The following is a 114846-nucleotide window of genomic DNA, read 5'->3' as shown; positions in this document are numbered from 1 at the left end:
CACCTAAGAAATATCTCCAAAAAATGATCATTTATTACCCAAGATGCTGCAAAATTTTTATTCACTCTCTTATAATATCTCGCCTGGACTACTGTAACTCCCTGTTGTTTGGCCTTCCCCTCCAAAGACTGTCCCCTCTCCAGTCCATAATGAATACTGCTGCCAGGCTCATACACCTCTCCAACCGCTCCTCCCCTGCCGTGCCACTCTGCCAGTCCCTCTGCCGTGCCACTCTGCCAGTCCCTCTGCCGTGCCACTCTGCCAGTCCCTCTGCCGTGCCTCTCTGCCAGTCCCTCTGCCGTGCCACTCTGCCGTGCCACTCTGCCAGTCCCTCTGCCGTGCCACTCTGCCAGTCCCTCTGCCGTGCCACTCTGCCAGTCCCTCTGCTGTGCCACTCTGCCAGTCCCTCTGCCGTGCCACTCTGCCAGTCCCTCTGCCGTGCCACTCTGCCAGTCACTCTGCCGTGCCTCTCTGCCAGTCCCTCTCCCATGCCGCTCTGCCAATCCCTTTGCTGTGCCACTCTACCAGTCCCTCTGCCATGCCACTCTGCCAGTCCCTCTGCCGTGCCACTCTGCCGGTCCCTCTGCCGTGCCTCTCTGCCAGTCCCTCTGCCGTGCCACTCTGCCGTGCCACTCTGCCAGTCCCTCTGCCGTGCCACTCTGCCGGTCCCTCTGCCGTGCCTCTCTGCCAGTCCCTCTGCCGTGCCACTCTGCCGTGCCACTCTGCCAGTCCCTCTGCCGTGCCACTCTGCCAGTCCCTTTGCGTGCCACTCTGCCAGTCCCTCTGCTGTGCCGCTCTGCCAATCCCTGCACTGGCTTCCCCTACCATCCAGGATAAAATTCAAACTATTGACCCTCACATTTAAAGCAGTCCATAACTCTGCCCCACCCTACATCTCTGAAGTCATCTCTAGATACCAACCAACCCGCTTGTTACCCCCCTACTGACCTGCTCCCCAACTCCTCTCCCATTCCCCCCTCACACACTCGCATCCAAGACTTTGCAAGGGCTGCCCCCCTTCTCTGGAATTCGCTGCCACAAACTGTCAGACTTTCTCCCAATCTCTCTGCCTTCAAGAGATCTCTAAAAACGCATTTATTTAGACAGGGCTTATGACTATCTGATCTCTACAAGAGACAGGTTAATCCAGTTCAAAATCATACATAGGCTCCATTTGACCCCTCTACATCTATATTGTATGGGAATCCGCAACTCATCCCATTGCCCTAAATGTGGTGCCCCCGAGGCCAACTACTTTCATTTAATGTGGTTATGCCCACAAATACACCACTTTTGGAATCAGATCCTAGACCACATCCAAAACACAAAATCCCTACCTAAAATACTCAATCCCAAGGTTTGCCTATTCGGCATCGTGGATGATATTATTCCCCAATCAGCATCTCGCATCCTCTATAGAACATTACTGTTTTATGCTAGGAAAAGTATCCTTCTTCAATGGATGGCACAATCTCCCCCGACAATTGCCAGCTGGCTCAATCTACTTAAAGCCCTTCTGCCACTGGTACAACTCACCTATATAGCAAGGGGATGCCCCCCAAAATATGACAAGGTATGGGAACATGGGTTGAAGCCATGGAATAATGCCACAGGATCCTCCCGGGGAATTTGAACCTTCACTGGTAATCCCAAACCCTCCCCTTCTTTAACAGAAGTTGAACATTACCTCGAGTAGGATATCATTGGCTACCCAAACCAATGTACCGTATATATCCTGAACAAACACGCTTGTAGAACCAATGTCAATGTTTCATTGGTAATTCACTGGTAATATCTAATAATAATGAACTCATCTCTAACATTTGTGTGGGGGGGCATTTGGGGAACAGTGATCACAACATGGTCTCCTTTGAGATAATGCTGCAGAGACAGCTCTATAAGGGGGTAACTAAAAACCTGGATTTTAGACGTGCAGACTTTGCCAGTATAAGGGCATCTCTGCAATGTGTCAACTGGGAAAGGCTTTTCATGGGGTTAGATACAAAAGGAAAATGGAACATCTTTAAAACATTGCTTTGCAGGTATACACAACAGTATATCCCCCTTGTAAGCAAGGAGAGGCATCGCAAAGCAAAACCTTTATGGCTGAATAAAAGAGTTAGTGTCGAGGTTGGTAAGAAAAAACGTGCTTTTAAAGCATTCAAGTTAGCTGGGACAGCGGAAACTTTCATCAGGTACAAGGGGTTAAATAAAGCAGCAAAAAAGCTATCAGGCAGCTAAAATAGAGATGGAAAGGGATATTGCAGCTATTATTATTTTTTAATTATGTGAATAGTAAAAAAATGAAGCAAGAAGGGGTGGGAACTTTATTATCACGGGGGGGTAAGTTGGTTGTTGAGAACGGGGAAAAAGCAGAAATTTTTAACACTTATTTTTCATCTGTCTATACATCTGAGGAGCCAGATAATGAAGGCTTCCCTTTTAATATACCCAGTGCTAGTAATTTAGCTACTGACGCGTGGGTCACTCAGGAGGGAATTCAATAGAGACTTGAACATGTAAAGGTAAACAAAGGTCCAGGGCTGATGAGTGTTTCCTCAGCGACGCGGCAAAGTCCACCTCTTTATATTTCTCTACCCTAGGCTGGTCGGCAACCCGCTTGGGCCCTGTGCCTCACTGCCCCACCCCCAAACAGCTGTACCCATGCCCCCCCATTGTTGCCCTGTGCCCAGTACCCACACCCTCCATTCCTGCCCTAGCCTGGCACCCACAACGCTCATCTGTACCCATGCCCCCATTACTACCCTGTGCCCAGTACCCACAACGCTCATCTGTACCCATGCCCCCATTACTACCCTGTGCCCAGTACCCACAACGCTCATCTGTACCCATGCCCCCATTACTACCCTGTGCCCAGTACCCACAACGCTCAGCTGTACCCATGCCCCCCCCCATTACTTTAGTTTGGGTCGGACCATCTTCACTGGGGTGGGGCCTATGAGGGAAGGAGAACAATCAGTATGTACGTTATACAGGGATTACTACAATACCCACACCCTTGATGTGCCACATACCCTCCTGCTCCCTCTGGCGGCTGTGCAGGTGGTACCGTGCCGGAGTTTTCTTAGAGAAGGAAATAACCTGCTCGGCGGTTACATACTCCGAAGCCTCCTCGTGCTTGCCTGTTCCTCAGATCAGTCAGCTGAGGAAGGGGCTGGCGAGTGCACCATGGAGGGGTAACTAGGGGGTGCGGGTGCCTGTTGGCCAATGACCTCGGTAAGACTGCACCATGGGAGTTGTGATTGTCCCACCAGCAGCTCACCTTGTGCTCATTGGTACCTAAATCCCACCCATAAGGTATAAATGGCACTCACTGGTGCCTGGGGGGGGTTGATATGTATGGCATGAACTGTACTTACTGGGGGCGGGGGGCCACACATGGGGCTCATGATTCTCCTGTGTTGCAGGTACACAAAGCGCAGCCAATCGGGAAGTACAAAGCTGTGGAGGTGAAAGCCAGTGACACCCCCATTACCATCCCCGAGTCCCCAACTTCTCAGGTTCAAATGCTGATTCACCTGTGCCAATCAGCTCTCTGGGGGTTGCTGCCCGTTCATGCCCTGGATCATACAGTCTATTGTACAAACCATATCCAGTACATAATGGCGGGTATGCAGGGGCGTGTCTGGGCAATGGGGGGCGGAGTATGTCAATTCTAAATATTGGATGCCCTATTATATTGGAGGGGTCTGTTTTTAGGTCTCCCTGTATGTAAATATGTAAGCTTTATATTATTTATTTATTTATTATATAATAAACTCTGTAAGTTGTCATTTGTCTAATTGATTCTGGCTCCTCCCATCAGCCAATAGGGCATGTAGCCAGGGGGCTTGTGTGTCCCACTGCAGCAGGAAACTCAGCCATTTGCACCACTGTGGTCTTGGGCCGATGGGCGGAGTTGCACCCAGTAAGTCGGTGCAGCGTGGGGTTCTACCTTGGCTCTATTTGCGTAATGGTCTTCTAACGGCCAATGGGATTAGTGCTATGTGCCTGGTAGCACTAATTATTGCCTCAGTGGAACATTGCAATGCCCTGACTCATTCATTGGCTGTAAGCATCACGCACACTCTCTTAAAGGAGCCGCTCTTTGCCAACTGCCCATTGGAAATAGGGGCCCCATGGGGCAGTTCTTAAGATGAAATATCCCCTTTACTGCAAGTGCCCCCAGATCATGTAATTGCTGGAGTATATATAAATATTTTTTTTTTTTTTGCCACCCCATGAGTTTTCTATGTTGCTCGGTTACTGGTGTGTTTGGGCATTTCTGCTTTGGCATACATGACCTGTATTCAAACTGCCCCATGGTCCCAGGTATGTGATAAATGGGCCCCACCCCCCAGTATGAGACACCCCCATACCCTGCACCCAAATAGAACAATCATCAGTTCACAAAACGTTGCGCCATTTCTCTTTAGGCCGGTCACTTTAGCTGAGCAGCCTCTGGCTTCCTTTATATCTGTTCCCCTCTCCAACTTTTTTTAAACTTTATTTTTAAATTTTTTCATTAGTTCAGTAACTGTTGCTCCATAAATACTTGTCACATGGTATGTGGGGGTAACCGGAAAGGAAAAACAGTAGAACAAAATGGCGCTCTAACCCACTTTGGGTGCTTACATATTGCTGAAGGAGGAGATATTAAAGCCATTGAGTGACCCCATATTGTACCCTATGATAGCCTGAGGTGAGGGGCCCTACCCATAGACTTGTGCCCGAGAGAGATGCTCTCTGGTTAGTACCCAGGTGCCCCATATCTCCAGATAAAATTCTGTCTTGCTATCCAGTTGGTATTTGAGGACTTCATTGCCAATCAACGTTTTAATGAAAGTAGTTGTTCTTCAGAGCCCCATAACCCGCCGGCACAGCTCTTGCTGTAAATAGGGGCCAGAATTGATGCCTGTTTCCCCCCCACAGAATGAATGACCCCGATAACTGAACCCCATACTGTTATTATGAACAATAATCGGTATAACCGAATCTATGAATGGTTGAATTACACTGAATCCGCAGCAACATGTCACGGCTCTTGGGTCTGTTGGTTTTTATAACCAGTAAATTATGTGCCAGGCCAGAAATATATATTTCCCACCCAAAACTGATTGATCAGGTTAATGATGTCGGCCTGCTGGGATGTGTCCGATTCCCAGGGTAGGGAAGCCCTTGCCCACTGCCATGTTCCAGTCCCAAAACCAAAATCTCTGGATGTATGAGAGGGTTTTCTGTTTTCCTTCCACAAGGCAGCGGGCACCAAAGGGATTTAACAAGAAAATTAGGGTGGGATATGAGGAAAGGGGATGACCAAAAGTGGCTAACCCAGAAGAGTGGGTATTAAAGGAGAAGGAAAGGTACAAACTCAGTAAGCTTTATCAGAAAGGTCTATGTAAAGACAGCCATAAGCACTCACAGAAACGCTGCACTAAGTCCTCTTTCAAAAGAAACAGGATTTGTTGTCTTTGTTTTCCTGTGCCAGAGACACGCAGCTCTCTCTTCTCCCACAGGAATGCTAAGAACTCTTGTACTCCTGTGATGGCTCCCTGATAGGATCTTGACCAAGCTCTTTCAACTTCATATTGGCTTCCCGAGATCTTGCTTTCTCTGAGGATATGGATTTGCACTTTGAAATTGAGTTCAGTTCCAACTTTAATGTAATGTAATATAGAACATAAGCCCCCAGATCTCCCCCTAACTGGCCTTCAGGCTGGGCCCCCTTAGCCCATAACAAGGTTACAGATATATAGAAACATTGGGGTAACAGTCACCCTGCTATAGTTCCAGGGGTACCCAGGGCACAAATAAGCACTCACCCCAAATCCCCCCCTAACTGGCCTTCAGGCTGGGCCCCCTTAGCCCATAACAAGGTTACAGATATATAGAAACATTGGGGTAACAGTCACCCTGCTATAGTTCCAGAGGTACCCAGGGCACAAATAAGCACTCACCCCAAATCCCCCCCAACTGGCCTTCAGGCTGGGCCCCCTTAGCCCATAACAAGGTTACAGATATATAGAAACATTGGGGTAACAGTCATCCTGCTATAGTTCCAGGGGTACCCAGGGCACAAATAAGCACTCACCCCAAATTCCCCCCTAACTGGCCTTCAGGCTGGGCCTCCTTAGCCCATAACAAGGTTACAGATATATAGAAACATTGGGGTAACAGTCACCCCGCTATAGTTCCAGGGGTACCCAGGGCACAAATAAGCACTCACCCCAAATCCCCCCCTAACTGGCCTTCAGGCTGGGCCCCCTTAGCCCATAACAAGGTTACAGATATATAGAAACATTGGGGTAACAGTCACCCTGCTATAGTTCCAGGGGTACCCAGGGCACAAATAAGCACTCACCCCAAATCCCCCCCTAACTGGCCTTCAGGCTGGGCCCCCTTAGCCCATAACAAGGTTACAGATATATAGAAACATTGGGGTAACAGTCACCCTGCTATAGTTCCAGGGGTACCCAGGGCACAAATAAGCACTCACCCCAAATCCCCCCCTAACTGGCCTTCAGGCTGGGCCCCCTTAGCCCATAACAAGGTTACAGATATATAGAAACATTGGGGTAACAGTCACCCCGCTATAGTTCCAGGGGTACCCAGGGCACAAATAAGCACTCACCCCAAATCCCCCCCTAACTGGCCTTCAGGCTGGGCCCCCTTAGCCCATAACAAGGTTACAGATATATAGAAACATTGGGGTAACAGTCACCCTGCTATAGTTCCAGGGGTACCCAGGGCACAAATAAGCACTTACCCCAAATCCCCCCCTAACTGGCCTTCAGGCTGGGCCCCCTTAGCCCATAACAAGGTTAAAGATATATAGAAACATTGGGGTAACAGTCACCCCGTTATAGTTCCAGGGGTACCCAGGGCACAAATAAGCACTTACCCCAAATCCCCCCCTAACTGGCCTTCAGGCTGGGCCCCCTTAGCCCATAACAAGGTTACAGATATATAGAAACATTGGGGTAACAGTCACCCCGCTATAGTTCAAGGGGTACCCAGGGCACAAATAAGCACTCACCCCAAATCCCCCCCTAACTGGCCTTCAGGCTGGGCCCCCTTAGCCCATAACAAGGTTACAGATATATAGAAACATTGGGGTAACAGTCACCCCGCTATAGTTCAAGGGGTACCCAGGGCACAAATAAGCACTCACCCCAAATCCCCCCCTAACTGGCCTTCAGGCTGGGCCCCCTTAGCCCATAACAAGGTTACAGATATATAGAAACATTGGGGTAACAGTCACCCCGCTATAGTTCCAGGGGTACCCAAGGCACAAATAAGCACTCACCCCAAATCCCCCCCTAACTGGCCTTCAGGCTGGGCCCCCTTAGCAGGGAAGCAGTATAGCATCCCCTGCTCAGATGAATATATATATATATAATAATGCAGAGAAGAAGGGCCATCTGTAAATGAGGTGCATCTTGCCGTGTATATTAACCCACGATGCACCATTTCCCCCCAGAATTCTAACATGCATGTGCTGAATATTATTATGCCAACCAATCATATGCCTGCTTTTGTTAGCCAATAACTACAGAAGACCAGCAACAACCAGATTCCTGCTTTTTTTATTTTAACTACACTAGATCAGTGACCCAAAGCAGCCAATCCACAAGGCCAGTGAAAGCTAACTGTTGATTGGCTGCTCTGGATAGAATGAACAGGGGCAATGTAGCCTTTAATGTCTCTCTGCTTTATTCTTGGGGTCTCTGTAGTATAAAGTTCTGTCTTCAACAAGGCCTCTTCCTTTCAGAACCATTTTATCCTCATACACATACATTGTCCCAAAGGCCCGGCTCTCTGGGGGTGTCTCAATGACTCCGCTGAATGTGAGGTGGTGAATTCCATAAGGGTCCATGCAGTATCTGCCTTCGTGGTTATGGCCAGCCAGGTATCCCACCACACAGGGATGGGACTGCAGCACGGACAGGACCTCGGGGTAATTCCAAACCAGGCACATGGGGTCGGCTGCATCTGGGTGCACTGGGAGGTGGCCTGAAAAAGAGGGGAGGAGCTCATGTATAGCAGACACTTCTTCTTACTGGAAAATTAGTGACTCATGGGTGGGCGGGGCTGCTAACTGTCATGGCAGCTTACGGGGAGAGAAACAGGGGCTCTTATGTAGCTAATTTATAAATAAAACAACAATTTCAGAAGGAAGCAGCACAAATTAAATATTAAGAGGCAGGATAATACTTTTCATTTTCACGTTCACTTACTAACAACAAAAACGTTTTCTTCCTTCTCATCCGAAGACGTTAAAACCCTTTCCATCCAATCCAGCTGGGATGGGCTGATGCCGCCATTGAACAATACGAACTGCACCTCCTCCAGTCCTGAAAGGGAAATCACATATATATATATATGGATGTATGTAGGAGCCAGTTTGTGCTCGGGGGTCTGCAATGATGGGTGGAGAAGCAAGCAGCACATTTTATAAAGTATTTGGGTGGATTTTGGGGTATTTGGGCAGGTTTTATGGTATTTGGGCAGGTTTTGGGGTATTTGGGCAGGTTTTAGGGTATTTGGGCAGGTTTTATGGTATTTGGGCAGGTTTTAGGGTATTTGGGCAGGTTTTAGGGTATTTGGGCAGGTTTTAGGGTATTTGGGCAGGTTTTGGGGTATTTGGGCAGGTTTTAGGGTATTTGGGCTTGGCATACAGGGGTATGACCAGGCAAGGGGCAGGTATTATACCTGTTGGGCTGTTCAGATCCTCATTTGGGTTCTTTTCCTTGAGTAGATTTAAGGCAATGTCATACTTGGGGCTCGTCTTCTCCCTCCCAATGGGGCTAAGATCGTAACCATCGATTAAAAGAAAGCGAAATTTGGGGCAGGGACTAAAATGATAGGCGTAAAACGATTCATCATTGAATTCTCCATTCTCGGAGGTGCCCCCTCCCCGATCGATTCTGTCCCCTCGAGCTTGGGAGTTCAGTTTGGACCCATTTAAATATTCTCGGCTGAAGTTGTAGAACTCATGGTTGCCCCATACGTGATGGAACTGGATGGGAAGTTTGTCCATTTCCACTAACACCCTCTCAAGCGCGGTTTTCGAACTCTTATCCTTCGTGTTGATTCCATCGATGATATCTCCGAGTTGAAGAATGAATGCCGGTTTTATGGATTCCATAGCCCACTCCTCAACAGCGGCTTTAAGCTGTGTCAGGCTGTTCCTGTAATATCTCATACTGGTCTTTAGGTAGTTAAATCGATTATCCATATCAGCGTACTGAATATCTGCTATGATTCCAAAGGTAAAATACGGCTCTTCCATCCTTTTACTTTCCATGGTCCTTTGAAGTTTCTTCCCCCTGCTGACAAGAAGAAAGGTAGAATCTCAGCCATAAAGCAGGGCAGGACTGCTGCTTACAATGGGGGGGATCAGATAGGATCTGTGCCACTGTGACAGAATGCTCTGTTATACAGATAGCTAGAATCTCAGCCATAAAGCAGGGCAGGACTGCTGCTTACAATGGGGGGATCAGATAGGATCTGTGCCACTGTGACAGAATGCTCTGTTATACAGATAGCTAGAATCTCAGCCATAAAGCAGGGCAGGACTGCTGCTTACAATGGGGGGATCAGATAGGATCTGTGCCACTGTGACAGAATGCTCTGTTATACAGATAGCTAGAATCTCAGCCATAAAGCAGGGCAAGACTGCTGCTTACAATGGGGGGGATCAGATAGGATCTGTGCCACTGTGACAGAATGCTCTGTTATACAGATAGCTAGAATCTCAGCCATAAAGCAGGGCAGGACTGCTGCTTACAATGGGGGGATCAGATAGGATCTGTGCCACTGTGACAGAATGCTCTGTTATACAGATAGCTAGAATCTCAGCCATAAAGCAGGGCAGGACTGCTGCTTACAATGGGGGGATCAGATAGGATCTGTGCCACTGTGACAGAATGCTCTGTTATACAGATAGCTAGAATCTCAGCCATAAAGCAGGGCAGGACTGCTGCTTACAATGGGGGGGGGATCAGATAGGATCTGTGCCACTGTGACAGAATGCTCTGTTATACAGATAGCTAGAATCTCAGCCATAAAGCAGGGCAGGACTGCTGCTTACAATGGGGGGGGGGGGGGGGGGGATCAGATAGGATCTGTGCCACTGTGACAGAATGCTCTGTTATACAGATAGCTAGAATCTCAGCCATAAAGCAGGGCAGGACTGCTGCTTACAATGGGGGGGGGGGGGGGGATCAGATAGGATCTGTGCCACTGTGACAGAATGCTCTGTTATACAGATAGCTAGAATCTCAGCCATAAAGCAGGGCAGGACTGCTGCTTACAATGGGGGGATCAGATAGGATCTGTGCCACTGTGACAGAATGCTATGTTATACAGATAGCTAGAATCTCAGCCATAAAGCAGGGCAGGACTGCTGCTTACAATAGGGGGATCAGATAGGATCTGTGCCACTGTGACAGAATGCTCTGTTATACAGATAGCTAGAATCTCAGCCATAAAGCAGGGCAGGACTGCTGCTTACAATGGGGGGATCAGATAGGATCTGTGCCACTGTGACAGAATGCTCTGTTATACAGATAGCTAGAATCTCAGCCATAAAGCAGGGCAGGACTGCTGCTTACAATGGGGGGATCAGATAGGATCTGTGCCACTGTGACAGAATGCTCAGTTATACAGATAGCTAATAATATAATATAATATAATATAATAGATAATATATGAAATGTATAAATATACTTAGAGAAATAGCTACAATTAGCTGTAGCTTCATACTATGAGGCTATGCAGTGGGAGTACTGAGTTCTGTTTGGCTCTGTTAACTTTGTATAAATCTATTTGCTGGACTTTTGCACGAGGAGCAATGTGGCTAGCCCAAAGACTAGCTGGGAAGCTAAATTACGGAGGGGGGCACTAGCAAACACATGGGTAGGAATACACACTCAATAGAGGAAGCAGTGGCTGTAACTGGAAGTACAGGGGTACCCAGGAGCATGATGGGAGGAAGGTGAGACAGCAGGGGGAGCTAGAGGGGAATCCAATATGGCGCTGGATGAGGTGCATGAGTGATGGTGGCTCTGGAGCAAAGGATCAGGTTATACATTTAACAAATATTTCCTAAGCTTTCTAGTACTCATGGCTGTAGCAACCAATTAAACAAGTGACCAACAGATTCTGTGTGCTGATTGGCTGTTATAGGGGGATATACAGACTCCCATAATCACTAAATGGAACTGGGCATACAAACCAGGCACAGAATTCTATGCGGAGTTGAGTCTGTTGGGCAGTGGCTTCTGATTTATAGGCAAGAAACTCTCTGCCTGCACTAAAGCCTCTTATTGTGCAATATTGGGAAAATTCAGCTTGCATCAGAACCGGCGCCATGTCTGATACTGACCCCGCCCATCAGAACCGACGCCATGTCTGATACTGACCCCGCCCATCAGAACCGACGCCATGTCTGATACTGACCCCTCCCATCAGAACCGGCGCCATGTCTGATACTGACCCCGCCCATCAGAACCGACGCCATGTCTGATACTGACCCCTCCCATCAGAACCGACGCCATGTCTGATACTGACCCCGCCCATCAGAACCGACGCCATGTCTGATACTGACCCCTCCCATCAGAACCGGCGCCATGTCTGATACTGACCCCGCCCATCAGAACCAACGCCATGTCTGATACTGACCCCTCCCATCAGAACCGACGCCATGTCTGATACTGACCCCGCCCATCAGAACCGACGCCATGTCTGATACTGACCCCTCCATCAGAACCAGCGCCATGTCTGATACTGACCCCGCCCATCAGAACCAACGCCATGTCTGATACTGACCCCTCCCATCAGAACCAACGCCATGTCTGATACTGACCCCTCCCATCAGAACCAGCGCCATGTCTGATACTGACCCCGCCCATCAGAACCAACGCCATGTCTGATACTGACCCCTCCCATCAGAACCAACGCCATGTCTGATACTGACCCCTCCCATCAGAACCGGCGCCATGTCTGATACTGACCCCGCCCATCAGAACCAACGCCATGTCTGATACTGACCCCTCCCATCAGAACCGGCGCCATGTCTGATACTGACCCTGCCCATCAGAAACGGCGCCATGTCTGATACTGACCCCGCCCATCAGAACCAGCACCCTGTCTGATACTGACCCCGCCATCAGAACCAGCACCCTGTCTGATACTGACCCCGCCCATCAGAACCAGAGCCATGTCTGATACTGGCCCCGCCCATCAGAACCACCGCCATGTCTGATACTGACCCCTCCCATCAGAACCGATGCCATGTCTGATACTGACCCCTCCCATCAGAACCGGCGCCATGTCTGATCCTGACCCCGCCCATTAGAACCACCGCCATGTCTGATACTGACCCCTTCCATCAGAACCGGCGCCATGTCTGATCCTGACCCCACCCATTAGAACCACCGCCATGTCTGATACTGACCCCTCCCATCAGAACCGGCGCCATGTCTGATCCTGACCCCGCCCATTAGAACCACCGCCATGTCTGATACTGACCCCTCCCATCAGAACCGATGCCATGTCTGATACTGACCCCTCCCATCAGAACCGATGCCATGTCTGATACTGACCCCTCCCATCAGAACCGGCGCCATGTCTGATCCTGACCCCGCCCATTAGAACCACAGCCATGTCTGATACTGACCCCTCCCATCAGAACCAGCGCCCGGTCTGATACTGACCCCTCCCATCAGAACCAGCGCCGGGTCTGATCCTGACCCCGTCCATCAGAACCAGCTCCCGGTCTGATACTGACCCCTCCCATCAGAACCAGCGCCATGTCTGATACTGACCCCGCCCATCAGAACCGGAGCTGTGTCTGATACTGACCCCTCCCATCAGAACCAGCGCCATGTCTGATACTGACCCCTCCCATCAGAACCAGCGCCCGGTCTGATACTGACCCCTCCCATCAGAACCAGCGCCGTGTCTGATCCTGACCCCGCCCATCAGAACCGGCGCCATGTCTGATACTGACCCCACCCATCAGAACCGACCCCATGTCTGATACTGACCCCTCCCATCAGAACCAGCGCCATGTCTGATACTGACCCCGCCCATCAGAACCGGCGCTGTGTCTGATACTGACCCCGCCCATCAGAACCAGCGCCATGTCTGATACTGACCCCTCCCATCAGAACTGATGCCATGTCTGATACTGACCCCGCCCCTTACCTGGGGGCATTGCTAGCGCATATACTGGAATATTTGGCTCATTAAGTTACCCAAGGCAAGTGTTTGCCCCTCCCAGTAAAATGCTGCCTGATTGGACAGCTAAATATTGAATCTTCTACATAAAATTCATTTGAATCCCAAACCAAATCGGAACTCTAAATTGCTCAAATCTGGCAAAAATAAGTTCTATCAACAATGACCAAAAAAAGTGTCATGTTTAGTCACATAACTTCACATTCTTTTAGTATGACATAGACAATGATATTCTGAGAGAATTTGCAATTGGTTTTCATTTTTCTGGTTGCTAGGGTCTTGTTTATCTTAGCAACCAGGAAGGGTTTTAAATATGAATAGGAGAGGGACTGACTAGAACAATAACAATAAAACTCAGCAATAGTCATTGGCTGCTGGGGTCAGTGACCCCCATTTGAAAGCTGGAAAGATGTGGAAGTGAAAGAAAATCCCGCTACCAGACAGTGTCTTTACAGTGGTTACTGAACTACAACTCCCAGCATTCTCAGTGACACATCCCCATTCCCTTGTATAGGATGTTTAGAGCCATGCCCCTGATTCAGTAGCCAGACCTTATTCCCTCACTGGGCCGCTCATGGCTCCACAGTAACCCAGAACATTTACATTTGTCATTCCCTGCATTAAAGGGAAAGTCAAGCTCTTAATTTAGCGTGACATTCTCCCCCCCCCCCGACGCCAGCTATACACCCTTTCATAACCACCCACTACCACCCAAACATAAGTTCCTATATTATATTTTCTCTTAGAATGTAAGGGTTAAATATAGATGTTCCCCCTCGGTGCAGGAATATACAGTGTGCCTTACCCAGCATGCCCATGGGCACAGGTCCTGTATCAGTCTGCCCCTGAGGCTCCAATGAAGTGGCAGGGCTTTCAGCTTCCTATTCACTATCATCACTGGCTCCTCCCACCCCGTCACGCTTACGGGCAGGACACACCCCTCTCACTAGCAAGTAGATTCCCTGTTGTATCTTGTATTTATTTGTATTTATTGTTATACTTTGTATTTATCTATTATTATCTTAATAACCCCCTGTTTGTATGAATGTATCCTACCGTACAGCGCTGCGTACATAAGTAGCACTTTATAAATAAAGATATACATACATACAATATACATACAATCCTGCTCTGTGTCTTTAAATTCTCACTGGTTGCAAAGGGGCGGAGTCAGGGAAATACCAATGCCTTAGTTAGGGGGAGGCATTTAAAGGGACAGCTCCTGCAGCAAAGAGCAGGAAACAGTTGACAAACTAGGAGGATGTGACAGCTCGGTGTTAATGATTAGTCTAAACTGAGTGTGGAGGCATGGAGGGGTCAGGTACGGAGCACAAGTGGCCCCCCGACTGCAGCTTTCTGGGAAATTCTCTTTTCTGCCATCAAAACAGAGAGAGGTTATGGAGAACCTGCAATTTTGTTATGTTTGGGTTTTTCAGTCTGGCAGCCTACGTGCAAGTAAGTGGTTCTGGTCTCGCAAACGCTGGCGCTGGAAAGAAGTTCTGCTGTTGTACACAAACCCCCTGATGTACAGCAGCCTGTATGGGGGGGTGATTATTTCTGCATATCCAGGGACTTATAGACCAGGGGGCAGAATATATGATGTAGGGGTATATTTAGGGGTGTAAGTTTATAGCTATAGACCCTACACTATGTGAGCAAGCGACTTGCATCCCCAGTAATTCCCCCATACCCCATCTGTTTTGGGTCCCTGCCTCCCCCTGCAGTTCTGGGATCTGCCCCCCCCTATAGTTGTGCTGCTGGGTGCACTATATCCACTAGTCTATACCCATGTGCCAATCACAGTGGCGTAAATAAGGCCCCCGCAGACCCTGCAATGCGGGGGGGCCCCGAGTCTTAAAGGTCCCACTGCCACCAGGATCTGAGGGGCCCTAAAAGCGAATGCCGCCACTGCCCCCTGGTCCCCTCCACATGCACCCGGAACTGACGTCACATTCTGCACTAATATAAATGGTGGGGCCCCTGAAAGTTCCTCTGCAGGGGTGCCCCACAAACTCTAGTTACGCCACTGGCCAATCAGGTAGGAGAGGGCTTACCCCCTGGAGCTTCACCACCATATTTTACAGCAAGTGTCCAGCAGTAGCATGGGGGCTTTTATTTTTTTCTCTATACAATGTGTGGGCCCTTGGGTGCCTGTACAGAACCACAGCCTTGGATTTGGTACTGAGGGGAATAAAAAAAAAAAAGTTATCCAAAAACCTCCCCTAACCGACCATCCCCACTATTATAAATGCTTCCGGCATTTTACCCAAGATCCTCTGGCTTTGATTGGCAGTATACATACATTAGCACCATTACAAGAAAATGATCTCTGTTTATATTGAACTTTTTTTTCCTGTTAAAGAAATGTATTTTTAAACCTTAGATTGTAAGCTCATTCTTTTATCTTTTGTGTCTTACAGATAAATGACCCTGATGCAGAAATGTGGATTGTAAGTATTGTATGGCTTCTTATTCTATAGCTTATTGTGTGCCCAGAACATTCCTTCTCTGTATATTTGTATTTATACATATGGGTAGGGGGTGCCATAGTGTTTCCCTTAGTCAGTACAGTATGGGGGTACAGCTTATTGTGTGCCCAGAACATTCCTTCTCTGTATATTTGTATTTATACATATGGGTAGGAGGTGCCATAGTGTTTCCCTTAGACAGTACAGTATGGGGGTACAGCTTATTGTGTGCCCAGAACATTCCTTCTCTGTATATTTGTATTTATACATATGGGTAGGAGGTGCCATAGTGTTTCCCTTAGACAGTACTGTATGGGGGTACAGCTTATTGTGTGCCCAGAACATTCCTTCTATGTATATTTGTATTTATACATATGGGTAGGAGGTGCCATAGTGTTTCCCTTAGACAGTACTGTATGGGGGTACAGCTTATTGTGTGCCCAGAACATTCCTTCTCTGTATATTTGTATTTATACATATGGGTAGGAGGTGCCATAGTGTTTCCCTTAGACAGTACAGTATGGGGGTACAGCTTATTGTGTGCCCAGAACATTCCTTCTCTGTATATTTGTATTTATACATATGGGTAGGGGGTGCCATAGTGTTTCCCTTAGACAGTACAGTATGGGGGTACAGCTTATTGTGTGCCCAGAACATTCCTTCTCTGTATATTTGTATTTATACATATGGGTAGGAGGTGCCATAGTGTTTCCCTTAGACAGTACAGTATGGGGGTACAGCTTATTGTGTGCCCAGAACATTCCTTCTCTGTATATTTGTATTTATACATATGGGTAGGGGGTGCCATAGTGTTTCCCTTAGACAGTACAGTATGGGGGTACAGCTTATTGTGTGCCCAGAACATTCCTTTTCTGTATATTTGTATTTATACATATGGGTAGGAGGTGCCATAGTGTTTCCCTTAGACAGTACAGTATGGGGGTACAGCTTATTGTGTGCCCAGAACATTCCTTCTCTGTATATTTGTATTTATACATATGGGTAGGAGGTGCCATATTGTATTTCCCATATATACAATTATGACATTGTTGTGGCTGAGCAGGCACTAAGCGCCCCCATAATACTCTCCCCGCAGGCCGTCTATATGATCCCAGCGACACTGATTCTCTTCGTCAGTATAAAGCCGGACGTCACAGGTACAGGAGGGATCAGTGAGTGATATTAATGACAGCAAACTGAAGCAGTTACATTCCGGGCAGCATTAAGAAACCTGCAGGCAAATAAGACTTTGCCCTAATAACTGGTTCTGTGAGTTCTTGCCCAACAAGAGCAGAGCTGCAAATACATCCCTGTATTGTTCTATCTTTCCTACCAAATGCTGCCACCAGGGGGTCTCTAGGGGGTACATATCAGAGGCTAAAATGCGGCAGAGGCTATTGCTCCCATTCATAATATCAGGCCCCAGTTGGCAATCTGTGGGTTCAGGCAAATGCCAGAGGGGCTGCTGTAAGGTGCCATAGTCACTATTTATTGGGCTGGGGGGGGCTGTTTGTGCCTCTGGGTACTGGGAATGCCAGGGGGGCTGCTGTAAGATGCCATAGACACTCACTATTTATTGGGCTGGGGGGGCTGTTTGTGCCTCTGGGTACTGGGAATGCCAGGACCCAGGCCCAGACTGGCAATCTGTGGGTTCAGGCAAATGCCAGAGGGGCTGCTGTAAGGTGCCATAGTCACTATTTATTGGGCTGGGGGGGCTGTTTGGGCCTCTGGGTACTGGGAATGCCAGGGGGGCTGTAAGGTGCCACAGACAGTCACTATTTATTGGGCTGGGGGGGGGCTGTTTGGGCCTCTGGGTACTGGGAATGCCAGGACCCAGGGCCAGACTGGCAATCTGTGGGTTCTGGCAAATGCCAGAGGGGCTGCTGTAAGGTGCCACAGACAGTCACTATTTATTGGGCTGGGGGGGCTGTTTGGGCCTCTGGGTACTGGGAATGCCAGGACCCAGGGCCAGACTGGCAATCTGTGGGTTCTGGCAAATGCCAGGGGGGCTGCTGTAAGGTGCCATAGGGAGTGACTATTTATTTTGCTGGGGGGGGGCCTCTCTGTCCTTGAAATGCCAGGGCCTGTTTTAAATCTCAGCCAGGGCCTACATGTTATAATGTTATAATCTCTATACCCTAGAGCCCTATATACACGGCATTGGGCATTGTGGCTGGGTTTCTGAACTATAAATGCTATTTGCCTGTTACCAGGTCATGTGATGTGGAAATCGCTAGCAGATCTGCATGCAGCCGCGTGTGCGTTTGGCGCCATCTACCTTTCCAGGTGCCTGTATTTCCACACGACAAAGAGCATCCTGCATGAGGAGGAAGGCAGGTGAGAGTATGAGAATTTTCTCAAGGGTAACTACCTACAGAGCGGCTGAGTTGCCACAATAGCAGAGATCTATCGCAGCCGACTCAATTGCTCCGTGGGTACTTACCCTAAAGGGCTGTAGCCTGAAGTTTTGCACTGGGAAAGCCTGAATGCCACAGGTTATGCGGGTTCAAACTGGCACAAAAATCTCGCAGTGGGTCATGGGTGGCTGATGGGCCAAATTCTGTCCTCTGCCCCACCCTGCCATGGCTTATGTGTATATTTACTTCTGTCTCACCCCCTCCAGTGACACAGAGCTCCTAGTAGCAGCTACTTGTTGTGGCTACAAATGGTAAGGGCAATCCTCAGTATTGTCTATGGCAGGGTATTTTCTGGCATTTAGTAGCCATAACAAGTAGCTGCTACTAAGTAGCTCCATGTGTCTTTACCCTGAGAAGTGACAGTTTACTGGGTCGGTTAGGAAAGCGTGGGTTAGGGCCGGATGTGGGCCTATATAATGGGGCCGGATGTGGGCCTGTATAACCCAGAACCTGCCAGAGCACAGGAAAGCAGAGCAGGGAGATAGAGCAAGTAATTGGCCTATAGAGAGACCGCAGTAAATAACTCTGCAGAGACAACTCTAGACTGAGATCTCCTTGTAGGATGTGAAACTTTCACTTTTAATCACCAGTCTCATCCCAATGCTGGGAATGAAGTCTGAAGAGCTGTGCAGTATGGCAGCTCCATTGTCTCACTAAGCACGTACAAGTAATCATGGATATTATATATATACATAGCTGCAGTACATAGAGTATATTTCCATGGGGGGGATTATGGGAATATAGTAACTGTTTTACTTTCTAGCTGTCTCTATCTACAAATATAATCACCTTGACCCACTGGCTGGGTGCCTGAATGGGACTGGCCAGAGTACCAGAGGATCTGCCCCAGTGCCCCAGCCAGGCATAATTGCTTGCTCTTTTCTCTTTTACCCCATAGGTCTATATGGCACCTATTACATTTAGTACTGTCTACATCTCTTTGGTTTGAGAGTGGGCCCTCAATGTAAGGTTCTCCCGTGGGTCCTTTGAGACTGAGTCTGATACTGCTGGGTACCGTAGGTCGGTGGGTGTTGCACAGAGGTGCTCTCTTTGTCTACTGGTGCCACACAACAAAGAATAGTGCAAAAGAGACTTACTGTGCCTGTTGTCCAGAAATCCTCACTGAGTCTCTGGCTCTGACTGACACTCACAGGATTGCGACAGGTGCAGCTACTGGCACGGGAGGTGGCAGCTTAGTCCTGCTGGCCTGGCTGGCCAAGAGCCCAGGGTGGCTCAGAGAACCCCTCAGTGACTGCTAATATCCTTATCATTTACAGTAGGGGGTACATTATCCCTTATAATACATGAGTGATACTCAGAGTTCCCTGTATAACTCAGCCTGCAGCCTTGTGCCTTTATATGGGGGGCACAGAACCCCTCAGTGACTGCTAATATCCTTATCATTTACAGTAGGGGGTACATTATCCCTTATAATACATGAGTGATACTCAGAGTTCCCTGTATAACCCAGCCTGCAGCCTTGTGCCTTTATATGGGGGGCACAGAACCCCTCAGTGACTGCTAATATCCTTATCATTTACAGTAGGGGGTACATTATCCCTTATAATACATGAGTGATACTCAGAGTTCCCTGTATAACTCAGCCTGCAGCCTTGTGCCTTTATATGGGCACAGAACCCCTCAGTGACTGCTAATATCCTTATCATTTACAGTAGGGGGTACATTATCCCTTATAATACATGAGTGATACTCAGAGTTCCCTGTATAACTCAGCCTGCAGCCTTGTGCCTTTATATGGGCACAGAACCCCTCAGTGACTGCTAATATCCTTATCATTTACAGTAGGGGGTACATTATCCCTTATAATACATGAGTGATACTCAGAGTTCCCTGTATAACTCAGCCTGCAGCCTTGTGCCTTTATATGGGCACAGAACCCCTCAGTGACTGCTAATATCCTTATCATTAACAGTAGGGGGTACATATGCATCATGGGATCCACTAATGACCAATTACCCATTCTCTTCCCAGGGAGTTGTCAGGCCTGCTGATAATTGCGGGATGGTTACTTCTCTGCAGGAAATCACAACAGTAAGTTCTGTGGGTCCCTTTCCTTCTGTCGGTATCGGTACCAGCCCATTATGTAAAATATTTCATCCCACATTGCAAGTGGGATGAAATATTTTACATCATCTTTTCTTTTTTTTACATGGAGACAAAATGTTATGTTTTTGCCAGGTCGTCGGTTGGTGGGATCAGACTCATGATTGCAGTTTCGGTATCAACAGCCCCATTTTTAATTTGGATCTACATTTATATCAACAAGGAAATGCGGACGTCCTGGCCGCAGCACTGCAAAACCGTCATCTGATTGGTGCAAAGGTAACTTAGTGAGGTAAAACAGCACAACGCTGCATTACAAGGCAATGGCCACTAGAGGGGGATCATGGATCCAACAAACACCAGGAAATAAAACTGTAGAAAAACAAAATTGCTGCTCAGACTTTGGTCAGGCTCACTTTATTCTTTGCTGTACAGTCATACAGAATATTATCTCTTTTACAGTCCCTGGCTGCCATTAATTAGTGAATGTTCTCTTGCAGACACTATGGGATCTAGATGTGCAGTTGAGAAGATACAGCATAGCGCAGATTAATATTACACACAGCACCAAAGGCCGAGACAGATCCGAACGCCAACCTGTGAGCTGTGGAACCCGGGCAGAGCCATACAGGCACATATACCCTGTACTTTGCTAATAATTCCTCAGTGAGGAGATACAATATCTAATATGTATATATCCATATATATTATATATAATAATAAAAACACACACCCTATCTGTTCCTGTGTCTGCACTCGGTACTGTAGAAGTGAATGAGAGTTCACAAATAAATAAGTGAATAAAAATTAATTTGCTAATTAGCAGTTCAGGTAGATGCATGCTGCAGACTACACTGGTTGCTGTATACTAGCCAAGTAGCCACGCAGCATGTGGATTTTATATGTGTGTGTTCAGTCTTAAAGGAGACATATTGGATAAAGGAAAAAAAACCCTAATCCTGTAGGTAATTATGAATAATATACGGTGCTGGTTTCCCTTTGGGCTAAACATTAATCCTATCTGTAACAATGGCCCCTTTACTGGAGCTCCCTATAGATCCTCTCAAGTCCCTGTCTGTGTTTCAAATGAGGGGTGGGCGTGTCCTAACGGTCCCTGCCAGATGCACAGTAGGTGGGGGAGTAGCCAATCACAGCCCTGCAGTCACACAAGCAAAGACAGGCTTCAGTTCCCTATCAGGTCAGCCTAGCTGCCAGTGCTGGGCCAAGCCGGCCGGGTACCCAAGGCAACCTGGTCAGCTTGGCCCAGGACCACCTCTTCCCCCCCCATGTGTGTGTGCACAAGCGAGCGCACGATGCATGCACACAGGGCGGAGGGGTTGCTGGGGGGGGGGGTACTGCAGTGGGGGGGAAAGGGCCCAGAACTAGTGGTAGGTGAAAGAAGAGGTACCTGCCAGGTGCCCCCCCCCCCCACTGCTGCGCCCTAGGCAGGAGCCTCTTCTCCCTACCCCTACTTCCAGCCCTGCTAGCTGCTGATTGGTTCCTATCCTACAGCCGCTGAGTGCCGCCGCCCCCCCGCACAGGCTGGGAAAGTAGGAAGCAGGAAGTAGAAGGGGAATTTTTTATAAATTAACCGTAAATTCCTTCTATATTTAGATGGGTACAATTCATTGTCCATTCTGAACAAAGCTCATTTCCCTACTTTTGACTCTGCCTCTCCCATGCAACACCATCTTGTTCTTGTACATGTGAACTGTGGCGAAGGCATTAGTGTTTGGGGGTGACTCAATAACGCCCTCCATTGTTATGTGGTGGATCCCGTGGGAGTCCTGGCAGTAGGCCCCATGGTGCTCGTGACCTGCGATATAGGACACGACACAGGAATGGCGATGGAGGACATCAAGGATCTCGCTGTAATTCCATGCCAGGCAGTTGGTAACTTGGGCATTAGGATGAATGGGCACGTGACCTAGAAAAAAGGGAGAAATCTACAAATAACACTGTATCACAAAATTCTACTTTTGTAACACACCCTTTATATAGTGATATAAATCCAATAGTGCTCATTTATGGCCTGCACAAGTCTCCTTGCTGAGCTACACTAGGGCTGTCCTATGTGTGATATATTCAGTGCCACTAGAGGGTGCTATTTTAGTAAAGTCTATGGATGAGGTTGCAAGCATGGTTGATCTTGGCTCGCCGATGTGAATAACCCCAAGTATATTACTAATACATTACCAGTGATCCCCAACCAGTGGCTCAGGGGCAACATGTTGCTCCCCAACCCCTTGGATGTTGCTCTCAGTGCCCCCAAACCAGGGAGTTATTTTGAATTCCTGACTTGGGGGCAAGTTTTGGTTGAATAAAAACAAGATTCCCTACCAAATAAAGCCCCTGTAAGCTGATAGGGTGCATAGAGGCCCCTAATAGCCAATCACAGCCCTTATTTGGCTCCTCCATGAACTTTTATGGTGCTTGTGTTGCTCCCCAAGTCTTTATACATGTGACTGTGGCTCCCGAGAAAGAAAGGTTGGGGCCCCTGCATTAGACAATAATGATAAACACAAGTACACACAATAAATACTTACTAGCAATGACCACCTTTTCCTCCTGCTCGTCTGCATAGGTAAGGATCTTGTGTAACCAGGACAGCTGCTCTTTGCCTACTCCTCCATTAAAGTTCACTAATTGCCGCTCATGCTTGCGGGCTGATGAGCAACAAACGAGAGATGTCACGTGTCTTATATGTACAACCAATAGCATCTCATATGCCGTATTTGAATTTATATACACAAATTTGACTATATGGAATCCAATACACATATACACACTGCTGCCTGGAGGTAATACCATCTGACTTGGGTCGACAATGGCCTAAGCCCTGATTGGTTAGAGCAACCTGTGCAACCTAGGTGTATCTGTATCTATCCTACCTACCTAGAGTTGCCACCTGGCTGGTATTTAACGGGCAAAGCCAGTAAATCAACCATTAGGGCCGACACTGGCCCCACCCATTTCCCCACCCAGTCTGCCCATTTCCAGTCCCATTGGACGGTATTACAATTTTACCACCAAGGTACTTGCCAGTAGATTTGTAATTCACTCACCTTCTCTGTTGCCGATCAGCCTTTTTAGTGACAGGCCCACCCAGGCCCCGCCTATTTCCCCTGCCAGTCTGCCCATTCCCCACCCATTTCCCAGCCCCATTGGACAGTATTACAATTTTACCACCAAGGTACTTGCCAGTAGATTTGTAATTCACTCACCTTCTCTGTTGCCGATCAGCCTTTGTAGTGACAGGCCCACCCAGGCCCCGCCTATTTCCCCACCCAGTCTGCCCATTCCCCACCCATTTGACAGGATTACAATTTTACCACCAAGGTACTTGCCAGTAGATTTGTAATACCCTATAAATCCCTCCCTCACCTTCTCAGTTGCCGAGCAGCCTATTTAGTGACAGGCCCACCCCGGGCCTGCCTATTTCACCACCCAGTCTGCCCATTTTCCAGCCCTATTCAACTTTTTCCCAGCCAGCCTGCCCATTTTCCCACCCCTTACATCAGTTTTCCCCAACCAGTGGCTCAGGGGCAACATGTTGCTCTCCAACCCCTTGGCTGTTGCTCCCAGGGGCCTCAAAGTAGGTGCCCATTTTTGAATTTCTGGCTTGGGGGCAAGTTTTGGTTGCATAAAACTCAGTGTAAAGCTAAACAGAACCTTCTATAGGCTACAAGTCCACAAAGGGGCTACCAGATAGCCAATTATAGCTCTTATCTGTACCCCCAGGAACTTTGTCTATGCTTGTGCTGCTCCCCAACACTGTTTCCATTTGAATGTTGCTCACGGGTATAAAAGGTTGGGGATCCAAGCCTTACATCATAGCCCTGCCTGCTAATGACATCACGGCCAGCCCTGACCGGAAGGGGGGGGCAACCCTGTACCAACCTTTGCTGTCCCCAGGCTCCTCAGGAGAACAGCTTTGGGTCACAAAGGCAATGGACGCTTGGTAGTTGGGATGGTTCATGTCCCTGCCCAGGGAACTTAGATCATAAGTGTCTATTACAACAAAGCGGAATCTGGGGTACGGGCTGAAGTGATAGGCATAGTAATCTGCGGCCTCCCCCCGTTCTATGTCAGGGATGGGATCTTCCATCGGGCGAGTGTTCAGCTTGGATTGTACCAAATAGCTGCGTTTGAAGTTGTAGAGCTCGTGGTTGCCCCAGACATGGTGCCAGCGGCCCTTCATACCTTCTGTCACTTGTAAAACCTTCTCTAGGGCGTTTTCCGACTCCTGCAGTCTTTTGTTGGAGCTGTCGATGATATCCCCAAGTTGTAGCACAAAATTAGGCACAGTAGCCTGGGAGCTCCACTCTGCCACCGCATGATGGAAGTGGGTGAGGCTGTCTCGGTAATATCGCAGTGACCCCCAGCAATTGGGCGCAGTCGGGCGGTCGGCATATTGGACATCTGCTATAACCCCAAAGGTAAAATATGGCTGCTTGTTTCCCATAGTCTCGCTATGATCTTTGTCCTCCATCAGTGACAGACAATGCCCTAGACAGTACAATACAGGAAAATAAGCCAAAATAAACACATATTTGGGGGCCCTCCTGCTGAATCACTATGGGGGCAGTGGATGAAGCACGGGGGGCTTCATCAGCCACAATTCCTCATGCAAATACTGCCAGCAATTACAAATAAGTTAATGGAAGCTTGATAGATGGAACAATAGAGTATATTATGTAGAGAAAAGAGACTAGAATAATAGAGTTTGATGGAGGAGAGGAGGAGTTTTGAGAGTGGGCCCATGGTACAAGGTTTTCTGGGGGGCCCCTACCATCTCAGTCCGATCCTGCTGGAACGTTGCTTAAGAGTTACTGTTTTTGGGTGAAGTTCCCCTTTAAAGATAAATCAGCGCTCATTGCTCAGAGATGAATGAGGTCACATCTGATTGCTTCCTCCAGCCAATCATATTAAAGAGCAACTGAGGGACAGTTTATGTCCCCGTTTCAGTAAATACGTGGCTGGAGAGGCTTGTGTACTTTTGTTTTCTAAATCCATAATTGATCAGTGGTCCTGTTGCCCTGTACTGCCCATAAGTGGGCATGGTCTATATGTTTTGCAGTTAAAATAATAAGGATTCTGTAATCCAGCAGCTAAGCATGCTGGGAGTTGTAGTCCTAGAGTCCCCTTTTGCCAGCAGTGCTCTATGTATTGGCAGCAGCAGCAGAGCCATACCTGTGTGCTAGGGAGGTTCCCAGGCAGATCTGCGTAGGTAACTGTCCCAGGGAGACTGCTCATGGGTTAATCTGTTGCCGTGGATCTTGCAGTTTATGGAAACTTCCTGGTACCAGCACCCGGTCTGTCAGTTTACTGAACGCTGCAGTCTCCCTGCCCAATAGTGCTCACACCATGATATAGCTAAAATGCTGCCCCAACCCAGAGGCAGAGCCACCCGTAGCAGGGAGGAGCCACACTCACAAACCCAAAGCAATTTTATTTCCTGCCCAGAACATGCCTGGGGTGCTCTGGGCTTGCCAGCTGAGCTTACTGACCGGCTGAGCAGAAGGGGAGGTTAAGCCGGCCGGTTCCTTTCACTCAGCAGCTTCCCAATAAGCTTTACTTTTCTGTTCTCTGACTCTTGAAACAGCGCAGCAGCTTTTCCTGCAGGTCTGTTAGTTACCTGGCTTCTGTTTCACTGTATCAGGAGTCGGAAACAGCAGTACAGAGAACATAAACCGCTAGGCAGAGACTGCTGTTAAAGGCACAGTAACACCAAAAAATGTATATATTTCAAAGAAATTAAACTATAATGTACTGCTGCCCTGCACTGGTAAAAGTTTTGTGTTAGCTTCAGAAACATTACTAGAGTTTATATAAACCCTGGTGTGTAGCCATGGGGGCAGCCATTCAAAAGAAGAAAAGGCACAGGTTATATAGCAGCTAACAGATAAACCCTGTAGAATATAATGGTGTCTTATCTGTTATTTGCTATGTAACCTGTGCCTTTTCTCCTTTTTTCCAGCTTCAATGGCTGCCCCCATGACTACACAGCAGCGTATTTATATAAACTATAGTAGTGTTCCTGAAGCAAACACGCCAGTTTTACCAGTGCAGGGCCACAGGATGTTAAATTTCAATTACTTTAAAACACTTTCATTTTTTGGTGTTACTGTTCCTTTAATAGCACTGACATTTACAGGGGACTTCAAACTGTTTATATGTTTGCAATAATGTATATTGGATGGGTACGGTTCCCCTTTAAAGGAAAAGTAACACCAACAAATTTAAACACCAAAAAGTCATTAAAATAAAATGTACTGGCAAAAATGGGGTGTTTGCTACAGAAACCCTACTATAGTTTATATAAATACCCCGCTGTGTAGCCCCGGGGGCAGCCATTCCTGCACTGGTACAGCTGGGGTGTTTGCTACAGAAACCCTACTATAGTTTATATAAATACCCCGCTGTGTAGCCCCGGGGGCAGCCATTCCTGCACCGGTACAGCTGGGGTGTTTGCTACAGAAACCCTACTATAGTTTATATAAATACCCCGCTGTGTAGCCCCGGGGGCAGCCATTCCTGCACCGGTACAGCTGGGGTGTTTGCTACAGAAACCCTACTATAGTTTATATAAATAGCCCGCTGTGTAGCCCCGGGGGCAGCCATTCCTGCACTGGTACAGCTGGGGTGTTTGCTACAGAAACCCTACTATAGTTTATATAAATACCCCGCTGTGTAGCCCCGGGGGCAGCCATTCCTGCACCGGTACAGCTGGGGTGTTTGCTACAGAAACCCTACTATAGTTTATATAAATACCCCGCTGTGTAGCCCCGGGGGCAGCCATTCCTGCACCGGTACAGCTGGGGTGTTTGCTACAGAAACCCTACTATAGTTTATATAAATACCCCGCTGTGTAGCCCCGGGGGCAGCCATTCCTGCACCGGTACAGCTGGGGTGTTTGCTACAGAAACCCTACTATAGTTTATATAAATACCCCGCTGTGTAGCCCCGGGGGCAGCCGTTCCTGCACCGGTACAGCTGGGGTGTTTGTTACAGAAACCCTACTATAGTTTATATAAATACCCCGCTGTGTAGCCCCGGGGGCAGCCATTCCTGCACCGGTACAGCTGGGGTGTTTGCTACAGTAAAGGATTTTGAAAGGTGTAACTTACACAAGCAACCAGGCAGTGGTGTGAATGAGAGACTGGAAAGTCAATAGGATTGGAGCTGAAAAAAGGACCAATAACAGTGAAGCCTCATGGAGCAATAGATTTGGGTTTCTGGGGACAGTGACCCCCATATGAAAACCAGAAAGAGACAGAAGAAGGAAATAGTGCTGTGAGTGAGTTGACAAATTGTTGACCTGAGCCTGTCCCTAACCCGCCCTCATCCGACCCACCATTCTGCCATCACTTATACCCACGCTGACCCACCCATCTCTGACTTCACAAACCTCAAGGGGGCAAGGTATTGACATTACAGGTGAGGGGGGTCCTGGGCATGCACTTTCACAATAGTCCCCTTTAATAGAATTTACAGCAATTGGGACTTAGATTAAAAAAAAGGAAATTGCCTGATTTTGTTTCAATTTTGGCAAACCCAAGGACAAGTGCCAGGGGGCACAGCTCGGGTATACTAGTAAGGGGTTGTGATAAATTTGGGGGTATGTAGAGTCCTTGGGATGGGATGTCTGACAGACTGGCAAGCAGGCAGAGGGCATGGCACTATGATTGTGGTGGGGAGGGCAGGGAGAATACAGTGCCTAGGGTGGCACACAGGGTACATTAGGTAATGCCAGGGGAAGAAGGAAAGATGTTGGTTAGAGTAAAATTCAAGGGAAGAACTAAGAGTGGGGGCAAAGGCAGAATTCAGGATGGTGGGTGATGCCAGTAGAAGAATACACGGTGGGTATGGGAGTACTAAGGTTAGTATGCCAGGCTTACTATAGGTGCCAAGCGGAACATGCAGGGTGCAAGAGAGGGTGCTGAGGGAATTAAGCACTGCATGTTAGGGTGCATTAAGGGATGCCAAATGGAATATAAAGGGCATATCAGAGCATGAACGCCATTTTAGGGGGTGGTATGTAAGGGTGAGCCCAGGTACGGAAACTACAGCTGGGGTGCCCGGAGAAGAACATGGGGTACATAGCAAGGTGCCAAGGAAAGTATAGAGGCCAAGGTGGAACTGATGCAAGAGGTGGGTAATAGGATGCCCAGGGGAGCATACAGTGCCAGTCAGGGGCAGGCAAGCTACACACATGAGGCATTAGCTGGGGCAGTTTGTATGTGGCTCTGGGGGCACAGGGGAGGGCCCAGGAAAGGGTTAAAGATTCCAATGGAAAACTTTCGGGGATGGGATTGTGGGCACTGAGGTTGGCACATGCAGGGCTATATTGGGGGGCAATGGGGGGGATAGGGGGCACAAGGGCTATTGGGGCATGAGGGGGATAAGGGGCACAAGGGCTATTGGGGCATGAGGGGGCACAAGGGCTATTGGGGCATGAGGGGGATAGAGGGCACAAGGGCTATTGGGGCATGAGGGGGATAGGGGGCACAAGGGCTATTGGGGCATGAGGGGGATAGGGGGCACAAGGGCTATTGGGGCATGAGGGGGATAGGGGGCACAAGGGCTATTGGGGCATGAGGGGGATAGGGGGCACAAGGGCTATTGGGGCATGAGGGGGATAGGGGGCACAAGGGCTATGAGGGGGATAGGGGGCACAAGGGCTATTGGGGCATGAGGGGGATAGGGGCAGGCTTGGGCAAGGGAAGGGCAGGCTATTGGGGCATGAGGGGGATAGGGGGCACAAGGGCTATTGGGGCATGAGGGGATAGGGGGGCACAAGGGCTATTGGGGCATGAGGGGGATAGGGGGCACAAGGGCTATTGGGGCATGAGGGGGATAGGGGGCACAAGGGCTATTGGGGCATGAGGGGGATAGGGGGCACAAGGGCTATTGGGGCATGAGGGGGATAGGGGGCACAAGGGCTATTGGGGCATGAGGGGGATAGGGGGCACAAGGGCTATTGGGGCATGAGGGGGATAGGGGGCACAAGGGCTATTGGGGCATGAGGGGGATAGGGGGCACAAGGGCTATTGGGGCATGAGGGGGATAGGGGGCACAAGGGCTATTGGGGCATGAGGGGGATAGGGGGCACAAGGGCTATTGGGCATGAGGGGGATAGGGGGCACAAGGGCTATTGGGGCATGAGGGGGATAGGGGGCACAAGGGCTATTGGGGCATGAGGGGGATAGGGGGCACAAGGGCTATTGGGGCATGAGGGGGATAGGGGGCACAAGGGCTATTGGGGCATGAGGGGGATAGGGGGCACAAGGGCTGGATTGGGGGGGCAGGCATGGGAGGGGGATAGGGGGCACAAGGGCTATTGGGGCATGAGGGGGATAGGGGGCACAAGGGCTATTGGGGCATGAGGGGGATAGGGGGCACAAGGGCTATTGGGGCATGAGGGGGATAGGGGGCACAAGGGCTATTGGGGCATGAGGGGGATAGGGGGCACACAGCCCGGTTTGAGAGTGCAGAAGCCGCGCAGGTAGAATGGGAGTGAGGGCGGAGCCCAGCTAGTAACAGCCTAACCCGCAGTCCGACCAGAGGCACTCTGACCCGCCCCCGCCGCGCTTGCTCCTGGGAGTTGTAGTCCCCCCACACATACCGAGCGAGTCCCAGCTCCTAGTCAGAACTACATCTCCCAGGGAGGCGGTGCGAAAGGTCAAGCGATGAACCAATCGGAGCAAAACAAAAGGCAAGCGGGGCGGGGCTATCTGTGTTGTGGTTTGTATAGTCACATGTCTGTGCCGCAATGTATTCAGCGCAGTTCCCTGTGTATTTCGGTGCTGTACCTCCAAGCGTTTAGCGCCGCTGTGCTCAGTGCTCTTCCCCCCATGTACTCCTAATGTAACAAATACAGACTAGTACCCCCAGTGCCCCCCATCAAGGTTCCCCACTCAGTGCTGTGTATCCTATAGTCATCTCACACAGGTTACAGACTGTGCCTCATGCCTAGGGTACATTGTGGGGGAATACTGGGGCTTGTTTGTATGGTTTGGGCCCCTGGTTCTGCTGAAAGCATTAAGGCTACAGGGTATAATAACTTTACCTACTTTATGGAACAGTTTGGGGGGTCTCTTTCCTGTTCAGCACAATAATGCCCCCCCTACCCCCCCACCCCACACACACACACACAGCCAGGTTTATACAGAAAGGGTTCCTGAGATGGGAAGAACCTGACTGAGCCCTGACCCCAACCCAACTGACCCCCTGTGGGATGGAACCCCCCGACTGTGAGCCTGATCCCCAACATCAGTGCCCAACCTCACTAACACTATTGTGGCTGAATGGGAGCAACTCCCAGCAACCCTGCTCCAATATCTAGTGGGAACCTTCCCTGACTGAGCCCTGACCCCAACCCAACTGACCCCCTGTGGGATGAACTGGAACCCCCCGACTGTGAGCCTGATCCCCAACATCAGTGCCCAACCTCACTAACGCTATTGTGGCTGAATGGGAGCAACTCCCAGCAACCCTGCTCCAACATCTAGTGGGAACCTTCCCTGACTGAGCCCTGACCCCAACCCAACTGACCCCCTGTGGGATGGAACCCCCCGACTATGAGCCTGATCCCCAACATCAGTGCCCAACCTCACTAACGCTATTGTGGCTGAATGGGAGCAACTCCCAGCAACCCTGCTCCAATATCTAGTGGGAACCCTCCCCGGGGAGTGGGGCAACATCACATTAAAGGGCTTTTTCACCTTTAAGTAAACTTTTAGTATGTTATGGGATGCCCTATTCCCAGCAACTTTGCAACTGGTCTTCATTGTACATCTTTCCAGCTTTCAAATGGGGGTCACTGACCCCGGCAGCAAGAAAAAATTTTCTTTTATTGTTGTTATCGTTACTTTTTATTCCTTATATTTATATTCAGTTCCTCTCCTTATCATATCCCAGTCTCTCGTTCAATCCACTGCATGGTTGCTAAGGTAAACAAGACCCTAGCAACCAGATAGCTGCTGAAACTCCAAACTGGAGAGCTGCTGAAGAAAAAGCTAAATACCTGAAAAACCACAAAAAATGAAAGCCAGTTGCAAATTGTCTCAGAATAGCAATGACTATGTCATACTCAAAGTGAATTTAAAGGTGAACTAGCCCTTTGGAAGCAAGAGACAAGTCTGCCAGTTCCACATTACAGTTAAGCTAAAAGGAGGGTTAGTCCGCGTTAATGCAAAATATTTATTAACATGTCAAACCATTTACAGATTGAAGCTCTCGCTGATATAAAATGGTTACACATCGAAAATTATTAAATATACTCCCTCATTGTGCGCTCGCTATCAGCCACTCAGTGAAGAACCTTTCCTTCCATTCCCATTGCTTTAAAGTGACGCGTTTTTCCCCTCAATCTAACACATTTTAATCTGGCTGCATACACTCATGCTGTCAGTCGCTGACAAGTTTCCTCAGCTCTCATTGGCCGATTCCAGCAATCCACTACTGACCCACAGCATGGCTGCCTTGTTTGCAGTAGGAATATTAAGTGTAATTAATAATACAACCCAAAGAATTAAAGCTCACCAAATAATTAGGGTAGAAATGTGGGCGTTTAAGAGTTTATTTCTTTTGTCTGCACCCTGTAATATATCAATGATAGCTTTCCTTGCATTTCGGGCATTTTCCCCAGAACACACTACTGTAGAGGTGGGCTGGCCCAAATGCCCAAGTAGTCAGCTTGTAGGAATTGCTTTTAGCACAGAAAATAAAAAAAATCGTTCCCCATCAAAACAGCTATTTATTGGGGGAATGGTGGGCTCCTTAGTCATAAATATTAACCTTTTTAGTGCCACAGGACGTAGAATCTACGTCCTGGGTACTAAAGGACCAAAGTGCCACAGAACGTAGATTCTACGTCCTGGGGCACTTCCGGGTTTGGGAGCGGAGAAGCGGCTTTTCAAGCCGCTTCTTCGCTCCCCGCTCGTTCCCCAGCCTCCAGACACAAGTCAGAGGTGGGGAACGAGTGGCCCCTGGGGCGCGATCGCCCAGGGGCCCCATAGGAAATGTCAGGACACGCTGTCTATGCGTGCCTGACATTTCCTGCTCTCCCTTCCCTCCCCCCTGGCCCCCCTTCTCATACTCACCGGATCAGCGTCGCAGAAAGAAGCTGCAGCGTCTCCTGGGTCCTTCCTCCCACCTTCACACGATGTCTGTGCCTGCTTGTCCCAGGTAAGTGTAAAAAAACACACATACACACACATAATACACTAATACACACTTATACTCACACTTACACACAAACACATACATTTTGGGTAGTTGTTGGGTTTCACACATTCAGAACAGTTACACTTACACATACTTACTTGCACACTCACTTGCACACTCACACACATGCACAAAAAACACATTTTACCATGTGTACACACTCACTTACACACTTATGTAATTTTGTATTTTTTTTTTTTTTCTATCGCATCGTTTTTATTCTTGCCTGAAAAAATGTTTTATTGCCTTTGCGGATAGCGTATTCGCTAACCGCACTGCGCAATACCTTTTGTGTATTATTTTGGTGTTTCTACTACATGTTCTGTGATTTTGGTGCATTTTTGGGTTTTTTACTGCATGTTTAGCCATTTTATAGCATTTTCAGTTATGCATAGTTGTTGCTCGCTTGACTTTGTCTGTAAAACTTATTTGCCCAAGCCAAAATACTCAAACTGTTATTCTGCCTGCAGATATTATTAGGCAAAAAAAAAAATGATTTTAGTGATTTCTTTTTATTTTTATCAATTTTAGGGCTTTTTACATTGTTCTTTGTTACTTGTCTTTGCACATGGACATTTTGTCTGCTGTATTTCAATTTGGCATCCTCTGTACCCCACATAGTTTGGTAAATCTATTCATATTGGGCATCAAACTTTTCAGTAGACCCCTGGCGTTCATAGTTAGAATGTTTTATGTTGATACGTTACTAAATGTGGGGGTACATAATGGGGTAAAATGCAAGCTTTGTGACAATTTTCAGAAATGTCATAAAAACCGTTCTGTTTAGCATAGCTTTGTAGTTTGGTAGTTTGCAGTAGAAAGATGTATTTACCCATTTTTGTTTTGTCAGAATGTGTACTTTCGGAAAATATATGGTTTTCTAGGGTCTCTGTACTGTTAGGGGATCTTATGCCGCATAATACACATACCGGGTGCAAAAACTGCATGAGCCGGAGCGTCTTATGTGAAATTCATATGCACTATTTTTACTTGGGTGCCCCTGTACCCCACATAGTTTGGTAAATCTATGCATATAGGGCATCAAACTGTTCAGTAGGCCCCTGGCGTTCATATTTAGAAGGTTTTATGTTGATACGGTACAAAATGTGGGGGTACATAATGGGGTAAAATGCAAGCTTTGTGACAATTTTCAGAAATGTCATAAAAACCGTTCTGTTTAGCATAGCTTTGAAGCTTGGTAGTTTGCAGTAGAAAGATGTATTTACCCATTTTTGTTTTGTCAGAATGTGTACTTTCGGAAAATATATGGTTTTCTAGGGTCTCTGTACTGTTAGGGGATCTTATGCCGCATAATACACATACCTGGTGCAAAAACTGCATGAGCCGGAGCGTCTTATGTGAAAATTCATATGCACTATTTTTACTTGGGTGCCCCTGTACCCCACATAGTTTAGTAAATCTATGCATATAGGGCATCAAACTGTTCAGTAGGCCCCTGGCATTCATATTTAGAATGTTTATGTTGATACGGTACAAAATGTGGGGGTACATAATGGGGTAAAATGCAAGCTTTGTGACAATTTTCAGAAATGTCATAAAAACCGTTCTGTTTAGCATAGCTTTGTAGTTTGGTAGTTTGCAGTAGAAAGATGTATTTACCCATTTTTGTTTTGTCAGAATGTGTACTTTCGGAAAATATATGGTTTTCTAGGGTCTCTGTACTGTTAGGGGATCTTATGCCGCATAATACACATACCTGGTGCAAAAACTGCATGAGCCGGAGCGTCTTATGTGAAAATTCATATGCACTATTTTTACTTGGGTGCCCCTGTACCCCACATAGTTTTGTAAATCTATGCATATAGGGCATCAAACTGTTCAGTAGGCCCCTGGCGTTCATATTTAGAATGTTTTATGTTGATACGGTACAAAATGTGGGGGTACATAATGGGGTAAAATGCAAGCTTTGTGACAATTTTCAGAAATGTCATAAAAACCGTTCTGTTTAGCATAGCTTTGTAGTTTGGTAGTTTGCAGTAGAAAGATGTATTTACCCATTTTTGTTTTGTCAGAATGTGTACTTTCGGAAAATATATGGTTTTCTAGGGTCTCTGTACTGTTAGGGGATCTTATGCTGCATAATACACATACCTGGTGCAAAAACTGCATGAGCCGGAGCGTCTTATGTGAAAATTCATATGCACTATTTTTACTTGGGTGCCCCTGTACCCCACATAGTTTGGTAAATCTATGCATATAGGGCATCAAACTGTTCAGTAGGCCCCTGGCGTTCATATTTAGAATGTTTTATGTTGATACGGTACAAAATGTGGGGGTACATAATGGGGTAAAATGCAAGCTTTGTGACAATTTTCAGAAATGTCATAAAAACCGTTCTGTTTAGCATAGCTTTGTAGTTTGGTAGTTTGCAGTAGAAAGATGTATTTACCCATTTTTGTTTTGTCAGAATGTGTACTTTCGGAAAATATATGGTTTTCTAGGGTCTCTGTACTGTTAGGGGATCTTATGCCGCATAATACACATACTGGGTGCAAAAACTGCATGAGCCGGAGCATCTTATGTGAAAATTCTTATGCACTATTTTTACTTGGGTGCCCCTGTACCCCACATGGTTTGGTAAATCTATGCATATAGGGCATCAAACTGTTCAGTAGGCCCCTGGCGTTCATATTTAGAATGTTTTATGTTGATACGGTACAAAATGTGGGGGTACATAATGGGATAAAATGCAAGCTTTGTGACAATTTTCAGAAATGTCATAAAAACCGTTCTGTTTAGCATAGCTTTGTAGTTTGGTAGTTTGCAGTAGAAAGATGTATTTACCCATTTTTGTTTTGTCAGAATGTGTACTTTCGGAAAATATATGGTTTTCTAGGGTCTCTGTACTGTTAGGGGATCTTATGCCGCATAATACACATACCTGGTGCAAAAACTGCATGAGCCGGAGCGTCTTATGTGAAAATTCATATGCACTATTTTTACTTGGGTGCCCCTGTACCCCACATAGTTTGGTAAATCTATGCATATAGGGCATCAAACTGTTCAGTAGGCCCCTGGCGTTCATATTTAGAATGTTTTATGTTGATACGGTACAAAATGTGGAGGTACATAATGGGGTAAATGCAAGTTTTGTGACAATTTTCAGAAATGTCATAAAAACCGTTCTGTTTAGCATAGCTTTGTAGTTTGGTAGTTTACAGTAGAAAGATGTATTTACCCATTTTTGTTTTGTCAGAATGTGTACTTTCGTAAAATATATGGTTTTCTAGGGTCTCTGTATTGTTAGGGGGTCTTATGCCGCATAATACACATACCGGGTGCAAAAACTGCATGAGCCGGAGCGTCTTATGTGAAAATTCATATGCACTATTTTTGCTTGGGTGCCCCTGTACACCACATAGTTTGGTAAATCTATGCATATAGGGCATCAAACTGTTCAGTAGACCCATGGCGTTCATATTTAGAATGTTTTATGTTGATACGGTACAAAATGTGGGGATACATAATGGGGTAAAATGCAAGCTTTGTGACAATTTTCAGAAATGTCATAAAAACCGTTCTGTTTAGCATAGCTTTGTAGTTTGGTAGTTTGCAGTAGAAAGATGTATTTACCCATTTTTGTTTTGTCAGAATGTGTACTTTCGGAAAATATATGGTTTTCTAGAGTCTCCTAACTGTTAGGGGGTCTTATGCCGCATAATGCACATGCCGGTAGCTTATATTGCAGTATATACACTTTGTATGCACTAACTTCCTTTTGGGGTCTCTAAATGCCAGATACATCAGTGATCCTATGCACAATGGGCATCAAACTGTTCAGCGGACCCTTGGCTTTCATATTTAGGGTGTGTTTTCTTGGTACCTAATGTTATGTGGGAGATAAGGTGCTTGAAAGTGGAAGATTTGATGTGATTTTCAGGTATTTCACCAAAACTAGCAATTTTGGGAAAGCACTGCGACTCTGTAGTTTGGAGTAGAAAGACATGGGTACCAATTTTGAATTTGCCCGAATGTGTACTTTCCAAAAATATATGGTTTTGGGGGGTCAATGTATTTTTTTGTGTTTTTACCCCACAGAAAATGCAGTAAACGTGTTGAATTTTCAGTAGCTACCGAGATCTCCTGGGCAATTTGTATGCACTAACTTCCTTATGGGGTCTCTAAATGCCAGATACATTGGTGATCCTATGCACAATGGGCATCAAACTGTTCAGCGGACCCTTGGCTTTCATATTTAGGGTGTGTTTTCTTGGTACCTAATGTTATGTGGGAGATAAAGTGCTTGAAAGTGGAAGATTTGATGTGATTTTCAGGTATTTCACCAAAACTAGCAATTTTGGGAAAGCACTGCGACTCTGTAGTTTGGAGTAGAAAGACATGGGTACCAATTTTGAATTCGCCCGAATGTGTTCTTTCCAAAAATATATGGTTTTGGGGGGTCAATGTATTTTTTTGTGTTTTTACCCCACAGAAAATGCAGTAAATGTGTTGAATTTTCAGTAGCTAAAGAGACCTCTGGGGCAATCTCTATGCACTAACTTCCTTATGGGGTCTCTAAATGCCAGATACAATGCTGATCCTATGCACAATGGGCATCAAACTGTTCAGCGGACCCTTGGCTTTCATATTTAGGGTGTGTTTTCTTGGTACCTAATGTTATGTGGGAGATAAGGTGCTTGAAAGTGGAAGATTTGATGTGATTTTCAGGTATTTCACCAAAACTAGCAATTTTGGGAAAGCACTGCGACTCTGTAGTTTGGAGTAGAAAGACATGGGTACCAATTTTGAATTCGCCCGAATGTGTACTTTCCAAAAATATATGGTTTTGGGGGGTCAATGTATTTTTTTGTGTTTTTACCCCACAGAAAATGCAGTAAATGTGTTGAATTTTTAGTAGCTAAAGAGACCTCTGGGGCAATCTCTATGCACTAACTTCCTTATGGGGTTTCTAAATGCCAGATACAGTGGTGATCCTATGCACAATGGGCATCAAACTGTTCAGCGGACCCTTGGCTTTCATATTTAGGGTGTGTTTTCTTGGTACCTAATGTTATGTGGGAGATAAGGTGCTTGAAAGTGGAAGATTTGATGTGATTTTCAGGTATTTCACCAAAACTAGCAATTTTGGGAAAGCACTGCGACTCTGTAGTTTGGAGTAGAAAGACATGGGTACCAATTTTGAATTCGCCCGAATGTGTACTTTCCAAAAATATATGGTTTTGGGGGGTCAATGTATTTTTTTGTGTTTTTACCCCACAGAAAATGCAGTAAATGTGTTGAATTTTCAGTAGCTAAAGAGACCTCTGGGGCAATCTCTATGCACTAACTTCCTTATGGGGTCTCTAAATGCCAGATACAGTGGTGATCCTATGCACAATGGGCATCAAACTGTTCAGCGGACCCTTGGCTTTCATATTTAGGGTATGTTTTCTTGGTACCTAATGTTATGTGGGAGATAAAGTGCTTGAAAGTGGAAGATTTGATGTGATTTTCAGGTATTTCACCAAAACTAGCAATTTTGGGAAAGCACTGCGACTCTGTAGTTTGGAGTAGAAAGACATGGGTACCAATTTTGAATTCGCCCGAATGTGTACTTTCCAAAAATATATGGTTTTGGGGGGGTCAATGTATTTTTTTGTGTTTTTACCCCACAGAAAATGCAGTAAACGTGTTGAATTTTCAGTAGCTAAAGAGACCTCTGGGGCAATCTCTATGCACTAACTTCCTTATGGGGTCTCTAAATGCCAGATACAGTGGTGATCCTATGCACAATGGGCATCAAACTGTTCAGCGGACCCTTGGCTTTCATATTTAGGGTGTGTTTTCTTGGTACCTAATGTTATGTGGGAGATAAGGTGCTTGAAAGTGGAAGATTTGATGTGATTTTCAGGTATTTCACCAAAACTAGCAATTTTGGGAAAGTACTGCGACTCTGTAGTTTGGAGTAGAAAGACATGGGTACCAATTTTGAATTCGCCCGAATGTGTACTTTCCAAAAATATATGGTTTTGGGGGGTCAATGTATTTTTTTGTGTTTTTACCCCACAGAAAATGCAGTAAACGTGTTGAATTTTCAGTAGCTAAAGAGACCTCTGGGGCAATCTCTATGCACTGACGTCCTTATGGGGTCTCTAAATGCCAGATACAGTGCTGATCCTATGCACAATGGGCATCAAACTGTTCAGCGGACCCTTGGCTTTCATATTTAGGGTGTGTTTTCTTGGTACCTAATGTTATGTGGGAGATAAGGTGCTTGAAAGTGGAAGATTTGATGTGATTTTCAGGTATTTCACCAAAACTAGCAATTTTGGGAAAGCACTGCGACTCTGTAGTTTGGATTAGAAAGACATGGGTACCAATTTTGAATTCGCCTGAATGTGTACTTTCCAAAAATATATGGTTTTGGGGGGTCAATGTATTTTTTTGTGTTTTTACCCCACAGAAAATGCAGTACGTGTGTTGAATTTTCAGTAGCTAAAGAGATCTCCTGGGCAATTTGTATGCACTAACTTCCTTATGGGGTCTCTAAATGCCAGATACATTGGTGATCCTATGCACAATGGGCATCAAACTGTTCAGCGGACCCTTGGCTTTCATATTTAGCGTGTGTTCTTTTGGTACCTAATGTTATCTGGGAGATAAGGTGCTTGAAAGTGGAAGATTTGATGTGATTTTCAGGTATTTCACCAAAACTAGCAATTTTGGGAAAGCACTGCGACTCTGTAGTTTGGAGTAGAAAGACATGGGTACCAATTTTGAATTCGCCCGAATGTGTACTTTCCAAAAATATATGGTTTTGGGGGGTCAATGTATTTTTTTGTGTTTTTTACCCCACAGAAAATGCAGTAAACGTGTTGAATTTTCAGTAGCTAAAGAGACCTCTGGGACAATCTCTATGCACTGACGTCCTTATGGGGTCTCTAAATGCCAGATACAGTGCTGATCCTATGCACAATGGGCATCAAACTGTTCAGCGGACCCTTGGCTTTCATATTTAGGGTGTGTTTTCTTGGTACCTAATGTTATGTGGGAGATAAGGTGCTTGAAAGTGGAAGATTTGATGTGATTTTCAGGTATTTCACCAAAACTAGCAATTTTGGGAAAGCACTGCGACTCTGTAGTTTGGAGTAGAAAGACATGGGTACCAATTTTGAATTCGCCTGAATGTGTACTTTCCAAAATATATGGTTTTGGGGGGTCAATGTATTTTTTTGTGTTTTACCCCACAGAAAATGCAGTACGTGTGTTGAATTTTCAGTAGCTAAAGAGATCTCCTGGGCAATTTGTATGCACTAACTTCCTTATGGGGTCTCTAAATGCCAGATACATTGGTGATCCTATGCACAATGGGCATCAAACTGTTCAGCGGACCCTTGGCTTTCATATTTAGCGTGTGTTCTTTTGGTACCTAATGTTATCTGGGAGATAAGGTGCTTGAAAGTGGAAGATTTGATGTGATTTTTAGGTATTTCATCAAAACTGGCAATTTTGGGAAAGCATTGCGACTCTGTAGTTTGGAGTAGAAAGACATGGGTACCAATTTTGAATTCGTCCGAATGTGTACTTTCCAAAAATATATAGTTTTGGGGGGTCAATGTATTTTTTTGTGTTTTTACCCCACAGAAAATGCAGTAAATGTATTGAATTTTCAGTAGCAAAAGAGATCTCCTGGGCAATTTGTATGTACTAACTTCCTTTTGGGGTTTCTAAATGCCAGATACATCGGTGATCCTATGCACAATGGGCATCAAACCGTTCAGTGGACCCCTGGCTTTCATATTTAGGGTGTGTTTTCTTGGTACCTAATGTTATGTGGGAGATAAGGTGCTTGAAAGTGGAAGATTTGAGGTGATTTTTTAGAATTTTCATAATTTTTTATAGAAAATGCTAAATTCAGTAAAGCATTGCTGTTTGGTACTTAGGAGTTGGAAGACATAGTTACCCATTTCGGATTCGTCAGAATGTGTAGTTTTCAAAAATGTATGGTTTCCTGGGGTAAACCTAATGTTCCAGGACTTTTGGCTTTTGGAATGTAAAGTATGCCGTATTCTGCTGTAATGCTTTGAAAATTTAGTAATTTACTGCTGGGAGTTTTTGATCTATAGAAGTCAGAAATCTCAATAAAACTATACATATCAGGTATTGGCACATTCGGGAGACATGAGGCTTTCCAAATCAGTTGAATTTTTGTCCATAAAATAAAATATGTTTCTGGTAGAAATCCTTATATCATGAAAAATAGCATTTTTTCTTTTTTTTTTTTGTATTTCAAGCTCTAAATCTTGTTCCAGAAGTGGAAATACACAAAAACTCAGGTAGATTTGGAAAGCTCAGGTTCTCCTGAAAAAAACAATATATAGTTTGCCTAACTAAACTTAACCCTGCCCCCAGTAAAAGCCCCTACATTGAGAGAGCACAGAATGTTTACAAAACGTCTGGCACTGGGGGGAACTGAAATGACGAATTCGGCTGGCACTTAAAGGGTTAATCATAAAGGTGTGACATTTAATCTCCAAACAATACAGAGCATCGCCAAGAACAAGCTCCGCCCCCACACCATACACTGGTTCTTTAAATCAAGGACACAGCAGGCATACACCGACAATCTGGATCCTTGAAGACACTGTAGTTTGCCATAAAAAAGTGTGTGGGGGGGGAAAGCTACAAATATCCTCTATATAAGGATATGATGATCCTCTTTAAGGATACGATTGGTCGGATTATATGGCCAATATTCTCAATGGCAGCTGTGGCATCCCTTTTCCCCCTGGCTTCTAAGGAATGCAATCTTATTACAACCGACTGTACTGCTGTTAAATACACCTGGGTTACCCTCACGTGACTCTCTGACTACATTTCCCATCATTCACAGCCTGTAGTCCAACAGGAGCCCAAGCAACACACTGGGATAATGTGCAGAGATCATTTCCTGCCAAGACAGCCAGACGGCGAGTGTTTTCCAGGCTGACTGCAGAGAAATCAATGCTGAATTGTCATTCTGTATGTACCGGCTCAAGGGCAAGTACACCCAACCGTCAACTGTTAGTGGGATTTTTTTCCGTTCGGTGGCATTTTTGGTGATTTACAAGCTTATACCTTTTATCGAACTGCTTCCCGCACTGTTTGCATTTGAACGGGCTCAGTCCTTTGTGCTTCTTCTGATGCAGAACCAGGGAACCCTTCTGGGCAAAGCACTTGCCGCACTCGTCACACATGTGCGGCTTCTCGCCAGGGTGGATGCGCATGTGGGCAGCAAACTGGTACTTCTGTGCGTATTGGACATGGCATACGGGGCAGGTGTAAACCCGCTGCTTGACTCTGTGCGTTTTCTGATGGGTGATGAGCTGGGATTGGAACTTGTAGCTTTTCTGGCACGTCGGGCACTTCAGGAGCTTCTTGACGGCGTGGGTTTTTAAATGGAGAGAAAGCTGGAAATAGTTAGAGAACCAAGTGCTGCAGAATTTGCACTTACGGGGCCACAAGCCTCCCTCCTCCTCTTCAAGGTCTAGATCCGACGCATTCCTGTTCTCCTCCTTTCCCTCCCCTTCCCCGGCATTGTTGGTGGGAGAGGCGCCGGCACAAGGGCTCTTTTTATTGTTTGTGTCGGTTTCATGGGAGTTCTCTTCCCCCATCAAGCCAGGAGCTGTGGCATCTTCGTCTTCATTGGACTGGACTTGTTTGTTAGCTCTTTTTCTCTCTTCGGGAAAGAAGTCATCTGCGAGGGAGGACAGTTTTATAGGTGTGAGCGTAACAGACTGGACTGCAAAGGGTTAAGGATTGAATGAAGAGGAGGGAGGGGCAGATTATTATAACTAATTGTACTGGGAGAGCGTGAATGAGTCCCTTACCTTACACAGCAAAGCTGGCCATATACACAATCAGATTATTGGCCACCCACAAATTGGGCAGATCAGATTATTTAGCCCCTGGGCCATACTGTGAGCTGTCAGGAGGGGACTACTGGTAGGGTCGCACACATGGGCCAAGAAGCTGGCGAATCAGTCTGGAGGGGGTGAGGCCCTTATAAGACCAGCTTAAAGGGGTAGTTCATCTTTAAGTTAACTTTTAGTATGTTACAAAATGGCAAATTCTAAGCAACTTTTCAATTTATTGTTTTTATTTGTTATAGTTTACATTTTTTGCCTTCTTCTTCCAGTTCTTTGCAGTTTTTTTAAATGGGGGTCACTGACCCCGGCAGCAAAGAAACTACTGCTCTGTGAGGCTACAGTTTTATTGTTATTGTTACTTTTTGTAACTTTCTTTTCTGTTCATCCTCTCTCCTATTTATATACCAGTCTCTCATCCAAACCACTCCTGAGTGGATATGGTAACTTGGACTCTAGCAACCAAATAGCTGCTGAAAGTCCTGAACTGAAAATGAAATAACTAAAAAAAAATATATATATACAAATAATAAAAAAATCACCAATTGCAAATAGTCTCAGAATATCACTCTCTACATCACATTAAAACCCATTTAACATCTTAATCTGTCATCTGTGTACAAGTTTAAAGCTGCCAACTAAGCCGTCCAGACTTATCGTCGCCACCTTATTGGTGCATGAATGTGGCCCTCACAAGGGCCCAATCAATATATGCCTGCAAATCAGCCAGACATCAATTGCTCAGGTTTGATAATTACTTTAGGTATGGATAGTATTAGTGCACTGATGTGGTTCTATCCCATTGAATCCTTATAGATTCAGCTCAAATCTTTAATCCTTCTAATGAGGTTTTATTACCTGATGAATAATCCAGGTTTTGCCCCAAATCTCTGTCTGTAATGGAACATTCCTCCATTTCTTCTTTCACTTCATCTGAAAGGGAAAGGAAGTCACAATGGATCACTTGACAGATAGACATGGTGCTACACTTTATATTTCACCTTTCTTACATATTAGCACAGATATTGAATAAATGAGCCAAATGAGCTAATGATAAAGTCCAGTAAAATCATGCTTGGATAATGCGCAGCATTCCCGTGGTACTGTTTTACCCTCTGCTCTCTAAAATCAATGTAATCAATGCTGCCAAGAATCAATGTAAAGTAGAAAACTTGGGTCCGGTACTAGTAACTAAAAAACACAAACCTGATTGTCTGGTTAGTGTGGGTTGATAGAACATTTGGACCCATTTTAGAATGCCATTAAGTTTACCCAGCAGAGAGACCCTGAGGGGCAGGAGCTTTACCCTGAGTCAGTGCTGTCCAACTGGCGGCCCGCGACCCCCCTCTGTGTGGCCCCCCACCTGTCTGGCTGCTTTGATGGCTTACCTTTGAGTAAGCATTAAATGGTATCAGTACTGAGATGAAATGGCCCCCTGCATGGTTCTCACCTCAGATTCAGGCTGTAATCCCTCTGTATTGTTTAAAAATGTAATCCCCTGTGTTTTTCACACCTTTTAATACCTGCATTGTTCACCCCCTGCAGTGTTCACAACTCAGGCTCAGACTGAAATCACCCCCATTGTTCACTTCTTCACACCTCAGACATAGGTACTGTAGGCAGAGTATGGCACATACAGCCAGCATAGGGCAGGTAGAGTATGGCACACACAGGCAGCATAGGTCAGGGAGGGTATGGCACACACAGGAAGGGTAGGGCAGGCAGAGTATGGCACACACAGTCCGGGTAGGGCAGGCAGAGTATGGCACACACAGTCAGGGTAGGGCAGGCAGAGTATGGCACACACAGTCAGGGTAGGGCAGGCAGAGTATGGCACACACAGGCAGGGTAGGGCAGGCAGAGTGTGGCACACAGAGGCAGCATAGAGAAGGCAGAGTATGGCACACACAGGCAGGGTAGGACAGGCAGAGTATGGCACACACAGACAGCATAGGACAGGCAGAGTGCTGCCTGTGTGTGCCATACTCTGCTTGCCCTATGCTGCTTGTGGGAGGTGAACCTGGCAGGGGTTTGTTGTGGGAGTTTGTTAGCAGTTGGAAATAGCCATTAAATGGTCCCTAAGGTGTGTAATTATGTACTGGGGGTTGCTGTGCTATCCACAGGGGAGGAGGAGGAGGCATATGGAATTTAAAGGTATATCTTAATATGACATAATTTTTTCACATATGAATGATGGTTGATATCCCCACAGTAAGGACCAAGCATTTGGGAATTTGCTGTGCTACCACCATTGTGATAAAATAGGTGTGGTTTGAAGTGGGTGTGGTTTCAAAAAGGGGAGTGGTCAAAACTGGCTTCCATTAGCGGCCCTCCACCATGTATGCTAGAGAAATTCCGGCCCTCGGCACCGTAGAAGTTGGACAGCACTGCCCTGAGTTATTGCATTCTACACACATTAGCCAATGTATTACCTGCAGGATAATCCGTGCATTCACTCTTAGGCTCCGGGAAGCCCTTGTCTGATATATGAATTTCTTCTATTTCTTCTTTAATGTGCTCTAGAAGGAAGGAAGGAAAGTCAGCTCACTGCACTGTGTTCAGATGTATTGTCTCTGCTTTGGCTCTGCTCTAATCTAAGTGGAATTTTTAACTTGTTCATTTGTTTAAGGTTTAGGGTATGTCATGCGTCTTTCTGCAAGATATGCCCAATATAGAAGTCAAAAGGCTACACACACAATGTACATATGAGAGAAGGTGCCATATTGGGTTTTTTTTTTAAAGGTAAATTTTTTATTGTTTTTACAACATGACAAAACAAAAATACAACAGTGTTTAGTATATTGATATTGAAATGGTGTCGATTCAGGTTTAGGCCAATACAGACAAGGGAACTATTGCTAGGCATTGTAGTTGTCACAGTGTAGGTGGCTGTGTTTAGTTCTGTCGGGTCAGTCACACTTAATGTAAGGGGATAAGCTATGCGTCCAGATTATCTTGATTATACCAACTTTCCATCTACCAGCCTTCTCCAAAATGTTGGGGAGGGGAGGGTGTCTCCCATCCAGTGCATAATTACTGTTTTTTTGGCGTAGAACATGAGTGTACGCAGCCTAACTCTGGCCGCATTGGTGGGTAGGATTTCGTCTATGACTCCTAACAAGCAAGTTATTGGGTCTACTATCTGCGGTGTAGGTGCCATATTGTTTAACTTAGACAGTACAGTATGGGGGTACAGCTTATTGTGTGCCCAGAACATTCCTTCTCTGTATATTTGTATTTATACATATGGGTAGGGGGTGCCATAGTGTTTCCCTTAGACAGTACAGTATGGGGGTACAGCTTATTGTGTGCCCAGAACATTACTTCTCTGTATATTTGTATTTATACATATGAGTAGGGGGTGCCATAGTGTTTCCCTTAGACAGTACAGTATGGGGGTACAGCGTATTGTGTGCCCAGAACATTACTTCTCTGTATATTTGTATTTATACATATGGGTAGGGGGTGCCATAGTGTTTCCCTTAGACACTACAGTATGGGGGTACAGCTTATTGTGTGCCCAGAACATTACTTCTCTGTATATTTGTATTTATACATATGGGTAGGAGGTGCCATAGTGTTTCCCTTAGACAGTACAGTATGGGGGTACAGCTTATTGTGTGCCCAGAACATTCCTTCTCTGTATATTTGTATTTATACATATGGGTAGGAGGTGCCATAGTTTTTCCCTTAGACAGTACAGTATGGGGGTACAGCTTATTGTGTGCCCAGAACATTCCTTCTCTGTATATTTGTATTTATACATATGGGTAGGGGGTGCCATAGTGTTTCCCTTAGACAGTACAGTATGGGGGTACAGCTTATTGTGTGCCCAGAACATTCCTTCTCTGTATAAACATAGGCCTTAGTTACCGTAATGCACTACTGATGTCTGTGAAGAATGCGGCCTGCTTAGTAACCACTGAAGAGATATAGAAGTGCAATGTTGTACCTGGGGGACTGGTAGGAGCGGCATCATAGTGCAGGGAAGTATACAGACCATCTTCTGTAATCAGCATTCTTTCTTTGGAATCTTCTAAAACAACAACCAGGGGAAGTAACAGATGTTATTATGATCAGGTGACTGCCTATAAACCTGCATTGATGAAAATATTGATTAATAGAGCTGTTCACCTTTGAGTTAACTTTTAGTATGACATAGATATTCTGAGATAATTTGCAGTTGGTCTTCATTTTTTATTATTAGTGTTATTATTGTTCAGCAGCTCTCTAGTTTGGAGTCTCAGCAGATGTCTGGTTGCTAGGGTCCAAATTACCTTAGCAACCAGGGATTGGTTTGAACGAGAAGCTGGTATATGAATAGCAGAGGGCCTTAATAGTAATACAAATTCTTTTAAAATAACAATAAAACTGGAGCCTCACAGAGCAATAGTTTTTTGCTTCCAGGGTCAGTGACCCCCATTTAAAAGCTGCAAACGGTTCGAAAAAGGCAAATAGTTCCGAATCTATAAAAAATAAAGTTGCTTAGAATGAGCAATTCTATAATATACTAAAAGTTGTCTAAAAGGCAAACCACCTTTTTAACATGAAAGTTGGGAAAAGTGATATTTGAGAGAATACACTGGGTAATTGTTACCTGGAGATGCAGGCGTCGGAAAACTGACTTCTGTAGCTGCCGGCTCATCTTTGGGATTATCTGGAAAGGAATGATGGGAAAGCAATGGCTGAACTGCACTGACTCAGATCCATCAGTTACAGAGCTACCAAACCTGCAAGATACACAGCGGGGTCACTTCCCATTATCCCAACATATAGTGCTGGCCATATATCATAGTGCCGGCCATATATCAATCATAGTGCCGGCCATATATCAATCATAGTGCCGGCCATATATCAATCATAGTGCCGGCCATATATCAATCATAGTGCCGGCCATATATCAATCATAGTGCCGGCCATATATCAATCATAGTGCCGGCCATATATCAATCATAGTGCCGGCCATATATCAATCATAGTGCCGGCCATATATCAATCATAGTGCCGGCCATATATCAATCATAGTGCCGGCCATATATCATAGCGCCAGGCATATATCATAGCGCCAGGCATATATCATAGCGCCGGGCAAATATCATAGTGCCGGGCATATATCATAGCGCCGGGCATATATCATAGCGCCGGGCATATATCATATTTGCTCCAACTCGCAGTTACCTCGATTTCCTTTAGAGCAAAGGGATATGGTTCCTTTACCTGCCACATATAACAGCACACTTAGCTTAAATGGGTACTGCACCTCCATCTTTACCCCACATGTGGTCACAAGCAGAAGCCAGTAGTTACCTGGGCCCCAGCCCTGCGGGAGGCGGAACTTGCTGAAGGGCGGCTCATCGGGCAGCATGTCCTGGTAGTCCTCCTTGTGTTCTTCTATGTACTTCCATTCTTCTCTGGAGAAAAAGACGGCCATGTCCCCGGATGTTATGGGTACCTGCAGGCGCCAATTAGAGCAGGCTGAGACAAAGAGATAGTTTGGGCTAGTACATACAATACACTATACGTATAAGCACGGTTCTAGCACTGATTTCTGCCTGTTCTAGTGATACTTGCACCATACATGCAACTTGTTCCATTTTGTTGGTCCTGGCTAGGATATTCTGCATACACAGTAAAACAACGGTGAATCTGTGCCTGAAGCCCTCTCATTCATTATTACTATGAATAAGATAACGGAAGTCTAAAACAGTTTGCAATTGGTTTCTGAAATATTTTAAAGGGCAAGTAAAGTGATTGTCACTGGGGGAATAACCTTAAAGTGGCCTGGGATCCTATTCCTGCCTCACAGCACCAATACCACAGCGAAGCACAGAGGATCTCAGCTGTATCAGGAGAGATGGTGGTGCGGCTGGAACATTAACCCCTAGGACAGCTACAAATACATTTGTTGGTTCAAGAATAAAAGGTTAAATGGCAGAGGGAATTATTTGCTGTGTCATTTAGAGATAAAAAGTACCCCATAAATATCATGGCAGTGTCCCTTTAATGACTTAAACTGAGGGGTGTGCTGTATATGCAGTTGTGGAGTCAATGGCACTAATGCATAAAAGGTAGTAGTGGTGTTTAGTATGCTGGCTGACAAAGTGCTAGAACCTGAACCTGGAGCAGGACACAGACTGTAGCCATTTTGCTACACCCAAACAGAAAACCAAACCGTTCAAGGCTTCTGGCTATTCTCTAGTGGTGCAGCTCAGGTCCCAGACTTGGATTCAAAACAAGTACTGGAATTTCAAGTACCCAGAGGCACAAACAGCCCCCCCAGCGCAATAAATAGTGACTGTCTGTGGCACCTTACAGCAGCCCCTCTGGCATTCCCAGTACCCAGAGGCACAAACAGCCTCCCCAGCCCAATAAATAGTGAGTGACTATGGCACCTTACAGCCCCCCTGGCATTCCCAGTACCCAGAGGCACAAACAGCCCCCCCAGCCCAATAAATAGTGACTGTCTGTGGCACCTTACACCCCCCCTGGCATTCCCAGTACCCAGAGGCACAAACAGCCCCCCCAGCCCAATAAATAGTGAGTGTCTGTGGCACCTTACAGCAGCCCCTCTGACATTCCCAGTACCCAGAGGCACAAACAGCCCCCCCAGCCCAATAAATAGTGAGTGACTATGGCACCTTACAGCAGCGCCTCTGGCATTTGCCTGAACCCACAGATTGCCAGTCTGGGCCTGGGTCCTGGCATTCCCAGTACCCAGAGGCACAAACAGCCCCCCAGCCCAATAAATAGTGAGTGACTATGGCACCTTACAGCAGCCCCTCTGGCATTTGCCTGAACCCACAGATTGCCAGTCTGGGCCTGGGTCCTGGCATTCCCAGTACCCAGAGGCACAAACAGCACCCCCAGCCCAATAAATAGTGACTGTCTGTGGCACCTTACAGCAGCCCCTCTGGCATTCCCAGTACCCAGAGGCACAAACAGCCCCCCCCAGCCCAATAAATAGTGACTGTCTGTGGCATCTTACAGCCCCCCTGGCATTCCCAGTACCCAGAGGCACAAACAGCCCCCCCAGCCCAATAACTAGTGACTGTCTGTGGCACCTTACAGCCCCCCTGGCATTCCCAGTACCCAGAGGCACAAACAGCCCCCCCAGCCCAATAAATAGTGACTGTCTGTGGCACCTTACAGCCCCCCTGGCATTCCCAGTACCCAGAGGCACAAACAGCCCTGAACCCACAGATTGCCAGTCTGGGCCTGGGTCCTGGCATTCCCAGTACCCAGAGGCACAAACAGCACCCCCAGCCCAATAAATAGTGACTGTCTGTGGCATCTTACAGCCCCCCCTGGCATTCCCAGTACCCAGAGGCACAAACAGCCCCCCCAGCCCAATAACTAGTGACTGTCTGTGGCACCTTACAGCCCCCCTGGCATTCCCAGTACCCAGAGGCACAAACAGCCCCCCCAGCCCAATAAATAGTGACTGTCTGTGGCACCTTACAGCCCCCCTGGCATTCCCAGTACCCAGAGGCACAAACAGTCCCCCCCCAGCCCAATAAATAGTGACTGTCTGTGGCACCTTACAGCCCCCCTGGCATTACCAGTAACCAGAGGCACAAACAGCCCCCCCCCAGCCCAATAAATAGTGACTGTCTGTGGCACCTTACAGCCCCCCTGGCATTACCAGTAACCAGAGGCACAAACAGCCCCCCCCAGCCCAATAAATAGTGACTGTCTGTGGCACCTTACAGCAGTCCCCCTGGCATTCCCAGTACCCACAGGTTGCCAGTCCGGGCCTGGTACAACAATGTTGCTGGAGTTGGCCCCACCACCATTCTTAACCTGCACCTATCAAACGGCAGGTTTTGGGGTGACCCACACTTCCCAAGTACCGGCCCTGAGCAGGTAACGCCTATCGCTTACTCACCATGTCTGCATCAAAATAATCCCTCTCAATGAAGATGTAGGGTGAGTCGGTCAGCGGATAACGATGCTTGTGGTTAAGGGAGTTCTTAATTGATTCATAATCGTTTGTGCACCAGAAAGAGTCCCTGTGCTTCGATGGCCTCCCTCTTTTCTTAGGGTCTTTTGCCAAGCGGACGTGAGGGTAAAAGTGATCGTGCTTTATCTTCCATGGCTCGCCGTCGAAATTGTATTCGAACTCAGGCCACAGCGTGCCTTTGTCCGCCTTACCCACCATGGGATCAGTGTTGGTTGACTTGTCCACCATGACCTTGCCCGTGGCGGGCGTTGGTGCCTGTTTTACCTCCTCTTTATGTCGATGTTCAGTTTTGCTTGTTTTTGGAGCTTCGGAGGTCTGACACTTACAGAGTGCCGTCGGATGGTGTCCACCATGTTGTTGTGTAATGGAATCCAGCTGCAACTGCATCTCCACTTGTGCGCTCTCTGACCGTGTAAAACCCAGCACATCCTCCATGATGTATCTGTTCATTTTCCCTGGGAATATGGTGGGCACGGCGTCCGGCCTCAGAATCAGCTTCTTACCGCTCCAGATGTAACTCTGCGGGGAGAAATGCTTGGAGCACATTCGATATATCCACCTGCTCCTCGAGTCAAGGACGCGTTTGGCGAAGGCGTCCAGATCCCCAAAATCATTGCCAGTCTGTTCCAGCCACAGCTTAATAGCGCTGAGCGAGTTGGGGAAACCATGAAGCGTGACGCCGCTGTTCTTCTGAGTGGTGTTGGAACACCCCTTCACGATACACTTTGTCATGGCGCTAGCCTTCAAAAATAGAAGGGTTAAAATCCTATAACGTCTAAAATACAGTAACTGCTCCAACAGAACCAATAGGCTAGGGACGCCGGGAAAGGTTGGGGTGCAGCAAAGCAAAAGCCTTTTCCCAGCTGCAGGGAACTGTATGTGCCAGGGTCAGACTGGTGGGCCTGCACCCCCAAGGGCCCCTGCTGTGGCCCCCATACCCCCCCCCTATGGGGAGGGAGATCTACGGGCAGGGGAGTGCTGGCTGGGCCAGTACTGATACCCACTGTGGGGCTGGCACTGCCTGACTGGCTGTGCCCATGTAAAAAGGGCTTACTTGGGGAGGCTAGCTGGCTGCTGGGAGCTTTATGTGCCATGGTACCCAGCCTGGGGCTGGCACTGCCTGACTGTGCCCATGTGACTAGGGCTGAACTGGGGAGGCTAGCTGGCTGCTGGGAGCTTTATGTGCCATGGTACCCAGCCTGGGGCTGGCACTGCCTGACTGTGCCCATGTGACTAGGGCTTACATGGGGAGGCTAGCTGGCTGCTGGGAGCTTTATGTGCCATGGTACCCAGCCTGGGGCTGGCACTGCCTGACTGTGCCCATGTGACTAGGGCTGAACTGGGGAGGCTAGCTGGCTGCTGGGAGCTTTATGTGCCATGGTACCCAGCCTGGGGCTGGCACTGCCTGACTGTGCCCATGTGACTAGGGCTTACTTGGGGAGGGCTAGCTGGCTGCTGGGAGCTTTATGTGCCATGGTACCCAGCCTGGGGCTGGCCACTGCCTGACTGTGCCCATGTGACTAGGGCTGAACTGGGGAGGCTAGCTGGCTGCTGGGAGCTTTATGTGCCATGGTACCCAGCTGGGGCTGGCACTGCCTGACTGTGCCCATGTGACTAGGGCTGAACTGGGGAGGCTAGCTGGCTGCTGGAGCTTTATGTGCCATGGTACCCAGCTGGGGCTGGCACTGCCTGACTGTGCCCATGTGACTAGGGCTGAACTGGGGAGGCTAGCTGGCTGCTGGGAGCTTTATGTGCCATGGTACCCAGCCTGGGACTGGCACTGCCTGACTGTGCCCATGTGACTAGGGCTGAACTGGGGAGGCTAGCTGGCTGCTGGGAGCTTTATGTGCCATGGTACCCAGCTGGGGCTGGCACTGCCTGACTGTGCCCATGTGACTAGGGCTGAACTGGGGAGGCTAGCTGGCTGCTGGGAGCTTTATGTGCCATGGTACCCAGCTGGGGCTGGCACTGCCTGACTGTGCCCATGTGACTAGGGCTGAACTGGGGAGGCTAGCTGGCTGCTGGGAGCTTTATGTGCCATGGTACCCAGCCTGGGACTTGCACTGCCTGACTGTGCCCATGTGACTAGGGCTGAACTGGGGAGGCTAGCTGGCTGCTGGGAGCTTTATGTGCCATGGTACCCAGCTGGGGCTGGCACTGCCTGACTGTGCCCATGTGACTAGGGCTGAACTGGGGAGGCTAGCTGGCTGCTGGGAGCTTTATGTGCCATGGTACCCAGCCTGGGGCTGGCACTGCCTGACTGTGCCCATGTGACTAGGGCTGAACTGGGGAGGCTAGCTGGCTGCTGGAGCTTTATGTGCCATGGTACCCAGCCTGGGGCTGGCACTGCCTGACTGTGCCCATGTGACTAGGGCTTACTTGGGGAGGCTAGCTGGCTGCTGGGAGCTTTATGTGCCATGGTACCCAGCCTGGGGCTGGCACTGCCTGACTGTGCCCATGTGACTAGGGCTGAACTGGGGAGGCTAGCTGGCTGCTGGGAGCTTTATGTGCCATGGTACCCAGCCTGGGCTGGCACTGCCTGACTGTGCCCATGTGACTAGGGCTTACATGGGGAGGCTAGCTGGCTGCTGGGAGCTTTATGTGCCATGGTACCCAGCCTGGGGCTGGCACTGCCTGACTGTGCCCATGTGACTAGGGCTGAACTGGGGAGGCTAGCTGGCTGCTGGGAGCTTTATGTGCCATGGTACCCAGCCTGGGGCTGGCACTGCCTGACTGTGCCCATGTGACTAGGGCTTACTTGGGGAGGCTAGCTGGCTGCTGGGAGCTTTATGTGCCATGGTACCCAGCCTGGGGCTGGCACTGCCTGACTGTGCCCATGTGACTAGGGCTGAACTGGGGAGGCTAGCTGGCTGCTGGGAGCTTTATGTGCCATGGTACCCAGCTGGGGCTGGCACTGCCTGACTGTGCCCATGTGACTAGGGCTGAACTGGGGAGGCTAGCTGGCTGCTGGGAGCTTTATGTGCCATGGTACCCAGCTGGGGCTGGCACTGCCTGACTGTGCCCATGTGACTAGGGCTGAACTGGGGAGGCTAGCTGGCTGCTGGGAGCTTTATGTGCCATGGTACCCAGCCTGGGACTGGCACTGCCTGACTGTGCCCATGTGACTAGGGCTGAACTGGGGAGGCTAGCTGGCTGCTGGGAGCTTTATGTGCCATGGTACCCAGCTGGGGCTGGCACTGCCTGACTGTGCCCATGTGACTAGGGCTGAACTGGGGAGGCTAGCTGGCTGCTGGGAGCTTTATGTGCCATGGTACCCAGCTGGGGCTGGCACTGCCTGACTGTGCCCATGTGACTAGGGCTGAACTGGGGAGGCTAGCTGGCTGCTGGGAGCTTTATGTGCCATGGTACCCAGCCTGGGACTTGCACTGCCTGACTGTGCCCATGTGACTAGGGCTGAACTGGGGAGGCTAGCTGGCTGCTGGGAGCTTTATGTGCCATGGTACCCAGCTGGGGCTGGCACTGCCTGACTGTGCCCATGTGACTAGGGCTGAACTGGGGAGGCTAGCTGGCTGCTGGGAGCTTTATGTGCCATGGTACCCAGCCTGGGGCTGGCACTGCCTGACTGTGCCCATGTGACTAGGGCTGAACTGGGGAGGCTAGCTGGCTGCTGGGAGCTTTATGTGCCATGGTACCCAGCCTGGGGCTGGCACTGCCTGACTGTGCCCATGTGACTAGGGCTTACTTGGGGAGGCTAGCTGGCTGCTGGGAGCTTTATGTGCCATGGTACCCAGCCTGGGGCTGGCACTGCCTGACTGTGCCCATGTGACTAGGGCTGAACTGGGGAGGCTAGCTGGCTGCTGGGAGCTTTATGTGCCATGGTACCCAGCTGGGGCTGGCACTGCCTGACTGTGCCCATGTGACTAGGGCTGAACTGGGGAGGCTAGCTGGCTGCTGGGAGCTTTATGTGCCATGGTACCCAGCTGGGGCTGGCACTGCCTGACTGTGCCCATGTGACTAGGGCTGAACTGGGGAGGCTAGCTGGCTGCTGGGAGCTTTATGTGCCATGGTACCCAGCCTGGGACTGGCACTGCCTGACTGTGCCCATGTGACTAGGGCTGAACTGGGGAGGCTAGCTGGCTGCTGGGAGCTTTATGTGCCATGGTACCCAGCTGGGGCTGGCACTGCCTGACTGTGCCCATGTGACTAGGGCTGAACTGGGGAGGCTAGCTGGCTGCTGGGAGCTTTATGTGCCATGGTACCCAGCTGGGGCTGGCACTGCCTGACTGTGCCCATGTGACTAGGGCTGAACTGGGGAGGCTAGCTGGCTGCTGGGAGCTTTATGTGCCATGGTACCCAGCTGGGGCTGGCACTGCCTGACTGTGCCCATGTGACTAGGGCTGAACTGGGGAGGCTAGCTGGCTGCTGGGAGCTTTATGTGCCATGGTACCCAGCTGGGGCTGGCACTGCCTGACTGTGCCCATGTGACTAGGGCTGAACTGGGGAGGCTAGCTGGCTGCTGGGAGCTTTATGTGCCATGGTACCCAGCCTGGGGCTGGCACTGCCTGACTGTGCCCATGTGACTAGGGCTGAACTGGGGAGGCTAGCTGGCTGCTGGGAGCTTTATGTGCCATGGTACCCAGCCTGGGACTGGCACTGCCTGACTGTGCCCATGTGACTAGGGCTGAACTGGGGAGGCTAGCTGGCTGCTGGGAGCTTTATGTGCCATGGTACCCAGCTGGGGCTGGCACTGCCTGACTGTGCCCATGTGACTAGGGCTGAACTGGGGAGGCTAGCTGGCTGCTGGGAGCTTTATGTGCCATGGTACCCAGCCTGGGGCTGGCACTGCCTGACTGTGCCCATGTGACTAGGGCTGAACTGGGGAGGCTAGCTGGCTGCTGGGAGCTTTATGTGCCATGGTACCCAGCCTGGGGCTGGCACTGCCTGACTGTGCCCATGTGACTAGGGCTTACTTGGGGAGGCTAGCTGGCTGCTGGGAGCTTTATGTGCCATGGTACCCAGCCTGGGGCTGGCACTGCCTGACTGTGCCCATGTGACTAGGGCTGAACTGGGGAGGCTAGCTGGCTGCTGGGAGCTTTATGTGCCATGGTACCCAGCTGGGGCTGGCACTGCCTGACTGTGCCCATGTGACTAGGGCTGAACTGGGGAGGCTAGCTGGCTGCTGGGAGCTTTATGTGCCATGGTACCCAGCTGGGGCTGGCACTGCCTGACTGTGCCCATGTGACTAGGGCTGAACTGGGGAGGCTAGCTGGCTGCTGGGAGCTTTATGTGCCATGGTACCCAGCTGGGGCTGGCACTGCCTGACTGTGCCCATGTGACTAGGGCTGAACTGGGGAGGCTAGCTGGCTGCTGGGAGCTTTATGTGCCATGGTACCCAGCCTGGGGCTGGCACTGCCTGACTGTGCCCATGTGACTAGGGCTGAACTGGGGAGGCTAGCTGGCTGCTGGGAGCTTTATGTGCCATGGTACCCAGCCTGGGGCTGGCACTGCCTGACTGTGCCCATGTGACTAGGGCTGAACTGGGGAGGCTAGCTGGCTGCTGGGAGCTTTATGTGCCATGGTACCCAGCCTGGGGCTGGCACTGCCTGACTGTGCCCATGTGACTAGGGCTGAACTGGGGAGGCTAGCTGGCTGCTGGGAGCTTTATGTGCCATGGTACCCAGCCTGGGACTGGCACTGCCTGACTGTGCCCATGTGACTAGGGCTGAACTGGGGAGGCTAGCTGGCTGCTGGGAGCTTTATGTGCCATGGTACCCAGCTGGGGCTGGCACTGCCTGACTGTGCCCATGTGACTAGGGCTGAACTGGGGAGGCTAGCTGGCTGCTGGGAGCTTTATGTGCCATGGTACCCAGCCTGGGGCTGGCACTGCCTGACTGTGCCCATGTGACTAGGGCTGAACTGGGGAGGCTAGCTGGCTGCTGGGAGCTTTATGTGCCATGGTACCCAGCCTGGGGCTGGCACTGCCTGACTGTGCCCATGTGACTAGGGCTTACTTGGGGAGGCTAGCTGGCTGCTGGGAGCTTTATGTGCCATGGTACCCAGCCTGGGGCTGGCACTGCCTGACTGTGCCCATGTGACTAGGGCTGAACTGGGGAGGCTAGCTGGCTGCTGGGAGCTTTATGTGCCATGGTACCCAGCTGGGGCTGGCACTGCCTGACTGTGCCCATGTGACTAGGGCTGAACTGGGGAGGCTAGCTGGCTGCTGGGAGCTTTATGTGCCATGGTACCCAGCTGGGGCTGGCACTGCCTGACTGTGCCCATGTGACTAGGGCTGAACTGGGGAGGCTAGCTGGCTGCTGGGAGCTTTATGTGCCATGGTACCCAGCTGGGGCTGGCACTGCCTGACTGTGCCCATGTGACTAGGGCTGAACTGGGGAGGCTAGCTGGCTGCTGGGAGCTTTATGTGCCATGGTACCCAGCTGGGGCTGGCACTGCCTGACTGTGCCCATGTGACTAGGGCTGAACTGGGGAGGCTAGCTGGCTGCTGGGAGCTTTATGTGCCATGGTAACCCAGCCTGGGGCTGGCACTGCCTGACTGTGCCCATGTGACTAGGGCTGAACTGGGGAGGCTAGCTGGCTGCTGGGAGCTTTATGTGCCATGGTACCCAGCCTGGGACTGGCACTGCCTGACTGTGCCCATGTGACTAGGGCTGAACTGGGGAGGCTAGCTGGCTGCTGGGAGCTTTATGTGCCATGGTACCCAGCCTGGGGCTGGCACTGCCTGTAGCTAACAGGGGGTCCTACCCTCAGGCTGGCAGTGGGTAACAAAACCTGTGCCCACATAACAAGGAGCAAAGAAGGGAGAAAGCCATTGGAAGAAGCAGCTGGTATAAAGAAATGGTACCTGCCTCCATATACCGAGGGGTTATATAAGGAGCCCACAGCTCTGGGTACGGGGAGCTGGTGCGGAGCGATCAGACAGAGCCCTTTATTCAGCCACATCACATACCTCACAGCTGCAATAGCCGCTCCTGGCAGAAGTTAAGTAACAAGAGCAGCTCCGATTGGCCACATTCTCTGAATAATATGAGCCTGCCTTCCTTTTGCGGTGGGATTCTGGGATTTGTAGTCCTAAGCGTGAGTCAGCCACTGCTATGTAACAGTGTACAAACTACAAGCCCCAGAGATACATTCTGTAGCTCGGAGATCAGCCAATCAGGGCACGGATTGATGCCCTTCTCTTCCTGAGTCCCGCCCACTACTGTGGGAGAGTTTACTGTGTGATTCTGACAGGGGGAGGAGGTGGGAGCTTAGAGGTGCTGGGTGGGAGATAAGCTCCTAGTTTGGGGTGCTGGGCCAGAGGAGCAGGGTGGGTGCAAGAGACAGAGGTGCAAGAGTAAAGATGCATGAGGGGAAGGGAGCAAGACCCTGAGAGCAGCTGAGGGAGCTGGATCCTTATGGAGGGAGTTTGGACCCATTAAATCCTTTAGGTGGGAGCACAGTCTGTTGGATCATCTTGGGGTGGGGGGCAGCAAGATACCGAAATAACCCCAACAGTGGGAGCTGGGAGATCGCTGTGCCACTTGGGACCCCAAGACTTTTCTGCCCACAGGACTGGAACAGACACTGCCCTTTGGGTGGAAACCAAGAGTCCCAGATATTTTTGGGTCCAAAACTTCTCTGAGCGAAAGCAGAGACCCCCCCCAGAGCTGCCGTAGGGAGGGCTGCACCCCATGTCTGCCAGGAAAGGTAAGTGGGATACTGGCTGCTTGTGTACATGCTGTCTCTGAAAGAAAATGTACATTTAATTGATTTTCCCATAGGGATCTATTGAAACAAGTATCTCGCTGTTCCTTTCTGTTCTCTGCCCTGGCAGTTCTGACTTTTGAAACAATGTAGCAGAAGCCAGCTGAGTAAAGGTCCCCATACACGGGCCAATAGAAGCTGCCGAAATGGGTCCCTTGGACCGACTCGGCAGCTAATCGACCCATGTAGGGGCAGAAACGATCGGATTGGCCGACCGATATCTGGCCTGAAATTGGCCAGATATCGATCGGCCAGGTTAGAAAATCCCGTCGGATCGGGGACCACATCGGCTCATTGATGCGGTCCCCGAACCGACTGCCCCATTGCCGCGTGCAGAATTCACCTACATGCCTCCCCGATATCGCCACCCGTAGGTGTGTATGGCCAGCTTTACAGACCTGGGAAAAGCATATATTGTTCCTAAAATCAGACCTGGCAGCGCAGGAAGGGACCGAGCCGTCACTTGGGTATTTGTTTGGGTTTATATCCCCTTTAGCTAATGTGGGTGCAGAAGTGTCTTACAGCCAATGGCAAGTAATCTAGTCGCCTAACTGCCTGCTCATTGGTTCTCATGTGGTTTATAAAGAAGCCAGTGCTTTCTCTTTACAGAATTTCCTTTTCCTGCACATGTATAGTCATTTTCTTGCTTGAGCCTAAGGGGTCAGTCTGGGGATCAGTGTCTATATAATGTATGGCTGTTGCTGCCCTTTGTCCATTGGTACATGGGGGCAATATTGGGGCATTGTATAACCCTGGTTAACATTTTACATTCATTGGACTGAAGTTGGGGTTTACTTCCCCTTTAGAGCTGAAGTTCACCTCAGTGAGTATGTGCATTGTTGTAGCTGTTAAGCCTGATGATCTTCTTTTGCACTGAAAACTACATTTTCTCTCTGCCAAATGTGGCTTCCTGTTCTGAAAAACAGGAAGTGACACATACAAAGGAAACTGCATTCCCCTCAGGCATCCCAGCATCTAATATCAGATACCTTACAGGGGTGGTCCACCTTTAAGTTAACTTTTATTATGTTATAGATTGGACAATTCTAAGCAACTTTTCAATTGGTCTTCATTGTCTATTTTTTCACAGGGGTCGCCTAAGATGGTTCCGATGGTTTTAGGAATAATTTTATGGTTGGGGGTCACCACAACATGAGGAACTGTATTAAAGGGTCGCGGCATTAGAAAGGTTGAGAACTACTGATCTAAGTCTTTGCAACTATCAAATGGGGGTCACTGACCCCGGCAGCCAGAAACCTATTGCTCTGTGAGGCTCCAGTTTTATTGTTACTATTACTTTTTAAACTTATTTTACTATTCCGCTCCACTCCTATTCATATATCAGTCTCTCCTTCAAACAACTCCCTGTTTGCTAAGGTAAGTTGCACCCTAGCAACCAGATAATTGCTGAAACTCCAAACTGGGAAACTGCCGAACAGAAATTAAAAAACTACAAATAATAAAAAATGAATATCACTTTCAATATCACACTAGAAGTTAGCTCAAAGGTGAACAACCCCTTTAAAGCTACACATGACTGAAGAAAGGAAGGGGGGTATAAAGCCAAAGACCATAAAGTAGAAAGGCATTCCAAGCAACTTTCCAGTTTGCATTCTTTATACATTTACAAGGGTTTCCTACAATGTAGCAGAAGTTGGTTCCCCTCCAGCTTGGCTTCTGTACATTGTTTCAGGAGTCATAACCAGCAGTGCAGAGAATGTAATACAGTCACATAATTGTAGTTCTATTTGCAGTCAACCAATCGCAATAACGCTCTGTCTTTTGTGTCCTTCTCCATCAGGTGCCCACCATGACTAAGTGCATAGTGAAAGAGTGCAAGAATACTACCCAGAAGAACAGCGGAGTTACCCTGCACGGCTTCCCCAACTCCCTCAATGCCATTAAAGTGTGGCTCATCCAGACGGGCAATGACTTTGGCGACCTGGATGCTTTTGCCCAGCGAGTGTTAGAGTCCCGGAGCAGGTGGCTCTACCGAATGTGCTCCAAACATTTCTCGCCTCAGAGTTACATCTGGAGCGGCAAGAAACTGGTTCTGAAGCCGGACGCCGTGCCCACCATCTTCCCAGGCAAAGTCAAGAATAGGTACGTCACGGAGAACCTCAGGGGCCTTCCTCCGTCCAAGAGAGCCCAGGTGGAAATGCAGTTCCAGCTCCACTCTATCATTAAGCAACATGGTGGCTACCACCCGACGTCTTTATATGTCCCCCCAAGTTCCGATCCGCCCCATGTAACCCGGGAGCAAGCCCAATATAAACCAGGCGCAAAGACCACTTCAACCGCCACCACCAAAGTCATGGTGGACAAGTCGACCAATACTGATCCGATGTTTGGGAAGGCCGACAAAGGCGTGCTGTGGCCTGAGTTTGAGTACAATTTTGACGGGGAAGCGTGGAAAATAAAGCACGATCATTTCTACCCTTACAATCGCTCCAGTTTGCGGGACTCCATCAAGAATGCCGCCGCCGAGGCAGAGACCGAGCAGGACTTCTGGTACACGAACGATTATGAAACGGATAAGAACTCCCGGCACTACCACTGTCGCTATCCAGTAGGTGTGAGGCCGTACGTATCCATGGAGAAAGACTCTATGGGTGATGGCGCGGTAAGCGGATGGATGCATCATTATTTTTTATAGTTTTTGAATTATTTGCCTTCTTCTTCTGCCTCTTTCTGTCTTTAAATGGGGGTCGCTGACCCCGGCAGCCAAAAAATGATTGCTAAATATTACTGTTATTGCTAATTTTTATTACTCATTTTTATATTCAGGCCTTCTCCTATAAACATATCACTGTCTCATTCCAGCTACTCCCTGGTTGCTAAGGTAATTTGAACCATAGCAACCAGATGAAATTCTAAAAGTGAAATAATGAAAAAAAAAATGAATATAAAATGAAGAGCAATCGCATGTTTAAAGGTATTCAACCCCTTTAAAGGGGCAGCATACCTGCTGGTTCAACAGGAATTTAATGAAGAGGTCTTGTGTTGAACATGCATTGAAGCTCCTCCATGTTTGGTCCTTGCGAGGTAGATAATTAGATTTGTAGTATCAAACATATTCAGTGCATAGGAGGCTAATGCCCCAGTGCCAATATGTTCTGGTCTTTGGTTGGACGGTTGTTTGGATTTAATTTGTTCATCCTGAATCCATTTACATTTTTATGTCTTGTCTCCATCCGATTGGCTCCTGCAGGTTCCTATCAAAATGGGGGATGTGGCAGTTTATTTCTCAAGGCAGGAGTGGGAGTACATAGGCCAGCACCGAGAGCGCTACAAGGATATGTTGCCCGAAGTGGAACAACCCTTCAGCAAATCCCGCCTCCCGAGAAGCAGTGGAGCAGGTAACCTTGTTTGCCTTAAATAACTGAATTAAAAGAAAATGTCTCTTTATTTTATAGTACAGAGGTGTTTCCTACACAGGGATAAAATGTACTATACAGGGTTGGACTGGGGGGTGCATGGCCCACCGGGGCCCCTGGAGCAGCCTCCACACACCCCCCAGATTATGCAAGTGTGGCTGATATCAAGGAGTGGCTAGTAGCCAATATTCTGATTTTAGTGTTTCTTTTTGGGGCTCCGCCTCAGTTAGAAACAACATGGCACTGCTTAGAGGGGTTGTTCACCTTTAAACTTTTAGTAAGATATAGACAATGATGTTCTGAGCCAATTTGCAATTGGTCTTTATTTTTTTATTATGTTTGTTTTTTTTTTTAATGATTTCACTTTTTGTTCAGCAACTCTCCAGTTTTGGAATCAGCAGTTATCTGGTTTCTACGGTTCAAATTACCTTAGCAACCAGGGAGTGGTTGGAATAAGAGATCTGTAGAGAAAAAATGAGTAATAAAAAGTAGCAATAACAGTAAAATTTAGCCTCAAGGAGAAATCATCTTTTGGCTGCCGGGGTCAGTGACCCTCATTTGAAAACTGGAAAGAGGCAGAAGAAGAAGGTAAATAAGTCAAAAACAATAACAAATTAATAATGAAGACCAATCAAAAAGTTGCAAAGAATTGGCCATTCTATAACATACTAAAGGTTTAATGAAAAGATGAAGGAAGGCTTTAGGAAGCACAGAAATAAAGGCCGGACGCAGCACTTTTATGGCCGTCTCCTGTGTTTTATTTCACTGTGAAGTCATTTACTTTGGCAGAATGAAATGTACGTAAGATGGCGGGGCTGTCTGCAAGCGGCAGGCAGGAAACAGTTTCCCTTTGTGCTGCTGGATGTATGATCTCTCGGAGGAATGTCCTGCTGGGCGGTAGCTCCGGGGGCATGAACTGTGCAGGAAGTTGGATTACAAAGGAAATTTTCTGCTCGGGACGTGCAAGCGGCTAATATGCACTGGGAACATTTCCGTATAGTGGTTTTGGGCAACAAAAACGGTGCACTGACAATACTTTCTGCTCACCACACTCTGTTTCAGTAAGGTGAAAAGCTAACCATCTGCCCTGTGCCCATGCATGTCTTCTAGAGAGAAAGCACCGCTCTGGGGCAGTTAACTGGGCAGCAAGGCCATTCTTCTCCCAGGTAGCCCTTCCCTTGCTATGGGGTAGGCACATTTGCATTCCACTAAAGCTGGCCTTACACAGTGAGATCTGCTTGTTTGGTACGGTTGCCAAATAAACACTTCTTGGTCCAGTCTGGCCATCCATGCGATGACCCAAATTGAAATTATCCAACCATTGCCCCCCCCCCGGGATCATACAGTGAGGCCAAGGGAACTCTGTTGGTAAAGGACGTCAATGTGCTGATGGAGAACTTGACTAAAAGGACATTCAAACCTGCCCAAAAGATATCAGCCTGATTTGCAGCCAGATATCAGGTGGGCTGGCACAGTTGGTGGCCCTATACATGGGCCACTAGGCTACTCGCTCAGTCTGGAGAGTTGATACATTTTAGGACCTATTACAGGCCAAGTCTGTGTAAGGACTGCCTCAGAGGGAAAAAAGCATGTCAGTGTGGCATGTACCCTGGGCTGCTATGTTTGTTTAGTAGAAGAGCTGCACCGGTGTGGGGCAGAAGCTTTGCATTAAGGCTTACCCGGGGGTGCCCCCCTTAACAGTGGTAAGAGGGCAACTTCTTATTTAAAGCATGAGGTTCAGCTCATTTCTCATTTCAGCAAGCCATTTCTCATGTAGGCTAGGCAGGGGAATGGGCAGGACTGCTATCAGGGGCTCTGTTGATGTGGGATGCCTGGCCTGCTGCAATAGGGATGGCGTTTGGGTTTATTATGGGCTCTGTGACAACTACAAATATTTTTTTCTCCCCAGATAATCTCAAAGAAACCTTTGCAGCTAAAAAAGTTAATTTGATTTCCCCTCTGAATCCCAATGTGGTCTCTACACCAGGTAAAAGCCAATAAGATAAATGAAAATAATATAGAGATTTACTGTAGGGAGTAAGCAAGTGTGCCATCACATGGGCTGAGTGGATCTCTGTGTATAACATCACTATGTATAATAATCCAGCTCACAAACAAGTGATAGCTACAGTAGAGCAGATAACTGACCCATACCATGATACAAGTGATAGCTACAGTAGAGCAGATAACTGACCCATACCATGATACAAGTGATAGCTACAGTAGAGCAGATAACTGACCCATACCATGATACAAGTGATAGCTACAGTAGAGCAGATAACTGACCCATACCATGATACAAGTGATAGCTACAGTAGAGCAGATAACTGACCCATACCATGATACAAGTGATAGCTACAGTAGAGCAGATAACTGACCCATACCATGATACAAGTGATAGCTACAGTAGAGCAGATAACTGACCCATACCATGATACAAGTGATAGCTACAGTAGAGCAGATAACTGACCCATACCATGATACAAGTGATAGCTACAGTAGAGCAGATAACTGACCCATACCATGGGTCTGGCCTGCCCATATACATGCTTAAAGGAGAAGGAAAGGTACAAACTCAGTGAGCTTTATCAGAAAGGTCTATGTAAATACAGCCATAAGCACTCACAGAAACGCTGCCTCTGTCAAAAAATTTCTTGTGTCTGTTTTCCTGTGCCAGAGACACGCAGCTCTCCCCTCTCCCCTTTCCTGCTCCCCCCCCCCACTCAGGAATGCTAAGAACTCGCTCCCTCCCCCTTAGGAATGTGGATCTGAGCCAATCGGCAGGAAGCTTCCTCATAGTCTTACAAACTGAGCATGTACATGGGTCTTGGTCTTGGTGCAGGAGCGAGGCATTATGGGAACTTTCTTTAGTTCAGTGGGGTTTTTTTTTCATATGAGGCTTCTGATCATGTGAACGGGAGAAATATAGGGAGGCTTAAGGGCACTATTGAGAGAACTGAAGGTATGCCTGCAGCTTGAGATTAACTCTTTATTAGCCTTTCCTTCTCCTTTAATGCTGCCCAATCCACAGACTGGAAAGCTCTGCTCATTGGCAGTACCCAGGTGCCATCATTGTCTCTTTTCCTCATTCCCTTCTAGATCATTCCAAACAAGACATGAATTCGAATTCACTTTCCCGTGCCCTGGACTCACCAGAAGGTAAGATAACATAATAGCTGGGATGCATGGCTCGTGCAAAGCTTCAGTTCTGTGTCTGCCTTGAACATGTATACCATATAGGGTACTAACTGCCACCTCAGCCTCCGGTATCTTTCATTTGCCCTTTACTCACGCAAGATTCTAGCACATTATTTGTCCATTCATCTGGGGTGAAGAAACCACACCCCGGTGCATTAGCAGATTAGCAGCAGTCTGATAGGATGCCCTGAAGTGGTTTCCTAAATTGGCATAGTATAGCCCAATCTGGGTATGTATGACTTGCTTTAGCCACCAACTCCCCGGACCAAATTGGGATAAGTTCAGTGTTTGGTGGTTGGACCAGCAGTTCGATCATAATAGGAGCCTAGGAGAGGGGATTTTCCATGCTGAAATTTGGCCACATATCTATCAGGCAGGCTCTTCGGAAAGCCAAACACAGCCTTTTGGTATGTGAAATGTAGAATAGTCAATTCTAAGTAACTTTGTAATTGGTCTTCATTCTTTTTTTTTTTATATATTTTTTTATAAATGATTTGGATTTTTTTCTAACTCTTTGCAGCTTTTAAATGGGGATCACTTGCTCTGTGAAGCTACAGTTTACATCTTTCTATTCAGGTCCTCTTCTTTCATTATGCCAGCTTCTCATTCAAACCACTGCCTGGTTGCTTAGGTAAATTGAACCCTAGCAACCAGATAGCTGCTGAAACTTCAAACTGGAGAGCTGAAATAACTAAAAAAAACTACAAATAATAAAAACTGAAGACCAATTGCAAATTGTCTCTGAATATCACTCTCTTCATCACACTAAAAGTTAACGCAAAGGTGAACATCCCCTTTAATGGCTGCTGACTTGGCCTGGAGTGGCCAAGTCGGCAGCTTTTATCAGCCTAAGTATGGCCGCCTTTACACTCTCCTCTATTTAAGTGGCCTCCCTTTCACCATGTGATGTTTCTCTTTGATTCTTCATGTAAATAGAAACAGACTTTCCCTGTGATTGGTTTTAGGGAGATTTACAGAAGGAATGCTGATTAGGGAAGATGGATTGTATTCCTCTGTGTCCCGTGATGCCCCCTCTCTCACAGGTAACATACTCAGGTAACATTCGGGCAGTGCCCATGCATGTCCTGTCCCTGTTATTGGAATAACAATGGAAATAATATGCTCATTGTACACATTTAATGGCTTTGCTGGATGAACGGGTTCTAGAGGGAGTAATGACCATTTAGTGGGGGGAAGCGGCAGGAACTGAGCAGATCAGGAAGTCCGATTACAAAGGAAACTCTGCCGTTTCAGAGGGCACAGAATTATATCTGAATGAGTTCCCCTTTGTATTGCTCAATTGTATTGCTACAATTCCTAGTGACCTTCAACAGCCAGAGATTTAGGGAATTCTGAGAGTTATAGTTTAGCACTAGCTGGATAGCTGCAGTGCAGATCCTATTAAGGCTGTTTAGTTGGATGCAGAACCCAATGCAGAGCCGGGGCTCCACTGAAGATCCCTCCAAATTACAGATATTTTTCTCCAGGAAAAATCCTCCTTAGACCACTAGGATTGCAGAATTATCTAACGATATGGCCCCCAGCAAGTCACACATGCCCAGATGGTCCTGCCCAGTATGGTTGAAATCGGTCAAACCGTCTAAATCTGGGCAGATATGTGCACGTGAACATGTGTTTATGCAATTATTGGTATGTGCCGCTGATCCTGACTGACACCCAGGTTTGAAAATGTCATCTGCTGGTCGCCCAGTGCCAGGTGCATTGGTAGATAAGAAGGTAAGTAGGAGCCGCAGCTCCTCTTTATTTCCTGGCATTTTGCCTGGAACAACACTGTGTATAGCCCATTGTGCGCTCTCTGCCCTTTCAGCCTTTGGGCTGGTTGGTTGGAGAGTGAAACCAATTGGCCTTAAAAGAGATATATTGTATATAATCTTGTAGACAATTATGAATAATATATGGTGCTGGTTTTCCTTTTGGGGTAAAATATAATCCTATCTGTAAAAATGGCCCCTTTATTGGAGCTCCCTAATGATTCTCTCAGGTCCCTGTCTGTGTTTCAAATGAGAGGGTCCCTGTCAGTAGCAAAGTAGGAGGGGAGTAGGCAATCACAGCCCTGCAGTCACACAAGCACAGACAGCCTTCAGTTCCCTATCAGGTCAGCCCAGCTGCTGTAATTTAATAATTGTTTTCTGCGCTCAGGTGTTATTAAAGAAGAAGCGGAAGAAGTTTCTATTACGGACGAGTGTTTGAGTGCCGCTGAGATTTCAGCCTTGGGTTATCTCTCAGGTAACACAAACCACGGATAGCAGTGCCTTTTGTATTTCATTTGTAGGTCTATAACTGCACTTCCCATGCTGTGGGAGTCTGCCTTCCCTAGGATAGTCTGAAGGCCTGGCAGGCCCCAGTTGGCAATCTGTGGGTTCAGGCAAAAGCCTGAGGGGCTGTAAGGTGCCACAGACAGTCACTATTTATTGGGCTGGGGGGCTGTTTGTGCCTCTGGGTACTGGGAATGCCAGGGGGGCTGTAAGGTGCCACAGACAGTCACTATTTATTGGGCTGGGGGGGGCTGTTTGTGCCTCTGGGTACTGGGAATGCCAGGGGGGCTGTAAGGTGCCACAGACAGTCACTATTTATTGGGCTGGGGGGGCTGTTTGTGCCTCTGGGTACTGGGAATGCCAGGGGGGCTGTAAGGTGCCACAGACAGTCAGTATTTATTGGGCTGGGGGGGCTGTTTGTGCCTCTGGGTACTTGGAATGCCAGGACCCAGGCCCAGACTGGCAATCTGTGGGTTCAGGCAAATGCCAGAGGGGCTGCTGTAAGATGCCACAGACACTCACTATTTATTGGGCCAGTGAGACATGCAAATAGCTCCTGGTAAGTTGCTGTAGCCAATTAAGCTTCGGTTTTTATGACAATATAAAGGAATGCCTCAATGGGCTGTACTATCATTCCCTAGCAACTGAGGGATGCTGGGAATCACAGTTTGCGAATCCCTAAGCCAAAACATCTTTTTATTCTTTAAATTTGCAGATGATTTAGAAGATGATGCATTGGAAGAAGTGGATTATCCCATGCCAGCTATGGCCTCCCCCATAGGTAACAGTGGCCTAAGCTCCGCCCAGTGTTGGAGTGTTGAACCAGTACATCAGTGACACCTATAATCTATCCTTCTGTGGCCCTAATATCTCTGCCAGCACCACAGCTTTGTATTCTTATAGCTGGGTGTCCGGTCAGTTATTTTAGTGTGATGGTGAGCATGGATCTATGCCAGAGGCAGAACCACACGGGGAGTGACTGCACCCTGGTATCTAATAGATTCCAATTGGAACAAACAGACCTTTTAATGGTAGAAATATCAAAAGGAAAGAGAAAATAGGGGAGCAGAGAAGACCAGTACCTAAAGAGTGGAAAAGAAAAGCTAATTGCTTATTGGTCTTTTTCAATATACATTCCCTATCCAGTAATTATTCCTTGTTGGATAAATGTCTGATCTGACTACTGTCACAAGCCAAACCCATGGGGTTCCACAGGGTTTCATATGTATAAAAGTCAGAACGTAAAACAAGAGTACTCAGCAGTGATCCCACACAATGACAAAAGGCTCACTAACCATGCTTAATCTGCAAGCTGTTCAGTACAAACATTTAAAGGGCAACTACGCCTTTTATCCTTTCAGGTAGCATTAAAGAAGAAATTGAAGAAATTACTGTCACGGATAGTCATCTAAATACTTCCCAGGATCCAAATACAGATTCATCAGGTAATGCCTTTCAGAGATGAATTATTGACATTGGGCATGGCCATCTTACAGTGATACTTACACTTCTAGACCAATGGCAGCATTGCATTCTTGATGTATGAATACCCCCTAGTTAGTGCATTTTTCATTATATGTCAGGGCTAGGAATCCCTCCTTTCCGCAGGCTGTAAGCTTTGTTTAATAGGAGGATGCAGTTGTATATGCAACAGAAGGCATCCTATTTTGGGCCTATAGTAATCAGTGGTAGTATGGTTATAGCTGACATTGCTACTTGGCTCTTCTGCATAATGTACAGAGATCCCTAATGTTACTAATACATTTATCCCCTACCAGATAAGCTCCATTCCAGTAGTAGCTGGTTCAACAAATTCTCCAAACCAACCGGTTTAGACGAGGAGGCTGCCAGTGCTTCATGCTGGGCAGGGAAAGACCCATCTAGTGAGTACCCTCTGGCCACCTATAAAATTGGCCCTACAGATCCTTTTCGTTTTTCCAATAAGTCAGTGATTATAAAGAAAAGGGTGGTTAGCTCCAATAATGGAGAGTCCAGTTGGAAGCAGGACAATGGAAACACATCAGGTAGCAATGGGCAAAGCAAAGAGCGGCCGCATAGGTGCCGAACGTGTAACGAATGCTTTCCCGAAAAAAACCAGCTGGCCGTCCATCGGAGAAAACACATTGCCAAGTCACTGCGGTGCGGCGCCTGCGGGAAGGCGTTCAGGTTCCAGTCTCAGCTTATCAAACACCAGAAAACCCATAAAGAGGAGAACATCTACACCTGCCCCATTTGCGGAGTCCAGTATGAGCAGAAAGTCCAGTTTGCAGCGCACATGAGGGTCCACCCCGGGGAGAAACCGTATATGTGCGACGAGTGCGGCAGCTGCTTTGTACAAAAGGGCTCCCTCGTTTTACACCAGAAGAAACACAAAGGGTTGGATGTTTATAAGTGCAAACTGTGTGGGAACAGATTCGATAAAAGATCGAAGCTGAAAAACCACCTAAAATTCCACAGACTGGAAAAAACGCCCATTTTTAGTTGATGTGAAGGATTCTAGGTTTTTTATTCATTGATTAATGAACTGAGACTCATGAACAGTTTGACTCACAGGGCCTAAGCCTGTTGTATTGAACAGAAGCCCTTTCACCTGCAATTGATTTTACAGCTCTCCTTTGGGGGGGGGGGGGGGGGACACGGTAGTTAAATGCAATTGTTATGAACCTCTAGCACTTAGATAAAGGAGATGCTTTTATCTTTAAAAGAATAATTCTGCCCCCGTTTTGCCCCATGTGTACACACTTACAGCCATTCTTTCCATTCTATCCCACACATGGACCACAAACAGGTCCCATTCTGTCATCATTTACTTATATTGTGCCGACAAGTTACTCAGCCCTTTACATTCATTTCTAACAAACAGGATTCTTACAATAATTTTGTCCATCTTTCAATTAGCTTTTAGTATGATGTAGAGAGTAATATCCTGGTCACAATTTGCAGTTGGTCTTCATTTTTTCATTATTTGTAGTTTTTCTTTAGTTATTTCACTTTTTGTTCAGCAGCTCTCCAGTTTGGAGTTACAGCAGCTATCTGGTTGCTGGGAACCAAATTACCTTAGCAACCAGGGAGTGGTTTGAATGAGAGACTGGTATATGAACAGGAGATGACCAAAGTTGAAAAATAAGGTATAAAAAGTAACAATAAAACTGGAGCCTCACAGAGCAATAGGGTTTGGCTGCCGGGGTCAGTGACCCCCATTTGAAAGCTGGAAACAGTAAATAAAAAGTAAATAATTAAAAAAACTATAAATAATGAAGACCAAGTTAAAAGTTGCTTTGAATTGGCCTTTCTATAACATACTTATAAGTTAACTTTATGTGAACCACCCCTTTAACAAACAAAGGTTATGGAACCAATCTGTCCTGTTTCACAAATCCATTCAAGGTAATGGGTGTTTGTTTATTTGCAGCTACCGCTTTTCTAGGTGAAGTCCCGGCGAAAAATTTTGCTTATCATTATTACAGAATAGAAATACAATAAAAGGGCCCAGCTCACACATGTGACCCAAACACGCTTGCCATTCTGCCCCACACGTACACAGCTAAATCCATTCTTGGCATACTACCCCACACAGGCTTGTTGTCAATCCCCATACACATCTGCCATTCCATCGCTTATACTGTGAGTAAGTATACATACTATTCTGCCCCACACATACACAGCTAAATCCATTCTTGGCATACTACCCCACACAGGCTTGTTGTCAATCCCCATACACATCTGCCATTCCATCGCTTATACTGTGAGTAAGTATACATACTATTCTGCCCCACACATACACAGCTAAATCCATTCTTGGCATACTACCCCACACAGGCTTGTTGTCAATCCCCATACACATCTGCCATTCCATCGCTTATACTGTGAGTAAGTATACATACTATTCTGCCCCACACATACACAGCTAAATCCATTCTTGGCATACTACCCCACACAGGCTTGTTGTCAATCCCCATACACATCTGCCATTCCATCGCTTATACTGTGAGTAAGTATACATACTATTCTGCCCCACACATACACAGCTAAATCCATTCTTGGCATACTACCCCACACAGGCTTGTTGTCAATCCCCATACACATCTGCCATTCCATCGCTTATACTGTGAGTAAGTATACATACTATTCTGCCCCACACATACACAGCTAAATCCATTCTTGGCATACTACCCCACACAGGCTTGTTGTCAATCCCCATACACATCTGCCATTCCATCGCTTATACTGTGAGTAAGTATACATACTATTCTGCCCCACACATACACAGCTAAATCCATTCTTGGCATACTACCCCACACAGGCTTGTTGTCAATCCCCATACACATCTGCCATTCCATCGCTTATACTGTGAGTAAGTATTCATACTATTCTGCCCCACACATACACAGCTAAATCCATTCTTGGCATACTACCCCACACAGGCTTGTTGTCAATCCCCATACACATCTGCCATTCCATCGCTTATACTGTGAGTAAGTATTCATACTATTCTGCCCCACACATACACAGCTAAATCCATTCTTGGCATACTACCCCACACAGGCTTGTTGTCAATCCCCATACACATCTGCCATTCCATCGCTTATACTATGAGTAAGTATACATACTATTCTGCCCCACACATACACATACCCCACATAGGCTTCTTGTCAATCCCCATACACATCTGCCATTCCATCGCTTATACTATGAGTAAGTATACATACTATTCTGCCCCACACATACACATACCCCACATAGGCTTGTTGTCAATCCCCATACACATCTGCCATTCCATCGCTTATACTGTGAGTAAGTATACATACTATTCTGCCCCACACATGTGAAAGACCCTTTCCCCTTTATTTCTCTTCATCCCCTCCCTGTGCCCCTTCTTTGCTTCCAAACATTCTATCTCACACACACTAATCATTTTATCCTAATCACTGCATACAAACTGAGCTACCAACTGATATCTTGGGCAGAAGCACTTGGGCTGCTCCATACAGACTAGTACAGATTTCAGTCCATGTTTGCGTTACATTCAAGTACTTATTTGGATCTCTAATTTCTCTCAGCGTAGGCCAGTGTACCTTAATACCCCCTGATACGATAGTGATGTTGGGAAACAATTTGCACTTGGTCATTAGGCCGCCTGTCCCAATGAATTTTAAATGAGCACTAGGAACCATTGAGCACTTTCTATCATGTTATTTGGATCTGTTTCAGCAATCACTGAACATTAAAGCTTTCTGCACTTTCTGCTGGAAATACTGTGGTTCAGTCTAAGGGGTATATTTATCATGCTGTGCAAAAAGTGGAGTAAAACATTATTGGTGATGTTGCTCATAGCAGCCAATCAGATGCTTTGCTTTGGTTTTCTAACAGTTGAAATCTGATTACTGATTGGTTGCCCTGGGCAACATCACCGGTAATGCTTCACTCCACTTTTTACACAGCAGGATAAATATACCCCTAAGTGTAGAACCAGTAGAGGGACAAGCTCTTGTCTTTATCTGGCCTGTTAATAAATGCCTTTATATCACTGGGTACTGATTCTTATTGGATTTGGTACCATGAGCACAAATCTCTATTGGACTAAAAAATGTAAGGTATAACCCCCCCCAACACACACACACACACACAAACAAACACACACACGTACAATAGGTGCCAAATCCCCAGTTCATATAATGTACCCTTGTACCCCTTGTTTACTCTGCTCTCCAGTGGGCACTTGCTTCATACTGCTCGGGGTGTTTCATCGAGTGGGGTCTCAATCTGCTCTGAAATAAATACTGCTACTGTAATTATAATGTGTGTTTGTGGGTCTTACATCAGGAATCTTGGGGTGCTATTACACTGTGTTGCCTTGTCCCAGGAGAAGGAATGTTCTGAGCACACAATAAGCTGTACCCCCATACTGTACTGTCTAAGGGAAACACTATGGTACCCCCTACCCATATGTATAAATACAAATATACAGAGAAGGAATGTTCTGGGCACACAATAAGCTGTACCCCCATACTGTACTGTCTAAGGGAAACACTATGGTACCCCCTACCCATATGTATAAATACAAATATACAGAGAAGGAATGTTCTGGGCACACAATAAGCTGTACCCCCATACTGTACTGTCTAAGGGAAACACTATGGCACCCCCTACCCATATGTATAAATACAAATATACAGAGAAGGAATGTTCTGGGCACACAATAAGCTGTACCCTCATACTGTACTGTCTAAGGGAAACACTATGGCACCTCCTACCCATATGTATAAATACAAATATACAGAGAAGGAATGTTCTGGGCACACAATAAGCTGTACCCTCATACTGTACTGTCTAAGGGAAACACTATGGCACCTCCTACCCATATGTATAAATACAAATATACAGAGAAGGAATGTTCTGGGCACACAATAAGCTGTACCCCCATACTGTACTGTCTAAGGGAAACACTATGGCACCCCCTACCCATATGTATAAATACAAATATACAGAGAAGGAATGTTCTGGGCACACAATAAGCTGTACCCCCATACTGTACTGTCTAAGGGAAACACTATGGCACCCCCTACCCATATGTATAAATACAAATATACAGAGAAGGAATGTTCTGGGCACACAATAAGCTGTACCCTGTACTGTCTAAGGGAAACACTATGGCACCTCCTACCCATATGTATAAATACAAATATACAGAGAAGGAATGTTCTGGGCACACAATAAGCTGTACCCCCATACTGTACTGTCTAAGGGAAACACTATGGCACCCCCTACCCATATATATAAATACAAATATACAGAGAAGGAATGTTCTGGGCACACAATAAGCTGTACCCCCATACTGTACTGTCTAAGGGAAACACTATGGCACCCCCTACCCATATGTATAAATACAAATATACAGAGAAGGAATGTTCTGGGCACACAATAAGCTGTACCCCCATACTGTACTGTCTAAGGGAAACACTATGGCACCCCCTACCCATATGTATAAATACAAATATACAGAGAAGGAATGTTCTGGGCACACAATAAGCTGTACCCCATACTGTACTGTCTAAGGGAAACACTATGGCACCCCCTACCCATATGTATAAATACAAATATACAGAGAAGGAATGTTCTGGGCACACAATAAGCTGTACCCCCATACTGTACTGTCTAAGGGAAACACTATGGCACCCCCTACCCATATGTATAAATACAAATATACAGAGAAGGAATGTTCTGGGCACACAATAAGCTGTACCCCCATACTGTACTGTCTAAGGGAAACACTATGGCACCCCCTACCCATATGTATAAATACAAATATACAGAGAAGGAATGTTCTGGGCACACAATAAGCTGTACCCCCATACTGTACTGTCTAAGGGAAACACTATGGCACCTCCTACCCATATGTATAAATACAAATATACAGAGAAGGAATGTTCTGGGCACACAATAAGCTGTACCCCCATACTGTACTGTCTAAGGGAAACACTATGGCACCTCCTACCCATATGTATAAATACAAATATACAGAGAAGGAATGTTCTGGGCACACAATAAGCTGTACCCCCATACTGTACTGTCTAAGGGAAACACTATGGCACCTCCTACCCATATGTATAAATACAAATATACAGAGAAGGAATGTTCTGGGCACACAATAAGCTGTACCCCCATACTGTACTGTCTAAGGGAAACACTATGGCACCTCCTACCCATATGTATCAATACAAATATACAGAGAAGGAATGTTCTGGGCACACAATAAGCTGTACCCCCATACTGTACTGTCTAAGGGAAACACTATGGCACCTCCTACCCATATGTATAAATACAAATATACAGAGAAGGAATGTTCTGGGCACACAATAAGCTGTACCCCCATACTGTACTGTAGGGGAAACAATATGGCACCTTCTAGGGAACAACCCCAAGTCATTGGATCAGATATATGGATGACACCTGGGTCAAAATTAAAGCACGCAAGGGTCCAGCCTTCACTGAACACATAAACTCGATGGACAAAAACATCAGGTTCACAAGGGAAGATGCGACAGGCAGCAAACTGCCATTTTTGGACTGTGCAATAGTTATCAAATTGGGGGGGGGGGACCTGGATATTAAAGTATACAGGAAACCCACCCACACAGTATAGGGAAGAGTGCTCTGACTTATACATTGGGGAGACAAGACAACCTCTCTGGCCCAACATAGGGGGGTAATTCTCAGCAGTCTATCGACACCTCAAGGATAACGGACACTCATTTGAGGATATCACTATTTATTGGGCTGTTTGTGCCTCTGGGTACTGGGAATGCCAGGGCCCAGACCCAGACTGGCAATCTGTGGGTTCAGGCAAATGCCAGAGGGGCTGCTGTAAGGTTCTCTGCTTCCAGCTCAACTAGTACAATTGCTTGGCACCGCCTTCCACTGCAGCAGCCAATCAGATTGCAATTAAGCAGATTCCCCATTTCCCATTGGCTGTATCACTGTGCCTTTGGGACTTGTAGTTTTTTGTCACATAATGAAGTGCTTCCTGGCGGCTGTGTAGAACTACAAAGCCCAGAATGCACTGGAAGGAAAGCAGGCTGTTGGTAAACTGAGAGGCTCGGCTAATGGGAGAGCAGATTGCTTGTTTTGAACCGGAAGAGAATGGTGCTACAGCAAGGTATGTCCCCTGCTCTAGCTGCGTTATTCCTTCTAACTGTGTTATACGGGTACACATAGGCAGTGCCAGTCCCTGGGAGGGCAGTCATATGGACACAGGTACCAGAAAAGCAGTGCCAGCCCCAGGGTGTCTGTTGTACCATATACATGCCCCCGTAGCCAGCTGGGTCCCCTCTATTAACCTCTTGTTGTATGGGCACAGGTACCAGACAAGCAGTGCCAGCCCCAGGGTGTCTGTTCTACCATATACATGCCCCCGTAGCCAGCTGGGTCCCCCTATTAACCTCTCGTTGTATGGGCACGGGTACCAGACAAGCAGTGCCAGCCCCAGGGTGTCTGTTCTACCATATACATGCCCCCGTAGCCAGCTGGGTCCCCCTATTAACCTCTCGTTGTATGGGCACAGGTAACCAGACAAGCAGGTGCCAGCCCTCAGGGTGTCTGTTCTACCATCCTATACTGCCCCCCGTAGCCAGCTGGGTCCCCCTATTAACCTCTCGTTGTAGGGGCCACAGGACCAGAACAAGCAGTGCCAGCCCCAGGGGTGTCTGTTCTACCCTATACATGCCCCCGTTAGCCAGCTGGGTCCCCCTCATTAACCTACTCGTTGATATGGCACAAGGTACCAGACAAGCAGTGCCAGCCCCAGGGTGTCTGTTCTACCATATACATGCCCCCGTAGCCAGCTGGGTCCCCCTATTAACCTCTTGTATGGGCACCGGTACCAGACAAGCAGTGCCAGCCCAAGGCGGGTATCGGTACTGTCACATACAACTCTCTGCCTTTCCGTTAACTCTTTGCTTCTCTTTCCTACCTGCAACACTTGTATAACACCATATACTGTTATTGCCATGCTGTTGCTAGTTGCAGTTTAACACCAGCATCTCTGCTTTAATCTTTCAGTACCCTTACAGCACTATATATTTGCAATAATAATGCACTGAAATGGGTTGCTGAACCTTTAATTGACTGCTGGAGCATGCTGGGATCTGTAGTTCAGCAATAGCTTGACAATGTCTCAACCAAATTGCAGTTTGGTATTAAAGTACCATTTCTTATCATCCCTTTCTAGATCATCCCAAAACGAAAATTGTGGGTACAAAAAGGAATTGGCAAGCACTGGACTCGGCAGCAGGTAATGTAAGAGAACAGAAGGAATAAGTAACCCTATATGCCTCACTGGTCACACTGCCAAACTGCCAAACTGTCAGTCCTTCTCTGCCACCTTAAGCTGTTAGCCCAAAAGCTGGGTATTTAGTCACATATTAGTCATTCCAATCCTAGTTTATATCTTGGTTCCTTCACAAGGCAATTCCCTTCTACGTATAAAACTTGTTCCCTCTGTCATTCATTTTAGTCAGAGTCAAAGCCGAGATGTTGATTCCTGAAGACGGAATCTGTTCCTCTCCGACATGTTCTGCCCCCCCTCTCACAGGTAAAGTCCTCTCCATCATCTCTAAATAACTATTGTCAGATCTCTAATAACTCCCCATCCGCTTTATATTAACCACCAGCTGCAGGACCTCCATCAGTTCTACCTAACTGTCAGCTCTATAACTTCCCATCTGCTCTACATTAACTATCAGTTCTATCTGTCAGTTCTATAGTAATTGTCAGCTCTACAATAACTCCCCATCTGCTCCATAACTTCCCATCTTCTCTATCACTTCCCTTCTAGCTTTAGAATGCGCTTTCAGCTCTATCTGTCAGTTCTATAATAATTGCCAGCTCTATAATAACTCCCCGTGTGCTATAATAACTGTCAACTCTATAATGTCCCCATCTTCTTTAAAGTAACTGCCATCTTTAAGTCGCCATACACCTTACAATAACAATCTTTTCTGCGACCACTGGTTGCAGGAAAGATTGTTCGTCCCCTCCGCTGACGTTCAGAGCTAAATCGTCAGATATGGAGGTAGAAACAACAGGGATCCTACTTCCACCTGGCGATTTAGCAGATTTTGCTCTGGCGCCTTCAACGGTGGCTGAACGAAATCTTTCGCCCTGCCCGATCGACGAGACGACCGTTATCTGACACTCATGCGATATTGGTCGTCTCATCAATCTGACATACACGCACCAAATATCATATGGAACTAGGTTTGTACGATAATATCCATGCGTATATGGCCAACTTTCGAACTCTCCATCAGCTCTATCTGTCAGTTCTATTATAATTGTCAGCTCTATAATAACTCCCTATCTGCTTTACAGTAACTGCCAGCTTTCGAACTCTCCATCAGCTCTATCTGTCAGTTCTATCATAATTGTCAGCTCTATAATAACTCCCTATCTGCTTTACAGTAACTGCCAGCTTTAGAACTCTCCATCAGCTCTGTCTGTCAGTTCTATAATAGCCAGCTCTACAATTACTGTCTGTTTTATGATTTGGCATAAGATTTCTCTATCAGCTCTACTATAACTCTCAGTTCTGAACTCCCCATCAGCATTACACTGCATATTAATGGGTTGTGTAAAGCAAAAGTAGCAGAAAGTCCTATGTTTAATGGGTGTGGCAGACATTGAAACTGTACAATTTGGGTGTATTTGCCTTTAGCGTTACCTTTGTGCTGCTAATTTTACGAGCTGCCGCAGGAATTCCCAGCTGGGTGCTACACTGCATACAATGGGGGGTGCAGGAACTGTGCCAAACAAGGAGTCGATTTTCAAAGGGACCTTCTCGTTGACGAGGTTCAAACAGAAAGATGTCACTAAGGTGGACGGAGCCTTTTTTATTGAGAACATACGGACAGCCGTCAAGTAACTGCAATAAGTGGCTGGTGTGTTTTGTAATTTCGTGGCCATTTTTTACAGGCTCAATACACAGGAAGTCCACTTATTACTTCCTTTGCTTCTATAGCGCTGCTCAAATTTACAAAGATTATTCCTCTAAATAAAGGGTTGGTGGGAAATGTAGTTCAGCAATTTCTGCAGCTGTAGTATTATCTGCTTGCTTTCCTTTCACTGCAACAGTACATACTGTGCCATCAGGTTGGATTGGAGGCACAGGGCCCACCATGGCTTCTGCCCCAGGGGCCCCTGCCATGGACCTCACACCACTGGGGGCCCCCACTGCCCACCCAATCCCCTCTCCCGAGCACACTACTTATTACCTTTGGCACCTCAGGGGGAGATCTGCAGCCCAGGGGAGCCCCGGCCGACCCAGTGTGCCATGTACTGAAACAAATGGAAATGGACCCTTTCTATATTTTTGCTTTTAGGAAACATTAAAGAAGAAGTAGAAGAAATCACTATTACAGATGAACATGCTTCTGAGGAACGGACTGTGTATAGAGCCTCAGGTATAAAGCAGGTCTCAATAAATATCCAGCAAGAGACATAAAGTAGCTCACCAGACTGAACTACAATTCCCATAATTTGGGAACTCTACCAGAGGGCTAGACATTGGCAATAATAGTGATGGGTGTTCAGAACTTAACATTATCAATGCTCCCTTAAGGTCCCCATATACGGCCGATATTGGTCCCTTAGACAGATTCGGCAGCTTATCAGCCCATGTATGGGCACTACCGACGGGACTGCCCGACCCATATCTAACCTGAAATCGACCAGATATCGATCGGGCAAATCTAGTCGGATCGGGGACCACATTGGCTTGTTGATGCGGCCCCCGAACTGTCTTTGCCTATACCCGTCGTTATAATTCGATCGTTTGGCCCCAGGGCCCACCTGTAGGTGGGGGATATCGGGAGAAGATCTGCTCGCTTGGCGACATTCTCAGTATTGTCTATGGCAGGGGATTTTATGGTGTTTAATAGCCATGACAAGTAGCTGCTACTAAGTAGCTCTGTGTGTTTTCACCCTAAGGGGCAATGAAACTATTAATGCTTTTGTATTTTTAGATACTGAAGTTAAAGAAGAAATGTCCCCCCAGGATGATGTTGATCTGAGCATGGATTGTTTGTCAGGTATGCAAGATATATCATTGGTGAATAATCTCCTTTGGGTGAAGTTGCTAGTTAGGAATTCATTTAGATTCCAGCTGCCGACTGAACTGAATTATGTGCAGCCATGCAGCATGCATCTAAATTAAAGGGGTGGTTGACTGTCAGAGCAATAGCTCCATGGAACAAGCCTTTGATCAGAGAAAGTAGATCCTTATCAGATGTACAAAGGAAGGTGAGTTAATTAGACTGGAGATGTAAGGGGAATCTTATATGGGACATAACAAATGTATATTCACCTTCACATTTTGCAACATATTCAGCTATTGGGGAGCAATTACCCCAGTCTGCATTGTGAGGGTATTTTTTTGCATGGGAGATGATTTCTCACTCCCCACAATGTGCCACGTATTCAGTCGAAAGGTAAATATCTCTACCTCCACTTTTAGATGATGCTGATGAAGAGGATGAAGCAATGTCGGAAGAAAAGGTGAAGCCTCCAACACCACCCGTGGTCCCAATAGGTAATAAAGACCTAAAATATCGCAAATGATCTCTAAATTCATTCTACTGCCTAAACACCTGAAATCCCCCAGTTACCTTCTATGGTGCTAGCCACACGTACTGTATGTACATTGTTTTTATTCAACCAAAAACTTGCCCCCAAGTCAGGAATTAAAAAATAACTACCTGGTTTGGGGCATTGAGAGCAACAGGCAAGGGGTTGGGGAGCAACATGTTGCCCCCAAGCCACTGGTTGGGGATCACGGATGTAGAGAGTGATATTCTGAGACAATATGCAATTTAGTTGCTAGGGTCCAAGTTACCTTAGCAACCAGGGAGCAGTACCTCCCACCCCCCATTTGTTTTCCTTCTGTACCATCTTTTTTCTTTAAAAAAATCCAATACGAATGAAAGTGTTAATCTGATCAATTAGCCCGCCCCAGGGTAACAATCATCTTATAATGGGGGCCTAGGGAGACCTGTTGGGAATGGATGCATAAATGCAATGATGCAGTTCTTGTCTGACTGGTTTTTCCTGCCCAAAAAATACCTGGCCTATGTATGGCCACTTTAAGCTGTGTTTAAATCCTAGAAGCCCCACATCAGGTCTTGCACAGGCTGCAAATTCTACATTTCCAGATCCCATTGTAGCTTATGGGAAAAAATGGATTTGTGGGTCATTTGTAGTTAGGCATCACCTGGGTTCAGAGCTTTCTGGATAACGGATCCCATAACTGTACTGAAAGCAAATAAAAGGAATTCTTTGGCTCTTTTCTTCCAGTTAATATTAAAGAGGAATTCGAAGAAGTAACGGTCACTGATAGCCATCTTGATAGTTCTCCGAGCCACAACACAGATTCATCAGGTAATTTACAAGAAAAGGATGTGTATGTGGGGCCGTGGTATAGACACTTAGGGCTCTGGCACACGGGGAGACTAGTTGCCCGCGACAAAACTCCCTGTTCGCGGGCGACTAATCTCCCCGAGTTGCCTTCACCTGCCATCCCACTGGCGAAAATGTAAGTCGCCGGTGGGATGGCACACGCTGCGCAGGCAATTTCGGCAAATCGCCGAAGTTGCCTCGTGAGGCATTTTCGCCGATTTGCCAAAATCGCGCCGCCGCGTGTGCCATCCCACCAGCGACTTACATGTTTGGCGGTGGGATGGCAACTCGGGGAGATTAGTCGCCCACGAACAGGGAGATTTGACGCGGGCGACTAATCTCCCCGTGTGCCAGAGCCCTTAGGGGAAGACACGTGGGGTGATTAGTTGCTGCAACTTTTTAAAAAGTTGCTCACTAATCTGCGTGCTGCAACCGGGTGCTTAATTGATCACAATAGCGACTCGTCTATTAACCTATGGCAGAACTAATTGCCCCTTTTGTCTGTGCCCATAGGATAATGTTTCCCATACCCATGGAACCAATTGAGTTTTTTTTCCCAACAGATGAGAGGCTTCCCAGCCTGAGCTGGTTTAACAAATGCTACAGACCGGATTATTTAGCGGATGTGGATGAGGACCCTAATGCCCCTCACTGGGGTGGGGAGGACCAGTCCGACGACGAGCCATGTATCTCGCTGTCTGTCACAGATAACCAAAGCAAAGAGCGGCCGCATAGGTGCCGAGCGTGCAACGAATGCTTTCCCGATAAAAACCAGCTGGCCGTCCATCGGAGAAAGCACATTGCCAAGTCACTGCGGTGCCCAACTTGTGGGAAGGCATTCAGGTTCCAGTCCCACCTTCTTAAACATCAGAAAACCCATAAAGAGGAGAACGTCTACACCTGCCCCATTTGCGGAGTCCAGTATGAACAGAAAGTCCAGTTTGCGGCGCATATGAGGGTCCATCCCGGGGAGAAACCGTTTAAGTGCGACGAATGCGGCAGCTGCTTTGCCCAAAAGGGCTCCCTCGTTTTACACCAGAAGAAACACAAAGGGTTGGATGTTTATAAGTGCAAACTGTGTGGACATAGATTTGATAAGAAATCCAAGCTTAAGAATCATCTCAAGTTCCACAGACTGGAAAAAGCGACTATATTCAGTTGATAAAGCATGGACGCAAAGGAATAACTTCCCCTTTAAACCCAAATGTATGTGTTTTTTTTTTCCACTGCCTGCAAAACTCCTCCCTAAGGCTCGTCACCAAATCCGCCGGAATGATCCGTTTTACTGTTCCATCAGATCTTCCAAAATGGTCTGGAATTTGGATTCTGGTTCCATATATATTTAAAAGGACATTAATCTGGCCAATCAAATGATGATTATTATTAACACAATATGTGGGTTGTGTCTGTACATAATTATTTGCACAAACCATACTGCTTTGTCATTGGCTGTTACATTTTTCTATAAAATTTTATCCGTTGTCTTTGCTTCTTTTCATAATAATGAATTTTTGACCCCACTTGAAAGCAGTTTGGCAGTTGAAGGCAAACTATAAATGGGTTTACTTTGCCTTTTTTTTTTAAAAAAAATTCTGATAAGGCTTTATAATTCATTCTCGGACATTGCTTCTGATTTGTGTTACATAGACATGAAAATGATACAATTTAGAGATGTGGAAGCTCAGCGTCACTACTAAATAGGTGCCCTTATATAAAGATGATATCAAAATGCTTATTAGTTTGACTGCAATACCCTGCATTACCCTTTAATACTGGCGACACACCGGCTAGTTAGCAATTAATTTATTTAAGTAATAGAATGACATATTCTTAGCAACTTTTCAGTTGGTCTTCGTTATTTGTTTGGTACAGTTTTTTAATTATTTGCCTTCTCCTTTCCAGCTTTCAAATGGGGGTCACTGACCCCGGCAGCCAAAAATCTGTAGATATGCGAGACTACAATATAATTGTTATTGTTCCTTTTTATTTTTTATAATACTATTTAGGCCCCTCCTCTATTCATATTCCTGTCTCTTTCAAACCACTGCCTGGTTGCTAGGTTAAATTAGACCATAGCAACCAGATGGCTGCTGAAATTCCAGACTGGAGAGCTGCTGCACAAAAAGCTAAATAATTCAAAAAACTGCAAATAACAATAAAAAAAAAGATGATGACCAATAACAATTTGTCTGAGCATAACACCCTAAACTCTCCTAAAACCTAATGTATAGGTGAACTTTCCCTTTAACTGCTAATTATTAAGGGGGCGAGGTGACACCGTCTTTACATAGTCACATAAGCATTGCTGTTGCCAGATGCCTCGTAATTGGCTGAAGCCCCCCCCGGCACCAAGCCAAAAACCGCAAATGAAACCCATAAAACAAGAATAAGATCCCAGGGAAATGAAAGGAGAAACATATGATGAGTTTCAGACTAATGTGACCGCTCATAGGCAACGATATCCCTTAGTCGCCATCTTTTAATCTCCATTTATCTTTTGGGCTCCCTCTGCCAGGAACCTTCCCAATGCCTGTAGTGTGGCGCCTCAGGTACTTTGTACCCCAATAGCGGGGTGGGATGTGGCACGGCTCATAAGTTCTACCTCTGTTTTAGTGGGAAAACCTGAAAGGTAAGCAAAGGTGCCCCCCCCCCACTGTGCCCCCTATAACTCCTGTGCCCCCCAGGAACCAATAAACAAATAATGGTACCGGACTCACAACATGTCTAACGTACAGCATATCCTACAGATCGGACCCTTTACATGGCAAGCCCCATTCACATTCCAATACAATTATCACATACTGTGACTTGCATTTTGTATATTATTATTATTATAATACATGGACCATCCACTTAAATGGGGACTCCGGCTTTCAAACCAAAAAGAGCCCTGCACAACCCCTAATATACCTATCGCTGTAACTGGTTCCTTCAAAAAGTGTGAATAAATACCATTTTATATGTTAAATCAGTTCTTCACTTTCTGCATCATTTGAAATCCTGGCAGGGGAGGAGGGACTAAAACACTGATGTTACAAATTGTAACAACTTCACCACAGTTTACAGACAGCATGCAGGAACTACAAAACCCACAATGCATTGCACTGGCATATTCCTTTCCTTATTGACATCAGGTGTGCAGCAGGGGATTGTGGAATTGGGAGGAGGCTGAGGACAGGGGACTACTGTTATATATAATTTGAGTCCCAAAGTAGTCAGCCAGATCAGCAGGGGAACAGGGGGTGGGGCTTATGGAACAGGGGCGGGGCTTAGGGAACTGTTCCAAACCAGATTATTACATTAAAAGTTATGAAAAAGCAGCATATTTTGTAATTGATATATATTGCACAGTTGCTAGGAATTACCAGTATGTTTACTTTTTAAAAAGCATAAGTTGTGTTTGGGTGGAGTTCCCCTTTAACATATGAAGGTTCTGCTAATGTGCTGTTATTCATCACTTGCCCTCTAGGTGCATTCAGTATCTGCCCCCCAGCACTCCCCCCCCCTCAGCCTTTAGCCGGAGAGACGGAAACTCTGGGGAAAGGCAGTTCTCGCTTCTCATTGGGCGAGCTCTGTGAGAAACATTGCCCTCTGGGATACGTATTTTATGCTGGGGGAAGCGCCTCACGTTACAGCAGTGGGGGGACTACAAATCCCAGAATGCATTGCGGAATAGGGCGGTCTGACGATGAAGGATGACCCCAACCAGTGGCAGAGCAGCTTTCTTGGAGCAATCCGGAAAAGTATGTGGCTGCAGTAAGGTATGTCTTCCTATTGCTGGGCTTCTCAATCCACAGCTTGTTTGTGTGGGCACAGACCCCCTAGTACCAGCCCCAGGGTGGGAATAACTCTATTTAAAGCCTTTGTTATATGGGCAGAGGTACCCAGCCAGGCAGGGTGGGTATTACTAGTGGCACATAGAGCTCCCTTCAGCCTGCTGTGCTCAGTTATTAGCCCCAGTGTTATATGGGCAGAGGTACCCAGGCAGGCAGGGTGGGTATTACTAGTGGCACATAGAGCTCCTTTCAGCCTGCTGTGCTCAGTTATTAGCCCCAGTGTTATATGGGCAGAGGTACCCAGGCAGGCAGGGTGGGTATTACTAGTGGCACATAGAGCTCCTTTCAGCCTGCTGTGCTCAGTTATTAGCCCCAGTGTTATATGGGCAGAGGTACCCAGCCAGGCAGGGTGGGTATTACTAGTGGCACATACAGCTCCCTTCAGCCTGCTGTGCTCAGTTATTAGCCCCAGTGTTATATGGGCAGAGGTACCCAGGCAGGCAGGGTGGGTATTACTAGTGGCACATAGAGCTCCTTTCAGCCTGCTGTGCTCAGTTATTAGCCCCAGTGTTATATGGGCAGAGGTACCCAGCAGGCAGGGGTGGTATTACTAGTGGCACATAGAGCTCCTTTCAGCCTGCTGTGCTCAGTTATTAGCCCCAGTGTTATATGGGCAGAGGTACCCAGCCAGGCAGGGTGGGTATTACTAGTGGCACATAGAGCTCCCTCAGCCTGCTGTGCTCAGTTATTAGCCCCAGTGTTATATGGGCAGAGGTACCCAGGGCAGGCAGGGTGGGTATTACTAGTGGCACATAGAGCTCCATTTCAGCCTGCTGTGCTCAGTTATTAGCCCCAGTGTTATATGGGCAGAGGTACCCAGCCAGGCAGGGTGGGTATTACTAGTGGCACATACAGCTCCCTTCAGCCTGCTGTGCTCAGTTATTAGCCCCAGTGTTATATGGGCAGAGGTACCCAGGCAGGCAGGGTGGGTATTACTAGTGGCACATAGAGCTCCTTTCAGCCTGCTGTGCTCAGTTATTAGCCCAGTGTTATATGGGCAGAGGTACCCAGGCAGGCAGGGTGGGTATTACTAGTGGCACATAGAGCTCCTTTCAGCCTGCTGTGCTCAGTTTATTAGCCCCAGTGTTATATGGGCAGAGGTACCCAGGCAGGCAGGGTGGGTATTACTAGTGGCACATAGAGCTCCTTTCAGCCTGCTGTGCTCAGTTATTAGCCCCAGTGTTATATGGGCAGAGGTACCCAGCCAGGCAGGGTGGGTATTACTAGTGCACATAGAGCTCCCTTCAGCCTGCTGTGCTCAGTTATTAGCCCCAGTGTTATATGGGCAGAGGTACCCAGGCAGGCAGGGTGGGTATTACTAGTGGCACATAGAGCTCCTTTCAGCCTGCTGTGCTCAGTTATTAGCCCCAGTGTTATATGGGCAGAGGTACCCAGCCAGGCAGGGTGGGTATTACTAGTGGCACATAGAGCTCCCTTCAGCCTGCTCTGCTCAGTTATTAACCCCAGTGTTATATGGGCAGAGGTACCCAGCCAGGCAGGGTGGGTATTACTAGTGGCACATAGAGCTCCTTTCAGCCTGCTGTGCTCAGTTATTAGCCCCAGTGTTATATGGGCAGAGGTACCCAGCCAGGCAGAGTGGGTATTACTAGTGGCACATAGAGCTCCCTTCAGCCTGCTGTGCTCAGTTATTAGCCCCAGTGTTATATGGGCAGAGGTACCCAGCCAGGCAGGGTGGGTATTACTAGTGGCACATAGAGCTCCTTTCAGCCTGCTGTGCTCAGTTATTAGCCCCAGTGTTATATGGGCAGAGGTACCCAGCCAGGCAGGGTGGGTATTACTAGTGGCACATAGAGCTCCCTTCAACCTGCTGTGCTCAGTTATTAACCCCAGTGTTATATGGGCAGAGGTACCCAGCCAGGCAGGGTGGGTATTACTAGTGGCACATACAGCTCCCTTCAGCCTGCTGTGCTCAGTTACCGTCCCAGGGGCCCCGCACCCCCCAAGGTGCCGCTGCAAGTCGCGTCCCCCAGAGCAAGCTAAACTCCTGTTTGGCACAGGTACCCAGTCAGGCAGTGTGAGCCCCAGGGAGGGTATCAGTACTGATATGTACAGCTATCCATTCAGGCACCTTGTATAGGGTGGGGATGCTGAGAGTTGAAGTTAAACTACATCGGAAGGGCATGGAATAGCAGTAGCTGTCCTAATGCTCTCTCAGTGGCAGTCCCAACCTACCCTTCTATGTACATCAGTAGCACCATGTGATATCTTTCTTTTCTTTATTCATTACAGGTCACTTTTACCCACTTTTTCAATGGATTATTGTTCCTGAGCTGCCCAATCCTGATTGGTTTATGAAGAACGTAATGATCTGCCCCCCCCCCCCTGCGCTGCTGCACACCATTGTAGTGCCAAAGAAATGCCAGAGAAACCTGCCGTTTATACCAGAAATAGAAAATAGTCTCAAAGGAGTCCCAGGTGCAGGGATGATGGTTTAGCAGAACTACAACCGTCTCTGGGCAGTTCCTCCACCGAGCAGCCAATCCCAAACCTTCAAGCATGAAGAGAAAGGAGCTTCCACGGGAGTTCAGGGATAAGGTTGTGGAACGGCACGAGTTAGGGGAGGGGTATAAAAAGATCTCGAGGACTCTGGATATCCCTCTCAGCACAGTCAAATCCATCATTAAGAAATGGAAAATGTATCAAACCACCCAGACTCTCCCCCGATCAGGGCGCCCCTCCATACCGGGCAGCCGACCAAGGAGGAAACCAGGTATAACGCAGTGTGTGGGGGACAGTGATAGGCTGTTCTGAACTAATCCCCATTATTATAGCCATGGCGATTAGTCCCCACGACTGGATTTGTACATATCCCAGTGACTATTCCCCCGTTTGTCTTCGCCCTAAGGGGACTACCTTAAACTAAACCACACAATGGCCGATAGATTTTCTTTCATACAAAGGAATGTGTTTTTCTAACTTCCAAAACAGTTGATAATGATTTTCTTTCTTGTCATTCTTTTCAGGTATTTTAAAAGAAGACTTTGGGATTATGGAAATGGGGGTGGATTCGTTTCTGGAGCCCAATCAGAACTACCCAGCAGGTCAGAAACAAAAGGATTTTTAGGTCATGTGATTCATTTGACCATAAAGACCCTCATACACGTTGAGATCTGCTCGCTTGGCGAGATCGCCCTGGGGCCACACGATCTAATTATATTGGCGTCAATGGGGCAGTCGGTTCGGGGACCACTTAAACGAGCCGATGTGGTCCCCGATCCGACTGAATTTTCTAACCTGGCCGATTGATATCTGCCCGATTTCAGGCCAGGTATCGGTCGGGCAGGCCCCTCGTTAGTGCCCATACAAGGGCCGATTAGCTGCCGAATTGGTCCAAGGGACTGATATCGGCAGCTACTATTGGCCTGTGTATGGGGACCTTAACTGCAAATCACTGATGTGCTCGGCCTGCCCGCGTGCGCGACAAACAGGGCCAGAACTAGGGGTAGGCAGAAAAGGCAGCTGTTTGTCGCGCACGCGGGCAGGCCGAGCACATCAGTGATTTGCAGTTAAGGTCCCCATACACAGGCCAATAGTAGCTGCCGATATCAGTCCCTTGGACCAATTCGGCAGCTAATGGGCCCGTGTATGGGCACTAACGAGGGGCCTGCCCGACCGATATCTGGCCTGAAATCGGGCAGATATCGATCGGCCAGGTTAGAAAATTCAGTCGGATCGGGGACCACATCGGCTCATAGGCAGCTGCCTTTTCTGCCTACCCCTAGTTCTGGCCCTGCCTAGGGCGCAACGATTGGGGGGCGCCAGGCAGCCTCTCCTGCCTACCCCTAGCCCGCTCACTTTAGTCATTGCCCCCACCACTTGTCATTACGCGGTGGGGGCAATGATCTAGCCGCTAGCGCATCGCGAACCACCCCCTAAAGCACACGCACGGGGGGGGGGGGGAATCAGCGAGGTTGCCGACCGGGTTGCTTAGGGCGCCCGGTCAGCTTGGCCCGCCCCTGGCGACAAAGCTGCTAAAATCTGAAATAATACATTCACGACATTTTGAATCTTCATTCTTTTTATTTTAACATCTCTTTTCCCCCCCATTTAGAAGATTCAGATGACGAAATCCAAGAAGTCGATCCGGAACCTTCAAGTGTGAAGAGGAAGGAGCTTCCACGGGAGTTCAGGGATAAGGTTGTGGAACGGCACGAGTTAGGGGAGGGGTATAAAAAGATCTCGAGGACTCTGGATATCCCTCTCAGCACGGTCAAATCCATCATTAAGAAATGGAAAATGTATCAAACCACCCAGACTCTCCCCCGATCAGGGCGCCCCTCCAAACCGGGCAGCCGACCAAGGAGGAAACCAGGTATAACGCAGTGTGTGGGGGACAGTGATAGGCTGTTCTGAACTAATCCCCATTATTATAGCCATGGCGGTTAGTCCCCATGACTGGATTTGTACATATCCCAGTGACTAATCCCCCGTTTGTCTTCACCCTAAAGGTGCCCATACATGTGAAGATTCGCTCGCTTGGCGAGGTCGCCTACAGGTGGGCGATATCGGGGAACATGTAGGCTAATTCGAATGTTTGGCCCTGGGGCCAAACAATCGAATTATAATGGCGACAATGGCGCAGTCGGTTTGGCGGCCACATCAACGAGCCAATGTGGTCCCCGATCCGACTGATCTTTTAACCTGCCCAATCGATATCTGGCCAATTTCAGGCCAGATATCGGTTACGTATGGCCGTCGTTTCTGCCCCTACACGGGCTGATTAGCTGCGGAATCTGTCCAAGGGACCCATATCGGCAGCTACAATCGGCCCGTGTATGGCCACCTTAAGGGACCGATATCGGCAGCTACAATCGGCCCGTGTATGGCCACCTTAAGGGACCAATATCGGCAGCTACAATCGGCCCACGTATGGCCACCTTAAGGGACCAATATCAGCAGCTACAATCTGCCCATGTATGGGGACCTTAAGGGACCGATATCAGCAGCTACAATCAGCCTGTGTATGGGGACCTTAAGGGACCGATATCAGCAGCTACAATCTGCCCGTGTATGGGGACCTTAAGGGACCGATATCAGCAGCTACAATCGGCCTGTGTATGGGGACCTTAAGGGACCGATATCAGCAGCTACAATCGGCCTGTGTATGGCCACCTTAAGGGACCAATATCGGCAGCTACAATCGGCCCACGGATGGCCACCTTAAGGGACCAATATCGGCAGCTACAATCGGCCCACGTATGGCCACCTTAAGGGACCGATATCGGCAGCTACAATCGGCCCGTGTATGGCCACCTTAAGGGACCAATATCGGCAGCTACAATCGGCCCACGTATGGCCACCTTTAGGGGACTACCTTAAACTAAACCACACAATGGCCGATAGATTTTCTTTCATACAAAGGAATGTGTTTTTCTAACTTCCAAAACTGTTGATAATGATTTTCTTTCTTGTCGTTCTTTTCAGGTCTTTTAAAAGAAGACTTTGGGATTATGGAAATGGGGGTGGATTCGTTTCTGGAGCCCAATCAGAACTACCCAGCAGGTCAGAAACAAAAGGATTTTTAGGTCATGTGATCAATTTGACCATAACTGCAAATCACTGAAATGCACTGATGTGCTCGGCCTGCCCGCGTGTGTGACAAAGCTGCTAAAATCTGAAATAATACATTCACGACATTTTGAATCTTCATTCTTTTTATTTTAACATCTCTTTTCCCCCCCATTTAGAAGATTCAGATGGCGAAATCCAAGAAGTATCAATAACAGACAAGCATTTCAGCGCACCTGAGAGTCCGAGCGTAGAATCAGCCACAGGTATTACTAATGTTATTATCATCGCCTCTATAATAGCTACAGATATTCCCATGCACCCTTGTATTAGTCTGTACAAAAAAAATGTAAAAAAAATGTGTTAAAGAGCCCCACACAACACAGAAACCCCTAATATATTACTGTAATCTGTTCCTTAAAAAAGTATGAATAAATACCATGTTGAAATCCAGCTGCAAAACAGTTCTCTTTCTGCATCATTTGAAATCCTGGCAGGGGAGGAGGGACTAAAACACTGATGTTACAAATTGTAATAACTTCCCCACAGCTTACAGACAGCATGCAGGAACTACATAACCCACAATGCATTGCACTGAAGGCAGGCTGAGGATAGGGGACTGCTGTTACATTTATTTGAGTGCAGAAGTAGTCAGCCAGATGAGCAGGGGAACAGGGGGCGGGGCTTAGGGGACTGTTCTGCTTTATAAATCATGAAAAGGCTGCATATTGTTTAACTGATGTATATGGCAAAGTTGTTTGAAATTATGTTTACTTTTCAAAAAGTTTAAGTGGTTTATGGGTGGCTTTCCCCTTTAACATAGGAAGGCTGTAATAATGTGCTGTTACTCTTTACTTTCCCTATAGGTGCTTAAACAGTAACACCAAAAAATGAAAGAGCTTTAAAGTAATAAAATTATAATGCACTGTTGCCCTGCACTGGTAAAACTGGTGTGTTTGCTACAGTAACACTACTATAATTTATATAATAAGCTGCTGTGTAGCCCCGGGGGCAGCCATTCAAGCTGGAAAAAAGGAGAAAAGGCACAGGTTACATAGCAGATAACAGATAAGTTCTGTAGAATACAATAGTGTTTTATCTGTTATCTGCTAAGTGCCTGTGCCTTTTCTCCTTTGAATGGCTGCCCCCATGGCTACACAGCAGCTTATTTATATAAATTATAGTAGACTTTCTGAAGTAAACACACAACTTTTACCAGTGCGGGCAGCAGCATATTATATTTTAGTTAGCTTTATACACTTTCATTTTTTGGTGTTACTGTTCCTTTAAGTTGTGTTTGGGTGGGGTTGCCCTTTAACCTTATTGCAATTCATCCCCTGCCTTGCTCATTATGCACTTCTGTGTGACATAGGATGAGTCCAACATGTCCCCTAAGCTTATTTCCGAAACCCAGAGTATGTGCTGGGAATCGGCAGATTCTAATGGGAGTCTACTGGGGGGCAGGTCTGTACTGGGATTCCAAATAGGCCCTGGCATTCCCAGTACCCAGAGACCCAAACAGCCCCCCCAGCCCAATAAATAGTGACTGTCTATGGCACCTTACAGCCCCCCTGGCATTCCCAGTACCCAGAGGCACAAACAGCCCCCCCAGCCCAATAAATAGTGACTGTCTGTGGCACCTTACAGCAGCCCCTCTGGCATTCCCAGTACCCAGAGGCCCAAACAGCCCCCCCAGCCCAATAAATAGTGACTGTCTGTGGCACCTTACAGCCCCCCTGGCATTCCCAGTACCCAGAGACCCAAACAGCCCCCCCAGCCCAATAAATAGTGACTGTCTATGGCACCTTACAGCCCCCCTGGCATTCCCAGTACCCAGAGGCACAAACAGCCCCCCCAGCCCAATAAATAGTGACTGTCTATGGCACCTTACAGCCCCCCTGGCATTCCCAGTACCCAGAGGCACAAACAGCCCCCCCAGCCCAATAAATAGTGACTGTCTGTGGCACCTTACAGCCCCCCTGGCATTCCCAGTACCCAGAGGCCCAAACAGCCCCCCCAGCCCAATAAATAGTGAGTGTCTATGGCACCTTACAGCAGCCCCTCTGGCATTTGCCTGAACCCACAGATTGCCAGTCTGGGCCTGGGTCCTGGTATTCCAAGTACCCAGAGGCCCAAACAGCCCCCCCAGCCCAATAAATAGTGACTATGGCACCTTACAGCAGCCCCTCTGGCATTCTCAGTACACACAGATTGCCAGTCTGGGCCTGAATGTAGGTATCTATAGAAGCACAGATCTTCCAATGATGTTGGATCTGGGCTGGTACAGAAGTTCAGGACATTAGGCAGAGCCATTTTAAGTGGAATATTGACTCCAATCTGCCTTGTGCTTTTCTAGCAGATGAGTTCCTTCCAGAGATCAATGGAGAAACCTACAAGCCTTCCTGTTTATCGGATGTGTCAGAGTGACGCAAGGAATAGGATTTTGTAGAGGAATTGCGCTCGCAGAGTACAAGCTCTTTCAGCAATTCCAGATAATTCCAACTATAAAAGAATAGCTTGTAGCAATAAAGAAGGACCGGAACATGAAATGTGTCTTCGCTGGTGCAGAGAAAGCAGCACAATGTCCTTTGCCCAACATCAGCTGACCAAGTCAGAAACATTGGCCAAACAAAGGCCCCTGAGGTGCGGCCGGTGCGGGAGAACCTTTAAATATGAGTCTCAGCTCTTTACACACCAGAAATCCCACAGGGAAGAAAACCTTCACTGCAAGCAGGGATCCAATATGAACAGAGGTCTCGGAAGAGAAACCGTATATTTGTCATGGTCTTACATCAAAAGAAACACAAAGGGTTAAATCTTTTTTATCTGTATTTTTTCTGTGCATTAATAAGACCTGTTTGCTTTGCCTAGGGTGTAACCTATTGCTTGCCCAGAACATTCCTTCTCTGTATATTTGTATTTATACATATGGGTAGGAGGTGCCATAGTGTTTCCCTTAGACAGTACGGTATGGGGGTACAGCTTATTGTGTGCCCAGAACATTCCTTCTCTGTATATTTGTATTTATACATATGGGTAGGGGGTGCCATAGTGTTTCCCTTAGACAGTACAGTATGGGGGTACAGCTTATTGTGTGCCCAGAACATTCCTTCTCTGTATATTTGTATTTATACATATGGGTATAGGGTGCCATAGTGTTTCCCTTAGACAGTACAGTATGGGGGTACAGCTTATTGTGTGCCCAGAACATTCCTTCTCTGTATATTTGTATTTATACATATGGGTAGGGGGTGCCATAGTGTTTCCCTTAGACAGTACAGTATGGGGGTACAGCTTATTGTGTGCCCAGAACATTCCTTCTCTGTATATTTGTATTTATACATATGGGTAGGGGGTGCCATAGTGTTTCCCTTAGACAGTACAGTATGGGGGTACAGCTTATTGTGTGCCCAGAACATTCCTTCTCTGTATATTTGTATTTATACATATGGGTAGGAGGTGCCATAGTGTTTCCCTTAGACAGTACAGTATGGGGGTACAGCTTATTGTGTGCCCAGAACATTCCTTCTCTATATAATGTATATTTTGAATACATTATGGGGGGTATTATGTGCATGGAAGGTTCCATGTAATGTAACTGAAAACCTCTGTGAATGATAACAGCAAGAACATTATCAGATGTGGCCACTGGGCTGATATCGCGTTATTGGAGATAATTTTATAGCTGATTATGCTAAAAGATGCACCTTACAAGGATTGCTGGGAGTTTAACCCCTTGCTTGGCAGGGTTTTGCATTGCTACAGAACTGAGCCATTTTGGCAACCTTTGACTTTAGCTGAACTCTAACTCCCAGCATCCCACATCAGACTTTAATCTTAAGGAAAGTGCCGGCATACAGATGTCCTTCTGGGTTATTGGCCTACAGATATTAAACAGACCCATGTACAGATTCAGCTACGGAATTGTCATGAAATAAAAGCAATACTGAAAGTTTTCTGCATCTCCTGTGGAATTCCAAGTCCTGATCTCACTACTCACTCTTTGAACTGGAATGGTAATGTACAGGTATGGGACCTGTTATCCAGAATGCCTCAGGACAAGGTATCTCTCCGTAATTTGGATCTCCATATCTTATGTCTACTAAAAAAACCCTCTAAACTAGGGACGCACTGAATTCACTATTTTGGGATTCGGCCAAACCCCAAACCCTTTGTGAAAGATTCGGCCAAAGGAATTCAGTTTTCAAAATTAGAATTATATAATGGACTCTATGGCAGATGGCTAATGGGTTCCCAGATAATGGATCCCATACCTATAAATTCTTTATTGCGAGAGAACTTTACTGACTGGGCTTGCTACACTTTGTTGGCCAAATATTATCACTAACTATCCATATGTCGTCCTATTTACATTAGATTCCCCGGATAAATTAAGAATATATTGTAATTGGTAAAAACACTTTCTATCCACATGTTCAAAATATTCTTTTCAGGGTACATATGGGGTCTCTCTATAACAGATCCTAAAAAGTACTATTTAGTGCTGTGGGGTCCCTACACCTCTATAAGATACTTACTGGGTATTACTATTTACAAATTAAAGGAAGGCAATAATTTTAAAAAATTATCCCCTTTTCTCTGTAATAATAAAACAGTACCTGTACTTGATCCCAACTAAGATATAATTACCCCTTATTGGGGCAGAACAGCCCTATTGGGTTTATTTCATGGTTAAATGATTCCCTTTTCTCTGTAATAATAAAACAGTACCTGTACTTGATCCCAACTAAGATATAATTACCCCTTATTGGGGGGCAGAACAGCCCTATTGGGTTTATTTCATGGTTAAATGATTCCCTTTTCTCTGTAATAATAAAACAGTACCTGTACTTGATCCCAACTAAGATATAATTACCCCTTATTGGGGCAGAACTGCCCTATTGGGTTTATTTAATGGTTAAATGATTCCCTTTTCTCTGTAATAATAAAACAGTACCTGTACTTGATCCCAACTAAGATATAATTACCCCTTATTGGGGCAGAACAGCCCTATTGGGTTTATTTCATGGTTAAATGATTCCCTTTTCTCTGTAATAATAAAACAGTACCTGTACTTGATCCCAACTAAGATATAATTACCCCTTATTGGGGCAGAACAGCCCTATTGGGTTTATTTAATGGTTAAATGATTCCCTTTTCTCTGTAATAATACATTCACAACATTTTGAATCTTGTGGGTGGGTGGGGACCTGGAGGGTGCTGGGGTGGGGAGCTGGAGGAAGCTGGGGGGAGCTGAGAGGCCCGTGATTTCTGATGGCGGCCCTTATTGTTATTGCCAGTTTAGGTATCGCCTCTATAATTCTTTTAATATTAAATACTATATAATACTATATACTACAATACTTTTGTATTTGTTTTCTTTTTTTTCATTTATTATTACAGTACATTCAAAAACGGTTCCTGACTGCTAAAAAACAATACAGTTCCCAAAGATTGTACATCAAAATGAAACTGTTGATACGATCCAATTAAGATGTCCCAACAGCAATGTCTTCTCCAAGTTGTGTAGACAAAAGAACTGTAGTTGCCGATTAATGCCCCCAATCCACCCAAGATCCCTCCCACTTTTGGGGGCATTTTGACGTAATCAGCACAATCAGGAGGTACGTAATAAAAGTCTCAGATCTGCCGTCATGAATTGAAATCATGTAAAAGTCACTTGGCCTTTAGTTGCTGCTGTGGAAGGCACACTCTGCAGACCGATCTTCTTATTGTTTGTAGGAGTTTTCCTGTAAGTTCCTTCCCTTTCTGTTGTATTGTCTTCTTCCCAACCTGTCCAGGTTCTGTGGAAGTAACAGGTCCATTTGTCTCTCTCCGTAGTTCTGGTTGTTCAGTGGCATTGGTTGTCTCTGTGACGGTCGCTGCTTTGGGAAATCTAAACAGAAAATTAATTGAAAAGATACATTTCATTTGTTCATTCATCAAATAGAGCACATTCCCCTATTGAACTTCCCAGAAGGCTCCCCGTGTCCCCCAGTACTGTCCCACAATGCAACACTCCTTACCTCTTTGGTTTGCGCAGCTTTTTCCTAAAAGGGAGTCGTCTCTTTATACGCAGCCTGGGGCCAGCTCTTCGCTTATTCACATCCTTACATTGAGGCTGCTGAGAGCTGGGAACTTTGGATTCCTGGGTTTCACCATTTGGTGGAACCAAAATCTGTGGGACAAAACCAGATTGGATAAGAATTTTGAAAGACTCGCCCCACAGCCATAGGCCGGGCCTCTGTACATGTTTTCAGTATATTATTTCCCCTTTATTATCATTCTACTTAATTATTACACAGACTGAAATACTGACCCACAGTTACAGAGAGAGTGTTCACTTACCCACAACTCCAGTTTAACCAGTATAGCACCGCGAGGCTCAGACGGGCAGAGCTCATACCAGTCTGTGATACTGAGATTGTTTGCCTTCAGGAGTTTAGAGATGGGCACAGATATAGAGCCCAGGGGCCCGTAGTGCCTGTCTTTTACCTGCAAAAATACAGAGTGTAAGGGACAGAGACCAACAAGGCACAAAGCAGAGCAAAGAGGACTCAAAGGAGCCCCAATCTCCAGCTACAGGTTGTAGGAAAGGAGGACTTTTCTACTCACCACTAATTCCAATTTCTCCGTATGAGGGTCCTTAATTAGGAAGCTGTAAGACTGGTTCCAATGCGGATCACTGGTTTGTATATGAAACTGGGAAGTCAGGATGGAAAGGTTTAAGTAAGAAGGCAGTGACAGGACATACATTGTTATTATTATTATCCTTTATATAGTGCCAAGAAATTCCCTAGCGCTGTACGGATATTATACATCATTCCCATCAGCCCCTACAGTTGTGCCCTTGTGTTTCCTGCTCTCTCCCAGAACCCCCCACTTATGGGAAATCTATCGCTACCCTTCTATAGCTTACAGCACTTGCCATAAAGCAAGGCACTGCCAATGTTCATTTTAATATATTTATAATATCTGAAAATCTCTAACTTCAAAATGATTTTACAGTATAAAGCTGTGACCTGCTGCCCTCCGGCTGTTGTTGGGCTACAGATACCAGCATTGGTTATCATAGGAATGCTGGGAGTTGTAGTACAGGAATAGTAAAAAAAACATGAGTCTAAGAACCCCAACTCTAAACAGGTGTGCGAGTATTGTGTGTATGTATGTATATATATATATATATATATATATATATATGTATATCAGGCATTACCATGGTGAGTTCCTTCATATCCCTGACATGGAGCTCTGTAAGGGTTGTTGGCTTGTTTCCAGTCGGTAACTGTAAGACATAAAGGGAGGACATGAGAGTAAACTTACGGATTATAAAGAAGAATATTGAGTCTGTGATATATGTATGTCGAACAGATCATTTTCTTAAAGGATTGGGGCCCTAAATAGATTCTGTGGGGGCCCAGTAATGCAAAGAGACACACATGGGGGCCCATTAGAACTTACCTTGATGTCCTTGCCTTTCTCTACATGCACATTGAGGAGCGCTGAGGAAAATTCTTTTATCTGTATAGTCTGAGACCTTTGGTTCCCCAGCAGAACCTGGGAAAAGACAAACAAGTGCCATGAAGCAAAGAGCAGAAGGCGCCTCCCTGAGCCCAAGCAGCCAGAGAAAAGGAACCCAGACATTACCTTCCTAAGCTCGGCACGGTCAGTAACAAGTCTGAGCCGCTGACTCCTAATGTGAAGCCTCGCAGGGGCCACATTATCCAGCGGGAGCCACTGAAAGGGAGAGAGAAGCAGAAGTCAGTAGGGAAGTTATATCACAGGGCAGCCATGCCCAGCCTAGGGTTGGCATCTCATGGTCTCTAGATCAGACCCTGCCATATAAATCTCTTACCATATCCAGGTTTGCATGTTTCTTCAACTGATCCACGCTGATTCTGCAGCTAGACACGGGAGAGACAGAGAGAGCCCAGTTACATAAAAGAAGGATGCAGCCAGATTGGCTGTTACTAAATCCCATCACCCCTTTTAACCACAAGGCTGTAAAGGAATGCTGGGAACTTAGGAACATCAGCAGAACCGCAAATTTCCAACCACATAATGGGATCATCAACTTGTGGCTCTTCTGCTGTTAAACGACAACTCCCAGAAACCCATGCAAACTGGTGGAATGTTGAGAAATGATCATTATAAATATTTCTTCTTCAATATCTACTCACCTGCCCAGCAACTGCTTAATCAGTCTGTCATTAAAGAGCCGGAATTCAATCTCTTGCTCTGGGATGTCATTAAATGCCATCTAGGGAGAGAACATGGAATAAGCTTAGATTTTATTGTGTGTGGCCTGGTCTCCACCTACAATAACAAGGGATGAGAAGCTGCCATATTGCTTGCCTCTGCTGAGTCATTAAATGTCAAGAAACATTTTTACATTTGCAACCTATGGAAAATGCATCTGCAGGAGCAGGAAAATGCCCCCCCCTTTGCACTATTATAGATACATATATACAGGGCAAGACTGGGGGGTACAATAAGCTTTGCCCATTTAACTCAGCACCCCCTAATTTGTGTGAATATAAATGTAGAAGCAAACCCTACCTCAAATGCCTGGTGCCATGTTGGATTAAGGCTGTTGTTGGCCACACTTGTTCTTGCCTTTTGCTTGGCACTGCTTACGGCAACATAAGAATTGAGGGTTTCTGGCATGAAGTCCTCAGATCTAAAACCCTCAGCTTCCAAAACATAGATACGGAATATATTCTGCAAAAGAACAAAAGCTCATTGAATTCAAGATAAAGCCCAGTGTGAAATGGCTACTGCCCTACAGACTCAATATCAGGCATCGGACTAAATTCCAGGACTTACCATTGTCCTTGTATAGTTCAGCTCTTCCGTTCTGAAACCGAGCTCCATTGGACAGCAATAGGATTTTGGCTTAATCAGACTCATTCTGATTATATCCATGATCATTTTGTGTATGAACTTTCTGCAGGGGAAGGAAAGAAAAACATAGAAATGAGCCCCAATTGTTCATTAGAGTACATATAGAAATGGTGGGAAAATACAAATGGGGGGGGGGGGGCAGGAGACAGGGCAAGGGGTACTTACTTTATTATAGAGGGATTGGCAAGTCTTGTAAGGCCCGTAAATTTAATAATATGAAGCTCCTGACAAAAAAAGCACATTGATGATATTAAACAGGCATACACATACACACTTACTGTCACGTTCCCACACTTGTATGAATAAACAGAACTACATTACTGAATTACAAGAATTACTAGAGGCAAAGGTAGAATTTAATAGATGTGTCTTTATTCAACCTCATCAACTAAATGACTGAATGTGTAGCTACACGAGAGTCTAAGCAGAACAATCCCTGCCCATGTATCATATTAAGATAATGTGAAACAAAGTGCTCCTTATAAAAGGGTAAATGTTCCCTTTAATACCCCTACTCTGTCTCTCCTCCCCAAACTAAAAAACAACTATTCCCTGTGCCTCCGTGGGTGTGGTTAATCATTTATTACTGTCCGTGTCCCGCTTTCTCCGTATGACTGCCAATCAGAAAAGCTCTACCAGTCAGGAAGCCAATAGTGTGATAGCAGACAAGCACCCCCACTTCCTAGAATTTCCTCTGCTTTTTGTTGGCATTATTTTCCCATAAATCCCCAAATATTTCATGGTATTTCCCTTTTCTATACACTGAAACATTCCACATTTAAAAACGTACCGGTTCTTCGGGGAAGTAAACTGTATTTGCTCCAACAAATGGCGATCTGTTCAGGATTGGCTCTATAAAGATTCGGAACCTTCCCTTTAACTGTCAGAGAGAAAGTTATATTTAATTACTCATTGCAGGATAGAAAAGGTAACTTACCCAGTGGTGTAACTATACAGGCCAGGCCCCATAACGAAAATAATGTTTGGCCCCCCAACCCTTAGGCTTGTACACTTTTGGGTCACCCAACCAGATCTGGGCATGTATGGGCAGCTTTAGAGCTCTCCTCCCTCCTATGTGCAGCTGGGAGTGTGTATTTGCACATTACGCCTGCGCCTCACTCACCAGAAGTCCCTTTGCTCCGAATCTGAGCAGTTTCTTTGCGAGCGAAGCTCTGAGCATGGCATCTCCATTAAATCTGCAATAAACAGAGACAGGATTATTGGCCGGCAGAGGATTGGGTTTGTGGGTGCAATAGGAGGTGCTGGATAGAAAGGACTGTATATGTGATATTGGGCAGGGCTGTGAGGGACTAGGCACAAGGTTATGGGTTCCATGCAACCCACTTACTCAAAGTTTGCATCGATGGAGAGGCGCCGTCTGTCTGTTGTCCAATCCAGTGCCAACCCGGTTACTTTCAGGACCTGAACAGAACACAGGAGCGTTATAGAGAGTTGGACAAGAGATCTATAAATGGGAGAGATCCAATGTGGCCAAACTAACGGAAGGAAAGGGTTTAGGGTTTTCCATTATATCTGTAGATTTCTCCTTTGTGGCTTGGAATCAAGCTCTTTGGATATAAATACAAATTTTGCCAAAATAAATGGATTTCACTCCAAAGAATATGCTATAGGCCACTTCCAGAGGGGATTAATACAGAGGAGGGGGCCCTTACCTTCTTGCCTAGGTCGACGCGGTGTATTATTAGGGACGACAGCCCAGGGACAGTCATGCGCAGGAAATGCTCATAATCATATTTAATATACCGATTCACAAACTGTACAACTTGTGGCCAGCAGTCAGTAAAGATCTGGGGGGAGATTTAAACAAACACAGTTAATAGGTTAGTTGATACAATTCATGGCAAATAGCCATTGGAAGGGAGAAACATGTCAGGCACTCAGGCAGCACCAGTCAAGCAATGCCAAGGGTATAATGGCAGGGTCCGTCCCACACAGAACCAGCACTGCTGTACCTGCCCAACCACCCACAGTACCCACTATGGCACTTACCTTGTTCACAAAATTGGTCTCACTATCAGTGAATTCCTGGTGGAGATAAAAATAAGAATGTTAGGGAACATGTTTAGTTATTGCACTTTCACACTAACAGCCTATGCAGGGCCGCTGCTGGCCAAATGGGTGCCCTAAGCAGAAATTTACTTTTGTGCCCCCTCCACACCCACTTTTGTGGCCATGCCCCAATTACCACACCCCATTTTTTTTCCAAAAAATACTCCTTTTATATATATATATATATAGATATATATATATATATATATATATATATAGTTGAAATGGTGGGATCAGACCCAAATTGTACTATACCCTCATACTGTACTACCTAAGGAAAACAATATAGCAACTCCTACATATAAAATACAAATATAGAGAGAAGGCAGTCAGTTATAAGTGAGTTATAACTATGTACCAGTTTTGCCCCCCCATACACAGTGCCCCCAATGGCCCAATACACAGTACAACCATACAGAGTGCCCCCATAGACAGTACCCCCATACACAGTGCCCCCCATAGAAAGCACCTCCCCATAGACAGTACCCCCTCATAGAAAGCGCCCCAATTGACCCCATAGACAGTAGCCCCCACACACAGTGCCCCCAATAGCCCCCATAGACAATGCCCCCATAGTAAGTGCCCCAATTGCCCCCATAAACAGTGCCTCCAATTGCCCCATAGACAGTACCCCCCATAGACAGTAGCCCCCACACACAGTGCGCCCAATTGCCTCATACACAGTACCACCCATAGACAGTAGCCCCCACACACAGTGCCCCCAATAGAAAGTGCCCCCATACACACTTCCCCAATTGCCCCATAAACAGTGCCCCCAAGTGCGCCCAATAGAAAGTGCCCCCAAGTGCGCCCAATAGAAAGTTCCCCCATACACAGTGCCCCAATTGCCCTATAGACAGTACCCCCCATAGACAGTAGCCCCCACACACAGTGCCCCCAATTGCCTCATACACAGTACCCTCCATAGACAGTAGCCCCCACACACAGTGCCCCCAATTGCCCTCACAGAAAGTACCCCCAACAGACCAAGTCATCGTCGGCGGTTCCTTCTCTCTTATGCCGCGGCAACAGGCACTTCTATAAGTTTGCACCTCGTCGCTGATGTGTAACATCATACGCACGGGCGCAACCTTATAAAAGGGCCTGTAGCTGCCGCATAAGAGAGAAGGAGCCAACGGCGAATGATGACTTGGTCTGTTGGTGCAGACTGCGTAGTCTGCGTATAGGGAGCGGCGGTACTGAGCCTATGGGACAAGAATTAACAAATGATAATACATTGGGGCTTACCAAAAACTTGTCATTAAGTTTCTCATCCGAGGCAATGTTGAGTTCCTGCAGATTCAAGAGAATAGGGGAATCTGTTAAACCCTTAAAGCCCATAAATGCAACACATGCAATAAATGTCCTATAGTTCGGTTTTTACCCAACAAGCAAAGTGATCCCTTCCAAAATATGTATCAAATATGGTTAAATAACACCAAACTGTTGGCTCTATCCTATTGTTGGATTGTCCCTGCACAGTCAGAACTGAGCGAGAGTTATAGTTTACTAACAGCTAAACAGAACATATAAAATGCAAAGGCTTAATATAGTAACTATTATCAGAAGTATTGGCCACTTACCTGCTTTGCTTGCTCTATTCTCTCTTCATTTCTTACCGAGTTTGGGCGATTAAACGCATTTCTGAAACTGCGCAATTTCTTTAGCCCAAAAATCAGAACAATCAACCCGGTAAAAACATGGTATATCACCATATAATTATGTCCAAAGAGAAATCCAAAAAGTATGGCTAAAAAGCACTTAATTAGGAATAATTTTAAAAAAGACATATTTCTGTTCAAAATTGGAAAAAAAAATGCCAAATTTGTTAGTCAGCAAAGTATCAGGAGCAAGCTCCCTCTACAGTACCAGCTAACAAATGCCTGAGGCTGTGAGAAGGGAAAGTAAAGCCTCTGCATAAATGTTGTGATGTCATCACAGCTTCCCTCCCCATTGTGATGTCATCATACAGGAGGATACACTGCTGAGCAGTAACTGTGCAGCATGGAATATACCATTTCATATGAAGGGCGAATGTTTACTGTTACTGGATTGTTACAGCAGAGAATCAGTTAAACAGAACCCTATAGCGGTTTGATTACAACCAACGGCCTTATCAGAGGGGGGAAGCTGCTCCCCCCATTGTCATGGCATCACACACCCAAACAGGCAGCATGGAATATACTATTGAAAAAGGAAATGGGATAAAATTTAAAAAAAAACTTTCTCCAATATAGGGACAGGATAGAGCTTTTAATCTGATGTTTTTAGAAATATAACTTTAAGAAATATAATGGGGAATGTTTCATTGGAGAATAAGTGATTGTGCGTAGGGTACGTGGCTATTATGTATGGTGACAAATCTCCCTGTTCGCGGGTGACTAATCTCCCCGAAATGCCATCCCACCGGCAAAAATGTAAATCCTCTCAGCTCTCATTGCTTAATATGGAAATTATGTTTATTTTGGAAGTTTAGGGGCCCAATGATCTTACTGTGGGACCCAATTACCAGTCAGTAGTAGTTCATAAAAATAGTAACAATAATGAATGTGCTAATAAGTCAGGTTTTTAATTGGGGGTCAGTGGAGTTGTAAGTAAGCAAGTTCTTTCAAAGTAACGTAAGTTTTTGCATACGTTACATAAATGGCGTAAGCGTAGGGGCCCAATAACCAGTTATTCTGGGACGTGTCCAGGCTCCATTACAGAAGGGCATTTCACTAGGCCTTGGCAGGCATTTTTTTTAAATAAATCACTTCCATTCTGCGCAGCAGTTAAAAACTCATTCAGTCATCAGTGGTCCCTGCAGAGAAACATATAATCACAGACACAGAGCAGATCTATAGAGAAAAGCTTTATTTTAGTTTGTATTGTCACGGTGTAATAATAATAATGCAGAGTCCCCCAACCCACAGAGGTGCCCCTGATATGTATCTCTCTGTACGTTCCAGTGCTCACACATTTACACATAATGGCAGCACACTGAAGCACTAGGTTTGCCATGCAAGTAGGCCCTTCCCCTGAGTACATATGGACGGCCGGAGAAAATGAATGCTTGCAATTAAGGGCTCTTTGCAAAGCTGAAGCGATACTATTGCCACATTAATATTCCGCAGTTTCACACACAGAATAAGAAACAGAAACTTCATATTTTTTCACCCAGCATTAATAAATAAAACCTCATAGGTTGGGCAAATTAAAGTGTAGATACCTTTATAATAAAAAGGAGCAGGAATGCACCATGTCACCTTTTTTACATTTTATTTAGCCTTTGATATAAAAATAGAAGTTAAAACAGCAGTGCTTTATGGGATTGGGTTAGTTGTGCCATTCCCTTATGGAAGTACAGTCCATACAAACATTCCCCTCCTTCACTGTATAAAGCAAGAATAGCCTGCCTATTACTTTCTAACCGCTGCAGTTGAACTGAAAGTCCCAGAATACTATGAGAGCCAATGGCAGTCAGGATGGGCTTATAAAGGTTATCCAGAATGCTCGGGACCTGGGGTTCTCCAGATAAGGGGTCTTTCTGTAATTTGTAATACCGATATCGCACAAAACCTCATTCTGTATGATATTTGGTGTGTGTGTGGTGGAGCGAGGAGATGGCTAATATCGCAAAAGCTTTGGATAACGGTCGTCTCGGTAATTGGGCGGGACAAAATATTTTGATCGGTGCTTTCAACGGCAAAATCTGCGTTCAGGGCTGAATCGTTAGATGGGATAGAATCCCTATTGTTTCTACCTCCATATCTGACAATTCAACCCTGAATGTCACTGGAGGGAATGAACGATCTTTCCTGCAATCAATGGTGGCATGAAAGTAGTGCTGGGCGGTATACCGGTAAAAACCGATCACCGGTGTTTTTTTTTAAACCGATATGTATTTTCTACATACCCCCATACCGGTGTGCTTGAATACTTCCGGGTGCGCACGTGACGTCAGCGCGCACGTGACGTCAGCGCGCACACTCTACAAAAGCGCCATCGCATTCAGAGTCGGATACCAATGTGAGCTGTCGGCGGTGGGGGTGCCTGGCAAGTAATTATATTTTATGTGAAGGGGATGGGGGGGTGTTATTTATGTGAAGGGGATGGGGGGGTTATACTTATGTGAAGGGGATGGGGTTGTGTTTGGGGGGGTTGTGATGGGGTGGGGTGGGGGGTTATATTTATGTGAAGGGGATGGGGGGCTGTTTGGGGTGGGGTGGGGGGGGTGGGGGGGGGTGTGCGGATGGGGGGGTGTTTGGGGTGGGGGGGTGTGTGCGGATGGGGGGTGTTTGGGGTGGGTTGGGGGGGAGTGTGCGGATGGGGGGTGTTTGGGGTGGGGGGGTGCGTGCGGATGGGGGGGTGTTTGGGGTGGGGTGGGGTGGGGACGTGCGTGCGGATGGGGGGGTGGGGGGGCTGCGTGCGGATGGGGGGGTGTTTGGGGTGGTGGGGGGGTGTTTGGGGTGGTGGGGGGGTGCGGGTGGCGGGTGTTTGGGGTGGTCACCTAATCATGCATGGGGAAAAAAAAATACCGTCAAATACCGTGATACCGATATAATTTTGAAAAATACCGTGATATAAATTTTTGGTCATACCGCCCAGCACTACATGAAAGATTGTAATTGGCACGTGTGCCACCTTAAGTTTACTAAAAATATTATTTCAACAGTAATTAAATCCAACAATTTCTTTTGCTGCAGTAAGCATTAATTATATCTTAGTTGGGATCAAGTACAGGTACTGTTTTATTATTACAGAGAAAAGGGAATCATTTAACCATTAAATAAACCCAATAGGGCTGTTCTGCCCCAATAAGGGGTAATTATATCTTAGTTGGGATCAAGTACAGGTACTGTTTTATTATTACAGAGAAAAGGGAATCATTTAACCATTAAATAAACCCAATAGGGCTGTTCTGCCCCAATAAGGGGTAATTATATCTTAGTTGGGATCAAGTACAGGTACTGTTTTATTATTACAGAGAAAAGGGAATCATTTAACCATTAAATAAACCCAATAGGGCTGTTCTGCCCCCAATAAGGGGTAATTATATCTTAGTTGGGATCAAGTACAGGTACTGTTTTATTATTACAGAGAAAAGGGAATCATTTAACCATTAAATAAACCCAATAGGGCTGTTCTGCCCCAATAAGGGGTAATTATATCTTAGTTGGGATCAAGTACAGGTACTGTTTTATTATTACAGAGAAAAGGGAATCATTTAACCATTAAATAAACCCAATAGGGCTGTTCTGCCCCAATAAGGGGTAATTATATCTTAGTTGGGATCAAGTACAGGTACTGTTTTATTATTACAGAGAAAAGGGAATCATTTAACCATTAAATAAACCCAATAGGGCTGTTCTGCCCCAATAAGGGGTAATTATATCTTAGTTGGGATCAAGTACAGGTACTGTTTTATTATTACAGAGAAAAGGGAATCATTTAACCATGAAATAAACCCAATAGGGCTGTTCTGCCCCCAATAAGGGGTAATTATATCTTAGTTGGGATCAAGTACAGGTACTGGTTTATTATTACAGAGAAAAAGGGAATCATTTAACCATTAAATAAACCCAATAGGGCTGTTCTGCCCCCAATAAGGGGTAATTATATCTTAGTTGGGATCAAGTACAAGTTTCTGTTTTATTATTACAGAGAAAAAGGAAATACTTTTAAAAAATGTGAATTATTCGATTAAAATTGAGTCTATGGGAGACGGGATTCCCATAATTCAGGAACTGGATAACGGGTCCCATACCTCTAGTGGCAGTTAAGCTACACTTACAGAGCAATAATCCCCATTGACACACACACTTGTATGGTATAAGAGTAATAGGCAACTTTAGGAACCAGTGGCAAAGCATTAGGGGACCATGCCCCACCACATGGGGGGGAGGGTGAAAGTGGCTGGCCCCACCCCCTGTGGTTTCTTGCTCACTTGCTTTCTGTTGTGGTTGGCAAGGGACAAAGCATCTGGTGGAATTCCCAGGCCAAGCAGATGAAGGAGGCAGAGAAAATTAATTCCTAACAATATTCTCTATGATATTCTGCTTGAAGAGCATGAATACCAAACATCTAATCTAATAATCCACATAAGAACTTGAGAGCCCAACCATCCAATGTTACTGAGCCCTCCCCTAACTGTCATCCGGAATTTCCTGAGTGGGTTCAGGAGTAGACCAAAGTGTTGCCTACACAGTTAGTTATAGTCACCCATAGAATACCAGCCTCATTAAATGATTTTATTTCACATTTTCATATTTTAATAATGAATATAAAATAGGCAGTAAATCTGCACCAGCCAGATGCCCATATAATATATGTCCAGTGCCAAATATCTTCCGATGTGGATTGTGTGGATGTAGTTCCCGAGGATAGGGCTCTAGGGGCCCAAGGATCCTTAAGGTTGACCATCAGATTCTTGATTTGCTCTTGATGTTAGCAGATATCTATATGGAACTGCTGCCCATTCTCTGCCTCTTCTGCAAAGACAAGATCAACACAACAGTCAGCAACTGCCAATAAAAGAGGATTGTTTTGTAAGTGGCACTGCACATGCTCAGTCTGCTCTGGGCTGCTGTCACTTCCCTGAGTTTATGGCCTGACTCGCAATCAGTCAGTGGCACTGCACATGCTCAGTCATTTTAACTATTTATATGAACTGTTTATTATAGAGTCACATCAACTGTTTGTATTGGGATCTATTTACTGAATGATATGAGCGGCTCCTACATGAACTTTCCAGCAGGGGAATGACTGGTTATTATAGAGTCACATCAGCTGTTTGTATTGGGATCTATTTACTGAATGATATGAGCGGCTCCTACATGAACTTTCCAGCAGGGGAATGACTGGTTATTATAGAGTCACATCGGCTGTTTGTATTGGGATCTATTTACTGACTGATATGAGCGGCTCCTACATGAACTTTCCAGCAGGGGAATGACTGGTTATTATAGAGTCACATCAGCTGTTTGTATTGGGATCTATTTACTGACTGATATGAGCGGCTCCTACATGAACTTTCCAGCAGGGGAATGACTGGTTATTATAGAGTCACATCAGCTGTTTGTATTGGGATCTATTTACTGACTGATATGAGCGGCTCCTACATGAACTTTCCAGCAGGGGAATGACTGGTTATTATAGAGTCACATCAGCTGTTTGTATTGGGATCTATTTACTGAATGATATGAGCGGCTCCTACATGAACTTTCCAGCAGGGGAATGACTGGTTATTATAGAGTCACATCAGCTGTTTGTATTGGGATCTATTTACTGAATGATATGAGCGGCTCCTACATGAACTTTCCAGCAGGAGGTGACTGGTTGTTGGGCCCCTACGCTTATGAAATTTACGTAACATGCAAAAACTTACATTACATTAGAAGAACTTACATAACTTAATTATTAATTAAAAGTAGAAACTCCTCCACACTGGCAATTTTACTCCCTAGCCGCACAGGCTTACTATGTGCAGTGGTGGTTCTCTCCTGATCTTACCAATCCCAATGTTCCGCTACAGGCAACCCTAGCTAGCTCAATGGAGTCATTGAAATATATCCCATTCTGTAAACTATCAGATATCCAAACCAATCACCCAGTCATTGTGACACCATACAAAGCATGGCAAAAGATACTACACCTATACAAACTGAAGCCCCCAATCCTGTCCCCGGGCCTCCCATTGTGGGGAAACTCCTACTTACCCAATTTTCCTCACTGGGGCATACGTACACTGGGAGATGTGACCAATGCTGGGGCCCTGTTACCTAGGGACCAGATCAGACATACAGACACAGGAGAGTTGCTACCCTGGTTCTCATACCTACAACTCCAACAAGCCTTCCGACACCAGTTCCAGAGAACCATAGTCCCTTTGGTTCTCACGAAGCTCGAAACTACCCTTCGAAACCCCTCTTACAAAAAACTGATCACCACATTATACTCCCTGCTCCTATCTACCCTCCAGTCTCCCTTTCTCACAGCTCAAAAAGTCTGGCACCAAGACATACCGGAGCTAAACAGGGAAGATTGGGAGGAAGCGACAGACAGGGCTTATGACTATCTGATCTCTACAAGAGACAGGTTAATCCAGTTCAAAATCATACATAGGCTCCATTTGACCCCTCTACATCTATATTGTATGGGAATCCGCAACTCATCCCATTGCCCTAAATGTGGTGCCCCCGAGGCCAACTACTTTCATTTAATGTGGTTATGCCCACAAATACACCACTTTTGGAATCAGATCCTAGACCACATCCAAAACACAACATCCCTACCTAAAATACCCAATCCCAAGGTTTGCCTATTCGGCATCGTGGATGATATTATTCCCCAATCAGCATCTCGCATCCTCTATAGAACATTACTGTTTTATGCTAGGAAAAGTATCCTTCTTCAATGGATGGCACAATCTCCCCCGACAATTGCCAGCTGGCTCAATCTACTTAAAGCCCTTCTGCCACTGGTATAACTCACCTATATAGCAAGGGGATGCCCCCCAAAATATGGAATAACACCACAAGATCCTCCCGGGGAACTTGAACCCTCACCGATAACCCCAAATCCTCCCTGTCTTTAACAGAAGTTGAACATTACCTCGAGTAGGACACTACTGACTACCTAAACCAATGTACTGTATATATCCTGAACAAAACACGCTTCTAGAACCAATGTCAATGCTTCATGTTGTTATATGTTATAAATGCATAAATAAACACCTTTGAAAAAAAAAAGTAGAAACTCCACTGACTCCCTAAGACACACTTATTAGCACATTATTATTTTTACTGCTTTTATGAACTACCATTGAGCCCCTCAATGAGCTTCAAGATCATTGAGCCCCTAAACTTACACAAAACCTACTTCCATATCAAGCAATGGCAACGCAGAGCAGGGGCAGGAAAGATTGCAGGCACTCCAATGACCCACAATAAACTGACAGTTTGTGCAATAATTAACAGAACTGAACTGCTTATTAATAGTACAGAGCAACATCAGCTGTTTATATTGCACAGAAAAGGGGCATGGCCAAAATTAAGGTACTGTGTGCTGGTGTTCATGGGGGCCCCATATAAATAACTTGTATGGGGCCCTAAAGTTTCTGATGGCAGCCCTGATTATATGAGTTTCATTATATTGGCCCCAGGAGAAGCTTCATACATTGAAGTTTCTAATTCTCCTTGCCTGAGGGCTGCTCATAATCCCCATGAGAAAAGACACAAAATGGGTTTAAACCCCTTTTTCTGGTAAAAGTAGTTCAACTAGAAAGGGAATTTTGAGAACAAACTTCATGTTGGTTTGAAAAACATGGAGTCACTGAATGAAATCTGATTGGCTGTTGTTGGCTCCACCCAGTTTTTCTAATCTTGGACCATAGTTATATAGTAAAAATCAGGGTCGGACTGGGTCGCCGGGCTACCGTGAAAAAACCCGGTGGGTGTTACCTGTGTCCTCCCCTGGTGCATTTCACCTACACACATTCGGACAGGTGGCGGGGCCCCTGCAGGGGGTTAGGGGGGCACGGCCAGCGGGGGAACCCCCTGGTCCAACCCTGGTAAAGACCGCTGTGCAAAGTTTGGGGACCCTGGTTTTAATAGTGTCTAAATGGCAGCAATTTATATTTCCCCACTGAAAGTCAATGAGTGACATCATATTGGTTATTTGTGGCTCCGCCCACTTTTTCTACTGCAGTCACCCAGTTACTAACTCTGCAAAGTTTATGGACAGTAGCAGCAGTATATATTTAAACCAATAAAAGACAATAGGTGAATTGTGATTGGTGGTTAGTGTGAGAATGAGTATTAAAAATTTAAACCAATAAAATTCAATGGATGAAATCTGATTGGTTGTTAGTGGCCCAACCCACTTTTCCTATTTTTGAATGGCAGTCCTCCAGTGACCAACTCTACTGTTGGTGGCTCCGCCCACTTTCTAACTCTGAACTGCAACTAGTGACTAACTTTGCAAAGTTTAACAACCCTGGAATTAATACTTAAATAATGGCATCAGTTTAAATATGAACAAATGAAATTTAATAAGTGGAAAAAGATTGGCTGTTGGTGGCTCTGCCCACTTTTCCTAGCCTTTAACCTTAGTCTCCTGGTGACTGTGAAAAGTTTGGGGCTACTGGCATTAAACATGTGCGAATGGCAGCAGTAAAAATTTCCCACTGAAATCAATTAATGTGATTGGCTGTTGGTGGCTCCACCCAGTCTCGCGAAACAATCCGCCAATGGCGAAACGTGGAAATTCACCGCGAATCCATGCCTGGCGAAACATTTCACCCATCACTAGAAAGGGTTCCTGTTATTCATGATTACAGTGCTCTGGAACAAAAGAACATAAGGGGGGGGGATATTGTTATATCCTATTGCCCCCAACAGAGATTTAGTTGTTATTTTTTTCTGCTAAAAAAAGGATTTCGTTGCAAAACATTCATACTTCATCATTTAAAAAATAAATAAATAAATAAAAATGTCATCTAAAAGTGGTTACCCAATTAGAGGCTGTAATGATCTGCAGGGTCAGGAAAAACTCAACCTGCCTGTCCTCACTTGCAAAATGTTGCCATTGTAGGACCCGCACTTGCATGTTCCCGCTGTGTATGCTATTTCTGCCTCTGCTTCCAAGTGACAAAATCTTTGGGAGCTGAGGAGGAGTCTTCCCCAGTCTGACCTGCACCCAACTTGAATCCTGTCTGTAAACACTGGTAGGAATGCAGCTGTGGCAGTTGGGGCTCAGCCCGGCTTTTTTGTTGGGATTTAAGAAGAAAGTTTAGTTCTTCTCCAAGATGCACCTGATAGCCAAGGTAGAAGGGTCAAACTGCACATCACTAAGGAGCCGCCCTTAGAGAGGAATGAACCAATGGCAGATGGGGCTCAGACCAACTGCTTGGTTAAGATTTGGTAAAAAAGCTTTAGTTCTTCTCCAAGATGAACCTGATAGCCAAGGTAGAAGATCAACTTGCACATCACTAAGGAACCGCCCTTAGAGAGGAATGAACCAATGGCAGATGGGGCTTGGACCAACTGCTTGGTTAAGATTTGGTAAAAAAGCTTTAGTTCTTCTCCAAGATGTACCTGCAAGGCAAGATAGAAGGGTCAACATGCACATCACAAAGGAACCGCCCTTAGAGAGGAATGAACCAATGGCAGATGGGGCTTGGACCAACTGCTTGGTTAAGATTTGGTAAAAAAAGCTTTAGTTCTTCTCCAAGATGCACCTGATAGCCAAGGTAGAAGGGTCAAACTGCACATCACTAAGGAGCCGCCCTTAGAGAGGAATGAACCAATGGCAGATGGGGCTCAGACCAACTGCTTGGTTAAGATTTGGTAAAAAAAGCTTTAGTTCTTCTCCAAGATGAACCTGATAGCCAAGGTAGAAGATCAACTTGCACATCACTAAGGAACCGCCCTTAGAGAGGAATGAACCAATGGCAGATGGGGCTTGGACCAACTGCTTGGTTAAGATTTGGTAAAAAAGCTTTAGTTCTTCTCCAAGATGTACCTGCAAGGCAAGATAGAAGGGTCAACATGCACATCACAAAGGAACCGCCCTTAGAGAGGAATGAACCAATGGCAGATGGGGCTCAGACTAACTGCTTGGTTAAGATTTGGTAAAAAAAGCTTTAGTTCTTCTCCAAGATGTACCCAAAAGCCTATGTAGAAGGTCAATTAAGGTGGGATCTGGGATGAACATTTGGCTCACACCAATGTTCTCCTATAGCTGTAACCAAAGGTTAGACTTTCAAGAAGGGCTTGAAAAGGATGGAAAGATTCTCAGGCTTCGATTCAGTTTTGCTAAGCACTAAGGCAACGCAGGATTTGGACAAATTATGAAACAATCTTGAACCCTAAAAATTAAATGCAAGCAAGAATGGAGTCCTAGGAGTTTAGTTCTGGATTTAGGATGTGTCCCCCTTGGGCAAGGGCTTGTTTTAGGTATTTTCTGTTTTTGAACCCCAGCTCCAAGCTTTCGACTGATTTTCACTTATCTATGCAATTACTGCCCCTTAAGAATGGGGCCCATGCTTTCCAATCCAAACCTTATGTGCCAGAAGGATCCAAGTCAGCCGTCCAATCCAAGCAAATATGGGCCAGTTGGCTTGTATTCTGAGCCTAAAGCAAGGAGTCCCAAATTTAAGTTGCGTTTTGTCATATTAAACCTTATGTATTGAATGCGTCAGTCGCAGTCCAAACCTGGGCAGTTATATACCCATGCTGTTTAACAGGGGTGGGAACAGCTAAGTCTGAGACCTGGTGCCTATAGTAGCAGTGGGGGGGATAATAGCCTCTGGGAAGGGACTGGGGCTGTGGGATAGCAGGTATAGTAGGGAGAGATGGTGCCTATAGTAGCAGTGGGGGGATAATAGCCTCTGGGAAGGGACTGGGGCTGTGGGATAGCAGGTATAGTAGGGAGAGATGGTGCCTATAGTAGCAGTGGGGGGATAATAGCCTCTGGGAAGGGACTGGGGCTGTGGGATAGCAGGTATAGTAGGGAGAGATGGTGCCTATAGTAGCAGTGGGGGGATAATAGCCTCTGGGAAGGGACTGGGGCTGTGGGATAGCAGGTATAGTAGGGAGAGATGGTGCCTATAGTAGCAGTGGGGGGATAATAGCCTCTGGGAAGGGACTGGGGCTGTGGGATAGCAGGTACAGTAGGGAGAGATGGTGCCTATAGTAGCAGTGGGGGATAATAGCCTCTGGGAAGGGACTGGGGGCTGTGGGATAGCAGGTATAGTAGGGAGAGATGGTGCCTATAGTAGCAGTGGGGGGATAATAGCCTCTGGGAAGGGACTGGGGCTGTGGGATAGCAGGTATAGTAGGGAGAGATGGTGCCTATAGTAGCAGTGGGGGGATAATAGCCTCTGGGAAGGGACTGGGGCTGTGGGATAGCAGGTATAGTAGGGAGAGATGGTGCCTATAGTAGCAGTGGGGGGATAATAGCCTCTGGGAAGGGACTGGGGCTGTGGGATAGCAGGTATAGTAGGGAGAGATGGTGCCTATAGTAGCAGTGGGGGGGGGGATAATAGCCTCTGGGAAGGGACTGGGGCTGTGGGATAGCAGGTATAGTAGGGAGAGATGGTGCCTATAGTAGCAGTGGGGGGGGGGGGGAATAATAGCCTCTGGGAAGGGACTGGGGCTGTGGGTTTGCAGGTATAGTAGGGAGAGATGGTGCCTATAGTAGCAGTGTGGGGGGGGGGATAATAGCCTCTGGGAAGGGACTGGGGCTGTGGGATAGCAGGTATAGTAGGGAGAGATGGTGCCTATAGTAGCAGTGGGGGGATAATAGCCTCTGGGAAAGGACTGGGGCTGTGGGTTAGCAGGTATAGTAGGGAGAGATGGTGCCTATAGTAGCAGTGGGGGGGATAATAGCCTCTGGGAAGGGACTGGGGCTGTGGGATAGCAGGTATAGTAGGGAGAGATGGTGCCTATAGTAGCAGTGGGGGGGATAATAGCCTCTGGGAAGGGACTGGGGCTGTGGGATAGCAGGTATAGTAGGGAGAGATGGTGCCTATAGTAGCAGTGGGGGGGATAATAGCCTCTGGGAAGGGACTGGGGCTGTGGGATAGCAGGTATAGTAGGGAGAGATGGTGCCTATAGTAGCAGTGGGGGGATAATAGCCTCTGGGAAGGGACTGGGGCTGTGGGATAGCAGGTATAGTAGGGAGAGATGGTGCCTATAGTAGCAGTGGGGGGATAATAGCCTCTGGGAAGGGACTGGGGCTGTGGGATAGCA

General features: G+C 46.5%; 8 protein-coding genes across 18 annotated transcripts; 4 read left to right on the top strand and 4 right to left on the bottom strand.

Annotated features, from left to right (window-relative positions):
• Window positions 1-7568: 7568 nt before the first annotated feature.
• adprm (ADP-ribose/CDP-alcohol diphosphatase, manganese-dependent) lies at window positions 7569-14144 on the bottom strand. 2 transcript variants are annotated; one of them, XM_012971669.3, is made up of 4 exons: window positions 14051-14144; window positions 8713-9329; window positions 8238-8354; window positions 7569-8013 (listed from the first exon to the last, which is right to left on the bottom strand). In XM_012971669.3, exons 2-4 carry the CDS (start codon window positions 9305-9307, stop codon window positions 7697-7699), a joined length of 1029 nt encoding a protein of 342 aa, XP_012827123.1. In that variant the 5' UTR covers window positions 9308-9329; window positions 14051-14144; the 3' UTR covers window positions 7569-7696. The 2 variants fall into 2 exon arrangements, with proteins under 2 accessions (XP_012827123.1, NP_001008013.1); NM_001008012.1 differs by having other exon boundaries at window positions 7571-8013; window positions 8713-9332; window positions 14051-14095.
• A 299-nt stretch (window positions 14145-14443) lies between these two features.
• On the top strand, window positions 14444-20936 carry tmem220 (transmembrane protein 220). 2 transcript variants are annotated; one of them, XM_012971516.3, is made up of 7 exons: window positions 14444-14700; window positions 15666-15695; window positions 16810-16870; window positions 17927-18050; window positions 20123-20182; window positions 20330-20486; window positions 20695-20936. In XM_012971516.3, exons 1-6 carry the CDS (start codon window positions 14554-14556, stop codon window positions 20460-20462), a joined length of 555 nt encoding a protein of 184 aa, XP_012826970.1. In that variant the 5' UTR covers window positions 14444-14553; the 3' UTR covers window positions 20463-20486; window positions 20695-20936. The 2 variants fall into 2 exon arrangements, with proteins under 2 accessions (XP_012826970.1, NP_001107282.1); NM_001113810.1 differs by having other exon boundaries at window positions 14518-14700; window positions 20330-20473; window positions 20695-20931.
• An 802-nt stretch (window positions 20937-21738) lies between these two features.
• adprm.2 (manganese-dependent ADP-ribose/CDP-alcohol diphosphatase gene2) lies at window positions 21739-25908 on the bottom strand. Its single transcript, XM_002935937.5, has 4 exons — window positions 25388-25908; window positions 24095-24703; window positions 22741-22860; window positions 21739-22121 (listed from the first exon to the last, which is right to left on the bottom strand). Exons 2-4 carry the CDS (start codon window positions 24684-24686, stop codon window positions 21820-21822), a joined length of 1014 nt encoding a protein of 337 aa, XP_002935983.2. The 5' UTR covers window positions 24687-24703; window positions 25388-25908; the 3' UTR covers window positions 21739-21819.
• A 14983-nt stretch (window positions 25909-40891) lies between these two features.
• On the bottom strand, window positions 40892-57221 carry LOC100498365 (zinc finger protein 436). 2 transcript variants are annotated; one of them, XM_031894333.1, is made up of 8 exons: window positions 57075-57221; window positions 50177-50992; window positions 47599-47743; window positions 46889-46948; window positions 46244-46327; window positions 44724-44810; window positions 43150-43224; window positions 40892-42122 (listed from the first exon to the last, which is right to left on the bottom strand). In XM_031894333.1, exons 2-8 carry the CDS (start codon window positions 50981-50983, stop codon window positions 41443-41445), a joined length of 1938 nt encoding a protein of 645 aa, XP_031750193.1. In that variant the 5' UTR covers window positions 50984-50992; window positions 57075-57221; the 3' UTR covers window positions 40892-41442. The 2 variants fall into 2 exon arrangements, with proteins under 2 accessions (XP_031750193.1, XP_031750192.1); XM_031894332.1 differs by having other exon boundaries at window positions 57079-57221.
• Window positions 57222-57440: 219 nt separating this feature from the next.
• LOC100498520 (zinc finger protein 182) lies at window positions 57441-69413 on the top strand. 4 transcript variants are annotated; one of them, XM_031894328.1, is made up of 10 exons: window positions 57442-57919; window positions 59778-60599; window positions 61188-61335; window positions 63263-63340; window positions 64453-64512; window positions 65517-65594; window positions 66712-66798; window positions 67543-67608; window positions 68189-68272; window positions 68606-69413. In XM_031894328.1, the coding sequence occupies exons 2-10, from the start codon at window positions 59787-59789 to the stop codon at window positions 69310-69312; spliced, it is 2121 nt and encodes a 706-aa protein (XP_031750188.1). In that variant the 5' UTR covers window positions 57442-57919; window positions 59778-59786; the 3' UTR covers window positions 69313-69413. The 4 variants fall into 4 exon arrangements, with proteins under 4 accessions (XP_031750190.1, XP_031750188.1, XP_031750191.1 ...); XM_031894329.1 differs by lacking the exon at window positions 57442-57919 and adding an exon at window positions 58660-58799; XM_031894330.1 differs by lacking the exon at window positions 67543-67608 and having other exon boundaries at window positions 57441-57919.
• Window positions 69414-75374: 5961 nt separating this feature from the next.
• On the top strand, window positions 75375-82572 carry LOC116408024 (zinc finger protein 397-like). 4 transcript variants are annotated; one of them, XM_031894721.1, is made up of 8 exons: window positions 75376-75483; window positions 76555-76617; window positions 76840-76917; window positions 78704-78784; window positions 79346-79411; window positions 79837-79911; window positions 80673-80756; window positions 81338-82572. In XM_031894721.1, the coding sequence occupies exons 1-8, from the start codon at window positions 75468-75470 to the stop codon at window positions 81934-81936; spliced, it is 1062 nt and encodes a 353-aa protein (XP_031750581.1). In that variant the 5' UTR covers window positions 75376-75467; the 3' UTR covers window positions 81937-82572. The 4 variants fall into 4 exon arrangements, with proteins under 4 accessions (XP_031750584.1, XP_031750581.1, XP_031750583.1 ...); XM_031894722.1 differs by lacking the exon at window positions 75376-75483 and adding an exon at window positions 75510-75581; XM_031894724.1 differs by lacking the exon at window positions 80673-80756 and having other exon boundaries at window positions 75375-75483.
• A 1858-nt stretch (window positions 82573-84430) lies between these two features.
• LOC100485015 lies at window positions 84431-92959 on the top strand. Of its 2 annotated transcripts, none has more exons than XM_004918414.4 (7): window positions 84431-84535; window positions 86861-87341; window positions 87595-87672; window positions 88683-88943; window positions 90056-90133; window positions 90319-90405; window positions 92499-92959. In XM_004918414.4, exons 2-7 carry the CDS (start codon window positions 87128-87130, stop codon window positions 92564-92566), a joined length of 786 nt encoding a protein of 261 aa, XP_004918471.1. In that variant the 5' UTR covers window positions 84431-84535; window positions 86861-87127; the 3' UTR covers window positions 92567-92959. The 2 variants fall into 2 exon arrangements, with proteins under 2 accessions (XP_004918471.1, XP_002935986.2); XM_002935940.5 differs by having other exon boundaries at window positions 92496-92959.
• Window positions 92960-95536: 2577 nt separating this feature from the next.
• LOC116407976 (extended synaptotagmin-1-like) lies at window positions 95537-102954 on the bottom strand. The gene is made up of 18 exons (XM_031894562.1): window positions 102362-102954; window positions 101054-101089; window positions 100717-100851; window positions 100392-100465; window positions 100167-100239; window positions 99834-99923; window positions 99209-99267; window positions 98966-99086; window positions 98699-98860; window positions 98320-98399; window positions 97995-98043; window positions 97787-97876; window positions 97601-97696; window positions 97356-97424; window positions 96755-96841; window positions 96488-96634; window positions 96166-96317; window positions 95537-96035 (listed from the first exon to the last, which is right to left on the bottom strand). Exons 1-18 carry the CDS (start codon window positions 102452-102454, stop codon window positions 95816-95818), a joined length of 1833 nt encoding a protein of 610 aa, XP_031750422.1. The 5' UTR covers window positions 102455-102954; the 3' UTR covers window positions 95537-95815.
• Between the last annotated feature and the right edge of the window lie 11892 nt (window positions 102955-114846).

The sequence above is a fragment of the Xenopus tropicalis genome, chromosome 10, assembly GCF_000004195.4.
Source record: "Xenopus tropicalis strain Nigerian chromosome 10, UCB_Xtro_10.0, whole genome shotgun sequence".
In the NCBI taxonomy this organism is placed as follows: domain Eukaryota; kingdom Metazoa; phylum Chordata; class Amphibia; order Anura; family Pipidae; genus Xenopus; species Xenopus tropicalis.
The sequence above is the reverse complement of the archived record's forward strand: the minus strand, read 5'-3'. Positions and strand labels throughout refer to the sequence as shown.

Coding starts and splice junctions, on each gene's coding strand:
- adprm (XM_012971669.3), bottom strand. CDS start 9,307: ATGGAAAGTAAAAGGATGGAAGAGCCGTATTTTACCTTTGGAATCATA. Junction 8,355..8,712: donor GGATCTGAACAGCCCAACAG/GTATAATACCTG, acceptor TTTCCCTTTCAG/GACTGGAGGAGGTGCAGTTC. Junction 8,014..8,237: donor AGAAAACGTTTTTGTTGTTA/GTAAGTGAACGT, acceptor CCTCTTTTTCAG/GCCACCTCCCAGTGCACCCA.
- LOC100498520 (XM_031894328.1), top strand. CDS start 59,787: ATGACTAAGTGCATAGTGAAAGAGTGCAAGAATACTACCCAGAAGAAC. Junction 61,336..63,262: donor CCCGAGAAGCAGTGGAGCAG/GTAACCTTGTTT, acceptor TTTTCTCCCCAG/ATAATCTCAAAGAAACCTTT. Junction 66,799..67,542: donor AGCCTTGGGTTATCTCTCAG/GTAACACAAACC, acceptor TTAAATTTGCAG/ATGATTTAGAAGATGATGCA.
- adprm.2 (XM_002935937.5), bottom strand. CDS start 24,686: ATGGAGGACAAAGATCATAGCGAGACTATGGGAAACAAGCAGCCATAT. Junction 22,861..24,094: donor GGAGCCTGGGGACAGCAAAG/GTTGGTACAGGG, acceptor GTTGCTCATCAG/CCCGCAAGCATGAGCGGCAA. Junction 22,122..22,740: donor GGAAAAGGTGGTCATTGCTA/GTAAGTATTTAT, acceptor CCTTTTTTCTAG/GTCACGTGCCCATTCATCCT.
- LOC100498365 (XM_031894332.1), bottom strand. Junction 47,744..50,176: donor ATTATTTTGATGCAGACATG/GTGAGTAAGCGA, acceptor TGGCGCCTGCAG/GTACCCATAACATCCGGGGA. Junction 44,811..46,243: donor CGCTCCTACCAGTCCCCCAG/GTACAACATTGC, acceptor CCTTCCTTCTAG/AGCACATTAAAGAAGAAATA.
- LOC116407976 (XM_031894562.1), bottom strand. CDS start 102,454: ATGGGCTTTAAGGGTTTAACAGATTCCCCTATTCTCTTGAATCTGCAG. Junction 100,852..101,053: donor AGACCAATTTTGTGAACAAG/GTAAGTGCCATA, acceptor ATCTCCCCCCAG/ATCTTTACTGACTGCTGGCC. Junction 99,268..99,833: donor TTTACTTCCCCGAAGAACCG/GTACGTTTTTAA, acceptor TTTTTTTGTCAG/GAGCTTCATATTATTAAATT.
- tmem220 (XM_012971516.3), top strand. CDS start 14,554: ATGGAGGGGTCAGGTACGGAGCACAAGTGGCCCCCCGACTGCAGCTTT. Junction 14,701..15,665: donor GTCTGGCAGCCTACGTGCAA/GTAAGTGGTTCT, acceptor TGTGTCTTACAG/ATAAATGACCCTGATGCAGA. Junction 20,183..20,329: donor CTCTGCAGGAAATCACAACA/GTAAGTTCTGTG, acceptor TGTTTTTGCCAG/GTCGTCGGTTGGTGGGATCA.
- LOC116408024 (XM_031894721.1), top strand. Junction 76,618..76,839: donor AGCACTGGACTCGGCAGCAG/GTAATGTAAGAG, acceptor CATTCATTTTAG/TCAGAGTCAAAGCCGAGATG. Junction 80,757..81,337: donor CCACAACACAGATTCATCAG/GTAATTTACAAG, acceptor TTTTCCCAACAG/ATGAGAGGCTTCCCAGCCTG.
- LOC100485015 (XM_002935940.5), top strand. CDS start 87,128: ATGAAGAGAAAGGAGCTTCCACGGGAGTTCAGGGATAAGGTTGTGGAA. Junction 87,342..87,594: donor CCGACCAAGGAGGAAACCAG/GTATAACGCAGT, acceptor CATTCTTTTCAG/GTATTTTAAAAGAAGACTTT. Junction 87,673..88,682: donor CAATCAGAACTACCCAGCAG/GTCAGAAACAAA, acceptor CCCCCCATTTAG/AAGATTCAGATGACGAAATC.